Raw genomic sequence first — 144,179 nt, 5'->3', positions numbered from 1 at the left:
TACACCGTGCAATGCCACAATTATACTTCTAGAATTTTTTCCCCTAAAAACATATATGTATGGAAACTGGGGCACCTGGCTGGCTCAGTCAGTGACTGAGCGACTCTTGATCTTGGGGTCGTGAGTTCGAGCCCCATGTTGGGCACAGAGTTTACTTAATAAAAAATTAAATCATTATATATGGAAATAAATATTTGGCAAGAAGGCTAGTACTGTATACAATAGCAGGAAATATGCAGCAATCTTAAGGCCCTGAATGGGGACTTAGTTAAATAAATGATGATACATCTAGAAACAAAATAATCTTTAGCCATTACAGGTAACTTTACAAACTGATGTTTAACAATGTAATATTCTTAATAAATTATTGAGTAACAGAAAGGACTTCTGAATTAGTTAGGCAGTACGATCATTTGATACATATATGCTTATCCGTCTATCTATGAAAAAAAGTGAAAACAAAAATGCACCAGGCTGCTCATAGTTTTTATCTCTGGATTATGAATGATGCTTTTTTTTTTTTCTGTTTGTGAAAACATGAACATGGCTATCCAGTAATGGAAAGTCATGGAAGACCCTTAAATGCATATTGTTAAGTGAAAGAAGCCAGTCAGAAAAAGCTACCTACTGTATGATTCTAACTATATGACATTCTGGAAGAGTCAAGGCTACTGAGTCAGTGAAAAGATCAGTGGTTTCTGGGAGTTTGGGGAAAGGCAGGGAGGTATGAAAAGGTGGAGCATAGGAAATTTTTAGGGCATTGAAACTATTCTGTATGATATTATAATGATGGACACATCATACCAGGCATTTTATCAAAACCCGTAGAAGTGTACAACAGAAGAAGAGAACCCTAATGTGAACTAGGGTCTTTAGTTAACAATAATAGTGCATCAACACTGATACATCGATTATAGTGAGTGTACCATATTAATGCAAGATATTAACAATAGGGGAAACTGTATGGGGAGGAAGGAACTATATGAGAACTCTCTGTTGTATCTCCTCAATTTTCTGTGAACCTAAAACTGCTCTAAGAGGTAAAGCTTATTAATTAGAAAAAAAAATGAACATAATGCACTTTGTAGGAGGAAAGTATTCTCAAAATACTGCCTAAAATTCCTTCAGAGCCCAATTTAAGTGCTCACTCTTCTGTTAAGTTTTCTCTTATCTTCCAGGCTCTGTGCCCTCTCCAGCCTCATGGTTCATTGTGCTCTCACGGCTCGGCTCATACACTGGCCTCTGTGGTGTTAGGAACAGTGTTCTGCCTGAGGGAAGAGACCATGCCATGTCCTTTCCCCTGGTGCCCAATACGATGTCTGTCACAGAGCAGACTGCCAGTAAATTTGTAGGCACAGGTGCAGACACACACACGAACACACACAGAAAGGCAAAGCTGAAAAAAAAAATATATAACAAAATATATACATAACGTACATTATGCGTATCGACTTACTCAGTTTTGAGAATGTTAATTCAACCTTAGAAAGAGCTACTGGTCTACTTGTGTGGGATTAATGGTGATTTAAATCATTTGAAGAAAAGGTATTCACATAATTAATCTTTCCCATCATGTCTCATAGGTAATATCAATTAAAAGTGTTACTGTTTTAAAGCTTAGATAATTGTCAATATCTTACCAAGTATATGATTCTTTTTTTATTAGCACGATCTTGGTATAGTCATACAATTTTGCTCCAATATTTCCCTAAATATATAATCTGATGTTTTTGACATGAATAAAAGTAATAACCTCTTAGAGTGATTTCAAATTTTTAATCTCTTCAATTCAAGAGATTAAAAAGTCACATCTTCATTCTTCATGTAATTTTTGGGCCCCAATGGTGTTTTTGACCCACCCACATTACTTCTGGAAGTTATGTACATAAAGAATGTGAATTTTATAGAAGGGAGTAGCAATGGGAAATAAAACAAAGGAAGTCACTTTCTGTTGTGCTTTAAAAAAAAAAAAAGGGAATGTGTAACATACCCCAATAGTCCTTAAATAAGCCATTTCCTCTTAAGAAGAAAAGACATGTTATTAAATGCATCACTTCTTTGCTTCCTTCCATGACAACGAATGCAGATACTCTTAAACACAAGGCATATAGTGTTGGCTGCAAAGATGGTCCAGCATCTGGGCTCTTTTCATTATTTTGCTTCTAGTGGCACTTTAAGTCTCTGGTGTCTTACCTCTACTGAGACCTGGCATTTCTTTGTGTTGGAGAGGCAATTTAATCCATTTTTACTGTCTGCAAACAGACTTTCAAACAAAACCTCAAACTCTTTGAATGTGCCCCAAGGATTCCACCAAACCTATAATCCTCCACTCTCTTCTGGGGCTGTGGAGGGTGGTGACAGGAATAGAGCTGGCACCAACTAGGGAGCCTCATTAGTGTTTGTGATTTTGATTTTTGTTACCATTCTGCTTTGTGGCCATTTCAAAGTTGGAGCAATAACTATCCTCACATCTCACTGCACCCTTCCCCCAACTCCCCCGAATTCAAGCCACCTGGAATGATCTGGAGCAGCGTCTCCAGACCATGGAGAAGGCCAGCAGACAGGCTTTCTCTCATGGAGTCAGGGGGCCTGATTATAAATAGATGAGTGTTCAGCATCTGGATGTTGACGGTTCGAGTGAGCAGCAGAAAGCCAACCCCACGACAACGATCAATTATCAAGTTCTACACTGTTAGGACTACCTCCGGACATAGGGAGGTGAGGCCAGTATGCCAGGCCACGTAGGCAAAGCTTGGACAAAGATGAATTAGGAAGGAGAGATAAAAAAGAAATGATCCTACGTGTCTCTCTCTTTGTGGGAAATCACACTTAACGCCTGGGAAAACACTACTGTCTGAAGGTAGTCTTTTGAAAAAGCTGCGACCAGGGCAGTGGCAGGTACCACGGCCAAACAACACTCAACTAGTGATTGCCATGCGCCAGGCAAGCGACGTCACTTAACTCTCATAACCATCTAGGCATTATTATTCCGTTTTACAGGTGAGGGAACTGAAGTTCAGAAAGATTCAGTAGCTTCCACATTCTGTGTGGAAACTGAGCTCCTCTGATCCAGAATGCCTGCTCTTATCTGACTTCCGGTGGGGGCGTGCAGGGATTTACGATGACCAGCTCTAAGATGTTCTTCCCACCTCTCCAAAGATCTTGTACACTCTCCCTTTCTCTGTTGAATTTGGGATTAACTGTTAATTTTCAATGCAAGTAAAGTGTTTAGAGTAATGAAATGTATACATTTAGTATTTACACGTGCAATTTAATCCTTTGAGTTTGTGGGAACAGTCTTTGTAATGCACGTTTGAATGTAAACATTAAGAGTTACATCTTGGGACAAACATGTCTCTGTTTATGAAGGCGAAAAATGTAACAAAAGCATCACTCGAATAAATTCTTTCAGTTCAACTGTAGCTTCTGGTAGAAGCTTCAAACTCCTGTTGGCTAATGTTGGCAAATATTGATATTTCGACCATTGCCATCTCTCACATTCACATTATCTAGAGACTTTATCTAAGAGACTTCACACCAACAAGCTCTTCGTTTGAATCCTAGTGCCCTTGTCACTGAGTGTATAACCAGTTACAGATCTCTCTAAGCTTCACTCAGGCATATTAATGTGAGAATACAAGGACACCTTTAACCTGTACTTTTATTTATTTTATTTATTTATCAGTGGAGAGGTCATCTGAGTGAGTCTTGTACTGACACAAAAACATGACTTTCACAATCAAGACGTGGATACTTAAGACCTTTATCAGATGTGGTAACGCTGGTCTGAGCCAACACACCTGACTTTTTACGTGTCAGTTTCCATAACTGTAAAACAAAAATATGTATAAGGATGCAGGGTTAAGAGATACAAGTATGTAGAATTGCTTTGCTATCGTGCATGATTCAAACTGGAGGAATTCGTCTCGACCTCCTTAAAGATTCAAGTAGGTAGGGATAACTAATGCCAGGTTCCAATCCTTTGGAAAGACGGAGACTGGATCTATGTCAGTGGTAGCACAGCCACGAAATAGGCTGTCTAGTGAGTCATAAGCCTGAACAGTTTATCTATCTATTTATAAAGCATTCATATTAGCCAATTCCTTTCTTTTACATTTCACATCAGTTCCTTTTGGGAGATTTAAGGGTACCTGAATTTTTTTCTACAAATGTTATAGGTGCACATATAAGGTTTCTTTAGGGCAGAAATATAATATGGTAATTTTTAGAAATTTATCTCATATACAGGAATAATAATCCTAATAGTCAACGAGTGCTTACTGAGTCTCAAGTATTGTTTTAACCACTGGATACAGGCTATGCCAATTAATCTACAATTCCATTTTATAGATGTGGCAGCTGAGGCCTGGGGAGGCTAAATAATATACTCTGGCCTTGCTACCTAAGTCAAAGAGCAACAAAGTGGTGGAGCTGAAGTTCAAGTCCAAGAGATTTGGACCCAAGTGGATGCTTTTAGCTACTTCACTGTACAGTGTCCTTGGAAAATGCTCACAAAGTATTTACAAATAAATTAATTAATGGATACAGTAGTTGATATCTAGGACAAGGAGTTGGTCCCTTAAACTCTTCTTTCCCTTTCCTCCTATTTAAAATAAAAAAAATTGGGGCACCTGGGTGGCTCAGTCGGTTAAGCGTCCTACTCTTGGTTTCAGCTCAAGTCATGATCTCATGGTTCTTGAGTTTGAGCCCCACAACGGGCTCCGTGTTACAGTGGGAAGCCTCCTTGGAATTCTCTCTCTCCCTCTCTCTCTGCCCCTTCCCACTTATGCTTGTGCTCTCTCTCTCTCAAAAATAAATAAATAAACTTAAAAAGATAAAGCAAATAATTTTATTTTAGTATTATTTTTATTCTTTTCTTCTTTTGGGGAGGCATTTCCCTTCAGAGGCAGGAATGTGATAGACAACCAGATATAAAGTTCAGGAATCTAGTGGAAGCACTCATTGTCTACCAATAACTCGGAATGGATTTGTGTTCCAAATTGGGAAGTGCCAGTTCCACTCCTCTGCTCTGCCTTGGCATTATTATTATTTCTCAAGAGAATAAACCAGGGGCTGGGGAAGGAACCACATAACAAGAGATGGGGCTACATCTTGCCTTCAGTGATATAATTTACTCTATTTGAAATTGTAAGTGGCATAATTATTTTTACATTAACACACCTTTTATTGACAACTTTCTATCTAGACACAGAACATTTTACCACTTTTTAATAAGAATTTCCAGAAAAAGCTTTAGTGTCCAAAGATTCCCACAAGACACTCAACATTTGGAGTCCCTGTTGCCCCCTGTGCTTCTCAGTCATCCATTGTTTCCCTTATTGTCTGGATCTTGTATTCTTTCATAACTCATGCTTAATACTGAAGGACACAAAATGAAATTATGCGTGTCTCATTATTTAAACAGGAGAAGAATTTAAACGGCTGGTGGTCTGTACTTACCACAACTTCTGAAACATATAGGTGATACCATGAACTGCTGTTTTTCATTTCTCTCCTAAACTATTTTGGAATATTTAGCCCATTCAATCAGAAGAGTTAGGCAGCTTCAGACCAGGTTACAAGTGGAAAGACATTTGTCAAGGCTGCTTTCACTGGCAATATACTTTAATGAGATGGCATTGAGAGAAGATGGTTAAAAGAACAAAGTCAGGTTTGTTGTGAGGCCATCAGTAACCCAAGAAGCCGCACTGCTCGGGGGCAGAGGCTGTGGAAAGGGTAATTGCAGGGAGTGCCAATCACACATACACGCTACACAGAAACAACTGGCCATTGATGGCCCACACCAATGGAGGGGCACAGAGGCAGGGAAATGGAAAACAGCAGAATTTCTTTCTGTTTGCCTTTCAGTAGCATTATATATCTTCCATTGCTAGAAGAAAAACAAGAAAGAAAATGGTGGCAGGAGCAAGGAAAATGTATCAAGAGATTACACAGCCAGAACTGTGGAATGAAAAGGAAAAGAGGTGAATCCTGTTTCAGTTCCGTTGAGTTTATGCAAGCCACAGAAAGTTTTGAAGTTGGTCTAGGCGTTCCTACTGGGGATATTTGGAGGTTTATGAATTTAGAGAAAAAGGTCTGCCATCTACCAATATGTATTTAAAGGATGCCCATGGATATGGATGAGGAATCCCTGCAGTCAGGGCTGGGTTACAAATCTGCTCAAACATTTATAGTGCCAGCTCTGCAATTTTAGCAAGTACCTACAAGGTCATGAGAATTATGGACTCTAGTGCCATTGTCAGTGATAGTCTTTTCACTTCCTCCTAGGGACCTCAGAAAGACTGCAGTAAAACCCAAAAGTCATATTGCATTACAAGAGAGATTAAGATGAAACCCTGGGAGTCCAGGAGCTAAAAGACAGACAAGCAGGGTGAAGTGACCATCTTTCAGATAGATGCCATTAGTATGCTTGATTCAAAGGGAGAGAGAATAGAGAGAGAAACTGAAGAAGCACGTTCAATGGCGCGGGCACTGGCGTCGTTAAGTGGCAACTGCTATTGAGGGGAAGCCTCCTCTGTGTCAAGCCACTGAGCAGGAAGAGTTGGAAGTTGTTCTCGTGGCAAAAATACTCCAAAAATAGGATAAAGTTGCAATACTTATTAGGGCTTAAATGGAGATAACGAGGAATAATTTTGATGAGCACAATCATATGTGATTGATTTTTTTTTTTTTTTACACAAAATCCTCTGATCTTGATTACACACTTTGGTATATAAACCACCTTCCCTTTTTAGAAAACTTAACCCCTCTGAATAAATTCAGCTCATGTTTCAAATTAAGTTATAATGCCAGATGGATTTCAAATCAAACATAAAATATCGAATTTATGCTCTTAGTGCTCAAGACCTGTAGCATGATTTTTATTGTTGTTTCTCCATTCGCTTGGTGTGGTGTCTTTCACCTAAGAGGTGATCAATAAACATGTTGATTTTCTTGATTTAATCAGGGCTGTGATTCTTTTTGACACCCAACTGTTGAAGACATGGATTCTACCATTGACCTGGTTTGATAATGCTTTCTTGGTTTGCTACATCCTGTGGGCATTTTTTAGTCTCTTAATAAATTTCACCTAGAATTTTACACGTTTACTCCTCTTCCTTCTTTGTTTTTTGTGGAAATTGTCTCTTGGTTCTTCTACTCCTTTTGGTTTTCTTTACAGACCTTTCCCCTTTCTTTTTCAAAACCTGGGAATGCTGCTATTACCTGGTGGTCCATATGATCTGAGGAGCCCCAAATCCATATTTGCAGCTCAGAGTATTTTTTCTTGGCTCTAGATGAGCTACTAGAAATCTATACCTGAATGCTCCAGAGTTCATTCAAAACTAAATTTATCTATCTTTTCCTACTAAGCCTTTTGCATATCTATCTTAATTTTTTTTTAATCTTTATTTATTTTTGAGAGAGTGAGAGAGACACATAGTGAGAGCAGGGGAGGAACAGAGAGAGAAGGAGACACAGAATCTGAAGCAGGCTCCAAGCTCTGAGTTGTTAGCACAGAGCCAGACACGGGGCTTGAACCCACGAACCATGAGATCATGACCTGAGCCGAAGTCAGACACTTAACCGACTGAGCCATCCAGGTGCCCCATCTCTTGTATTTCTATCTTGATGAAAGGCTCAGTTTTTTTTTTTCCAGTTACCCAAGGCAGGAAGTTAATAATCATTTTAGACCTCTCCCTCCCTGCACCCCTGATGTACAATCACCAGACCTCCTTAATGTCCTTTTCTTACCTACTATCTCTGTCAGAGTACAGCCACTAATCGTCCTTTCCTGGACTAGAGCAAGAGTTGCCCTTTCAGATAGCTGAGCTTCTAATTTTCTATCTGTAATCCAGTCTCAAGTCTGCCTCCAAGGTTATTCCACCAAAACAAAATTAGAGGCTTGACCAACAGAAAGAACACCCTTGCATTGCTAAGAGGGGAATCCTAGGGCACCATTTCAGCCCCAAACCAAGTGGCTCTGTGGACTTCTCAGTTATGTGAGCCAATGGCACCTTCAACCTTTACTCCCCACCCCTTAAACCTGTTCCAGTTGTTCTTTCTGACACTTGCAACCCAAAGTTGGCATGCATACAGAATAACAATTAAACTGCCCTTGAAGGTTCAGCCTTGTTCCCGTTTCTTACTCCCCTCTCCCCAGCCTGGCACACGCTCATCCTTTACAATTCAGATTTCTCCCCCCATTCAAAATCTCATTCTTGTTCAAGCCTCCTCTGTAAAATTTTCTTTGACTCTTTCACACTGAAATAGCATTATTAAGATGTTCCGTGCTCAGTAGGACCACTTACAAAGGAATCCCAATCAATGGATGATACCATCCATGGAGTGAACTGCTGAATACCTTCAACAGCATTTGAGTGAAAAGCGTGGCCAGAATGAATTCAGGAGAAACTTCCCTCGTTGTCAGGAGACCCTCTGAACCCTTAGAACCTAAGTGCTGCCTTTCAAGAAAGGGATGAATGGAACAGTGTTTTGAAGTGAGAAGACCCTTGATAAATATCTTATCAGGTCAAATAAAAAGAAATCTCAGTGTCTCTATGTCTCTATGACAAGGGAACCATGAGAAAGTGGGTAGGAGTAAGAAGTTCCATCTCTTATATAGTAAAGTCAGTAAATCAGTAGCTTTAGAATATTACCATAGAATAAATGTAAAGCGTCTCACTAAATTTTCCTAAATGATGAATGATTTCTCTTCATTTTTTTGCTTTCTCCAAATCATCGACTGTATTCTTTTATTTGATTTCAACACTGGCATTTTTAATAAAAATTTACCTTATATGCAGTATTAAAAATATTTTTTTTTTTGTACAGAGAACATGTCTTCTTGATTTTCTCCCGGATTCCCATATTTGCAATCTTCCTTATAGGGAAAGGCAGAGTAGGAGGCAGGGGCTTAGATTACATATGTACTCAATGTGCCAGATCTTTTGTATGTATTATGTAATTTGATTCTCACAGCATCATTACTCTGGTATTGGTAGTATTGGTTGAGGGCAACCTCTTCTCTAGTCAAGAATGCTCCCGAGATGGATCAGGCATCATAGAGTTTCTATGGCTTATTGAAGAAGAATAGTGGTTGAGAACTTCATTGAAGAGTGGAAAGATGGGTTTAAATCTCAGCCCTACCCTTGACTAGCTGTGTGGCCATGGATAAGTTGCTTAACCTGCCTGAGCTTTGGCTTCATCATCTGTAAAATGAGGATACGAATGATATCTCCATCATAAGGTTATTTAATGATTAAATGATTTAATAGTTGAAGTGTGTTTATAAAGGGGCATGGCACTTGGTAGGTGCTATAATGTTTAATGAAATTAATATAATATTCAAGCCTGTCCTTCATCTTTGCAGTAAGATAGTAAGACAATTCCCTCAGTTGAACCAGCATTTAAACACAAGATTTCCACATTAATCTAATTAGAATGGCACCAAACTCACCAAACCCTCTGGGTATTTGACTCTCTTTACAAATTCCATCAGGATAATTGGCACAAGTCTAGGCCATTAGGGAAGCTTTCTAAGAGTGCCAATCATTGGTGCTCCCTTTATTCTCCTCTAGAAGTCTGAAATCCAAAACCCAAATATCCTCTAAAAGAGTCTAACTAGGATAGAGAAATTTTGAGAAGGGAAAGTATCCCTGAAAGTTATTTTAATGATATGTCATCTACATGTGTATATAGAGGATGTTGTATTGAGGATCTTATAGCTATTTCTGGGCTCATCAGGAAAGAGTTTGGTGTTCAACTTGTGATATCTTCCATGAGCATAGGAGGGCAGTGACAAGAAGCATGCCTCTGTCAGAACTGTACCTTCTGGAGAAGGAAGTGGAGACCAAGAGGAAGGGAGTTACTTGTTGAACATCACATATGGGTTCGGTCAAGGGTATAAGCCTAGGACCAGTGATGGAATATGTGTGTGCGTTGGAGTGGGGGGGTGAAGGTGACTTAGAGATCACATGTAAATTTTGTTAGCCATTTTCCTAAAGTTAGGACTTTCTCATAGGCCAGGCTTTATGCAAAGGACGACACAGTTTACATCTTGACTTAGGGCTGACATAAGTAGGTATCTCCAAATTAGTAAAAAGCAAACACCCCCCAACCCCCTGGAACAACATAATCAAAGTAGATTCACCCAATAGGATTGTCTGATATGACAGAAAAAGAGATCTGGAGTTTTACCCCAAGAAGCTTTGGTGGCAATATGGCGATGACTCACCTGAAGTGCAAGGACAAGAATGAAGAAGGATGAGCAAGAAATGCTGGCCAAAATCTTGGCAATGAGAAAATTCAGGCATAACTGTAAACTTGTCATGGAGCTACCAAAAACAAACAGATCGTGTAGGATCTGGTACCTGGGTGATCCTACTGCTACTATACATGTTCTCCAAACATCGAGAAGCAGAATCAAGAGATACACACAAGTTCATCTCCCCCTGGTGGATCTCAAACAGCTTTAGAAATGAATGGATAGGTTCATGCCAATATTTAAATATTAACAATGCTGCTATCTGATAATGATGTGTCACTTCATCTGGAAGAATTAGGGAAGACTTTCTGCTTGAGTTGCTGAAGTGCCACCACTTTTCAAAAGATATCAAGTATAAATAAGTTCTATTACTTACAACAAGATGCAGGCTTTGTTTAACTACAAAGAAGCGTAGTGAAATTCCAATTTAAGTCAAATAGCTTACTGAAGAGGGCATGGCAGATGTTATCGTCTCCAAGTTGTCGTTAACCAGTTTTATACTGGCTATGGTGACACAGGAGAAAACTTTTGGTAATAACTGGATAATTTTGGCTTTTGCAAAAAGCACACAGCAGTGTGATACCAAGGGGAGAGCACAAGTCCATGATCATATAAGTAGGATTCATGTCCTGGCTCTGATGCCCTTAGTTGATTAACTGTGGACAAATCACTCTTAGTCTCTCTACCAAACTTCAGTTTTCTCATCTGTATATGAGGCTAGCATAATGTATTTTACTGGATTATTTTGGGACCCAAATAAGAAAAATATAGGTTAAAATGCATAGCACAAGAGAGGATGCATGGTATGTGTTTTATAAAAATGTGTTGAACATGAATCTAAAGATGTTTTATTTTCACTTTGAACATGGTACCTTCCAATAAATACTTTAAATTGTCCTACCCTTGCATACTTTCTGGTTTGTGAATTATCTGTAATCCAATTCAACTGTAAAATTCCACTTGGCAGTAATCGTAATGCTAATGGCCACCTCTAAATTTAATTGATATGAATTCAGATTGTGATTATCAAATAATCTGAAAGAAGATGTCTCTGCGTACAATTAACCAAATGGCAAGAATATTTTATCATTAGAAAATGTTAATAGGAAACTAAATCATTCTGTTAACTGTTTTGAAAACATTTCAAACATCTAATCCCAGATCCTTTAAAACTGAGTATATATTTTTTCTTCATTGTATTTTTTGACATACATTTTTTGTTGCATAAATAATTTTTCTAAAAAATCAAAATAACACCCCAGTTCAGTTAAGTAAAAAATAAGATCCCTTATTTATTCTTTTATTATTACTATTATTTTTTTTTAGAGAGAGAGAGAGTGCAAGCCAGGCAGAGGGGCAGAGGGAGAGAGAGAGAATCTTAAGCAGGTTCTACACTCAGTGCAGAGACTGATGCGGGGCTAGAGCCCATGACCGTAAGATCATTACCTGAACCAAAATTGAGAGTCCAATGCTTAACCCACTGAGCCACCCAGGCACCCCTAAAATCCTTACCTCCCAATCCTACTCACTAGAAGTAAGCACTGTTCATTTTGGTGTGATTATCCTCAATTTTTTTTTCTATGTATGTACAAACACATAGATTAGAGAGACACTTTACAACTCAAAATGAAATTATATTGAACATATCGTCTTGCAATTTGCTTTCCTTTTTGTAATAACATAGTGTGAGCATTTGCATTCATGGCCCTCCCTTAATAGTGACTGTGGCTAAGTACTGGAAGTCACTAGAAGAGACCCCCAAGGGAACCCAGTTTCCTTTAGGACATATGTAATAAGCTCTTACATATTTTAATGATAGAAGCATCCATCTACGGAGGATGAGGAGCAAGCATAAAGCTGGCAAGCTAAAGAATAGGTTGGGCTGGCCAGGCAAGGCTTCCTGGAAGATGAGGGCCTTGAACTTTGTGTGAGGTGAGGCAGGAAGAGGAAATCGAGGTCAGATTGCAAACCAAACTTCTGGAACCAGGTAGAAATAAGCAGTTTGAAAGAAAGAGGGGAGGGAAAAGAAGAATTAATGTGTTCTAAATAACTACCACAAACCAGGCATGGGGCTTGGCCCTCTCTCAAACGACCCCATGTATAATTCTCACCATAACGCTGAGGGGAGGTGTTACAGTCCCCAATATACAGATAACCTGGGGCTTAGGCCCGTTGTTGAGAACTCACCTAATTAATGTCAGGGCAGGGATCTAAGCCTTGGTCCCTAACCCCAAAATTCCAGCCCCTTCTATGGTATCAGGGGGAGATTAAGTTAAACAACATGCAAATCACCAAGGCCTAACAGAAGAAGTTGCTTAGGAAAATGTAGTCTTTCTTCTGTAATATATAAATCTGTTTTAGAATGCTTGTGTATTAAAATTAGGTACCTATGGCAGAGGGAAGCTTTTTCTTTATACTTATTACCAAATATGGTATTGTATATAGAGTACTGTCATCAACCTTTGCAAAGTTGGAGGACAAAACTGGTACTGGCTAGAATGTGATAAGTTTGTCTTGGGTGTCTGGGTGGCTCAGTTGGTTAAGTGTCCACCTCTTGATTTCGGCTCTGGTTACAATCTCACGGTATGTGAGTTAGAGCCCCGCATTGGGCTCTGTGCTGACAGTACAGAGCCTGCTTGGAATTCTCTGTCTCTCTGCCTCTCCCCGACTTGTGCTTGCTCTCTCTCTCTCTCTCTCTCTCTTTGTCTCTCAAAATAAATAAATAAACTTAAAATAAAATATGATATGTTTGAATTTAAAAAAGAGAATCTATTATAATTCTACTTATTTATGAGTAGAATGTGAGGGTCTTTACCCTTTCAAGTCATAGCTATGACAGAAAGATCTTGGATATCCAGTTTTCCTGTCATAACAGCCGCATAGGTATTTACACTCTCAGTGAGTCAGAAACACATGGGTTGAAATTCCCCTGAAATCTCCAGTGAGAAAGTCCTTATGTCAGCTCCTGTTAAGCTCCCACTAAGCATTCTGATGATTGTAATTAATCAGGAAGTTTGTTCACTGCCATGTCCTGCAGGTCAGTCAGGTTCTTGCGCAGCGATCTGGGGAACGGCTCTTGACCCACACAGCTATGACAAAGTGATCAACAGTGACACTCAGGCTCTTTATTCATGACTGCATCCCCAAACTACAAAGACAGCCTGGAACCCAGGAGACCTTCCATGAGTATTTGATGAATGAATGAATGAATGAACGAATGAACGAATGAACTAAAAACCAATATGGAGGGGTGCCCGGGGGGGCTCAGTCCTTTGAACGTCTGACTTCGGCTCAGCTCGTAGCCTGCCTCAGATCCTGTGCCTCCTTCCCTCTCTGCCCCTCCCCTGCTCATGCTCTGTCTCTCTCACTCCCTCAAACATAAATAACATTAAAAAAAAATTTAAAAACCAATATGGAGATTTGAACGTTGGTCTCATTTCTGCTACTAACAGCTGTATGTCGACAAGCAAGTATTCAACTTCTCTGGCCTTAGCTTTTTTTTTTTTTTTTTAAGTTTGTTTATTTATTTTGAAAGGCAGAGAGGGATGGGGAGGGGCAGAGAGAGAGAGACAGGAAAAGAGAAAGAGAATTCGAAGCATGCTCTGCACTGTCAGCACAGAGCCCAACGTGGGGCTAGAACTCATGAACTGTGAGATCATAACCTGAGCTGAAACCCAGTGAGACGCTTAACTGACTGAGCCACCCAGGTGCCCTTCTCTGGCCTTAGTTTTATTATTAGTGAAATGAGAATGTTTGGTGTGGTGATTTCAATGCTCCTTTTGGCTCTTAGTGTCCTTGCTTGTCTTACTCTTAACATCCTACTTGAAAGGATGTGCTTCCTAAGGATCTTTGTATCTTTCTTTACACTCTCTTGGCAACATTTCCTGGGGAAGATTCTTAAACCTGAATTTCTTTCTTTTTAACTCTTCCTTGTTAAATAAATTTATAGTGGGTGTGCTAACCATTATCATGGCTCCATACACCTAAGCAAGATACTTTAATTGATTAAAGAGGTGATTGACCAAGCACTGTTAGTATTAACGAAAGAGTAAGCTTTTGGGGGGGGGGGGATTCTAGCTCTAGAATAATTCTGTTTGGAATCTATTGGTAAGGATAATAAACCGCATTCCACAATAACTATTAGTAGCTTGAATACAAATATTTTGGAGAAAAAATGGTGAAAATTCATACTAAACTGTGAGTGACTGGTAGCATCTCTTTTATTTGGGGAGGGTTTTTTTGTGGAATAGAGAGAAGAGAAGAGCTTTTGAAGGAGGTGATAGAAAAGTCAAGGTACCTGAATGAGGAAAGGAAGAAAAAGGTGACTTAGAGATAAGAGAGAAAATAAATGTGACCCACTGAAGGTCTGCCCTTTGTCTCAGTTTCCTAAAAGAAAAGTTCTACTAATTAGGGGCAGAATTCTTTAGGAAACTGCAAATACATGTATATGTGTGTATATATATATATATATACACATATATATATATATATGTGTGTGTGTGTGTGTGTGTGTATACATATATATACACACATATATATGTATATATATATATATAAATATAAATATAACCATTTTTGTTTCAGCTATCCTTTTTCTTTCCTGATTATTATTTTTTTATCTTTGAAATTTTAAGTAAATCAACTAATACTACTGGGAGTTGAAATTCTGCTTTTAAAAAGACATTTTGTAAGACAACCTAAAATTTGTCATTGCATCTGTTAACGGTTAAGCTCCTAATTGAATGATCCTTAATAGAAGAGTGCCATGTTCTTGTTGAGCACAAAAGTCTTAACTGCAATTAGCAGACCCTCGAGTTCCAATTTTGTTCAGTAAATATTTCTAAAATAATTTTCTCCATCATGTTTAAATGGTTTAGGCAAAGGACTGATTTGGGGGCCAGAGAATCTATTTTTTTTCAATCTCTAAAATTTGTGATTCTAACAGTTAAAAAAAATCCATTAGTAAGAGGCCTGAATACATGGACAAAATCAGAGGTCAATTTAAAATAATTACTCAAAAGGAATGAACATGCAAATCATGATCCCTGCTAGGTCAAGGCTTTGTAAATACCAGTTCATTTTCATTTCTCGGTAGGCACAGAAATATATCTGGCTCCATTTGCACTGAGGGAGAGACTTATAATCTGAATTATTTAACAAATGTTCCTTGAACATTATAGGACCTCAAGAAGTGGTTTCATAGCTGGGTGAACTATCTTATCCCAGACCTTCAAATTAATACAAATGGAATGGCAATGAAGTAAGTCTCAGTGTCACAGATTCAAAAATGTTTTGACAGCGTGAAGTATTGGGAAGAACTAATTCAATTTATTAGGAATACATGTGAAACCTACTACTTGAGTTTTTAAAAAATCTGTACCAGTATAGTATAACAGAGGGTGTCCAAGAAATTGGAGATTTTGGTTGACCTTAAATTTAATAAATTGACAGTAGTTTCCCTAAATAGAAAGATAGAAGGTCAGTTTGCATTATTAGCAATGCAATGTCCAAAATAAAGCAGGTGATATTTCCATTCACCTTTTCACTTAGATACGATCTGTAATATGATGTTTAGATCTAACCATCCTTTAAAAACTACGGTCAATTTTTTTTAAGTTTAATAAATCAAAGTGTCTCTGCTGGTGGGCACCTAGACTGTGGATGGGTCTTGGATCCTATCATTTGAGTAGAGATGAAATAAACTAGAATCATCTAGTGAAGATCAAGACTTGAGGGAAGACAAGAGCTCCCACTGAAAGATAGTAAGAGAGTGACCAGATCAAGGGAAATACTAGCTACAAACTGCATTCTGCACATATTAGACAATATGTGGGTTATAGTGCTTAAATCTAGGTGTAACTTTTAAATTAACTCATTTTCTTATAGAAATAATGCATTCCTATAGTAAAAAAAAAGAAAAAGAAAAAGAAAAAGAAAAAAAGAAAATACCTGCACAGGTATAAGGTGAAATATGTCTTTGTACCAATATCCTAACATCCTAATCTCATTCCTTGGAGAAAACTAATGTAAATAATTCAATATGCATACTCCAGATTTTTCCATACTAACACACGCTGTTATACTGCTTTATGTACACATGGGATCAAGTTTTTAAAGTTTGACATTTTTTACATAAATATACTTTATGTTTCCATATTATCCACACATGTACTTCATTCATTGTTGCATAGTATTCTATAAAATGAATGTATCATAGTTTAATAATTCCTTTTTGCTAATCATGGTATATTTAATGATGTTCTCTTGATAAACATTTAGGTCGTTTCCATTTTTTTATGACAAGTTGTGCTGCAATAAACATTTTGATCATTCATTGTACATCTGTACAAGAATATCCACACTTTAAATTCCTGCAAGTGGTGTTACTGGGTCAAAGGGCACATGCATGTTTGTTGTTCTTCTTCCTAGTAACAATTTCCAAATGGCACCTCTTGAATTGTCTGTTTCTTCACCCCTTCATGAGGGGTGTAAATTTTAAAATATTTTATAGGTGAAAACTGTTTCTCAGCTGGATTATTTATCTTTTCCTTTGTCTTAATGACCTCTGGGAGTCTTTTGCATATTAAGAAAAGCAGTCTTTTGCCTTAGATATTATAGATATTATTTTCTCGTTTCTAGTTTGTCTTTGAACTTTTTTCATGGGATATTTTCATAAAGTAGTATTTTTATTTCAATAGTTTAATTTTTGTAAGTTTTAATTTTTATTATAAATTTTAATTACACATTATTTATTATAAATTATAATTATGTTAATTTATATATTATAATTATAAATTAATTTAATTATAAATTAAATTTTATTATAAAACTTAAATATTATTTACTTCATTTTAACCCATTTCTTTATGATCCTGATTTTTGCATCATGCTTTCACCATACCCAAACTATATTTTAAAAATTCCTTATTTAAAGAATATTTTATGGCATTTTCTATATTTGAGTGTTTGATCCATTTGGAATTAATTGCTTTAAAGACTGGAGCAGAAATCAAACCTCCTATTCCTCCAAATAACCAGACATGTATCTCAATGTTATTTACTGATAAGTCCATCTTTACCCTGGTGATTTAAAAGGCTACTTTTATCAGACACTAAAATTCTCATATACACTGTGCACTATTTCTGGATTTTCTATTCAGTGCTTATATAGCACGAACTGTTTTAATTTCTGGTAGAGTTCATACCTCCACCACTATTTTCATTCCACCACATTTTTCTTTGGCATGTTTATTTTTCCTGGTAAAATTATATCAGATGATGTGATCAGATAGATAAACATAACATCACCCCTCCATCAAAAACACCAAAACCCAAAACCTTTTGGCCTTTCTTCCTGTTACAGCAAAGGAGAGTCCCTGTGCCTCTTCCTGTGCCCCCTCTGGTGTGGTCCTGATCCTCATCCCTCTTTTGTCTTGGAATTATGCTTCTCTCTCATTTATCCTTTCTTACTTGCTAACTATGCCTCTAAATATACCTTTAAAATCACTCATGTACAAAAAATGAAGGAAGGAAGGAGGGAAGGAGGAAAGGAAGGAAGGAAGGAAGGCAGAAAAGCAGGAAGGCAGGAAGGCAGGAAGGCAGGAAGGCAGGAAGGCAGGAAGGAAGGAAGGAAGAAAAGAGAAAACTCTGTTTCCTGTGCTTCTGCCCCATTTCTTTGGTCACCTTTTCAGCAGGAATCCTTTGAGTGGTCTCTGTTTGCTTTCTTATCCCACCCCTTCCTCAACCACTGCCATAGGCTTTCCACTCCACCACTACCCTGAAGCAGCTTTTATCAAGGTCACAGATGTCTTTCATTTGCCAAACCCATGGTCAGTTCTCTGCTCTTATTCTACTTGACTCTCAATATCATTTGACACAAGGAAGTATTCTTTCTTTTTTTTTTTTTATTTTTTTATTTAAAAAAAAATTTTTTTTTTCAACGTTTATTTATTTTTGGGACAGAGAGAGACAGAGCATGAACGGGGGAGGGGCAGAGAGAGAGAGGGAGACACAGAATCAGAAACAGGCTCCAGGCTCTGAGCCATCAGCCCAGAGCCCGACGCGGGGCTCGAACTCACGGACCGCGAGATCGTGACCTGGCTGAAGTCGGACGCTTAACCGACTGCGCCACCCAGGCGCCCCGGAAGTATTCTTTCTTGATACATTTTCTTCTGAGACTTTGGGGCCAGCACATTCTCCTGCATTTCCTCCAACCTCAACAGTCACTTTCTTAGTCCCCTCTGCTATCTAATCTCTTACATCTAATCTCTACACATTAGAGTACCTCATATCCCTCTTCTCCTCTTCCCCTCATCTCACCTCTTGTTCTCTCTTCTTCCCTCGCCTCCCCTTCCTCCTTCCATGCTCTGCTCTTTCCTCTTTTCCTCCATCTATTTGATCTCATCCAGTCCTACAGCTTTTAATACCTTATTCCTTCAACATCAATCTGTCTTCTGGGCTTCAGTTCCCTGTCTAATGGTCTATACACAATATCTGCCTGGATGTCTGATGGACACTGTACACTTAATACGTCCAAGACAGAACTCTTATTTCCTGCACCCAATTTCCATTTGCTGCTCCCCTACTCTTAACCAGATGTGCAAATGGCAGCGCTACCCTCCCCACCTTGCTAAGTTTGGCATTGTCCTTGGCTCCTTTCCTCCCATTGTCCTTGGCTCGCTCCCTTTGGAGCGCTACTTCCAAAATGCAAGGCATGGCCTTATCTCCTCTGCTACAGCCATAGCTTAAGCCTTCATTCTATCTTTGCATCCTGGGCTCCCAATTGGTCTGTTTTCACTCTTGCTTCCCCTCTCCCTAGCAGTTGGTTCTGTAGACAGTAGACAGGGCCATCTCTTCAAATCAGAGCCTGTCACTGACCAGCTTAAGATTTTCTGATGAAATTCAGCCACTTACATGAAATGTAAGCTCTCCATGACCTGACAGTTGGTTGACTGACCACCCACTCATCATCCTCTCCCTCACTCTCTCCACTCCAGCAAGTCTGGCCTCCTTTAAGTCCCTTGAACACAACAAGCTGCCTCAGGGCCTCTGTTTTTGCTGGTCCTTCTCTTGGGAGAATCCATCTGCCTGTGGGTTATAGGCCTGACTCTCTCTCATCCTCAAGGTTTGAACTCAAATACTATCTCTCCAAGAGGTTTCCCCACCTAACCTAGCTAAACATACCTACCCATACATCTACAACCCCACCCATTCTCTACTACTCTATTATATTTTCTCTGTCTCACCTAAAACTTTTTAAAATGATAGTATGTATTTTCCGTCTTTCCCACTGGAAATGTAAACCCTACAAATAAGTGATTTTATCTGTCACATTGATGTATGCACAGGCCCAGCCAGATTAGTGTCTGATACATGGTAAGCCCATAGTAAGTGGAATGAGTTTTGATGGTTCCAGAAAAAGGAGCACATATTGTTTATAATGTGTATATTTATACATTGGGATCACATAGAATTTTCAGATTACCATAGGGAGACCTGACACCATTAACAAATTTAATCCTACCCAAGAATATTGAATGCCTTTCCAATTACCCAAGTGTTTATTTTTTAAATCAAAGCTCTAGTAGCCCCATTCTAGGGGAAACTTTTTATACTTTAGAAGGATATTTATCTAAGAGAAGCAAACTGAATGTCAATGTCATATTTGTCTTCAAATGTGATGTCAAATGGAAGAGGAATTAATTTTGTTTCCATATTCCAAAGGCCCAAACTAGATGGGAGTTAAAAGGCAAGAAAATTCCAGCTCAAGGAAGAAGTTTTTAAAAATTTAGAGCTTGAGGAAGGTGCCTATGAGGGCGTGAGCTGTTGACCATGGGAGATGTCTAAGCAGAGACTGTGGGCTACTACAGGAAACTTCTGTATTATACAGTAGGTTGGACTAGAAGGCACCTACAGACCCTCTTAACTTTGAGACAATGATTCATATTTCTCCTACAAGTCCCTACCAGTTTGTTGCATTCCAAGAAATTAAATCAACCCAAATTTTCCCCAGCCACAGATACTTAGGGGGTTCTGAAACTGAGTGATTTTGTGGTGAAGTCCAGACTCTATTCATGTACTCCTATCTCTGCCCCGTAAATTATATCTCCTTTCACTAAATAAATCTTTAAGACTGGATTCTCCTAGGACCTAACTTTTCTGAAATATTTTACGCTACTAAGGCATCATGAAACAGAGGGTGTTAAAATCCAAAACTACTTGGTATTTTCCTTAAGAAATCAGATGACAAAGCTGAACAGCCAGCCAACAGGTTTTGCAAGATGTTACTTGTCTCTGCAAGTTATTGCTTTCAAATAGGCTAAATCAAATAGTGTGAATCTTTATTGAAGAAGTTTTGTCCAACGTTGTTACTACTGACCTGCAAACCTGGATTTTTTTTTTTTCCTGCCTCGAAAACCTTGAAACATTCACGGAGGAAAAAAAGACTAAGTAAGAGAGAAAGTAATAACGATAGTAGCCTTGCTGGCTATTATCCTCATTTGAAAGAAATGATATTGTTTGCAAAAGGTCCAAGGCTGTGGAGCTAAACCACAATTCTAGATAGCTCAGCAAGGCTTTACCAGAAAGCAGAGTGAGCTTCTTTGTTCCAGTGCTTCATGGAAAGGAATCATTTCACAGCTTGTATGGATTCTGCAAAGGCCTCAAGCTAGGAAGTGTAAGGTGACCTGCGGGAGGTGTGCAGGGGTCACTCGAATGATATGAGATGTCTCTTCTGGTTGTTGGATTATACTCACAAGCTCTTACAATGTGACTGCCACTCTGACCTTCTTGCCACTCAAGTCCAGGGGTCTTAGGAGATAGGAAAGAGATTCCAAACCAACTTAGACTCATGCTTCACGATGTCACTCATTTGTCAGTCCAAAATTCAAGCAGAAAAGACTACCCACTCTCAAAAAAGTTTTTAGACATTTCAGTGCATCAAAGGCATGTTTTATACAACAGAATCTTCTCTTTGGAAGCCCATAGTGATTTTAGTCCCTGTCAGCAACCTGGAAAATCCACCAGGCTGGCTTCATGGAATTTCTAGAAGCTCATTCAGAGCTTTGGATCACATGTTCTTATGTGTATACTACAGGCTGTAGTTGTTAGCAATAGTCAGGATTATAAGAAATCCCCTTTAAAATTCTATGAAACAGAGAGACCATGGATGCCTGACAGCACGCAGGAGCCCCGTGAGACCCAAGGAGCTTGCCTTTAAGATTTGTTTCATGACTTTCCATTTCAGGAAAAGCAAGGCCAAGGCAATGTTCCCTAAATGCCAACATGTCTTCAGAAGGAAATCCCATTTGATGGTACTCTGGCTTCAATACCAGATCCTAGGGGCTGTGTCTCCTTTTCCTTTGTAAGTTTTATTGCCTGACTTTCATTTCTTCACTTGTAAAATAAAGATAACATTGTCCTCCTCTGTACTTCACAGGGGTGATGGGAGAAGCTAGTAAAATAATTTACGTAAAAATGCTTCAAAGGTTTTAAAGCCCCATTCAAAAATGAAATGTTATTACTTAAGACTTGAATTTAATCGTAGAAATATTTTGTTTGTTTTTTACTTCCTTTCTTTGTAGATGACAAAAGGGCAAGGGTCTATGGAATAAATGACTTATTAAATTCTATCCATTCTTGAAATACAGCATTTATGTGGAAAGGAGAACATGTTGTATGACACACACCATGAGACTTCTTAGGGTGTGTCTTTTAGAAAGTAGTCTCACTACTTTTTAGGCGTACTTAGATACGATAAATATGTTCTTAAAACAAGTAAATTTCTCAGAATTTAGTTATGAAGATTGTGAAATGCATGGGTTGCTTCAAAACATTTCCTAAGACAAAAAAATGTAGTGTGTTTACATAAAAAATGTGGTTTGAATTCCTGCTTCGTCTCGAACATTACCAGCTCCTGTAAATGGGCAGGCAAAATGCAAAAGTCAAAATTACCTTATGGAGGAAACCTCAACAGATCAACATCAGATAGCCTGATTTTAACCACCTTCACTTGGTATTTAGACTATTTTTTCCATCATTATTTGAGCATAAATTATAGCTATAGAATTTTTAATAAATCAGCCCCAGGAGGAATTTAGAAATAATCCAGTCTATTCTCTGGTTTTATCAAAGAAAACACCAAGCCTCAGAGATAGTAAGAGATTTGGCTAACAACACACAGCTCCTACATGTGGAAGAGAGATTAAGGTTCATCTCTTCTGGCTTGCAGCCCTTGGCTTGTTCCACCCCAAGCTACCTTAGCCCAGGGTAGGAAATATTTAATTGAAGGCTAATGATGAAAGACAATGAAGACATATTGTGTTTCTTCTTTGGATTTCTTCACATATCACAGCCGCACCTAGGAACTCAGATAATTATACCATGAGGAGACAAGTGACAGGAGAGCAAAACACCTCCTCTAATTCCTAGCCCTCTGTCAAATGCAGAGGATGTGGCAAATTGCTACCTGTAGGCTTCTGGAGGCAGGCGGGAGGGATGTATTGTGCAAAGAAGGGGTCTTGGCATCTGCCTTTGTGAGATGTAAATCTGAGATTTGGGTAGATTTCAGGGATGGGGGTTTCCCAGGAGAGGGAAAGCCCTTAGCCTCATGTCTTGGACTCAAAATAGCCTTTCCTCAGTTCCTATTAAAGTAACTTGAGCCACAAACAACTACCCCAATGGGGGTGTAGAGCTGGATGGGGAATGTGAGGTTGATCCCTTGTTACTTAAACTCTTCAAGTCTTCTATTATCTGATTCGGCTCCCCTCTTCGTAATGAAGATCAAATTATATCCAGGATTCTGGTTTGCTGAAAAGAGAGAGAGATCATGGGGACATATCATTTTACAGAAGACAATACCAGCGATTTCTGAATGAATCTGGCAGCTAAGCCCAACAATTATTTGGATCTGCAATCACCGGTTCTTTGGGGATGGACTGTGTCAGGGGGGCTTTAGGAAGGGGCAACGCTGTGGTGGCATTCAGTCTCCAGGTAGCAGAGATCATTGGTTTTCATTCTTCGCTCTAGCACGTTCTATTAAATCGCAATATTTTCCTAAAATTCCAACACGTTATCATGAAAAGGAATAAAAAATCACTATGTTCAGAAAAATGTTAATTTTCTCTTTAGAGCCATTACAAGGAAACTTGCCTTGTCAGAACAAGGAACCATTGGAAAATTTTCTACATTAAAATTTTGGTGAATATTTGAATTTTAGGTGAACATGTGTTTTTTTAATTATAAAGAAATTTGGAGCCAGTTAGCAGAAAAGGATTTGTGGAGTAAGTAATTCAAACCAGATACCTAGAGAACTTGAGTTCACTGTTTCTTCCTCAACAGTATTTCAGTAGAGTAAGTGTCTATACTGTCCTGTACAGATGAGATGTGCAACCAATGGTTAGAAAATAAAGGTGGATTTTGGTTCCATGTTAGGAAGAACTTTCTAATGATTTGAGCCATCCAAATATGTAATGGGTTACATCAGAAGATCGCTATGGCTGGAGATGCTTATAAAGAAGAGAGGGTGAAGCTGACACAAGGCAATGCAACATATGACCTCTCACTGCCATTGTAGAATTTTCTAAAACCCTTTCCTTTATCACTAAGAAACACTTCCCCATGTCCATGGCTTTTGTAATTTAAAAATCATGGATTCTTAGAAATGCATATTCAACATCTATCCAAATACAATAAGGGAAAAAATGAGTCCTAAAACAATGGCTATAGAGAAAGAGGTTTTTATTAAAAAAAAAAAAAAAAAGCCTAATCCATGCATCTATTCTTTCAAAGTATTTTTCTAAAATGATTCAAAGTTGCAAATAACTACTGAGCATTTCATCCCTTTGTCTTTGATTGGTCATGGCCTTGATGTGGGGATGGTCCCCTTTGCTTGAAAGTGGCAGAATCACATTTTCCTACAATGGAAGTAGTTGATGTAGGCAACCAACCCCTCCGCCATGTTTCTGCAATGCAGTGTAAATGTTAGTAGGTCACAGTGGAACAGACAAAGAGAATTTGACAGATAATCTGTTTATTATTCAGATTATAAAACTGCTTTCAGGGCCACATTAAAGGAGCACTCTCTTGGCCAAGAGAAAGAAGTCATTCCTTGGTACAGGCAGAATAGCAGCTTTATGACAATCAAGAGAGTGAAACCAAGCTGTCTTGCAATCACTTCTCAAGGTGACACAAAGCAGGAGTTCTGCTTCAAAGGCGGGACTGCAAATTCAAAGCACAAAATTGGTACAGGGCAAAAGCAAAGATAGGCCAAAGGTGGGGAAAGTGGCCTTCAAAGTTTAAACCAGTTAATACATAAACGGGTGCAAACCACACAGAAGAAAACTTTCTGATTGTTGCACCGCACAGGTCTTCATAAAGAAGCCATCCATTAAATTGCAAACACCCAAAGAAACTTAAAATATCCCAAATGCAACTTTATCCTTGAATCAGTTGGCGTTTGATTTAGACTTCTGTGAAATACCACTAATAACTGCCATTTCAGGTGTACTTTTTAGCTGTCTGTCTTTCTCTGTCTCTCTGTCCTTCTCTTTTTTGTACCTGTTTGTCTGCACATGTTCCCTCTGCCTGGAAAGGTTGTCCTCTTTTGATTTACCTGCATGAACTGCATCTTATTCTTCACATCTCAGCCCACTTGTCACTTTTCCTTCAGAGAGGCCTTACTTGATGCACATTTCATTCTTTTCCTGGGTCTTTTCCTTATTCATTCATGTGTTTGCTTCGTGTCTGACTGTAATAAGCTCCTGAGACCGGGGACCTCATCCTTCATGTTTCCTGTTTGGTCTCCAGTGTCCTGCATTGTGCCCCAAGGAAGGTGTTTTGATAAATAAATGAATAAACATTTTTTGAGAAACAAATAATAAATAAATGACAGAATAAGATCAGAGTGTCAATAAGCAAGGAAGGTCCTCAGCACCAAGTGTAAAGTGCCCTTCTGTTTTGCGCGTCAGCAGGTAGGCGCTGTGGAACGTGGTGCTCTAGGTAAAAAGTACAGATTTAAGGGTGCCTGGGTGGCTCAGTAGGTTAACCATCCAACTCTTGGTTTTGGTTTCAGGTCATTATCTCCTGGTTCATGAGATCAAGCCCCAGAACCCAGGCTCCGTGTTGATAGTGGAGCCTGCTTGGGATTCTCTCTCTCTCTCCTCCTCCCCCACTCATTCTCTCTGTCTCTGTCTCTCTCTCTCTCTCTCTTTCAAAAATAAATAAATAAGCTTAAAAAAAAAGAGTGCAGGTTTAGATGGCAAACTTTTCTGATGGTAATGATTTCCAAGAGCAACACAATCCAATATTTCTAAATTCTCTGGTAGACCCATGTAACTCAGCCTGCTTTACCATAGTATACTCCCCTGGTGAAACATTAGTGTTGATAATGGCTAAAAGCAAAGAAGATCTAAAGTTGCTTATATCTACTCAATGAAATAAATTGCTTTGCTTTCAAAGAAATCATTTGTGTATTAAAGTATCACATAAACAGGCAAATAAATAAAAGCCTCTAAACACAATTACCTCTTGTGTTTTTCAAAGAAGCAGCTTGATCAGGGCACTTCCTGACCAGTCTAAACCTGGCCCTGAGTGTCTCTTCTTCCTAACACTTCACACGAGTGAAACTTTACATTTATTATTGTGATTATTTGTTTAATATCCTTTTTTTCCTGGGATGCTTGGGTGGCTCAGTTGGTTGAGTGTCCAAGTCTTGATTTTGGCTCAGGTCATGATCCCAGGATCAGGGGATTGAGCCCCATGTCAGGGCCCTGTGCTCAATGTGGAGCCTGCGTGGGTTTCTCTCTCTCTCCCTCTGCCCCTGTCCCTCACTCACACTCTCTCTTTATGTCTCTAAAATTTAAATAAGTAAGTAAATAAATAAATAAAAGTTCAAATATCTGTGTTTCCCAAATAGACTGCAAGATGCCTAAAGTTAGTGACATTGTCTGCTTTCGTCACCAGTGTCTCCCTAGCACAAGCCCAGTAGAGATTAGATGAACTAGTGAATGAATGGATGAAAGAATGAATGAAACTTACATTCTCCCTACGCCTGGCTTGTCACCAGCTTGTGGAGTACCCTTGAATAAGTCACTTCCTCTTGCCAGTGGTCATTCTCTCATTTGAGAAAATAATGATATCATTTGGCCCCTTCTGAATATAGTGTCAAGGATCACATGGCATGGAAGTGACCTGAATGCTTTGAAAAGGATCAAATTCTATTAAAATGTAAGCCACTATACGAGAAGTACCGCCACTGGGGCTTTTTAGCTGCATGAAATGGAGCAAAAGCGGATCTGAGATCGAATGTGTCCTGAAAGCAAGAGTGGAGCCAGGACAGGGAAGGGGCTGTACTTAAATACAAAATTCACGAATTTCGTAGTCATCGGGTAGGAGTTCTATTGGCAAAGGGATGCCGTATCATCTGGGGAAGGAAGGAAGGCAACATAGCAGTGTCAGGTAACCCCTGGGTTGACACTCCAGAAAAACTGGGAAGAAAAAGATCAGCCCAGCCTTCATGGGGAGGACATCAGGGAGACATGCTGAGTCCAGATGGCTATGATTATTGAACAACAGTAATAAAATAGTATTATTTCTTGCCTGGTACATATTGGAAGCTTTATGTGTGTTCCTCTCTAACATCAGCTCTGTAGAATAGGTGACTCTATACCTATTTTACAGATGGGGAAATTAAGACTCAGAGATCAAAGAACTTGATCCCACAGCTAGGTGGTAGAGCTGAGGATTCAAACATGGGACTGCCTACCTTCAAATACCATGCTCTTTCCACTCTGCCTGTCCAAACAAGGAAATTAAGATTTGTTAAAAAAAATTGTTTTTAATGTTTATTTATTTTGGAGACAGAGACAGACAGAGCATGAACAGGGGAGGGTCAGAGAGAGAGGGAGACACTGAATCTGAAACAGGCTCCAGGCTCTGAGCGGTCAGCACAGAGCCCGACGCGGGGCTCGAACTCACGGACCGTGAGATCATGACCTGAGCTGAAGCCGGACGCTCAACCTACTGAGCCACCCAGGCGCCCCGGAAATTAAGATTTTTAAGAGCAGAGGAATGAGCTAAGCATGACGTCCTCCTGAATGTCGGGCCCTGTGTGCACAGATCATAGGCCCATGAAGCTGGTCCTGCAAACCATTCAAAGTTGGTTAAAAGGGATCAAATAATAAAGGCACCCCACTTCTTTCCAGTTCTGAGAACCCCTCAGAACTCCATATGGTTGGAGCCTTGGCCAGTTGTGGTGAGGCAGGGCAAAGACAGAGCCAGGGGGAGAGCACAGGGGAAGGGCCAGAGAAGCCAAGCAGGTCATTACTACTATGCCTTCCAGGGATCAAAGCCTCCTGGGACTGGCCCCAATGGGACGGCCCTGAGAGCCCAACATCCTGGGAACATCCCTGGGCCCAGGCCATAGTCAGGCACCATAGCCATCACCATCTACATCCTGGTTATCCCCAAGACAGGTGCCCTGGGGAAACAAGGTTGGCAACTATGACATAAACATACAAATATTTAAACAGAACAAAAAGAAAAAATTCCCATGAAAAACCAAATAAGAAATATTCACTGCTAAAAACTCAAACTACATGGAGGCAGAATCAGCAAAGCAAGGATTTTCCAGTCTGATTTCAGTCGGTGTCAGAGCCAAGAGAGCAGGGCAATCCAAAGGGAGGAAGCTTCTCAAGAACAAATGAGATCAATCTAGTAAAATTGCTATTACTAACTAGTCTGTGGGCTTTGAGAATGCAATTTTGGGGAGGGATGGATATACTGGCTTTTTCTCAAAATTTATTTTTAATGCTAATACAAAAGTCATACATGCTTATTCAGAAAACTTGGGAAACGTAGGGAATCACAGTGAAAAAAATTACTCATAATTCTCCCACTCGGGGATAACTAATTTGATCTCTTGGTATATATGCTTCCAAGCTTTTATATATATATATATATATATATATATATATATATATATATATATAAAATAACATATGTGTGTTGATATATGTATATGTACATATACAACATACATATAATTGTTTTCAAGCATGAAAACCTTAGTAATATATCATGATTTTTCCGCCTGTTAAATATTATTCTATGTAGGTTTTTGATAGCTGCGTAGTAGCTCAAAGAAATCATCTTTGTTCAGTTTCTGTTTTGGGGGGTTAGTATTTATGAACATTGCTGGTATAAACATCTTTGGCACCCACATACACTTTCACCAATATAGTACTTATTCCTGGGGTTGTTGAGAAAACATTTTCATCTGGTGTGACATTTTCTGTTTCCATCCTTAGGACAAACCACGGAAAGAAAGTGTTAACGACAGTACAACAGAACCTGGACAGATTGCCTACTCTGTGCTCCTAATGTCCCCCCAGCATTTCCCTTGCACACTTTTTATGGCACCTAATACCCTCTCCCTTCTTGTTATTTATGCTGCAACTAGATACTCTTGGAGAGAGAGAGCATGTGAGACTCATCTATGCAACCCCCTGGGCCTTGACCACATTAGGTGCTCTATCAGTGTTTATGCAATAGCTGAACAAGTTCCCCAAGTCCTCTGGCCGGTCCTAATTCCAGTCCCCTGCCAACATCCCTCCATAATTGATGTGACATTTCCTTCTCAGCTGAGGGGTTGAAGTTTGGGGATATGTCCTAAGGGGTCAATTAGTTCCTTTGATGTGTCTACCACCAGGTGACCAGAGGTGGGTCTTTTGAAAAACTTAGCATGCAGGTAGTTTGGAATTTCCTAGGTAGGTATAAAAGAATCAAGAAGCCGAGGTTTATACCAGAGTCTATGCTCTCCAAAAATGACTTGATATTTTGTACCCAAAATAAATTATAGTTTTTATATTCAGGAAAATATTGCTAAATTTACTTCTATAGACCGTTCAATATTGTATAAAAGAAAGAGATGATCTAAAGCATAAATGGCATACTGCCTGTTTTTAAATGTGATGCACCTCTAAGTATAAAACATTTGCTTGGCTCATTCTACCCCTCTCAAAAGGCTGCCTTAGGCTGTTCCCTATGTTAGCTTTAAAATAGTCTCAGTTCTCATCTGTTAAAAGTGTTAAATCACAATCTATCTCTCAGGAGTAAGATCAACTCTCATGAATGTTCTGTAGTGATTAATTATGACAAACCTCCTTCCCTGTACTGGCCTCCTTCTAGGTGCTACACTGTATGCTAAGCTTATGTTAGGAGCCAGGGTGCAAACATGGATGGGTGAGGGGAGAGACAGGTTCAGAACAAATACCAGAGCTTTTTTTAAAAAAAATTTTTAAACATTTTTAAAAATTTTTGAGATACAACAAGAGACAGAGCACGAGTGGGGGAGGGGCAGAGATAGAGGGAGACACAGAAGCCGAAGCAGGCTCCAGGCTCTGAGCTGTCAGCACAGAGCCCGACGTGGGGCTGGAACCTACCAGCTGTGAGATCATGACCTGAGCCAAAGTTGGATGCTTAACCGACTGAGCCACCCAGGCACCCCAAAGACCAGAGCTTCTGAGGGAATCCCAAGGGTTAGAACATCAAATGAGTCAAACCCACATTCCTGGGTACTCGGTTATTTTTCTCCCCTTAACCCTGAACACCCCTTCCCCCAAACTTCCAAACTGTAGAGGTATCCTAGCGCAAGGAAAATAGCTGGGGAAAATCTAGCTTTGAATTTTAGCTCAACTCTTTATTAGCTTTGGGTCTTGGGTAAGTCACTTCACCTTTGAGCATCCACAAACAGGATAGAGTAATAATGTGATTGCTATAGCAAGTTAAGAGCAAGTGATGCAGAGCAAGTGGTCTGCAGCCAGACTGCTTGGGGTCAAATCTCTCCCAGCATTGTATGTCGTGTGACCTTAGGTGGGTTATTTAGTTCTCTGGGTTTCAATTCCATCAGCTGTAAAATGGGAATGAAAATAGTACCTACTTCATACGGTTGTAAAGGTTAAGCATATTAATCTACATAAAGTGCTTAGAATAATGTTAACTCTTATTACAGTGGTTATAGTTATTGCTAGTAGAAGTCATAATGATGGTGGTGGTGTGAGAGTTTTGACAGTCTGTGCCCAATCACAGCCCCAGATCTTGTCTGGTTATATTTAATCGCTTCTGGTTACTTCTGTCAGGATTTGAAGAACCTAAATTATTTGCACCTTTCCCACCTTAGTAGTTATATCAACATTCATCAAGCACTTTTCATGTGTCAGACAAAATATAAGAACATTGGAAGCATTGGCTCACCTAATTCTCACTCTAAGGCCAGGTACTATTATTAGCTCCATTTCACAGATGGGGCAACTGAGTTACAGGGAGAGTCAGTGGCTTGTTCCAGAATAAATGGTGAACGAGAGGCTTGGATCTGGGCCCAAAGACTCTCTCAACTGATAAGACAAATCCCACCATGCTCATTGCCAAATCCCACTGGGGCTTGATTTCCTCCTGGGACTAGCCAAGAATGCAATATTATTTGAGTTTCTAAGTGCCAGCTGTTCTGTATACTCGGCAAGGCACTATTCTAAAAAGTACTCACAAAAATGACCGGTTCTTGCTGGTGGAGATCATGGTATTTTGAGAATTTGGCTGAGCATTTCTGTCTGGCCGTTGTAGTGGGATAAGAGGGAGTGCTCCTGTTTGCATTAGTCAGAGAAGGACTGTGAACTATTATCTTACCTTGTTATCTGAGCTGCTGGTGCACAAGGAAGTTTCCTTTGCTAATGGTTGAACTACTCTTCAGATAAAGGCCTCCCCTAGATCTCCACGGCACTAATTAATCAGCTGTTAAAACAGTAGTTGATAAAGACAGGCTTACTTAAAGTTCGAATTGCCTGCAATCAGAGATAACCAGCGAGTCCCTTTTGGCAGGGAGATATGAAAACAGGAGAATCATCTCTTATCAAAGTGAACAGGGGACTCAAATGAAAAATGCAGTTCAGAAAATAGTTAAAGCAACTTCAAATTGGAAAAAAAAATAAACATATAATTATTTCTTTTAACCTGTGTAGACAAAGTGAAAAGGGCACAAAATACACACACACACATATGTGATCCACACTAACGCTTCCGTGTAAGTTGGGTGAGCAGAGCCAGAGCAGGCTTCATGAATGTGGTTACACAAGAATATGTGACATGTGGCCACCATTTCCCTTTGACAGCTCCTTATTTGCTAACATTGCTTATTTTAGAAAATTAAATTAAAAATTTGATTTCCTTAGAGGCAAGGACATGATTTCAAAAATATATTTATTAAAGGAATCACCTGGAAAAAATGAGCATATGGTGAATGTAAAATCAACTTCCGTGAGAAAATGCTTAGATGAAACGGAGAAATAAAGCATGTGAACTGCTTTCCAATGGGGTTAAAGGAGAGAAAGACCCTAACTGGAAGGGAAGGATGATTCCAGCCCCTGGGAATGAGGTTCAGGGAGGCTTAGACAGGTAGAAATATAAAGTGTGACCCCGGGGGTAGGTAGTCTAAGACCCTAATATTTGCAGAAACACAGAATTCAAGTCCTAAATATAATGCCTACGGTTCAAAGATCTTCACAAAACCTTAAATTCTATTTTTGGAGAAGCAGAAGCAAATATAATTGTCTGAAGGATTGGATTAGAAGGCAACTTTAGTTTGAATGAACTCTAAAATGTTGAATGGACCATAAACATGCAGTGAATGAATGTGGAAAGCCTCCCAGACGCATACGCTTGGAAAATAAATTATAGTATGGAGGTGAGCTTTGCTAAGCGATGCTGTTGTTAGCGCTATTGCTAACATTTTAATTTACTTGACTCCAAAAACTGAGAATAATGAAATAAAAAGATCAATGGATTTGGAATCTGGCAACCCGATTATGGAATAATAGTTACTATAAAAACTAATAATTGATACAAACTTGGATAAATAATCTCTCTGACCCTCGGTTTCCTCCCCGTAAAAATGGGGTGAGCAGGGTGTGGAGGTCACCAAACTATATTACCTCTAAAATCTCTTTTAAGTCTCACATTCTATAATTCTAGATTTTACCACGTATCATTTGTGTCTAAATGCCATACATTTTATGGTCAATTTCAAGTCACAAACCCAAGAACAAATCAAAAGCTTCTAGATGCTTGGGTTCTAAGAAAACATTGTTAAGCTGTAAGATAACCACAAAAGTGCAAGGCTTTCCCAAAAACGTCTTGGAAATTTTGATCTTAAATATGCAATAGTAATTTGTAATAATTAAGAACTGCTTTAACAAAATTCCTCCTACCTATGTATTTACATAATGCCAGCACAATGGGGATTAGATATCACTGAATTTCCATGTGAGTAACTCCATTTTGCATGCTTGAAATTACCTTCTGCCTTCTGGATGCTTTTTTCTTATTCCAATTGATATGTATGTAACATTATCACCACAGTATCCAAGCGCTTTACAAAATAGAATAGAAATCAGTCATTATTATTATTGTTTTAGACTGTGACGGTTCAGGCCATGGCAAGCGTGGATGGCGAATACAATTGGTATGTGTCCAGTGGTGAGGCAGGGTCTAAAGTCTGAACAACCTCAGTGTTCTGTGCAACTCTGGCCATTGCATTCCACTTGCTGTCTGTGAGTCATATTCCTCTCACATGAAAACGCAGACAATAACCCAGCCACTGTCACCATGCGCCGCTGGCTGAGGTTCAGATGTGGTTCACCTGATCTAAAAAGCCACAGGGATTCAGAGAAAGCTGGTGTATAAATTCAAGGAACTATTATGAATCTACAGGATGATTCTCTGCAACCTAAGGAAGAACCAACTATGGCAAAAAATAAATAAGGAAGGATATAAATATCCCTTAACTGGTTACCAAGAAATACTTTTTGAGAAAAAATAGGTCCTCAAAACTATTTCTCTAAGGCTGACGACAGAGAACCTATAAAGTAGGATTATTATGCCTAAAAACAGTTCAAAACGAAACAAGAAAAAAACTTGGAGCACTTACTGTATGCCAGGTATTGTCCTACCCTTTTATATGCAGGATATCCTGCAGTCTTCATGAGGAAGATATTATCACCTCCATTTCGTGGATAAGAAAATGAGGCAAAGAGGTTGAGTAAATTCCTCCAAGGTCATATAGCTAATAAATTGCAGAGTCTGAATTTAAATCCAGGGGGGCTGGCTCCGGAATCTGTGCTTTTAACCCCTCCCCTAAGGTTCAGAATGACAACAGCAACGAAACAATAACTTGTCCCTGATTCCATGGCCTGGATGTGGCAGGCCTAGCAGCCAAAAGCAGGTGTCCCTCAAGCAGAGCCCTCAGGTGACCAGCATTCTCTCCTCAATCCATTCCTCTGACAGCTTGGGTTTTCCTCTCACCTCAGTGGATCAGGGAGGTGAAGCGGGCAGGATCATCACCGTCTCCTCAGCTGCCATGAGACTAAATCTGTCAGAGCCTGAGACAGATGTGACAAGCTAACTCCAGATGTCGAAGAGAAAGGGAAGGGGGGAGAAAAGTGTAAGGGGACAGCAGCAGTTCCAGGAAAGAAACTAGGAACAGGAACTCACTTCTGTCAAAAGCCTCACCATCCTCACTTCCCTCCTCCCTTTCACGCCCTCCCAGCCAGTGGCCCGCCAGCACCCAGTGCTGTAGGTATAGGCATGCGGCAGGTGTTTAATACATGTTAGTGCCCTTCCTTTCTTTCTTCCCTCCGTCTCTGCTTCCTGTGAGCACAAGGACTGAATATTCACAGATGGACTCGTGTAGATTTTTAATATGACCACTAGTGGTGGTGGACAGGCACCCTCGGCCCAACAAATTGAAAGCTTAAAGCTAAATAACATCTCCCCCTCCCTTTTTATCCCTGCCACACACCTGTTGAGATGCGTAATCTTCACCAAGGAGTGCCCATCTATTCCCTGTCTATTTTTAATTCCCATTCATATTTGCAGATGGAAGTCTCTCATCTGAATGCCGTGCTCCATTTTGTTGCATTGTGATGCATGTGGGCATTCAAGAAATGCCATCTACTCTGTTGTGATTGCTGTGAGCAATTGCTGTGGGCAATTCAATATCTTTTCTGGACTGCCCATGACTTCCCAGGGACTAAAAAGTGAAATGTTTTCTTCTTAAATTCAATGTGCAGATTCCACCCATTCACTAATTAAATACCAAAGCAATCCGCCCTTATAAAACTACAGAGACACAAGTCATACTTGCCTGGATTAGTTTCTGGGCCCAGATCTCTTAGAAGGATTTTCTTTGCCTTATTTGCTACATTTTTGCTCCCGGTGCTCAACAACGAGCGATGAGTGAAGCCAGATCCTCACACGATGCCCTGAATCTGGCTGATGTCTGCTTGTTCCCAAGCACCTGCTTAAACAAAAAAGCATAAGCTCCTCTGGCCTTCCACACTATTCACCGCGGCATGCTTTTCTAATTGGTTTGGGGTTGGGTATGTGTGCACGTGTGTATCTGCTCATGTTCAACAAAATATTTGCTTGGTTCCTTTTTTTTTTTTTTTTTTTTTTTTTTTTTTTTTGCTTCCGTCTAAATGCTGAACTCAGAAAGAAAAGAGAACCAAGGTGCATGTTTTATGTCACGGTAGAGAGGAAAGAGGACTTAGAAAGGTCCTATTGAGAACAAAAGCCTTTTGTCATGGAGGTGTCTTAATATTAGTGTAATGACTTCAGAGGATGAGATAAGGTAAGGAAAGGTAAGATGGGGTGAGATAAGATAAGAGGAAGTGGCAACATCAATAAGTAATATAGCCTTAAGAGTGTAAAAGTGAACACACTAACAGAGTTTCAATCTGAAGAGAAACTGTAAATTTAACCCTGGTTCTAAAAGGGCTCAATGTTATTCTAATCTATGCTGTAGTAATTCAATGACTGACTCTACAATCTCCAGCAAGACTCGTTCTTCAGAATGCTCCTTGACAAAGCACGGGTTTGGAATCGCCAGTTCTGTAGACATTATGATGAAGGGGCTGGTGCCACTGGTAGGAAATGCACCAACTCCCACTTTGAGGTGGTGTCATTAATTCTTCCAAATGCTGTGTCCTCTTAGTAAATGCCTTCTCCTAGTTGGATTTAAAAGATCCGTGGCACATTGCACAAGTGAAATCAGACCATGTTAGCGTTTTCTTCTCTCTTCCCTGGTGGACGAGTCTAAATAACAGGAAAAAATGTCTTTGGGAGTTACATTGATATAATCACTTTCACTTTATTTATTACATTATAATGCTCATTACAGTCACAGTGATTTAAAGCTAAGTTATCTTATTCCAACCTCCTCATTTTACAGGTGAGGACACTGAGCTCCAGAGAGAGGCGTGACTTCCTGAAGGCTATATGATATAGTTGGAACTGGAACCTAGCTCCTAGGCCCGGAAAGGTTCCTTAAACATACCATACTGTCTACCATGTCTTTGGATTTTTATTGTTAATGGTGAAAGTTTTGTCTTTTGGCCATGTTATGTTCCAAGGTGCTGCACAGAAAGCTTAAGATGCAGTTCTCTTTCATTCTATATAGAACACTTTTTCAGTGCGAAAGAACTTGAATTTGAATATTACAAGAGGGGAATCATTTGCAGCAATTATTGGCCAAATTCCTCTGGTGGCTGGGGGAACATTCTGAGAGTCTTGTGAGCTTGATTCTAAATTTCAGTTTGCACTGCTTTATGCTTCTAATCTGAAGTCTGAACTCAATGGGTGAGAACCTGGCGACACTTCAACAAGCCCACAAGCCTCTCCAAAGAGGGTAGGAGGGGAGGTAGGGAAGGAGATGAGCAGAAAGCCAAGAAAGCCTTCCCAAATGATCTTTCTTTTATTATTATTATTTTTTCATAAACAAGATTACTTTAGTAAATTTCCTTCTAGTCTCTGTCCTTCATTCTGTCCTTCATTCTGTGGGCATGTCCTCTTTTCATGCCCACAACTGGAGGAAAGAGAGGTCTAGGGCAACAAAACAGCCTTTTTAAAGAAAAAGGAATTTTCATTCTCTTTCCTTTGCAATGAGGAACACCTTGGACTGATAGTTTGGAACATTTCCATTTCCAAGTCTTCCTTCTGCTGGTCCTTTTTAGTCTTACAGCCTGTTTGGTTTCCCAAAATACAATTGTGATTTTACGAAACCTTAAAAAATCTACCCAATTTCTAAATGTTCATTTAACAGTGGAAAACATGAAGGCATGGTATTCATTCAATAGCTGATTAAATTATTAAGAGTTTAGGAGCAGATTTACATGAAAAATAGAAAAAAAGAACCTTTATGCAGTTACACATGATCAAAAAGAAAGCCAAAATCTCAAAGGAAAGGTAATTTGTAAAGTTGGTAGTAAGCATGGACCTTGGTATTCTCAGCTACATTTCAAACAATCTGTTACGTGGGAAATGGGCAGACCACAGCTATCAGAAAGGCCGTGAAAATTGGCATCAGACAGGCATTGATTCAACACCTGGCTCTTTTACTTAAAAGTTGCTGGTCTTGGAAATATTCCTTTATCTTTCTGTTTTCCGATCTGTAAAATGGAGACGAGGATGCTAAATGATAACATTTTGCATAGGCTTTGTTATAAAAACTACATTTTCAGTTACATATGTAAAACCTGTTGTAAACTGTAATTTACCATGAACTTATTATTTACTATCATCATCATCATCATCATCTTCATGATTATTAAATAATACATGGTCCTTTAAAAATTTTTTTAATGTTTATTCATTTTTGTGAGAGAGACAGAGCGTGAATGGGGGAGGGGCAGAAAGAGAGGGAGACACAGAATCTGAAGCAGGGTCCAGGCTCTGAGCTGTCAGCACAGAACCGGATGCTGGACCGGAACTCATGAACTGTGAGATCATGACCTGAGCCAAAGTCTGGAAGCTTAACCTACCAAGCGACATAGGCGCCCCATACATGGTTCTTTTAGAAGACTAACATTGCACATATAGATGTGCTCCTAGACACGCTGACAGCTAGAGAAATATGACAACCATTAGTTTCTCATCCAAAGTAACTCAGATATGGCTACATCAGAAAACAGAGATTGGGGCTTCTGGGTTTTAGATACCTAGGAGTATGACATCCCAAGATCATACAAGTTCAAAGATCAGTGCTTTTAAGATAATCAGTTACAGGGAAAGGTAAACTAATACTTACGGAAGATCCACAGTGGGCCAGAGTCAACAAAAACAGACTCACAAATCACACAACTGGAGTTTAGATGTAACACTTCAGCTAACACCAAAGATGACCTTGGGCAAATTCCTTAGGCTCTTTGGACCAGTATAGTTATAGCTAAATGTGACAGCCAAGAAACCTTATAGGACTAAGGACACAAAGTATGTGCCCAGCACATTGCTTTCTCACACAGTGATACAGTAAACATTTGTTGAATGAATGAATGAATGAAAACATAATAAGGCATATTCACAGGTAGTGCAAGCACAAAAGAGGTGGATTGTGAGGGAGTTAACTCTGGATGATGGCAAAGGAAATGTCAGCTAATGCTATCACCGGCATCAGCTCTGTGTCAGATTTAATAGGTTGATTTCCCCCTTCCTCCTTTCCTGCTTCTTGGTGTGCCTGGTTATTTTTCATTGGGTTCTAAACATTGTAATTTACTTCGTTGGGTGCTGGATATTTTTGTACTGTTAAATATAATCTGGAATTTTGGTTTCAGGTATAATTAATTTACTTGGAAACAGTTCTATCCTTTTGGGTTTTGTATTCAAGATTTGTAAAGCAAGACCAGAGCAGTATTTAGTCTGTGACTACTTATTATCTACTACTGAGTTAAAACTCTGTTGTATACTCTGCCTAATGCCCTGTGCATCATGAAATTTTTCAGTCTGGCTGATGGAAACGAGCATCATTATGAAACTGTCAGTACTAGGCATTTACCTCTAATCCTTTCTGGTGGTTCTTTCCCAGTCCTCAGGTAACTTCCTCATATGCATGTGTTGATCAGTGTTTTGCTGACTAGGAAAGACGTCCTCTGCAGATATCCAGAGTTTTCTCTCTCAACAACCTCCTCCTCTCTTATACTCTGTCCTGTGAATTCTAGCCACCTTGCACTTCCCTGGTGCTCAGCATTGTTTCTTCAACTTAGGGAGTCTGCTAGACGACACCTGGGTTCTCATTCTCTGTACCATAGCCTGGAGACTCTCTCCAAGCAGTAAGATAGGGCAATAGTAGAGCTCACCCCATTTGTTTTTCATCTCTCAGGGATCACTGCCCTTCATTGCCTGATGCCTGTGTCTTGAAAATTGCTTTTTCATATATTGTATCTTGTATTTGGTTCTTTCAGGTGGGAGACTAGTCCAGTTTCTGTTACTCCATCTTCGCCAGAAGCAGAAATGCGAAGGAAGTTTTGGGGAATTATCCTCACTCTAGACAGAACTTTTTATAAATCCAGATATGGAAAAACCACAGTTTCTTTTCTTCTTTACTCCTTTGCTCTATAGACCAATGAGATAAAAGAAAGAACTGTATAATTCTATCATTCTAACACTCTTTTTATGATACTCTGTGTGAACTGAAGACTAACATTTACTTACGATTAACTAGAATATGTTTAATGTCTTATGCCACTTGCCTCTTAAATCTTTGAAACCACTCACCGTAACAAATATATATATTGTTATACCTAATTTCCACTGAAGCACAGAAAAGATAGATTAGCTTATCCAAGTTCTCACAACTAGTAGTGGTGGAGGGTAGATTCAAAATCAGAACTGACTCCAGAGTCCACATTCTTTACAAAGTGTCATGCTACCTTCATGGATCAAGTTATATCCCTCACAAACATAGTTCCTGTGTTATTTTCTCCATTTTACAGATTAAAACAATAGCAACAATAACAAAACAAGGCTCAGAGAGATGAAATATTTGGCTTCAGGAGGCCTAGTTGCAATAGATCCCAGTCTGCCTCCACAGCTCAAGTTCTTTCTAGTTTGCTTGACAAATTAGAGTTCTGACAATGCAGAAGTGACCTGCCTTTTGTCTAATACTGTGTAAGCTCTGGATCTTATTTAAAGCAAGTTTTAAATAAAATCTTTCTTGTTAAATTGCAAGGTAATTTATAAAGAATGGTGAAAATCAGCTATACTGAGACTAGAAACCCACTATCCTTTCTGTTTTATTTGAGAGAATTATTATAATTAACTTTTGATCCTAATTTCACAAATTCAAACATATACACAAAAAGGCTGCCCCCTGACAAATTTGATGAATATCCATTTATATTCTTCTTTAATTATTCCTATAGTATTCATACCTATGTTTGAAATATATAGTAAAATTATGAAAAAATGTTTTTTGTCTTTGTTCATAATTTTTTTCCCCAAAACTGTATACCAATAAATTTCCTTGTCTCTTTCTGAAATGAATTTTTACAAAGACAGGAAGTTCATTTTTATGGCCTGTTTTTTAAGCTTGTTTTAAAATTATAACAGCAATACATATACTCCTTACAAAAACAAAAATTCAATGGGACAGAATATAAAGTGAAAATATGACAGGCCCTTTTCACCTTCTCCCTATTACCATCCTCCAAGGGTAACAACTGGTAACAGTTTCTTCTGTATGCTTTTAGAAAATTTTAATGCATAAACATGTTATAGGCATAAATATATATTCCTTATTTTTATAAATTGAGATCATTCTAGAAAGTATGATCTATATTCTGTATCTGTATAATTTTACTTACTGTATCTTGGATAGCTTTTTGTATCAGCTTATATAGTTTTTACATTTCTTTTATCACCTATGTAATATGCATTGTACATATATGATATGTATAAAAATAACATGATGTGTTTAACCTTAATATTGTTTTCAATTTTTTTTTTGCTATTAAAGTATTGCAGCAATAAATTCATTGTGTAGATACATGCTAAATCAAAAGATGTGTGCATTTAAAAATTTTGTGAAATATTTCTAAATTGCTCTTCTTAAAGGTTGCACAACTTTTGGGGTGCCTGGGTGGCTCAGTCAGTTAAGCGGCTGACTTCAGCTCAGGTCATGATCTCGTGGTCCATGAGTTCCGAGCCCCGCGTCAGGCTCTGTGCTGACAGCTCAGAGCCTGGAGCCTGTTTCAGATTCTGGGTCTCCTTCTCTCTGACCCTCCCCCGTTCATGCTCTGTCTCTGTCTCAAAAATAAATAAACGTTAAAAAAAATTTTTTTTAAAAAGATTGCACCACTTTGCAATCCCATAGTCAGTGTTCCAGAGTAGAATTCAGTAAATATTTACTTAATATTTTTGTAAGTGAGCACCCACTTTTCCACATTCTTATCAATAATAACATTGTTGAATTTTTAGAATCCTTCTCTGATAGATGAAAAGTGATACATTATTACTTTAACTTGCATTTCTATAATTATGAGAGAATATGAACACTTATTTATTTACTGGTCATTTTATTTTATTGTCTAAGAGTTGCCTATTTGTGTCCTTTGTCCATATTATATTGAATGATTTATATTTTTCTAAATAATTTTATAAAGATTGTGTGTGTATTTATTAAATTGTCTCCTTTTCTAGCATTTATAGTGGACAAATTTCCTCCCACTATCTTATTTTTTAACTTTAGTTTTTGTTTTTACAAGCATTTATTATTTAATTTAATTTAATTTAATTTAATTTAATTTTATTTTATTTATTTGTGTGTGTGTGTGTGTGTCCCCTCTCTCTCTGCCCCTTCTCTGCTTGTGCTTTCTCTCTCTCTTTCAACAATAAATAAACCTTAAAAAAAAAAATCAAAGACTGAGAAAGGTATCTAGTGAAGGTCCAGAAGAAGTATAAGAGGGGAAGCCCCCAGGAAAATACCTCTCTTCCCTTTAGTTTCTCAGAGGTGTCTTCTTTCCTACCTCTATGGCTCTGCAGGCAGGCCTGTAGGTGAAAATCAGCTCCAAGTCAGCTGTCACCATTTTCAGATGCACAACTCTTTTCTTTTTTTTTTTTTTTTTAAATAAGAGAAGCAAAGTCTTTTGTCCCATAGGCCTCCAGGAAGGCCATCTTCAAGGAGGCAACACTCAGACTAGATAATTATCTGGCTTCCCCCCCCCCCCCCCCCCCCCGCCCATCCCAGGTAAGGAAAATTGGAGACAGAAAAATGGTGACTTGATATGAGTTTTTCAGAACCAGAAGTAAAATTTTGCTCATTCTCTCATCCATATTCTTCTGGGCATCACTGAGCCAATTTTCATTTGTAAAATGAATCAGCATAAATCAGCATTTTCATATGAAACTATTTTATAAAAGATTCTTGTAATACATTCTGGTATAGAAAAATCAAATGGTTAGAAATCAGCCCTCTGATTTGTTCCATTCTTTAAAAGTTATAATTAATTTAATATTTTAGCATTCAGAGGAAAGCTTTTCATTCCCCAATGTCATCTGATCGTATATATAAAGCAAAAAGGAATCTCACTAGTGAAGTTTGGCTAGACCTAGCATTAGTTTGTTACAATAGGATAAGCTCTCCCTCTTTTAAAAATGGAAATAGTCTGTTCCTCCAATTCTTTCACATCCTCCCCTGTCCCCTTCTTTCCTATTTTTTTTTGAATTCTGTGTATTAGACGCTATAAATATATCGACTTCCCTATTTCTCTGGGGTTCAGGATTTATGCAGTCTAGTCTTTCAACTTTATGTGATTTTTGAGATTTTATTTTACTCTTGTCCTCTGTGCACGTCCAAGTACGTCTATTTCTTAGCTAGCGATACCTACAAAATATGACTAGTTTCAGAACTATTTCCAACTTCTTTGCTTTGTCTTGTATTTCTATTGTGGCACTAATTACTAGCAATATGATTAATGCACTACATACTGGTGGCTTTGTTCCCTTTGTTTTTCTGATAATGCTAATTAATCCAATTTTGAAAAAAAAATTTAGTTCTGCTCACACATGTCTGATTGCAGGTGCTTTTGAAATCACTTTTCCCCCCTTTGGTTTTAAATTAAAGTAAAGAGTAAGAGTAGACCAATTACTGATGTGGCTGAAAATGCTCTTACCAAAGTTGTTCATCACGGAATGCATAGGACCAGTAGTGTCAGAAATGGCTCTGTAGTAAGAAAGTTTCCATGCACTAAAAAGTTATTTGTCCTTTACTCATTTCTTAGTGTGTGTGTCTATGGGGGTGGGGTGGGGTGAAGGAGTGTGTGTGGGGGTCATTACTTAGTTTTGAGTGGGACAGATTTTTGGAATTTTCAAGTGGAAGCATGGGTGAGGATGGCTGCCCAAGATGTAGGCACAGATAAGATTTAAACCAGAACCTATCTGTCCCTCTTATTGAAATTCATCGGTCTCCCTGCAGTTCTCTCTCACTGGGAGCTCATTGGGTTTAACCTTGGAAGGCTCAGTTTTAAACACAGTAAGTATTTGATACTCACTGTGTAGTTTGGTTTATGTTCACAGCCTTCATTTTCTTGAGCAGATCAGTAATAATGGTACGCCTCCATTAAACTTTTAGCACTTTTTAAGGGCTCTGCTAACTTACACCATATATATTAAAATTTGAGTACTACCTAGTTTCCCAGATATTAAAGATGCAGTAATTTTTGTCTGGAGAAATGCTATTTTTAAAATCCATTTTATTTCTCCTCTTTAAAAAAACCATATTATTGAACTAATTTTGTATTTACTTTTTTATAGTAAATAGTGGGGAAAAAATTCCCATTTCAGTATCATTGCATAAATAACTACATTATTATTCATGCTTTTTTGTTTAACTTACACAATGTATATTGTATATATAATCATAAAATTATAAAGGTAGCAGTTTATGATCAATACAGACTAGGAAAGATGACTTGATTTTTTGTTAGATTAATCATTTATAATATATATTTTTTATTTTTAGTTGTTAGGTGCAATTGACATATTTGATTAGTTTCAAATGTACAACATAGTGATGTAGCAATTATATATGTTATGAAATGCTCACCACAATAAGTGTATTACAGTATTATTGACTATATTCCCTATGCTGTACTTTTCATCCCAGTGGTTTATTTGTTTTATAACTGGAAGTTTATACATCTTAAACCCCTTCCCTTCACACACCTTGATCATCCACCTCCACCCCCATCCCCCACCCTCATCCCGTCCTTCGGCAACCACCAGTTTGCTCTCCATATTTATGAGTCTGTTTCTCTTTTTCTCTCTTTTTAGTTGTTATTGTTGTTTGTTTGATTGTTTTGTTTTCCAGATTCCACACGTAAGTGAAATCATATTGTATTTGTCTTTCTTTTACATCTCATTTTGATCATGTATGTAGATCTAATCTATAGCTTGTGCTTTTTATAGAATGTCAAGGAGGGTTTTCAAAATGGTTCTGAGAATTGCAGCAGGATAGGTCACACCCCTCCCCACCTTTGTTTGTTTGTCTCTTTTCTTGCCTAAATAAAGTGACAGAGGAAATCTATTTAAAGGCTTTCATTCACTCAGCAGGGGTAGGTTAAAATTGCACACACTGCAAATAGTTAAATATTTCTGTTGAGGTTCAAGGTTGTGCTTTTAATTTTTAAAATTAACTTTGAAATTGAATTCATTTCAATAAAAGGCAGGAGACTTGGTGAAGTCCCCACCCCCTACAAAATTGGATTAAAGTGCTAATTGTTTTATTTGAAATATCACTTTCCACTAATTAATTCATTTTGCCCTTGACTGAATTGATTGGAAACCCCAGAAGATCTTTAGGGGAAGAAAGACAGAGCTCTGTGCCTTGACCTTCCCTCACTCCCAATCACATCCGTATTTACTATATTAAAACATGAAGCTCTGTCATAAAACAAAAGATGGAGAAATTATGGAGGTTGAGGGAATAGTTTCCCCTTATGAAAAGCAGACTAATAGATTTTCTTTTTTAATAAAATGAAGTTTATGTTTTTGGATGGCTCTAAAGAAACTACAATCAGTCTAATCTAGACTTTTAATTCGTTTTCCAATCTTCCTTGGCTCATATTTTGGTGAATTATGTTGGTGGATTCCATGTCACTCAGTAGTGACCAAATAAATTCAACTGTTTATGGGATAACAATTTGGGGTTATACTGGTGGTGGTGGTTGTTATTGTTGTTGTTTTGTTTTATTTTATTATTATTATTTTTTTAAGTCAAGTAGAAAGATAAATAGGCCCAGGTGAAATGCCCCTATTTTTTCTGTTTCCAATGTGTTAGGCTGAGGCAGCTTTTCTTACTACAAATTATAGTATACAACTGTTCTAATATCTGCCCTCTGTTTTGCATGAGACCTTTTTAACTGACTTTCCAAAAGTGGTTAAACACAGCAGGTGTTACACTTTTTTTTAAGGGTATAAATGAATTTCTGTTAGGTCAGTAAAATACCCTCGAAGAGTATTGAAAATCTCAGATGCTATCATGCCAGGGCTTAGAATATTTGGTAAGGTGTTGTGTATTTGTGTGGGTTTCTTTTTCACAGCTCATTTTAATTTTCATAATCTTTTATCAGGTCTTTGATTTTTGTTTAGGTCCTGACCACATGTGACAAATTAAATATGTTTCATAAAATAAGTCTTTGTTGTTAGCTCTAGTATTTATTTTCTAGGCATAATTGCTTATCTTCCTTTTTCTATAATTTATATATAATGACTAAAATCAATAAATATGTCATGTGATAATTAAATGTACTTACCCTGTGTTCTACAACAGTCTTTTGGTTACCTAGAGCAATATAATTGAGCATTTGGGCAATCACTTTATGTAGCATAAGTTCAGTACAATTTGTACTGCACACATAAGGAAAGGATATATTAAATAAATGACAGCTACTGTTTATTGAGCCCTTGCTATATGGCAGGCACTCTGCCAAGGACTGTAAAAAAATCCCTTTCACTTCATCTGTACATCAACCATCTGAGGGAGGTATTATTAGCATTCTGATTCTATAGATGAGGACACTGAGGTTCAGTGAGGTTAATTCAAGTTTACAATTGTTTATCAGATGCCAAAGCACCTGAGAACTGATTCTTTCTTTAATTCTGAAAGAAGGACACTATCTGGGATTCAAAAGTTATTTTGATTAGAAAGCAATTGCTTTATTACCAATTCAGAGAGAAAAGCTTGTCTTAAAGTCTCTATTAAATATACTTACAGAAATTTCCAGAAGATGAAAGTATGAGCAATTTAGTTTGTCTACAGTTTGACTATAGGACCCTAGAATAGTCAAGAAATTCCATAGATTCAGTTAAAAACAAGGGGAAAGAAGGAAAGAAGGGAAGGAGGAGGGAAGGAGAAGGGGAGAGGAGAAAGAAAAGAACGATGAGAGGAAAGAAGGAAGAAAGAGAGAAAAAGAAAAGAAAAGAAATCATCAAATTAGCACCTGGTTGATCAAATTCTTCACTTTTTTTCAATTGCTTGAAGTGGCACTGTACAGATAACCCGAAATGGCTTAAGCACTTTGCAGCCACACAGAATCTTAGAGCTCAATATATTCAGTTGTTCAAAGACAGAGGACTGGTTTTATTCGAAAGCCAGAACCACTTGAAACCATTTTTTGAGAGAGTTAAAACAAATGCGGTGAAATTATTGAAACATTTTTGTCTAAATGGAACTATATATCTAGTTGACTAAATTTTAAAACAGGCTTTTTTACTTTTTTTCATATACAGAGATAATCAAATTTGGTTCATAAAATGTGTTTCATAAAATAAGACATTGTATTAAACACAGAAAGTGGACATATATGTACATATACATATACACGCATATATATATATACATAGAAAAACACCTCTTAAATTTTGTCTATTATTTGGTTTAAAATAATTTTATAATTATACCATGTAATTATTATACCATTGTACCTTACCATCAAGCAAGAACCCTTATTGCAAATAGTATATAGGAGAAAAGAGGAAAGATACTAAAAATACTTTTTCCATAGTTGATCATCATCCCATTTTCTTACATGGTCATTCTCCAGCTTGTATTCAAGAATAGTTTCATGAATGTTTTCTGTTTCTTTTTTCATTATATACAATACTTATTATTTTAAAAAGTGGAAATTGTCATGTAAAAGTTAGCCTTTTTTTTAATATCATCTTCACTGGTGCAAAAATCTATTCATAAAATAGTGGCCAATCTTTCATGTTGGCAATCAACACTAATAATATTAGAAGTGATAAGAAACTGCAACCTAAAAATAATTTATGAAAATATTGTACATACAAAAAACGTTCATTAGTATTTTAATAGAATATTTAATATAAGGCAATATAATATTTCTATATGTATATAATGTATATTACATATATGTGTAATTTTTTAAATGATTTTCCTTTGCTAGTTACTGTATTCTTGAATCACTTTCCTTGAATCACTTGAATGTGTTTGAGAAATACAAAATAACTTTGTCTTAGTAAAATTTGTCACCAAAGGAAAGGAAAATACAATAGATTTTCAACTATTTAGTCTACTTATATTTCCCATTAGAGTTGGAATCATGACTTGACTATACTTGCCTATGTCACTTATTTCTCTCCTATCTCAAGGACTGATATGCATGTAAAAGTATGCTGCCACCCACATGATCGATTATTATGCCTCTACAGAAACTTACACTTATTTATGAGAATTTATAACAGGGAGAATGTTTATCATATTATATTAAGCCAAAAAAAAGCAGGGTGCAAAATTGCATATTCAATATGATTACAACTATATGAAAGAAAAATAGGAAAAAACATCAGAAGGTGATACACTAACATAGTAACAGTAATTATTTTGGGTGACAGAGTTATAGGTATTTTTTCTTCTCCTTTTTCTATATTCTCCAATTTTGTATATACCAAATGTAAATTCTTGTTTTTTTAATGTTTATTTATTTTAAGAGAGAGAGAGCATGCGTGGGGAGGAGCAGAGAGAGAGGGAGAGAGAGAATCCCAAGCAGGCTCCATTCTATCAGTGCAGAGCCTGACACAGGGCCCAACTCACGAACCGTGAGATCATGACCTGAGTGAAAATCAGGGGTCCGGTGCTTAACTGACTGAGCCACCCAGGCTCCCCTAAATTATTTTCATAGTATAAAAAGCTTCATGTAAAAGGACTAGTGTGAGTTTGACTCCTATTATCAAATAATGTTTAAAATCATTCCTTCATCTTGCTGAAGTCATTTTTATTTTACATGTAGACATGAAAATTCTGAGTCTGTGCCAGTAAAGAAGACTGAACCCTAGTTGGTAGGTGTGCTGGTGAGAAGGATGATTAGGGTATCAATACAACTGATGGATGGGAAGAAAAATAAAGAAGATGGGGGAATGGTTAGAATAACCAGATAATAGGAATAATGGAACATGGATTATTGTTAGTTTTTAAAGATTTAATGTTTAAGTAATCTTTATACTCAACGTGGGGTTCGAACTCACAACCTGGAGATCAAGAGTCTCATCGTCCACCAACTGAGCCAGCCAGGTGCTTTGGAACATTGATTATTTTAATATTAGGGTACTATTGACTGATTTCTTGTTCAGACCCCACTGAATTTTATTGCTCATTATTAGTAACTGGCTTAGGACCTTTTTTCCCATATCCTACCAAATGAAAATATGTTTCCCTCCTATAACAAGAGTCTTAAAGAATGGAATTAAAAAGTAAAACAAAAACAGTGGTGACTAAGCTACGTAACTGCATTGTTGTTGTTGTTGTTTTGCCAGTATTTATGGGAAAATACAGGCTGCAGAAAAAAGTCACTGACTTGCAACCTTCAGCAACTTATTTTTTCTCATCAGTAAAATGAAGATAAACAATATGTATTTTACAATGTGAACTACCTTGAGAAATGGCCTCCAAAATCAGGTATGCTCATCCTAGCAGGTATGGAAGAAGCAAACAGTGGTGCATTTTCATTATGTGTGTGTGTGTGTGTGTGTTATGCATTACAGTTTTATACAAATATATTAATTTATATACATTTCTGCTGACCTCAATGCTGGATGCATGGATGGCTTGCCCTATATATCAGAGGACCATAGGGCTCACATACTTCAGAAGGGATCTTGAGGGAGGGACCACATCCCAGAGAGCTGGCCAGGCATCCTCATCCATTAGGTTTGCTTTCAGCATATTGTACAGCAATAGTTTTTATATGTTCAACTAAAGGGCGTTGTGGATTACATTATCTTGTGTTAACTGCAGGATCCCTCACAAAATGGACTAATGGGTTTGGAAGATCCCTACAACGAAACCATATATTGAAATTGATATTAATAATATGAATAAAAATGAGCAAAAAATGGCCAAGCTGACACTTCTCCTTCCTCTAGTATGAACTCATTAGTAGCCATATCAAGCTAAAAAAAAAATGACAATATGTTTAAGCCTTGACATCATTAATAACAAGTATAAAAATAAAGTGAACTTAGAGCCAGGCTTTTGATTCAGAAACTGATAAGTCAAAATTTTCACAGAACATGACACATTTAATTACATTGGTCTCATTAAAATATTATTATATTTTTGCTAAGGACAAAATAATTTTGTGCCTTTAAGAACTAAAATAATTATTTAAAATAATATTTGTTTCATATTCATCTGATTCTTTTAAAATTTCTGTTTTTGTGCATATTTCATAATGTATATAATACGGTAGTGAAATAAACGCATATATTAAGGCAATATGAATATTTTGAGGGTGTATGTTCTAAACTATGATACTTTGGGGGCATGTGATCAAAAAAAGTTGGGCAACCATTTGTTTCAGAGATTAGATATAAAAATACATATGAAGTCCCAGGAACAATTCTGTTCACCAGCAGTTGTCAGTCTAATATACCAAGTGGCTTATGTTCAGATGACTGTCGGTGAGGACTGAGATATATTTTTAATTCATTTCAATGTATAGCAGGTCTTTATGAACAATCCCATTCTTTTTTTTTTAAATTTTTTTTTCAACGTTTATTTATTTTTGGGACAGAGAGAGACAGAGCATGAACGGGCGAGGGGCAGAGAGAGAGGAAGACACAGAATCAGAAACAGGCTCCAGGCTCTGAAGCCATCAGCCCAGAGACCGACGCGGGGCTCGAACTCACGGACTGCAAGATCGTGACCTGGCTGAAGTCCGACGCTTAACTGACTGCGCCAACCAGGCGCCCCTGAACAATCTCATTCTTGATGGATATTTATATCACAACCAAAGGCACCTGAGGAGTTACCCAGTAATCCATGGGCTAACCTTGCTTTTCATCCTTACAGGGAAAATGGAAGAAGACTTAGCAACTTAATGGCTTTGACACTGATGATCATCCATTTCTGACTTCTGCACAGCCAAACTTACCTAGGTTAATGATAGCAATCTAATTTTCAGGATCCAAAGAGTTAGATAAAATAAAATATAAATATAACATACCTTGCTTAGATAAGCCAAATAGGTTCCAACTCAGAGAAGTTTGGATTTTGGCAATGAAAAAGTTTAAGTATATATGGCAATCTGAGTAAAATGTTTTTTCTCAGAATGACGTCAAAGCATTATTTACTGATCCTACATCTTCTCAGGTTGAGTATTGAAAGTTAGGTGGGGGAAGAATTAATAGTTATTTTGGCCTACAGTTTTGGGTGGTTGGTCTCAATACAAGATTAGAGAAGTTAGCTTACTATTCACATTTGACATAAGAGTTTCCACAGACTTCTCACAGGACGCTTTCATTCAGTATTCTATTACTTGATGAACACGGATTGTTGTGAAGCTGGGGGAGGCTAGAGAATGTTCAGGAGCCACATTTTGACTTAGTTCTTGAAATGTTATCTCACTTGAACTTTGTATTTGTTGAATATTCACATTTGTAACTTGTCAAGAAAATCAGCAACCCAGTTTGTTTCTTCTCTAGCCACTCCCTATTTTTTCTCAACATAGTACGTTTAAAAGGAAGTTACTAAAAAACAACAGATAAAAAACAGAAAAATGCCTTCTTGGAAAATTATTTGTCTCTTAACTCTTATTCTTGAGGGGCCAAATTATAGACAGAGAGTGAGGAGAAAACTGGAGAATGTTTCCTTCAGCTCTTCTTGCTTTCCTCTTTCCTGGACTCTCCTCTCTGTCTCCTGGAATGTTGAAGGAAGGTCTTTGGCCCATACATAGTTTACTCATTCAAATTCCATACGCATTCAGCGGTGAAACTAGAAGAACGTCTATTTCCTTGGTGGTTTGGGAAGCCAACGTAATTTGATCGCTAAAATTATGGAAGGTGATATTTAAAACAAATAAAATGCCGGAAGATTAGGACCTAGAGCAAAGCAGCAGTGAGGAGATTTGAAAAGATTTCTTCTCACAGTTTTTTGAGACATGTGTATTCAAAATCATAGTTCACCCATTGTTTCTAAACACAGCACAGTCAGATGCAGCCCCTCTTCCCGTCCAAAAGCCTTTGCTGCCCTGTGACTAAATTCAGCCCTGCTACTTTTCCATTTCTGATTTCCTAGCCCTGTGAGAACATCCAGCCATTTAAGGGAGTGTCACTCAAGCTTATCCTTTTAATCGGAGCCCTTAGAAGAAATGCCAGTTTGTTTTTGGAGACAGTTAATCTGACGGAAGTAAATTCAAGTTTTGGCAAAGATCTGTGGTAAGATAGAGTGAAAAGCTGCCAAACAGTATTATTAGGAGAAGAAAAAAAGGCACGACCTCCCCAAGTCAAATGCCAAGCACACCTACATCAGTTTCAATCAAGCTGTAGAAAAATAAGATATTTTTAGATGTATTAAGCCTTAGTGCTTCTTTGCCCCAAGGGCTGTTTTATTACTGCAGAAAGAGCTAGTAATCACTTTTCCCTGAGGTTCTTATAATTTAATATGAAATGAACTTTTAGAAAACTATACTTTAATATAGTTATTCCTCTGCATCACCTCACTGACCCTGTATGCTTCTGTTGGGTCTCACTTTGCTTCATGGCAAGACCCCTCCATGTGACTCCCTAGACATCCATCCAGGTCCGCAGATGCACCTCCAAACTTGGGTTCCATAAACCCCATTTTGCAGGTTGAATTATTGTTATACTGCCGAGCTGATGGCTAACCAGATCCAGAATGAACTTGTGGCTTCCCAGTACAGAGCTGAGGAGCAAACCAGAGCCTGATGGTCAAGGGTACTCATAGATGGGGGCACCTGGGTGGTTTAGTCAGTTAAGTGTCCAAATCTTGGTTTTGTGTCAGGTCATGATCTCATTGCCATGGGTTCAAGCTCCGTGTAGGGCTCTGCACTGTCAGTGGGATTGTCTTTCTCCCTGTCTCTCTGCCCCTCCCTATCTCATGCTGTCTCTGTCTCTTTCAAAATAAATAATAAATAAACCTTAAAAAATTGTTTTTTTTTAAAGGTTACTCATGGATGGGATCTTGGAGATGATCTAGTCTAATATTCTCTTCTTACAGATGAGAAGATTGAGGGTCAAGGTGACTGTGATGGGCCCAAGTCATACAGGCAATTAAGTGTTAAGTATGAAGCAAGGGTTAAACTCAGATCCAGACAGCAGGGTTTTTCAATTCACTGCTCTAGGTTTTTTTAGAACTCACACCAAAAAATAGTCTAAAGAAGGTAAAGTCCTTCTTCCTCCTCTTATTCATCCACTGACAGGTCACAGGACTCCTCTTATGCCATCCTGTGATTTGTGATTTATCACTCCCTGGAATACCATGGAGAATGCTGCCATAAACATTCCTTTACAGAATTTACTCTGGATCATGGGATGAAGGTGCAGAAGGAAGTTCTTAATAATACCCCTCCCCAAAGGAGGTAGAGTGGGAACATAGGTGATTGGATTCTCTTAATCCCATATTAAAAATGAATCCACCAAAGGGAACTGGGTATGCTCACATCAGCTCCCCTGCTTGCCAGGAACTATAATCGGAACCACATAAAACTATCCATATTCAACTACTTTTTGACCTACAAAAACAGCCATCTCATATAGTTCAACCTAATTTTATCAGACAGCAGCCACGTGCCAGGAACTCTGCCCAGTGCCAATCAGTGAGTCAATCCTTCAAATGGACTGAGAGTTTAACGTTTTGGTTCCTTCCTGACACTAAGGCAATGTGGGCTCCAAGAGGGAATGCGATTTACCTAAAGGCCATAGAACCGGAAAGTGAGGACACAGGATTTGGCCAACTTGATCTTGCTCCATATTCCCTGTTCTTTCATGTTACCTCCAGGGGAGGAAAAGGACGATATCCTTGCCATTCACTTCTCCCTTGCTCTCTACCACCTCTGCCCTCAGTCGTCTCTTCTCTGGGCACCAGATACTAACGATGTGCAGGATTCTGGCACAATGGTGCCAGATGCCACAATGGCACAATGGTGCCACAATGATGCATGGTGCATTGCCCTCCTCTCCCTAACCATGCACCATGCATCAAGCCATCACTGGGAGCCCCTTTTCCTTCTGCCCCATCACTCTCCTGTATTTACCTTTTCAGCCCTTAGGTCCAGTTTGGCCCTGTCAGCCCATTTGTGCATTTCTCGGCCCCATCCCCACCCCCACCCCCACCTAGAGAGTGGCCCTGCTACATCCTAGGCATCACTCCTTCCCAGGAGGTGTTTTAAAACCCTTGCCCCACCAATCAGGGCTGCAATGGAGCTTCAAGGACCCTTCCAGTCAAGGTCCCGGGCACAAGAAGACAGTATAGCCTGGCCCAGGAGTTCCTAACTAAAGAGAATTCAGGAGGCTTGTAAACTTGAATGGAAACAGCACATTTTTTTAAATGTTTGTTTATTTTTTAGAGAGAACATGCCGACGGTGGAGGGGCAGAGAGAGAGAGAGGGACAGAGGATCCAAAGAGGGTTCTGAGCTGACTGCAGTGAGACCGATGTGGGGCCCAAACACACCAAATGTGAGATCATGACCTGAGCCGAAGTCAGATGCTCATCCGACTGAGCCACCCAGGTGCCCCTGGAAACAACACATTTTAATTTTCACTAACTTTTAACTGAAGTGTAGCATTTTCTTCTGTTTTGAATGGAACAACAGTGGCATTCGTGGTACCTATGACTTGGCGAAATCAGGTGAAGTCACAGATATTTTCGTATCTCATCACAGTTATTGTTCTTATCTCAAAATGTTGTTTACACTTATCATGATTTCTAAATCATGACCTGCCACCAGCTCTTATCCTTTAATCCATTGGCAAAGAAGCCCATATCTTACTACATAAAATTTTGCTTTTTAATATTTTAAAATATTTTTAAATTTTAACACAATTGGTCTTTGAAATCTACATATTTTATAATATACATTTAAAGGCATTTTTTTCTGGGAAGGGGGTCCATGGGCTTCCCCAGACGGCCAAAGGGGTTCATAGCACACATAGTTAAGAGCCCTGTATCTGGATCTGGACTCCACCCCCTCCCAGCTGTGTACTTAGGAAATGTTTCCTCACTTTTCCAAGCCTCAGTTTCTCCAATCTGTAAAGGAGGGATGGAAACCTACCTGCTAGGTTTATTGTGAGAATCAGATGAGATCATCCATGTAAGACAAAGAGCACAGTGCCCAGCCCAGAGTGAGGGCTCACTAGTGCTACTGTTCATTATTATTAGGAGGCCTCCCCCCCCCCCCAGGCATGTCACCTGCCTCACATGGTCCTCCGTTGTTTAGAGTTGGCCCAGAGGAGTGTTTGTGATCAGTGTTCACCCCTAACACCCAGGGTCCTCAGGTCCTTCCAGGAACCCACAAGCCTCTTGGATTGTTGCCCTCCAGGTAGCAAGAGGTGCATCATTTATTTGCCCCCCCCTTCCAAGCCATTGGTCACCAATAAGCAAGGACTGCCTGATTTCCATGGGGGTCATTGCTTTTTCCAAAGAGGGAGTTTTCACTGTGGACCCAGAGTCAGACTTCAGCTCTGCTAACAGTCACATCATATCCTAGTTCAACTGCTACTCTAGGTGAGTCCCGTAGCCTTTCTGCACCTTTTGTGGAAGCAGCCAGGTCACCGTTGCCTTGTCCTCAACACCCGGCTGTTGTGCAGAACAAATGAGAGAAGGAAAGGCCCTTTGAAACTGTAAAGTGGGATCTAACTGTTTGTCATGAGCCTCCTCCATGCCTTGGCACATATTTTCTCTTCCACCAGGAGTGCCTTTCCTACCATATTTCCTGACCTGACTTCAGCGGTGCCTCCTCCGGCAATATGCCCTCATTATGCCATCTGGAAGATGTAACTGACCCTTCTCTTCCTGCTATCTTCATCCATATCAGTGTTTCAGTGCTCTTTGCTTTCTACTTTACAGCTATCGATCTCACCTTCCCTGCCAACTAAGCATTCTGAGGGCAGGACTACTGTTTAGTTTTACTTTGTATAAATAAAGCTCATAGTATTTTAGGCCCTTACCTAAACCAAACCTAAACCAAAAACTCATTAAAAAAACATTTTTCAAGATGCTGAAGACAATTCGTTCCCTCGTTGGGTTTAATGGGGAGATAATAAATAAAAACACGGGACAGCTCAAGTGCGCAAGCATTATCCAAACACCATACTCTTTGAGCTGCAAGGAAGAATCAAGCAGTGGATTCTCATTAGGCTGGGAATGGGGGTATGATAGATCATGGAAGTCTTCCTTGAGGAGGTGAGTATTGAGGGATAAGTAAATGCCAAATGGATGACCTGAATAAAGCAGGAAAGATTGGTGAAGTACTAAACATAGAGAATGACATAAAGAGAAGACTAGGACAGAGAGCTCATCCATCTGTTTCTTCACTTCCTTCTTCCATTAGATTCTTCCTCTTTAGTGAAGGTCTGTTCTGTGCCGGGCATAATACTAGGCACTGGATAAACACAGGTAATGGAGGTTGACAGAATATTGCGAGAATGGTTGAGATAGTAAGGGTATAGTTGTGTCTCTAACCCATAGCAAGGACATCATTGATGTGGGAATTCTGGCTCCTGGAAACCTGGCAAATGCCTTTCTTAGAAGGGGATCTTCCTGAGCAGACCATATGTCTTTACCACTGGTAAATGGTCACATGTGGCATTGTCAGACCTTTCATCTCTTGGTTACTCCCAGACTAAAGGGGGATTAGAGAAGTTAGTGGTCACTGCAGCTCTTAGCCTTGGACACAGCACCTACAGCAGGCAGCATTAGGCTTCTCCAAATAAGGCAAGGCTCTTTCTTATAAACTACCTTTTGTTCTTTAATTATGCATTTTTTTTGCAGACCAAAGTTCTGTGTTCTAGCTGTTTCAACTATGCACCACTTCCTGTTTATCATCTCAGTTAAAATGCTTAATAACCATGGGAGATGGGTATTTTCCCCCATATTTTACCGCTGAAGGAATAAAACCGAGAAGTTAACAACTTTCCTAAGGTCGCAGAGCTTGTTAAGTGATGAAGCTAGATTTAAGTTGAAAAGCTAGTGGGCTTTGCTTTTTTTTCTTTAAAACCGTGCTCATGGATTAGATGAATTAACATTGTTAAAACCATACTATCCAAAGTAACATAAAGATTCAATTCAATCCTTAGCAAAATACCAAGGGCATTTTTCACAGAACTAGAACAAATAATCCTAAAATTTGTATGGAACCCCCAAATACCCCATATAGCCAAAGCAATCTTGAAAAAGACCAAAGCTGGAAGTGTTATGCTCCTGGATTTCAAACTATGCTACAAAGCTGTAGCAATCAAAACAACATGGTACTGAGGCAAAAACAGACACATTGATCAATGGAACAGAATAGAGAGTCCAGAAATAAGCCCACACTTATATGGTCAAATTAATCTACAACACAGGAGGCAAGAATATTCAATGGGGAAAGGACAGTCTCTTCAACAAATGGTGTTGGGAAAACTGGACAGCAACATGAAAAAGAATGAAACTGGATCATTTTCTTACACCATATGCAAAGGGGATTAAAGACTTAAATGTTAAGACCCGAACCCCTAAAACTCTTAGAAGAAAACATAGGCATAAGTTCTTTTTAAAAGGTCTAAATTTAAATTCTAGTTAGTTAACATGCAGTGCAATATTGGCTTCAGGAGTAGAATTCAGTGATTCAGGCAATAAGCTCTTTGACATCTGTCTAAGGGATATTTTTTTTGGATCTTCCTCCTCAGGCAAGGGCAACAAAAGCAAAAATGAACAATCGGGACTACATCAAACTGAAAAGCTTCTGCACAGTGAGGAAAACCATCAACAAAATGACAAGGTAACCTACTGAACGGGAGAAGATATTCATGAATGATATATCCAATAAGAGAGTAACATCCAAAATATACGAAGAATTCATGTAACTCAATAGCAAGCAAAAAATCTGATTAAAGTATCAGCAGAGGATCTGAACAGACATTTTTCAGAGAAGACATAAAGGTAATGCGAAAAGGTGCTCAACATCACTCACCATCAGGGAAACGCAATTCAAAGCCACAATGAGATATCACCTCACACCTGTCAGAATGGCTATTAGCAAAAAAACAAGAAACAGCAAATGTTGGTGACGATGTGAAGGAAACGGAGCCCTCATGCACTTTTGGTGGGAATGTAAATTGGTGCACTACCGGTATTAAGTTACAAAAAACTGTGTTAAAATAAAAAATACAACCACCATGTGATCCAGCAATTTCACCTCCAGAATAACACAAACGAAAACGCTAATTTGAAACGATATCTGTGCCCTTATGGTCATTGCAGCATTATTTACAGTAGCCAGGATATAGAAGTGACCTAAATGTCCCTCAATAGATGAATGTTCCTCAAAAGAAGATGTGGTATATTGATATGCATAATGGAATATTACTCAGCCATAAAAAGAATGAAATCTTGCCACTTGCAACAAGCCACTTGAACCTAGAGAACATCATGTTATGTGAAGTAAGTCAGACCGATAAAGACAGATACCATATGATTTTACTTCTATTTGGAATCTGAAAAACAAAACAAATGAACAAAGAAAACTAAACAGAAACGGCCTCATAGATACAGAGAACAAACTGATGGTTGCCAGAAAGGAGGGATGGATGAAATGGGGGAAGAGGGTTAAGAGGAACAAATATTCCAGTTCTAAAATAAATAAGACAGAGAGATAAAATGTACAGCACAGGGAGTAGAGTCAATAATATTGTAACAGCTCTGTATGGGGATTAGACTTATGGTGGTGAGCATAGCATCATGTATATACATATTAAATCACTATGTTGTACACCCAAAACTAACATGGTATTGTATGTAAATTATTTTTAATAAAAAATAAACCACATAGTTCTATAGCCTTGCTTTTCCACATCACACTCCTTTCGGGAAACTTTCCGAGCTCGTAGAGGTGCGTTGGAGACATACTTCCCATGTACATCTTTGTCATACTCAGAGAAAATGCTCCAAAACTGAAGAAGGAAAGTGCTGATCAAGTCTGTGCTGGGAACCGTAGCATGAACCTCATGTTTCAGAATGGATTCTTTAGAATTCAAAAGGACTAATAATAAATATGATGTGGCCATTATTTTTGGTGAGCAATTAGAATAGCATTATCTTGACAGAATTGAATTCCCATTAATGGAAGCAGGGAGAGTACTTCAGAATTTGGCGCATCTTCGCTTTCGTGTTTGAAGTAGGCATTGGAAACAATGTTCTCCTGAAAACTTCAAAAGCCCCCTTATTGTCGGAAATTTGTTCATGGATATATGCAGCTATTCTTTGGCACTTTTCTGTAGAATGCTTTAATATTCAATTTCAGAGCATCCATTCATTCACACATTTTAAAAATTAATTTAAGTTGGTGCAAAGAAACATTTGAAATCCACAGGGCTTGTGGCTTGGCTCACTGAGTTACAAATTTGCCCATATTGCTTTTCAAAAGGATGTGTTTGTCGGGCCGCATATGTGTGTGTGTGGAGAGGATGTGGTGGATGTGGGTCTGTGTGTGCATACACTCACACACTTTTGCATTCCTGTGTACACGTGCTGTGGAGTTAACTTCAAAAGTTAATGAAAAGCCTTATTCATTGAACAAAGATTACCTAGCGTACCTCCTGTGCGTCTCTTTCAGACGACTGTAGGGGATTCAAACAATCGTCAGATTCGGTCTAGTAAGAGGAAAGAAGCCAGAGAAAAATGAAATGCTAAAGACCTAACTGAAAAGTGCTCCTAGTTACTCTAGGGCAAATGAGCGGTCAGGGTTCTAGAAAGAAAAACGATAGTCCTCACACAAGAGGCCATGCCTGCAGTTGCCAGTAATAACTGCTATCTGACGAACTCTCATCACGTGTCAGACACCTTATAAGCGTTATCTCTGGTTCACATCCTATTTCTGAGATGAGAAAACAGACATTAAGAGACTGACCCAAGGATACACAGCAGCCAAAGGTAAAGGCAGATCCAAACCCAGTTCTGCAGGCTGCAAAGTCCTCACACTTCTCACTCCACCTGCTGCTTCTCTTCTGTGCTCACTTGTGCTCCGTGAGGAGAAGGTGGGCTTTCCTGCAATGGGACAAAGCCAAGCCTCCTTGCCAGTGCTGTACTGCCCCTTCCGCCAGTCCATAGTGAGACAGGGCCCCGCACACAGTGCCACACGCAAGACAGAGCAAGGTGGGCAGTCTGGGATGATGTTAACGGTACTACAAAAATTTCAGACTGACCCAGGGGAGCATTGCAGAGCCTGCTTGTCTATCAGGGACTTTGCCTTGTGCAGGCAAGCTTGGCAGGTACTAGGCACTCCCTCTGCCTTGGACCTTCCAAGCAAGTGTTTCTCAGTCCCGGGAGAGACTCAGGCTCAATGCAAAGTAAAATAAAATGTCCCTTCACAGGACGTTTGGGCTCTGATGGTGAACCAGAGGCCTGTACACCAAAAGGTGGCTCTCCTATACCCCACGGGTACACACGTCATAGTATGTGATTCACGGTATAGTGTATGTTGATGTACATATATGTTTTAGGGAGGCGAGTGGTTGGCATCAGAAGAAGACAGAAAACACTCTTCTAGTAAATATTTAGGAGTAGAATTTATTATTTCTTAGAATAGAATTTATTATTTCTATTATTAAAATCAGATATATGTTAATTTTTCATTGCTGCAATACTTGCTTAAGTGCCTTTATTTTAGCTTATTTATTTACTTTTGAGACAGAGAGAGAGAGAGAGAGAGAGAGCACATGCATGAGCAGGGGAGGGGCAGAGAGAGAGGGGAAGAGAATTCCAAGCAGGCTCTGCACTGTCGGCGCAAAGACTGATGCGGACTCCATCTCACAAACCGTGAGATCATGACCTGAGCAGAGATCAAGAGTCAGTTGCTTAATCAGCTGAGCCACCCAAGTGTCCCAGTCCTTTTTTTTTTTCTTAATCATGCATACACCACTTCCTTTTTTTTTTTTTTTTGTCTTTTTAGAAGGGGAGATGACTTTTGAAGAGAAATATTATTGGTGTCCTTCATATTAAATTCTAAGGCCCTATGGCCTCAGAAAATTTAAGGGTCAGTAATCTAATATAATACTTCACATCATAAGGTGAAAACTTTTAAGCATTTGCTTAAGGTGTCCAGTCAGGAAGTGGCAGGACCCCCTGACTGCTACAATGCTGGCTGTGCAGCATAATGGCCATGAGGGAAAGAACCAAGAAATGGAGTCTTTCCTCCTCCTCCTCCTCTACCTTTTCCTCCGCCTTGTCCTCTTTTCCCTCCTCCTCCTCCTCCCCCTTCCCCTTGTTCCTCCTCATCCTCATTCTTACTCTCCAAGTAAAGTGAAGCACTAGGACTTTTTCTTCTTTTTTAATACAACTTTTATTTTAGAGTAGCTTTAGATTTACAGAAAAGCTGTGAAGATAGTACAGAGAGTTCCCATATGCTCTGTACCCAATTTCCCTTGTTATTAACATCTTACATTGTATGCTACAGTTGTCACAATTAGTGATGTCATTATGAGCTGAAGTCCATCCTTTATGGGGATTTCCATTGTTTTGTCCTTTTTCTCTTCCAGGAAACTTGGATAGTTTCTCAAGACTTCCTTGTATTTGAAGACCTTGAGAGTTTTGAGCATATTTTGAAGACAGCTTAGATATTTTATAGATTGTTCCTCAAGAGATATCTGTCTGATGTTTTTCTCATAATTAGACTGTAGTTATGGATTTTGGGGGGGAAGACCACATAAGTAAAGCAACGCTATCTTCCTATAATGAGTCTTTTTTTTTTTTAATGTAAGTTAACTACCTGGCACATAGCAGGCACTCAATAAAGCACAGATTCTTCTTCTCTTTCCATTCCCCAGGCCAGTTTAGCAACCAAGAAATAATCTGTATATGAAACATGTTTACCATGTTCCAGTTCCTCTCTTCTAGGAAAAGTATGATCCGGATGGAAAACAGGCTTGAGAATAAAGAGAAAATTTGGATTTTTGCCAACCATATTTGGAAACAGCCCCCCGGGTACAATTGGTCCCTGTGCTTTGCCCTTCTGGGACCTCTCTCATCATGTCCTGTGCCCCAGAAAGGTGATCTCTATAGGACAACAGACAGATTCTTTGCTGCCTAGATTCATGTGGGGTTTAGTCAATGGGGCATCAGCAGGAGTTAAGCAAGCAAGAAAGTAACCTTGTATATTATCCCTTTATTTATCCATTTTGATTGGCTGTCACTTTCTTGCCAGGATAGTGACATATAGTTTTATAGAGAGAGAGAGAGTTAATTATATATATTTATATAAAATTTATATATGTATATATATAAATTTGTACTCAGAAAAGAATCAAAAGGGCTATGACAGGTCATGTGACCAAGTAGCAGCTACTGAATCATGACCTAATAGTGTGGTGTCACATGTTTAGAGAATGAATACAGTATCAGACACATTTATGCTACTGCTCTCCATCTATCTAATGCTCTTTAGAATGATCTTTGCAAGTTTTATTTTATTTTATTTTATTTTATTTTATTTTAGAGAGAGAGATCATGGTAAAGAGGGGAGGGGCAGAGGGAGAAGAAGAAAGAGACTCTTAAGGAGTCTCCATGTTCAGCATGGAGTCTGCCTCAGGGCTTAGTCTCAGAACTGTGATATCATAACCTGAGTCAAAATCAAGAGTCAGATGCCACTTAACTGACTGAGCCACCCAGACGCCTCTACAAGTGTGTTTTAATGATGTTGCCACTATACAAAATGTGTTTGGAACTTTAGAACCTCCATTTGAAAATTATCTTTAGAGACAGTTTAACTAATAATCTCCTTACCAAACTTGATTCCTCCTCTCTTCGCCAACCTGCTTCTGAATTTCTTTTGACTGTTTCCAAAACTCAAATCTGAGGTCAGAGTAAATGTTTTACTGGTGATATTTGAACAACCAGCCATAGACTCAGAGGAAAATTAAAAAAAAATTTTTTTGAGAGAAAGATGTAGATTTGTTGAACCATGGCAACATTTGGAATAACCTAGAGTATACATAGGTGACAACTCTGGAGTGGGCAGGATCCGTTTGGATATAAAGATTCTGCAGTGTTTGTTTAAAAACCTGTCATTAGACCATAATGGCACAGTGTTCTGCAATGCAGGTTCTGGAGGCTGATTGGCTGGTTTTATTTTTATTTTTCATTTTTTATTTTTTAAACTTTTATATTCCGGTTATCATACAGTGTAATATTAGTTTCAGCTGTATAATATGGTGATTCAACACTTCCATACATCACCCTGTGCTCATCACAAGTGCCCTCCTTCGTCTCCATTATCTATTTCACCCATCCCCCCTCCCACCTCCCTCTGGCTACCATCAGTTTGTTCTCTAGAGTTAAGAGTCTGTTTCATGGTTTGCCTCTCTGTCTCTTTTTTGTCTCTTTGCTCATTTGTTTTGTTTCTTAAATTCCACATATGAATGAAATCATGTGGTATTTGCGTTTCTCTGAATGACATATTTCACTTAACATAATACTCTGTAACTCCAACCATTTCACTACAAATGCCAAGATTTCATACTTTAAATGGCTGAGTAATATTCCTATATATACATGTGTATATGTATAGGAATGTTACTACATCTTTAAGATTAGAGTTTGGGTTGGGGTTAGGGTTAGGGAAAGGGTAAGGGGCAGGACTAGGGTCAGGGTGAGGATATGTGCCTTGTGTACTGCAGTTCAGAGAGCTCTACAGAGGGTTAGGCTTAAGATTAGGGTTAGAATTAGCATTAGGGGTTAGGTGTTTCGGGTTTATGATTTAGGGTTACAGTTAATGTTAGGGTTGGAGTATGTGCCTGGTATCCTATAGTTCAGGTACCTCTCCAGAAGATGAAACCCAGATTTCTGCTTGTTTGTGATTAGACATGGCATTAATCTACCCAGCTGAGAGGCAAGGAAGGGATTTAGAGCTGTAAATACTCTTTGTTTTTTTGTTTTTATTATTTTAAAATCTGGTTTCATATTGTATTGTATTGTATATTTTCTGGGGGCTGGGTTGGGGTGAGTGTGAGAGAACACAAGCAGGGGAGGAGCAGAGAGAGAAAGAGACAGAGAATCCCAAGCAGGCTCAGACCTGTCAGGGCAGAGCCTGACATAGGGCTCGAACCCACGGATCCTGAGATCATTACTCCAGCTGAAATCAGGAGTCAGAAGCTTGACCGACTGAGCCACCTAGGTATCCCCTGGCTTCATCCTTTATCTGTGTGAGACCTTAGGCAAGTTTCTTAAGCCTCTTAGCCTAGTGTTTCTAGCCTATAAAATGAGGACAATAATAGTACCAATATCACAGGGTTGTTCTGAGAAGTAAAAGAATTAGTATATGTAAAGCTTTTTAATTGGTGTTAGAACATGGGAAGGAATCAAACGTTAGCTATTACCATTGTGTACTATGTTGTGTCGTAGATCATGATTAAAGACCATTGGTGTTTGGTGAATTTATGCATTGCGGTTTTATCACAATATTCTTCAACCTTGTTTCTATATTTAATTGATGGCTGTTATCTTCATTGGGCACTGCTCGCGTATAAAAGTAAGGTTTGTTCAGAGGTTAACAAAGTAAAGATTATATTTGTCTTTATATTTATATTTACATTTTTGTTTCCATAGAAAAAAATTGAGTGTTCTCTCTTTAAAAAGAAAAAGTCTCTGACAGGCTAAAGTGTCTGAAGATACTCAAATAAAAAAGCTTCTAGGCTGAGAAAGAAATTACAGTCTGGTAATTCATCAGGTCTTGATAGGTCCTTGTCCCCTACATGGCCCAATCAAGGAGATAGGAAAAGGAAGAATACCATTACCAAAAGTATGTGGTGCAATAAAAAATGACATACATAGGAATTATTTGTCTTTCCAAAGATTTTAAGTCAGCACACTTTCTAATTACTCAATGACAGGTTTTACTTTTCAATTTCTAAGTTGCAGTGTATTTGTGGCATATAAACACACACGCAAATAGACACACACAGTATATTTTTTTTACATTATTGTACAATCAAACTAAGTTAGCTGGAAGTACTGAGTAACCCCATGAACTAATGAAGCAAACATGTGCCCCCGCTGGGCTGTGGAAGGCTTCCAGGACTCCCAAGCATACACCTGCAGAAATCGGTGATTCATCTCTGAGTCACTCGGCAAGAGTTAGCAGAGAGAAGCAGCCGGGATGCAGAGGGTACAGTTGGCTGCCGGTTCTCTCCTGCTCTCCCAGAATAATGACACTAATGACACTTCCAAACAGCTCACCCAGTCACAAAGTGGGAGATTTCAAAATCCATGTGGCAGCTGATTTCCTAATAGGATGCATTAAACAGGACATTGCATGTTTTACGGGCTGGGGTTGATTAGACCATAAGACTTAAAATATGTAGCTAAAGTGGTTGAAAAATAGGCCTTGGAAGTTCAGATCAAAGCATTACAGGGGGGTGATTAGATAAATAAAAAGTTTAAGCCTAACTGAGCAAATAATTGCACATCCCCTGAAAAGCTCGGTTCACAGGGATTGATCAAATGTGAGTCACCCCAGGCACAGATGTCTTTCTAAGAATATTCCTTTTAATTTTTTTAATATACATCAAAAGAAAAAAAAATCTGGGTACTGACCAGCAAATACTCCTGTTTGTATAAGAAAAGCCTCTTTAAGATACTGACAAAAAAAAATATATCCCTCATTGTTTAAACTGGCCAGTTTTTTTCCCCTGTCTTTGCCTTCTCAGTCTGTAGAGAAAGGTTTTTGCTTCTTTAATGCAGACTAATAGAGCTCACCTAAAAAAAAAATTCTAAAAGATTTCTGGTGCCTTATCCTGTCCATTATCATACAAAAGTCAGATGTAGATTTATGTTAAAAGCATATACTGTTGTTTTCCTATAGAAAAATATGTCAGTGGGGAAGACTTGTCTTTGTCTAGTTAAAAAACAAAACAGCCGTTGCAAAGCTATTTGTGCATTGGCATGTGCCAGATACAGGTTATCTCATTTAAACCTCATGACAATGCTCAAAGGACAGGTTTTCATATTCCCAGTTTATATGCAAGGAAATTGAGGCACATGTGCAGATTAGGCGACTTGCCCCAAGTCACAAGGATGGGAAGTGGCAGAGTGGAGTGTGAGAGACCAGGTCTAACCCTGGATACCTTCCGCCTGAGAGTGCTTCTGTCGGTCACTCATTCTTTAGTAACTAAAGGACTCTGCAACTGCATGTCAATTTCAGTCATTTCTGTGAGATGATCTTGGCAGTTTCCTTGAGGCAGAATCCCACTATTATTTCTTATTTTGAAAATAAGCAATCTGTGATATACATCATAGCTTCCCCCCCCCCCAAAAAAAAAACACAAAACAAGGCAAATGGGTGAATGGACATGCATTCAGAGATACTAAATTTCAAGTCTGTGATTTGGTCACTAGTCCTCCATGACCAGATGGTGACAAGGCAAGACATTTTGGTAGGCAGAGTTCTTGTCCATGTCTCCGAATCAGCAGTTTCTTGGAAGCAGCACTTATCCTACAGTAATCTTCCAAAATTGGTGATCAGAATTAGGAAGGGGGAATGGAAAATGGTGGCATCAATGCCTGTGCGTGAATCAAGACAAGGTCTCCAGGTCTGCCTGTGACCTACCTTTCGCAGCATTATTTGTCATATTTTTATACCTTAATTTATATTCCACTTGTAACTGACACTTTTCATGACCTTCATTTACTCAAATATTTCTGCAACAGGATGTTGCTTTATATTTCAGTGCCCCTTCAAACTGCAAAAGGTAGGGAAACAGGTTAGCACAGCGAACAACCGTTCCCTCGGGGAGTCAGACTAGCCTGTTCCAAATCCCAGCTGCGTGACTTTGAGAAAGTTGCTAAGCTCTCTGTACCTCAGTATCAGCTCATAGGGTACTGTCTTTTTTTTTTTACATTTATTTATTTTTTGAGAAATAGTGAGACAAAGCGTGAGAGGCGGAGGGCCAGAGAGAGAAGGAGACACAGAATCTGAAGCAGTCTCCAGGCTCTGAGCAAGAGGTCAGCACAGATCCTGATCCAGGGCTCGAACCCACGAACTGTGAGATCATGACCTGAGCCGAAGTCGGATGCTCAACTGACTGAGCCACCCAGGCGCCCCACATAGGGTACTGTCTTAACTTGGGTTGCCATAACATAATACTATAGACTGAGTGGCTTAAGCAGCAGGAATTTATTTCTCACAGTTTTGGAGCCTGGGAAGTCTAAGATCAAGGTGCCAGGCACTTAGGCTCCTGATCAGAGCCCTTGTCCTGGTTTGCAGACAGCTGTCTTCCTCCTGTGTCCTCACATGGTAGAGACAGAGCAAGAGCAAGTTCTCTGGTGTTTTCTTATAAAGGTACTACCCGTCATGAAGACCCCACCTTCATGACCTCATCTAACTCTAAGCGCCTCCAAAAAGCACCACCTTGTATACCATCACAAGAGGATTAGGGCTAGAGATCCCCCTGCCCTTTCTCCATATTCTCACCAATACCTGTTGTGTCCTGTGTTGTTAATTTTAGCCATTCTGACAGGTGTGAGGTGGTATCTCATCATGGTTTTGATTTGCATTTCCCTGATGCTCAGTGATGTTGAGCATCTTTTCATGTGTCTGCTAGCCATCTCAAAGTCATCTTTGGAAAATGTCTATTTATATCTTCTGTTCATTTCTTAACTGAGCTGTTTGGTTTTTGGGTGTTGAGTGTGATAAGTTCTTGGATACTAACTCTTTATCAGATATGTCATTTGCAGATATCTTCTCCCATTCCTAAGGCTAGAGAAGCTTTTTATTTTGATGAAGTCCCAATAGTTCACATTTGCTTTTGTTTCCCTTGCCTTCGGTGACATGTCTAGTAAGAAGTTGCTACAGGCAAGGTCAAAGAGGTTGCTGCCTGTGTTCTCCTCTAGGATTTTGGTGGTTTCCTGTCTCATATTTAGGTCTTTCATCCATTTTGAATTTATTTTTGTGTATGGTGTAAGAAAGTGGTCCAGTTTCATTCTGTTGCATGTTGTGGTCCAGTTTTCTCAACACCATTTGTTGATAGTACTGTCTTTTTTCTGTTGGATATTCTTTCCTGCTTTGTCAAAATTAGTTGACCATATAGTTGTGGGTCCATTTTTGGGTTTTCTATTCTGTTCCACTGATCTATGTATCTGTTTTTGTGCCAGTACTACACTGTCTTGATGACCACCGCTTTGTAGTATAGCTTGAAATCTTGAATTGTGATGCCTCCAGTATTGTTTTTGCACTGTTGGTGGGAATGCAGACTGGTGCAGCCACTCTGGAGAGCAGTATGGAGGTTGCTCAAAAAAACTAAAAATAGAACTACTCTACGATCCAGCAATTGAACTATTAGGTATTTACTCAAAGGATACAAAAATGCAGGTTCAAAGGGGTACATGTGCCCCAATGTTTATAACAGCATTATCAACAATAGCCAAACCATAGAGACAGGCAAAATGTCCATTGACTGATGAATGGATAAAGAAGATGTGTTTGTATATATATGTATACACACACACACACACACACACACATATACATACATATGTGTGTGTGTGCATTGTATATATATGTGTATATATATATATATATACACACACACACACATATATACATATGTGTGTATGTGTGTGTGTGCGTGTGTGTGTGCGTGTGTATGCACAATGGAATATTACTCAGCCATCAGAAAGAATGAAATCTTGCCATTTGCAACAACGTGGATGGAGCTAGAATGTATTATGCTAATAGAAATAAATCAATCAGAGAAAGACAAATACCATATGACTTCAATCATGTGTGGGATTTAAGAAACAAAACAAATGAACATATGGGAAAGGGTGGGAAAGAGAATAAAGGGAAACAAACCACAAGAGACTCTTATCAGTAGAGAACAAACTGAGGTTGATGGAGGGAGGTCGGTGGGAGGTGGACTAGATGGGTGATGGGCATTGAGGAGGGCACTTGTTGGGATGAGCACTGGTGTTGCATGTAAGTGATGAATTGCTGAGTTCTACTCCTGAAACCAATATTGCACTGTATATTAACTAACTAAAATTTTAAATGAAAAAAATGCCCTCAAAGTTGAAACAAAAAAAAAGGGAAAGGATTAGGGCTTCAACATATGGATTAGTTTGGTGGAGATGGAGGGCACATTTAGCCCATTACAGGTACTGCCTGTAAAGCAATTGGCAAGTACTCCATGGAAGTTAGCCATCACTAACTCAGGTACTAAAATTAAGCAAACAAGAGGTATATTAAATGTACCTGTATAAAGGTATATTAAAATGTACCTGTTTACCTATTTTGATGAATATAGAGGGACCAGCTTTTATTGGGCTAGGTGCTGGGCCACACACACAAAGGAAAAATAAGAATAAGGTAAAATTGCATCTTTCAAGGAGCTCCTGGTCTCCTGTGCCCTTGGAAGAAAGTTCTCTAGAAGATACCCTCTCCTCCCAAGAATCAGCCTCTGTCTTGCAGGGGACGTGACCAGCCACGGAAAAACATCGAAAATAGGCCTGGTACACACCCTGTTGAACAACTCTGCAAGCTTGGGGGTTCAAATCCTGCTTGTTGTAATTATTGGCTCCAAATTTGGGCAAGTAACGTAACCCTATTCAGTCCAGCTTTCTCCTCTGTAGAATCAGAAACGATATTTATTTATTTATTTTTAAATATTAACGTATACTGTGCACTGTTGGTGGAATGTAAATTGGATCTGCCACTACAGAAAACAGTATGGAAGTTCCTCAGAAATGAAAAAGAGAACTACCTTATGATCCAACAACTCCATTTCTAGGTATTTATCCAAAGAAAAGAAAAACACTGACTTGAAAAAATATATGCATCCCATGTTCATTGAAGCATTAATTATAATAGCCAGTATATGGAAACAACCTAGGCATCCACTGATAGATGAACGGATGAAGAAGATGTGACATATACACATATCATAGATACATGATAGACTATTGCCTAACCATAAAAAAGAATGAAATTTGCAACAACATGGATGGACCTTGAAGGCATTTTACTAAGTGAAATAAGTCAAACAGAAAAAGACACATACCATGTGATGTCGCTCATATGTGAAATCTAAAAAACACAAAAACAAAAAATGTAACTCGGAGAGAACAGATTGGTGGTTGCCAGAGATTGGGAGGAAGGGCAGGTAGACAAAAATGCGTGTAGGAGGCTAAAAGGTAAAAACTTCCTGTTATAAAATAAATAAATCCTGGGGATCTAATGCACAGCATGGTGACTATAGTTAACAGTACTGTATCGCATACTGGAAAATTGCTGAGAGAATAAATCTTAAAAGTTCTCTTCATGAGAAAAAAAGTTTTGGCACTTTGTATGATGACAGATGTTAACTGAACTCATTGCAGTAATCATTTTATGAAATTTACAAATATTGAATCATTGTGCTGTACACCTGAAACTAAATGTTTTATGTCGATTATGCCCCGATAAAAAAATATTAACGTATGTATTACTATTGCATGAAAGAAATGGTGCTCCATTGGACCTTTGAGCACTGCTCCAGCAGGAGACAAGGAGTCAGCTATACAGAGCATGGAGGCTGCAATCCTTGGGCTGAGTGGGTACCACTGCTGTCAGCCTAATAATATACCATAGATACAATAGCAATAGCCCTAGCTTGCAGACATTCTGAGAAGTACATGAAATATATGTAAAATCGACTAGCTGTAGTTTTCACATACAAGTACCTGGTAAATGTTCTCCAAACAAACAAAACAAAACCAAGCACAGTCTGCCCGTGTCAGGAGTGTGTGCGAGAAGAAAGGCTGTGTACTATCAACACGTTTATCTGCAACAACTGGCCAGGGTTCCACAAATAGCTATAATACACTTAGCATGTAGCTGCAGGAAGTAAAAACAAACAAATAAACAGAGTGGCTGAGTGCTACCCACCTTTGTCATCATCCTCAGGAATCCACCGGCTGCGGGTCTTATCAGTTTCAGTGTTAAAATTTAATAGGCTCTAGCACCAAAGATGAAGCAGAGTATAAAGCCAGAAGTTTTTCCGCTGTGTTACTTAGACTTTTCCTGATTCATTTAGAAATTACCCACATGTTCAAAAGAAAAGAAAACAAAACCCTACAAGTCTCAAACAGGGCCGACTGCTTCTCCCCTAGAGCAGTTTTCCACATTCACTTAGTCTCATGGAAATGCAGACTCAAAGGAAAGTTCTAAGAGTGATACAAGCTCATTATTCCCCCCTAACTTTGCATTTATACCTCAATAAATATTAATGCGGAGAGTGAGCTAACACAGAACAGTGTTTTTTAAGTCAGAGTATCCTTGTCAGAATCAGCTGAGGCTTTTGTCAAAAAATGGATTCCAGACCAGTTATCTATGTGGGTAGGACTCTGGAATCCACATGTTAAACAGGTTTTCCAGGGGACCCTAACACACACAGATAGGCAAGAACCTCTGAGAAATGGGGATAAAATTCTCTGAATTTTATTTTGCTTTCAGGCAACACCTGCCAATTTTAACAGGGTGATTTTTAAATTGACAGATGAGAAGATGGAGTACCCAAAAACACTTCTGACTTGACGAGTAGCAAATCCCCATGTTAAAACACAGCAAATGACGCTTTCCTAGGGCTATTCTAAGTTCAACACTAGGGCTACTGTAAGCTTGCTAAAATATTAGAAACTAATTTAAAAATAACAAAAGTGTGCGCACGTGTGTGTGTATGTGTGTATGTGTGTTCAAGCCAGGTAGACCAAAATGTTAAGTAACCACAACAGAGTAGGGTCACAGAATCACTAATTACATCTCTTTGATACTTAAAAAATGTGGAAAAAAATAATATTCAGTGCTGAGATAGAGCCATTGCATATCAACCAGCACTGTGTGCCCACTTTGCCAAGCACTGCACTAGCCCTGGATACACGAAGATAAAGCAAACAGCCCTGCTCTCTAGCTCACATTAGCAGAGGTTCTTAAACAGTTCAGGCTCTAAGAGCCCTTTGGCTTTCACCCCTGAAAAAATGCCCACGTGTACAAACACAGGATTTTGAATAAGGTTTCAGGTGATTGAAGGAGACCCCAATCCTCACCAAGTCCAGACACAGTATGAATTGAGCAGGTTCTAAATCCTCCAGGTTTGTGGTGTCTCCTGCCTACATGTAATTCAAAATACAATTTAAATGTGTTAAAGAAACAAAAGTGAAGTGCTGTAAATTCAAATTGCTTCTTTCTAGAACTTCAAATTGCCATTTCTATACTGTTGCTTTTTGTTTGTTTGTTCTTGGTGTTGGTGTTTTTACTTGTTTGTTTGGTTTAGTGCCTCGGCTTCACCAGAGCCATATGTGTCTATTTAATTTGCCTGTAGGTAATCCAGCACTATTCTGAGGGAGACACGGCTCCCCAAACACATTAATTACAATACAGGACGTTATGAGCTCTGTAACAGTCTGGGAGTACAGAGCAGATGACCCAGGGAAGAAAGATTCATCTCAACACAGCCATCCAAACATGTTTGAGCTCAAATGGAATGTTCCTTCAGTGATGCTAAGGGGAAATGGCTCTCAGTGAACTGTCAGTGTCCTCTAGTGTGCCCTCAACAATCCGCTCAGACTAATTATTGGGAAGGCCCATGTTAGGCTAGTGTAGAGGGCAGAAAGGGAAGGCATTTGGGTAGCATTGGATGCTCTTTGTTGTTTTCCAACAAAAGATGGTGAAGATTAAGGGCAACTTAATGTGAGAGCCAACATGCAGCTGGGGGCCAGCAGAGAAAGGGGAGAGCAAAGATTGTGGCAGGAAAAGAATAATCATGTGAGAGAAAATCCCAATGCCACCATGAAGGAATGGGGAGGGAAATGGTTAAAGAAAGGATAGAGGAAGTTACCAAGCAGGACTGCTTGTCGATTTACCTTTAATGTTGACAATAGAGCAAAGACACCCAAGTGACCTAGGTTCCCATCCAAGAAAGATCTCCATCCTGAGTGCTCAAGTTAGTCGCCTCATAAGACATTTGTTTTTAACTTTCACACACACATCGACCCATGTCTTCTCAGTCGCCACCTGCTTCCACCCAAACATCCAGGGAAGAGTTGAGTGTTTATTTATTTATGCTCTGCCTGTTTCCAAAATGGATTTAGGGCAGCAGAACACAAGAGGTAAGTCAAATTTCACTGTTAAAAATTCATCACTAAGAATTTTCCATATCTTTAGTCAGACAACACTTGATCATTAGGAGGTGACGTTAGCGCTGCTGACACTGTTGATGTTCTGGTGTTTCTTTCTGCTTACGTAATAGAGAAGAAGATCTCTTGCCCTCAGCTCTGTACTGGTTCCTTTTAAATATTTCAGGGCAAGGTATTAAGAACCATATTTTCAGATGGAGAGTCAGTCCATGGGTGTGAAGGTCATGATGATGATCACTACCGTTTCAAAGGTGCCTGCCATTTTACATGTAACTAGATTGAATTCTCACAGCAACCCTTTAAGAATGTACTACTATCCCTCATTCTACAGATGAGAAAACTGAGGACCACAACAGAAATTATTCATTTGCATGAGGCCACGTGGCTAATGGTAACAGGTTTCAAACCCAGTGGTGACTGACTTCAAAGCCTATCTGTTTTCCTTTACACTGCTCTGCCTTCCTGAGATGAGGTGAAGGTGGGAGGAGGGGCGCCCTCAGCTGTCTGTGGGAAGAAACTCAGATCTAGACCCTCAAGTAGAGATGTTCATCCTGTGCTGTGGGCACATAGCATTTGTCCTCTTTCTGAAACATGTCTTTGCTGTTGGCCTGTTCCAAGGATTTTATTCATGTGTTCCACCTACATGAACAGGGTTTGCTTTAGCATCATTTATGTAATGTAAATATCATCTTTCCCTGTGGGAATCTTTTTCCTTTTGGAAACTGAGGGTTTGGGCCTGAATTTGTGCATGTTTTGCCTGGCTGATCATTGTCGTGAGCAACTTAATTGATTGTTTATGAGAAAAGGTAAACACGCTATTTTCAAACACCGCTACAGAAGTAAGATTATGTAATTAAGATGCTCAGTTACAATTTTTGTCTTTTACACAGTACTTTAAAAATTACGAAAGGTAAAGGTTGAATGGAATTTTGTTAAAAAGGGGGGAATTTAACAGTATCCCATGAGGAGTTAATTAGACATTTATGTGCCAGATAATCTCAGACTATCCTTCCACTAGCCCCTGCTTCTGTGACTTGTGTCTGTAAGAACACTGAGGCCAAAGTAAAGGTCAGTGGTAGCACCAAAATTTTGAGATAGGTACTCAGACCTGCATTAGCAAAAGAGCTCTTTGGTGGAATGTTCCCCTGTGCCTAAATGAATTGGTCTGCCTTGTATTTTATCAGCTAGAGCTGAGTTCTTTTACAAGACAGTGACAGTGGTAGTGTTCTCAAACTGTTTCTGAAAAATGAAAGAGGAATTTCCCTTCCCCTTTAAGCCTGATATGAATGTTTCGCTCATTATCTGTTTAAGGTCATCTTGATGTCGATAAAAATAGTGGTACTTTCAACAGAAGATTTTGTTTTGTTCCTAACCATGACCAATGTCAACTCAACGTCCATTCCCTATGGCTGTGGACCTGGATCAAAGATATTCTTTTCAAAAACAGATCGCCAAGGCCTGTGATACATATAGGTTGGCAGTGCTGTAAACTTGAAGACAGGCAGGGTAGCACATACAGACGGGCATAAATGATTTTGATGATAAATAACTAAGACTAGTTAAGATACACTGGCTGGTCATCTTTTTATGCCACTTTTCATTTATGTATGGGAGAACTTAATGCAAAAAGCAATATATGTTTCTTACATAAATATAAAGAAAAAGAAAAATGTGAAAATCACATGTAATCTGATGACACAAAAAATAACCACAGTTACCATTTTGGAATATAACTTTTCAGTCTCTTAAATCCATTGTATTTATTTATTTTCAAGTACAGGCACACCTCAGAAATATTGCAGGTTCAGTTTCAGACCACAATAAAGCAAATATCTCACTAAAACAAGTCCAATGAATTTTTTGGTTGCCCAGTGCATATAAAAGTTATGTTGACACTATTCTGTGGTCTATTAATGTGCAATAATGTTATGTCTAAAAACAATGTACATACTTTAATTTAAAAATATTACTAAAAAAAGCTAACCAATATCTGAGCTTTAGGCTGGTGGAGGGTCTTGCCTAGATGATGCTGGCTGATGACCGATCATGGTGGTGGCAGCTATAGGTTGGAGTTTCTGTGGCAATTTCTTAAAATAAGACAACAATGAAGTCTGATGCATTGAATGACTCTTTCTCTAATAAACAATTTCTCAGTAGCATGTGATGCTGTTTGATAGCATTTTACCAACAGTAGAACTTTCAAAATTAGAGTCAGTCCTCTCAAACCCTGCTGGTGCTTTATCAACCAAGTTTTTTTTTCAAGTTTTTATTTAAATTCTAGTTAGTTAACATATAGTGTAATATTGGTTTCAGGAGTAGAATTCAGTGATTCCACTTACATACAACATCCAGTGCTCATCACAAGTGCCCTCCTTAATGCCCATCCCCCATTCATCCCTGTCCACCTTCCTTCATCAACCCTCAGTCTGTTCTCTATAGTTAAGAGTCTCTTAAGGCTTGCCTCCATTTCTCTTCTTTTCTTTTTCATCCTTTCAGATATTCATCTGTTTTGTTTCTTAAATTCCACATATGAGTGAAATCATATGGTATTTGTCTTTCTCTGATTGACTTGTTTTGCTTAGCATAATACACTCTAGCTCCATCCAAGTCCTTGCAAATGGCAAGATTTTATTCTTTTTGATGGCTGACTAATATTCCATTGTACCTATATATGACCTCGTCTTTATCCATTCATCTGTCAATCAACATTTGGGGTCCTTCCATAATTTGGCTATTGTTGTTTATCAACTAAGTTTATGTAATATTCTAATCCTGTGTTGTCATTTCAACATCTTCACAGCATCCTCACCAGGACTAGGTTCCATCTCAAGAAACCACTTTTCTTTGCTCATCCATAAGAAGCAACTCCTTACCTGTGAAAGTGTTATCATGAGACTGCAGCAATTCAGTCCCATCTTCAAGCTCCACCTCTAATTCTAGTTCTCCTTCTGTTTCCACCACATCTGCAATTACTTGCTCAACTGAAATCTTGAGCCCCTCCATGTCATCCATGAGGGCTGGAATCAATTTCTTCCAAACTCCTGTTACTGCTGATATTATGACCTCTTAGGAAACACAGATGTTCCCAATGGCATCTAAAATGGGGAATCCTTTCCAGAAAGTTTTCGATTTACTTTGCCCAGACCCATCAGAGCAATCACTGTCTATGATAGCTATAGCCTTATGAAATGTAGATCTTAAATAATAAAGCTTGAAAGTTGAAATTACTCCTTGACGCCTGAGTTGCAGAATGGATGCTCTGTTACCAGGCATGAAAATAACATCAATCTCATTGTACAACTTCAGAGAGCTCTTGGGTGCATTGTCAATGAACAGTCAAAATTTGAAAGGAACCTTTTTTTTCTGAGCAATAGGTCTCAACAGTAGGCTTAAAATAGTAAACTGTGTTGTAAAGAGATGTGCTGTCATCCAGGATTTGTTGTTTCATTTCTATAGCACAGGCAGAGTAGATTAAGCATAATTCTTAAGGACCCCAGGATTTTTGGAATGGTTAATGATCATTGGCTTCAACATAAAGTCACCAGCTGCATCAGCCCCTAAAAAGAGAGTCAGCCTGTCCTTTGAAGCTTTGAAGCCAGGCATTGACTTCTCCTCTCTAGCCGTAAAAATCTTAGATGGCATTGTCTTCCAATAGAAGACATTGAAAATCTATTGTTTAGTGTAGCCATCTTCTTTATCTTAGCTAAATCTTCTGGATAACTTGCTGCAGCTTCTGTATCAGCACTTGCTGCTTCACCTGGCACATGTATGTTATGGAGATGGCTTCTTTTCCTTAAACCTCATGAACAAACCTCTGCTGGGCTTCAAATTTTTCTTCTGCAGCTTCCTCACCTCTCCCAGACTTTGTAGAATTGAGGAGAGTTAGATCTTTGCTCTGGATTAGGTTTTAGTTTAAGGGAATGTTGTGGCTAGTTTGATCTTCTATCCAGACCACTGCAACTTTCTCCATATCAGTAATAAGGCTGTTTTGCTCTTATCATTCATATGTTCACTGGAATAGTACTTTTAATTTCCTTCAAGAACTTTGTCTTTGCAGTCACAACTTAGCCTAGCTCAGCTTTTTATTTGTCTTTCTCACTAAGCTGAATCATTTCTAGCTTTTGATTTAAGGTAAGAGACGTGCAAGTCTTTCTTTCACTTGAACACTTAGAGGTCATTGTAGAGTTTTTGGTTGGCCTAATTTTAATATTATTGTGTATCAGGGAATAGGGAAGGCTGAGGAAAAAGAGGGAAATGGGGAAATAGCCAGAACACACATTATACTTATTAAGTTTGCCATCTTATTTATATGAGTGCAGTTTGGGGTGCCCTAAAACAATTACAGTGATAACATTAAAGATCACTGATCACAAATCACCATCACAAATATACTAATAATGAAAAGGTATAAAATATTGTGAGAATTACCAAAATGTGATGGAGGGGCACAAAATTAGCAAATGCTGTTGGACAAATTGTGCCGATAGACTTACTTGATGCAGGGTTGCCACAAACCTATCTGTACAAAAAGTCAACATCTGCAAAGTTCAGTGAAGTGAAGCACACTAAAATGAAGTAAGCCTATAAATAGCTTCTAAAAAACTAATTTTAATTTTTTTAATCTTTATGTTTGAGAGAGAGAGAGAGAGACAGAGTGCAAGCGGGGGAGGAACAGAGAAAGAGAGAGGGAGACACAGAATCCAAAGCAGGCTCCAGGCTCCAAGCCGTCAACACAGAGCCTGATGTGGGGCTTGAACTCATGAACCAAGAGATCACGACCTGAGCTGAAGTCGGATGCTTAACTGACTGAGCCACCCAGACACCCCTAAAAAACTAATTTTAAAGGTAACACCATGCTCATTGTTTGAAAACAATTCAGCAAGCAATAAAGAAGAAAGTAAAAAAAAATAATAACAATGGGTACTCATTCCTATAACAACACTATGCAGAATTTCTGCCTCAAAGATTTGTGTACTTTAAAAGTTTTATTTATGTTGATAATTTATACACAGAAGTTATACCAGTTTATATTCTATTAAGAAAAAAATGGGTTGTTGGGGGGGGAGGCAGGAGGAGGGGAAAATGAGTGATGGGCATTGAGGAGAGCACTTGTTGGGATGAGCACTGGGTGTTGCATGTAAGTGATGAATCATAGGCATCTACTCCCAAAGCCCAAAGCACACTGTATACACTGATGTGAGCCAACTTGAAAATAAATTATATTAAAAGAAAAAAACAATATATGAGAATACCTATTCTTTTCATAACCTCAAAGAACTGTCTTTGAATATTATCTTTTTTAGATCTTTAATTCGATAGGCTTAAAAAAGGAGACAAGATTTTATTTTTTATGTTTTGATGCTTAGTAAGTTTATTATTCTTATAGGTTTATTTGTATTTCTCACTATAAATTGCTTATGTATTTTTTTGCATACTTTGCATTTGTAAAAGCCCCTTCGTAGTGAGGTTGTCAGTCATTTTTCTGCCAGCTGTATAAAATATTTTTCTTAGTTTGTTCTTTTCCTTTGAATTATTTATCTACTTTTAAGTTTTTATTTTTATTTTTATTTTTTATAACTTTTTAATGTTTATTTTTAAGAGAGAGACTGTGTGTGAGTGGGGGAGGGGCAGAGAACAAGGGAGGCACAGAATCTGAAGAAGGCTCTAGGCTCTGGGCTGTCAGCACAGACCCAGACATGGGGCTCAAACTCGATGTGAGATCATGACCTGAGCCAAAGTTGGATGCTTAACCAACTGAGCCACCCAGGCACCTCAAGTTTTTATTTTTAAATAATTTTAGATTTATTGAAGACTTACAAAGTAGTACAGAGAGTTCCTATAAAACTTTCATCCAGCTTCCCTATTTACTTATATAATTACAGTACAATTATCAAAATTAAGAAATTAACATTGGTACAATGCTATTAACTAGTATTTTATTTAGAATAGACTTTATTCAAATTTCACCAGTTTTTCCCCCAATGGTATTTTTCTGTTCTAGTATCTACTCTAGGACCCTACAATGCATAAGTTTTCATGTCTCCTTAGTCTTTTCCAATCTATGGTAGTTTTAGTTTTTCCTTAATTTTCATGATCTTGACAATTTTAAAGAATACTAGTCAAGTATTTTGTATAATATTATTCAATTTGGGTTTCCCCACTCTAAAGCTACCATTTTTCTCTTTCCATACTCAGTTGTTAGAAAGAAATCACTAAGTCCAGCCCTCACTCCAGTGGGAGGTGGGTTAATCTCACCACCTAGAGACTAGAGTATCAAAGAATTTGTGGACATATTTTAAAACCATTACACGAATACATATTTGGGGGGTATGGATACTTTAAATCTATGTAAATATCCTATTTCTCACTAAAGTTTCACCAACTATTTTGACACTCATCACTAGATCTTGTTAGGAGCAATTATTGCTATGGTGTTCTAAAGCTGATTTTCTATTTCCCTCATTGCTTCTGCATTTATTATTTGGAATCCTTCTGTAAGGAATATTTGTTCCTTTTCCCCCAGAAATATGGTAGGCTTCAGTGGCTAAATACACCAACGGCCTGATTTCTTTATCTTTGCTTTGCTTTCTGTACTATAATGGTAAGATGGCTGCCAATTGCTCTCAGAGTATATTTGTTTTCTATCGGTGCTATAACAAATTACCACAAACTTGGTGGCCTAAAACAACACAAACTTGTCTTTATGGAGGTCAGAAGTCTGAAATATGTTTCATCGGGCCAAAATCAAGGGGTTGGTAAAGCTTTATATTTTTCTGGGAGGCTCTAGGGAAGAATCCATATTCTTGTCTTTTCCAGCTTCTAGAGACTACCCTTATTCTTTGGCTCATGGCCTTCCTTCCTTCTTCTTCCATCTTCAAGTCAGCAATATTAGGTCAAGACCTTTTCCTACTCAATCTGTTTGGTTTTCTCCCTCTACCTCCTTCTTTCACTTATAATGACCCTTGTGATTACATTGGGCCTATGTGGATGATCCAGAATAATCTCTCCATCTCAAGATCAGCTGAATAGCAACATTAATTACATCTGCAACCTTAATTCCCATTTGCCAAGTAATGTAACATGTTCACAGTTTTGGGGATTAGGATGTAGACATCTTTGAGGGCTGTTATCTGTTTACTACACAGGGTCATATGCTTTTTCATCTATGGGTATAGTAGAAGCAATTGATAGGTATAAAAAAAGATAGAACAATTCCTCTAGCTTCAACATGTGCAACACAACAGAATTGATTTTTACATGGGTCCCAGATAGATAGCATTGGGCCTTCTTTATTTTGGAAGCCAAATGAGTGTAGTCCTGAGACATTATTGAGAATGACCAGGCATTCTCAGTGATTCAGGGCCTGGCCTCCTTAGGTATAAGTAACACTGAACCAAAGTTTAACCTGTTACAATATCATCAATCTTTATATTTAATACCCGTAAACTTCAATTAATTTAGGGACCAAAGAAATAAAATGTCATTTCTAATTGACTGTTAAAAGCATACTTTTGAGAGGGTATTTTACTAATCACATATACCCACTCTTAAATGAATACAAGCCTTTACAAAGATCTCTTGAACCTGAAGAGAGTGTTTCAGAAAATGGTTTCCCTCAGTATTATTTTGATCTTGTTAGGAGCTATAAACTCTTATTTTTTTTTTAAGGCAGGGAGGGGCAGAGGGGTAGGGAGAGAGAGAGAATCTTAAGAGACTCCATGCTGGGCATGGGGCTAGGTCTCACAACCATGAGATCATGACCTGAGCCAAAATCCAGAGTTGGATGCTTAACCAACTGAGCCACCCAGGCACCCTTACTCTCCTTTAGACTAAGGATTCCCCCTTTCCTCTCTGCTAGGTCTAGTGCACAATAAGGCAACAATCCTTTTGGTTTTCTTTTATACTATAAGTCTATATTCTCTGTGTAAAGGCCCACTTCTCTTTGGTCCATCTTCTGCCCTTAAACAAAAAACTTCAATTGGTTAAACAAAAACAAAAACAAAACAAAAACAGTTCACCCATTTCACTCACCCTCCAACCCTCACCTCTGGCAACTGCCAGTCTGTCCTCTAGGCCTATGAGCTTGGGTTTGTTTAGTAATTAATTAATTAATTAACTAATTAATGTATTTGTTAGATTCCACATATAAGAGTGATCAGACACACTTAGCATAATGCCCTCCAGGCCCATTTACATTGTCACAAATGATAAGGATTTCATTCTTTTTTATGGCTGAATAACATTCAATTGTATTTATGTATATACTGCAATTTCTTTATCCATTCATCCATCAATAGACATTTAGGTTGCTTCCGTATCATGGCTATTGTAAGTAATACTGCAATGAACATGGAGGGACATATCTTTTCAAGTTAGTGTTTTCATTTTATTCAGATAAAAACCTAGAAGCAGAATTGCTGGATTGTGTGATAGTTCTGTTTTTAATTTTTTTAGGAACTTCTATACTGTTTTCATAGTGGCTCCACCAATTTTTATTCCCAACAGTGGACAAGGTATCCCTTTTCTTCACATTCTTGCCGTCAACTGTTACATACAGTCTTTGATAATACCCACGCTGACAGGCGTGAGGTAATATCTCATTGTGATTTAATTTGCCTTTCTTTGGTGGTTAGTGATAAAGAGCACTTTTCACATGTCTATTGGCCATCTGTATGTTTTCTTTGGAAAAAATGTCTACTCAGATCTTCTGCTCATTTTTTATTTGGATTGTTTGGGTCTTTTTGTTTTTGTGTTTGCTTTTGTTTTGCTATTGAGTTGTATGAATTCTTGCCATATTTTTGGATATTAGCCTTTTGTCAGATATGTAAATTACAAATACTTTCTCCCATTCAGTAGGTTTCCTTTTCTTTTTTTGTTTTAATTTTGAAAATTTATTTATTTATTTTGAGAGAGAGAGAGAGAACATGAGCAGGTGAGGGGCAGAAAGCGAGAGAGAGAGGCCCAGAATTCTGAGCAGGCTCCGCACTGTCAGCAGAGTCTGACTTGGGGCTCGAACTCATGAACCATGAAATCATGACCTGAGCTGGAACCAAGAGTCAGACACTTAGCCCACTGAGCCACCTGGGATCCTCTAGTAGGTTCCCTTTTCATTAGTTGATGGTTTTCATATCTGGGCAGACGTTTTTTAGTTTGATATACTCCCACTTGCTTAGGTTTGCTTGTATTACTTTTGCCTTTGGTGTCAGACACAAAAAAATAATCACCAAGACTTAGGGAAGGAGCTTACTGCCTTTGTTTTCTTCTAGGAGTTTTATGGTTTCAGGTCTTACATTTAGAGTTAATTTTTTTTGTGCATGGCGTAAGATAGTTGTCCAGTTTCATTCCTTTGCTTCTTCCTTTGGTTGTATAATTTTCCCCGTACCATTTATTGAAGAGAATGTTCTTTCTCCATTGTATATTTTTGACTCCTTGTCATAAACTGATCATATATACATGGACTTATTTCTGGGCTCTCTATTCTATTCCACTGATCAACGTGAATGTTTTAAATGCAAATACCATACTGTTTAATTATTATCGCTTTGGAAAATAGTTTGAAATTAGGAAGTATGATGTCTTCAGTTTTGCTCCTTTCTCAAGATTGCTTTGGCTATTCAGAGTCTTTTATGGTTCCATACAAATTTCAGGATTTTTGTTCTATTTCTGTGAAAAATGCCATTGGAATTTTGGTAGGGATTGCATTGCATTTCTATATCGTTTTGGGTAGTATAAACGTTTTAACAATATTAATTCTTCAAATACATGAGCACAAAATATCTTTCCCTATATTTGTGTCCTCTTCAATTTATTTCATTAATATCTTATGGTTTTCAACATACAGTAGTTTTCACCTACTTGGTTAAATTTGTTTCTAGTTATTTTATTCTTTTTGATGCCATTGCAAATGGACTTGTTTTCTTTCTTTTTATTTTATTTTATTTTATTTTATTTTTTTGCAAATGGACTTGTTTTCTTAATTGCTCTTTCTGATAGTTCCTTGTTAATGTATTGAAATGCAGCAGACTTTTGGATATAGGTTTTATATCCTGCAAAATTTGTTTATTAGTTCCAACAATTTTTTTAATGAGCCATTAGGGTTTTCTATTTATAATATATCATTTGCAAATAGTGACAGTTTTACTTCTTCCTTTCCAATTTGGGTGCATCTTTTCCCTTTTCTTGCCTAATTCTTCTGGCTAGGACTTCCAAAATTATGTTGATAAAAGTGGAAAAAGTAGGCATCCTTGTCTTGTTCCTAATCTTGGAGGAAAAGTGTTCAGCTTTTTACCATTGAATATGATGTTAGCTGTGTGCTTGTCATTTATGGCCTTTATTATGTTGAAATACGGTCCTTCTATACCTGCTCTGTAGGGAGTTTTTATCATAAATAGATGTTGAATTTTACCAAAAGCTCCTTCAGAACAGCCACTATCTTCCTATTAATCTTGTACACTCATTATTTTGTCTAGAGTCAGGTGTAGAGAAAATAGGCAAAACATTATTGTTGAATAAATGAATGGACAAATCTAAACTCTAGAAGAACCTCTGCCCATCACTAAAATTCTCAAGGAAAAATGAAGAAACCTACTTTATGAATGTTTGTACTAACTGAACACTTAAAACTCATCATGAGTAAACATAATCCTGTCCTGGTATGTCTTAAATATGCCCTGCATGAATAAGGTGTGAGTTTTATAATCTCATTTACTCTATCTATGTGAAAGCTTTTTATTTGGCTTCAAAGTCTTCAACTTCACAGCAAAATTTCATTATGTCCCAGCTGAGTTCTGTTTAATGGAATTAAATTTCACCCTTTCTAATTATCTTTTGGAACAGACAATCTTTACAGAATAATTAGTAATAGAAGAACATAATGGATCATTGTCTTTATTACTGCAAAGAAATCCTAGATGCTGCTCTAAATCTTAAAAAAAGATCTCATGAAATATAAAATGTATTGAATCCTTCCTCTTAAATTATGTAACATTTAAACTTTGTCAACATAGCTTAAGTATGATGGGTGGTAATTATTTTCCTCCTTCACTTTAAATTATTTTATGAAACTACTTTAATGATCCCATTCAAATTAATTATGCTTACATTTCATTTCCAAGATTTTTTTTTATTGGTAGAACATTCTATTATCAAACACAATTTAAATGCATATGTTTCTCACTCATCTCAAGATCTATTTTGCTTCCTTGTATAATTTTTTTTCCTAGACTCCAACCTAAGTTCATTAAATTGTATATGCCAAATATAAGAGAGGGCTAAAAATAAAGCTATTTTAATATTTTTAAAAAGTGAATGAGGTTTAGTTGAAGATCATTTCACTTACTCGACCAAAAAAGCATAGTGCCATTGGAAAAATTTTATAAAATGTAACTCAGTGTAAAAGAAATATCCAAACACGGGTGGTTTAAAAAACAGAAAACAAAAACAAAACAAAATGCCAACAGAAAAATTGTGGGTTTTTTCTCTCTAAACATTCAAACAATTAAAACTTACCTTTAAAAATGGAAGATGGAAAATGTGGTGGAAAAATGAGTAGAGTCCTTCTTGGACTTCTAGTCTTTATAGTTTAATTTGTTGAGAATTTAAAATTACAGTAATTGCCCTTAAATAACTGACATTATTTGACACCACAACAACAGAGGAGTGGAAATGACTGACAAACACACAAAAGACTTTTGTTATCTTTGTTTGTCTGCCTGAATAAATCTCAACAACTATTTCAAAGATTTAAATTTATAGCATACTTAATCGCCATTAGATGGCCAATCCTATTGGCTTTCAGCTAAGTTTCACTGACACTCAACATTTTTGATATCAACTTCTTTAGCACATTTAGTTTGTCTCAACAGCTATCTTTAAACTAAATTATTACCTCTAAATTAAACATTTTGATAAAATATGTGGAATTAAACAGAATTAACTTGAGTTAAGTAGAGCTCCCTCTTTTTTCTTCCCCTATACTGAGGACGGGATTGCGGGGTGTGGAAGGGGGTGTTTGAAATGGTGAATTTGAAAAATATAACCTACTGTCTACCCTCCACATAGGATGGTAAGTTGGGTAATATTTGGTTTCATGATTTCTTTCTTAGCAAATCAAGCACATTTAAGAAATTGATACCCCAAACCATTTATTGTGACTTAGATGTCAAGCAAAAGTTACTCAAAGAAAATCAGGTCTGCCATATAATTTAGAGTTCCTGCAAAGAATTGAGAATGCAAATGTCACAGATGAAAGATAGAGTTTTTTCTTTATTATTTTTATTTCAGTAGTTAGTTCTTATATTTTTGCACTTCTAAAATAAAGTATAATCTACAAAAGAGCATAAAACTAAGAGAATCTTCTTGAAAAGTCCATTTTATTTCCTACTGGAAATAGACACTTAAAGAAAACAATTGAATTGCAATAATCCCCTAATTCGTATCACACTTCACATTTGGCAGACTGTTTTCCCCTACGTTCACTTGACACTTACCTGGCTTGTAAAACTTCAGCTCTCTTTTGTGTTTTACTTTTGATATCAAGTTCCATCCATACCCAAACAACAGACACATCTCATTCTATATGCATTATAATATGGTGACTTTCTGATTGGTAGTCAAGTAAGGAAATACTACATATCACGTAAAGAAGAGTTTTCTGGGGCATATGACTGAAACAGGAAATGTATTAGGTTTCTAAGAGGTCAGAGGGGTCAGGTCAGGAGGATGAATGAGGCACAGGGGGCTTTAAGCTCAGTAGTGCCTGGTTCGCTTCAGAAGAAAAGATTCTGGTTGGTTTTGTTTTGTTTTGTTTATAGATATGTTCTTCTTTGCTCTTTATTATGTTACCGTAATGGATTAGAATATACTTGCTTATTTATTGTTTGCTGGTCCTGCTTGAGACTAAGTACACAAAGTTATGAAGATTTGAGTTTTTTCTTTAGTCGTCCTTTAGTACATTTATGAAGTCAAGGAAAGCATCCCTTGCTTATCTTGACTCTAAAGACTTTTCCCCTGGAGCGGTTTGGGCCATACCAGCTGTTTATACTAATTGCCTAATTAACTAGTAGAAACTAGTATTCATTCTTTTGACCAAATAAGGGAATTTCCTCTGCCTCACCTGGTGCAGGTGAAAAGCTCCCATAGCTTAAGATCTGACATAGTCATTACAATAGGCTTCTTTCCTTCCTCTTTCCAAATGACAAAACCTGGGATTATCTTTTTCTTAAGTTTATATATTGTGAGAGAGAGAGAGAGAGAGAGAGAGACAGGGAGGGGCAAAGAGAGAGGGAAACAGAGAGAGAATCCCAAGCAGGCTTCGCACTGTCAGCATGTTGCAGGGCTCAAACTCATGTACTGAGAGACCATGCCCTGAGCCAAAATCAAGAGTCAGATGCTTAACTGACTGAGCTACCCAGATGCCCCAATGGGAGTATCGTTTTCTTGATGGCTAATGGAGTTTTCACCCATTTTCACAGGAAACAAATTTCTTCTCAAATTGGAAATATTTCAACAACTTCTAAATGTGAAATCATTAGTATTCTTTATGTCAAACTGAGCCATTGCAATCCTTTCCTTTGAGCTAAGGATGTTCGAAATTTAGATATTGAATTCAAAATGAGGGACTGGTCTTCTCCCAGTGACCACAAAACTTTCCCTTATCCCATGGGTACTCTAGTATTTGAGCAAGCATTTAAAGAGGTGATTGGCACATAGGTGGAAATTATTTTTAGCAACTTGAGGGTGAAATATGAACGGGTCTATCAGTTTCCATTATCCAGTAATTTAATCTCAGTCATACACCAATGACAAACAGAGAGTCTGATGTCTTCATCCAGCTTTCAGAAAGGAGACAATGATCCCGGGTGCGAGGCCTTCCTGTGAATGTAGTTGCTCCTAAACTGATAGGATCAGCAAACTTCCTAAAGCCTATGGGTTGGTGGGGGGGGGGGGGGGGGGGGAGGGGGGGAGGAAGAGTTGTTTAGGAAAACAAGGAAAGCAGAAGTCCTACACTTTGGGGTAAAGGGAAGAACTGGGAGAAACTTTTTTTAAGCCTGCAACAAAGGATTATTTCTTTGTTGATTCTATTCTGGCAGGGAAGGTGAATGCGTTCTTTCACTGCTTTTTCTCTTTAAAGATTTATTTGAGGTGAATCTATGTTTAAAGGGGAGCCTAACAAAAGGTCATGGGAGTGGCAAACACAGAAACATCACCTGAGAAATAATAAACTGATCAATTATATACCAAACTAATATGGCATTTAATTTTGGACTCTCTATGGGTAATTATTTGATTGTCATTATAACAGATAACTCTTAATTGTAATATTTGTGTTTGAGACTGATGGAATTGCTTTACCACTTTGATTCAGGTAGCCTCTAGTAACAACACTAATTTGGAAATCTGATGTACAAATGGACGGCTTTGTTATATTTTGACTTATAAAACCTTTATTCATTCATATTCGATTCAGTGCAAGTTATATGGTTTGGATCCCTTTGTTAGTGACATCTTGACTCTGGGTTGAGATTGTTTAAAAGATCATTTTTTAAACTAACCTTAAGCAGGTATTAGTGAGTTTACCTCATTCTTACCACACTTATGAGAAACAAAACCAGCTTTCTTCTAAAGTTGCAGGTCAAAATAATGATCTGTAGTCATTAATTATGTTATTACAGATTCTCAGAGTGAAAACAGAAAAGTTGGCTTCTAGTCTGCTTGATAACAGAATTTCAGTAATTTGATTATTCCTTTCTGGTTTAAAACAACTTTTTAACCACCACATGGGAGAAAAAGCAATTAAGTACTAATGTTATTTTTTACATTATGCAATACTAGATGAATGATATGTCAAGACTTTTGTATGCATATGTACATATATACATATATATGTTTAGAAGCATACTCATTTATATTAACTGTAGTCGAAGGAATATTTAGCAACAACATGTTCTGTTTGGAGACATACTTCAATTTTTTTTTTTTTTTCAAATTTCATGTCCACAGTTGTCCTCCACTACTACCAAATAGTTGTATTGTTAGGCCACTACATTAAGAAACACAGTATATCCTTTTGCTGCCAAAAGCATTTAATAGTCAAGTTGAACTTCTTGGGGTTTTGAAAAAGACACAAAGAAACATACACAAATAAAATTTAAATTGAATGGCTGGCTATTCTGTTATCATCTACCAGGGGGAATAAACATTTACATATTTATTTCCTTTTTTTAAGGTGTACCTAGTAAGTGTGTAACTTTTTCCTCTTCACTTCTATTTACTTCTTTTATTAACTAATTCATAGTTTTACCTAAGTAGGGGACCGTGCAAACATACTAGTGTTTTGCTAAGTTGCAAACAGCAACATTAGAGACAAATAGTAATTGATCTGCCAGTTGCTGGATATCTGGCTGTTGATCTCAGTCATACACAGGGATTCTCAGTCATACTCAGGAAACAAAAGATCCAGAACAGTAGGGCTTTCTTTTGAAAGTAGCTGTATGCTGGCTATTAAATGTTAAGGCTGATTCTAGCCAAGGAAAGTTTTATTTGCTCCTCTAAGAAAATACCTTGTGTTGGTAGGACTCCTACACTGAGAAAAGCATTCTGGTGTTTTTGAAATAATCAGGTGCTTCTCAGGCTTTTGTTACGATTTCCCAGTACACCAAACTATACATAATGTTGGTGGCGATGGTCCAGATGTGATCAACCTTGTGGTATGCACAATAATGTCTAAACCCATATTAATGCCCTGTTGTAATAACAGGGATAGGAGATGCTATTTACTAAAAACCTGCATATATGGCAGGCACTGCAAATATGATACATGAATTACCACACCACAACAACCTCATGAGACGGTTGTCAGCATTATTATTATTATGTTACCATGTTTCCCACTTTGCAGATGAGAAAACTGAGAGGCGGAGGTTTTCACTTGCCAGAATTTTTAGAATTAAGAAATTACATAAATCTGATAAACTTTCCAATCAATACCTAAACGTGAAGGCCGCAGTTGCGTGGAAAACTCTGCAGGGCATTTTCATTTAGGACAGTTCAACGAAATTCTGTAACCAAAGAATTTTACAGTTCGAATTAGCCACTTGTTTAGAACATGGGATGATTCCCGACTTTGCCTAAAGCATTAATAATAGAGTGATCACCGTGTGTTTTCAGCTGCTACATCAGGTAAATGGAAGGCTACTCACCACTTACCGTGTATGTCAATCTATTTTTCTCCCATTGTGGAGTTTTTATTATGATGCTTCTAAAACTGTATTTCAGAGCGTAAGCAGTATAAAAATATAAAAATATGAAACTACAATGGTGTTTTAAGAAACACCCTATTTGTTAAAATGTCAAGTTTTTTCTTCATGAATAGCAAATGTGGAATGTTTTGCTAAGTCGTTAAGAAACATTCAGGTACTGGATTACATATACATTGAGATTGGTTCCTTACAAGCATATATTTCTTATGTGAATCACCAATCAATAAAAAACAACAACAATAACAACAACAAAACTTTGTCTCCCACATATACAAATCTTCTGGTGTGAAGTCAAGATACCCATTACTATTCTTCTCAGATTTTTATTTTTTCCGTCCTGTTAAATCAAAGGCACAAAAGAGTGAGGGGGGATTGTCATAGTCCAAACAAATGCATAATATAATTTGGCAATGGGAACAAACTGTATTAAAAATGACACCATAAACAAAACAAAACAAAACAAGAGTCCTGGAGGCAGATAAAACTCAGATTGCATTTAGTCAAGCAAATTACTTGTATTATTTTAGTCACGGTTTTTTTTAAAAGATTTTACTATCTTTTTCTCTGCCTACAAGACTTTCCTGCACCTTAAAGAGTCTTCATTGTTATTACTATTATTATTTAATCTAATTTTTTTTGAAAAAACAATCACGAGATGGACAAGTTGGACTCTGACTTTTGGGAAGAATTATTGAAGCTAATAGACTAGAAAATAATTTGTGGCCCATGTAAGTGACAAAGTGGCTTGAAGGGCGGTATAATTATTGACCCCACTTTACAGATGATGAAACCGGGGGTCTCAGAGATTAGGCTACTTGCTCAGTGCTACACAGAAAGTTGTTGAACTGAGATTTAAACCCAGATCGGTTTAACCCCCAGACTTGAGAGTTTACCCTGTCATACAGCCCTGCCTCTTCCACTCAGAATCCAAAACCATTCACACCGAATACCAAGTCTGAGACTGCAGACCAGCCCCTTTCTTTTATAGATGAGGAACCTTAAGTTTTCAAAAGTAACCACGTCTTGCCCATCATGGTGACTGAGCAGGACTAGAACTCAGGTCTCCTGTCTTCAGTTCCAGAGGGAACACCATTCTCTCGTTCAACGAAATTTTCATGACCCAAGAGACCGGAAGACTAGCTTTGTGGTTTAACACACCAGATGAAACACCCAAGGGCTAAATTTGGGTTGCTTCTGTGTTTTCTCACTTGCAGCCGCTTCATTGCAGGATCATACAACACATGATGCTACAGGGACTTAGAGCCACACATAAAACATATTAAATGTAGTCGGCAGTGATGAGATTTGGTACCAAATAAGAAGCTTTAATTAATTTTAAATGGTGCTTTTCATAGTGTCAAAAGCTCAGTCCACTGAAGTGGAAAAGGGGGTTGGAATGGCGAGATCCTAGCAACCAGGCTAATCTGGGCCCTTCTGAGCAAGCTCATTTAGAATTCTGACATCAGTGCATCGGCATGCTGAGGTGGGGCTCATGGGGACAAACAAAATAGCAACCCCAACTCCGGCACCACTCAGAGTCCCGCATCCCGGGGAGGCCTGAGAGCTCAGCTGTATTAAGGGGCCGTTGGAGTTTCCCTGTTATTTGTCTACTTTTTGAGGATTAGAACTTCCGCTGGGCTGTGTTCATCTGTGCTGAGAATTTAAACTCAGTGCATGCAACAACAGGAACAGTGAGATCTGCTAGAAATGTTCAAAAAGAAGTCTGTTTGGACTTTCCAAAGCTTTAGATGCACAAAGAGAAATAAATTGAAGGGTTTCCGGTTTCTTCTGGGAGTCTGCATTGGGTGGTGGTTTCTTTTTTTCTACTTCCTTTTCTTGCCTTCATGAACTTTTGTTTTTAAAACTGTGATCATGCAGATATTCACCATATAGACCCATTTGAGTGGCATCGTGTTAGAAAGGCTGAGATATTCATGTGGTTCTTAAACATACTCACACACATGTTCATGAACCCTCTTCTTCTCTTTGTGACATACAAATAGGAATTATCATTAGTAAAGCCCTTCCTCATAGAGGCCACAGAACCATATAGCAAAAGGCAAATAGTAAGGACTATTTGAAGTTTTTATATGACATTGCCTGCCTTTACCGCTAAGGAAACTGAGGCTCAGGATATTATGACAAGGTTAAGGACACATCTCCAGGTTTTTCCATCTCCCTGTTCTTTTCTTTATCACACAACTCATCATTTATAGGTATTGTTTACAACAGCAACATTATAAATAAAAGGTAGGTGCCACTTGCGAGTGTGACATATTTACTATTTTTGATATAACTATGTTAAGTGTATATATTGATGATAACAATAATATAGCTCATGATTCGTTTTTAACAAATGAAGCACTCAAGTGGGTCAGGAATCATGAATCATGAATCCAAGATATTTTACCTCTCCCTGGGCTTTCATCTTCCATAAATGCACACCTTGTCACCATGAAAATAACTAACAGCAAAATAATTCTGAATTTCTGATGGCTATCCATTTATTAACCAGATCAATAAGCCTTTATTTTTCCAAACTCAGACTTGATTTTGTCTTGTCTTTTACAGAGAAAAAGAGTGAAACACCACTCATTCTCTATTCATGTTCTCTGCTCCTTTTATATGCACAAGGGTCTCTAGAATGAGAAGACAATTCTGCAGCCTAGGTGAGTTGCTATTAGTGGTGGGAACTGCAGACAAAACGATTTAGGCAAGCATCCAAAAATAAATGCCTATCCAGTGGTGTACTCTCTGAAAAGGAACTAGAAATGATCAGGTTTCCATCACAGGATTTTTAGAAACTTGATATTTGCAAGATTGAAAATATTTTAAGGAAATCTTTTCTTAAGGGGTTCCTGGTTTTTTTTACATATTTTACTCAGATTCCAGTAGAGTGAGGAAGTAGGGGGAAGAGCAAATAGAATAACAATTGTACTTTGCATTGAATTAAGGAAAGACCACGGCACTAATTTTCTAGTATTTTTAATATTTTATCAATGAAGAGTCACAGAAACTCAGGTCGACTCTTTATTGGGAGTTTTAACTGTTTGGTTTTTTTTTGGTAAGGATATTTGAGATATTTTCCACAATTATTTAAGTTAGGGGTAAGTCATTCCATTTACTCTGCCTTGAGTATCCAAATAGTCCTCCACACCCAGCAACCAATTAGATTTTCTTTTCCACTTGACCCTCTACCTCCTTAAACATAGCCCAAATATGAGATGCTAGCATTAGCATGGTTATACTGAATTTTTATCTTGAATCTATTTTTATATTGAATTTTGTGTTCTTGGTCTGATGTAGCAATCATTCAATACAAAAGGAAGAAATAAAGTTGAAAGGAGACTGCTTCTCTTGTTTTATTAGCTCTTACCATTGAAATATTTTATATAGTATTCATTTAATATCGATACCCCAGTAGATATTGAATAAACAAAAATCAGAATGTTCTTGGCCTACGTGAAATATGACACTACCAAATATTAGAATAAGTGAATCAATAGAATTTATAATAGTATCTGCTTTGCCCATCTGCACAGCTAAAATGCAAATAATGTATTAATTACAACTTTGAACAGAAGAAAAATGAAGCTTCACCACTAGTTTGAGGACATTCCTATTTCACGCGTAGGAATATACAGTATGAAACCATCTCCTTCAGCCACCTAATAACTAAGTAAGTAATAACGTAGCATGTAATAGATCTTGTAGATGTAGGAAATGGAGGAAGGGGTGAGTGTACCAGGAGGGATCCAAAAAGTGTCACTAGGAAAATAGTAACTTTGTACACATTTTTAATCATTGCTGAGAAAGGGGTAAAGAACTTTTGTCAGCTTTATATAAGTTCAACAACAAGAGAGTAAAGGTTAAGAATCCTTCTTGCAGCTCTAGTGAGGAATTAGGAGTCCATTCTCCCATCAATACACAGGGGATTTGCACACGAGAATAAGAGTTACATGAGCAAATCCTTCAGGGATCTGTGAGAAAATAAACTCTAACAAGAATATTTGAACTACATTTTACAATAGACTGGTCATCAAAAAGGACACGCATATGGAAATTTTAATATCTCAAGAGCAATCTACAAACACGTCTAGGTATGCAGACATGTATTTATATGCATACATACATCTCATACGTATACACTGGAAGTCTGTATGTATCAATATGATTATGCACTAACTGTAATCAGTAAACTAAGTAGCTCATTAAATGCTCCAACTGTTTTTTGTTATTGTGCTCTTTTGAGGATGTGATCACAGCATATAAAATTTCACTTACACAATTGAAATAATATTATGGAAAAACTCAAATGGCACGTCATTCGAATTTTTCTTGTACTTCCTTCCTTTTTGGAAGGAAAACTCACGTACATGTGATCATTGCAATTTTGCAGTTTTGAAAACTGAAAATGTTGAGACTTTTCAAACAATAGAGAGAAGCATCTCTCTTTTCCTTTAAAAAGACCAAAAGGGACAGACACATTTTTCATTTTCTTTTGCAGTGACACTTTGGATTTTAGTGTGTGGATTTTAACACAAAACATCTCTTCGCGGTGGGAAAAGCAGTGCAGTGTGGTAAAATTAAGACAGACAATTCGCACGCTAACATATACATGGTCCTATTAAAACCCACGAGGAGGGGCACCTGGGTGGCGCAGTGGGTTGGGCGTCCGACTTCAGCCAGGTCACGATCTCGCGGTCCGTGAGTTCGAGCCCCGTGTCGGGCTCTGGGCTGATGGCTCAGAGCCTGGAGCCTGTTTCTGATTCTGTGTCTCCCTCTCTCTCTGCCCCTCCCCCGTTCATGCTCTGTCTCTCTCTGTCCCCCCCAAAATAAATAAACGTTGAAAAAAAAAATTAAAAAAAAAAACCCACGAGGACATGGCCAAAAGGCTGGTGTTTATTAGATTATTTCAGTTCTTCACAATTTTGTTTGCTTACTCCTATAGCAACTTGTTGATAATAGGAAGTCTTTTGTGAGAGATGGCATGAAAAACAATGAAAAGCATCAGATTTAATAAAGTATCGAAGGAAAGTCTTAAAATGACACCCACACTATGAAGGGAAAGCCAAATTTGCTTTTTCTGAGGGGAATTTGTGTTTGTCAGGAAGGGTTCCTGGAGGCTTTGTTTGGAGGCCTTGATGTGTGACCAGTACGCTCTAGGCCGCCCTTCACCCTTGCCCTCCCTCTACTCCCGCTCTGCCCACCCATACTGACACCGCAGGGGGAAGGGTTTCAGAGGAGAAAGAATCAAAAGCTGAGGGACGGGGGAAAAAAAAAAAGTGCTTTTCAGGGTCTGATGTGTGGGAATCAAATGAGAGGCCTAGCTCAAATCCGGTCGCCAGGCAACCAAAGTGATATGCTGAGGGAATATCATTAAAGTTGGAAAGTAAGCAGTCTCTCTGAATTAGTAAACCAACCACAGGATTGACGATGCACCCGAACTCTATCAGGGCTGCTGTGCAATTTCTCCAAGGAGGACATGCAGGGGCTTTGCTAAGTTAGAGGGGGGGAACGGAGAGGGAGAGGGAGAGAGAGAACGCAGCTGATTTGTAGAGTTTTTTCATAAAAAAAAGACAATGGCTGTCCAGACACGGAGTTGGTGGTGAAATATGGTAACTGCCACGGCTGCAGCTGGCTCTCTGACACAAGATTAATAAGTTGCTGTTTCCTAGCCGACCAGAACCTAGTGGGAACTATCCAGCATTTTATCTTGAATTGTGGGTAACAGCCTTACTGCAAGCTGGCCTAGTTTACTGCTCTGTTTTTTCCAGATCTCCCGAAGTGCAGCAAACATCTGTGACTCTAATGAGGTCATCATTGAGGGTGTCCAGAGAGCCGGGCCCTGAGAACTGACCTCACCTCTGCCTGAACATAAAGTACAAGTGCTATGGGGAAGCAGGACAAATTAAATGGGGGAGCTGGCACTTGGCTGTAAGTTAAGCCCTTAAGAAACTTTTTGCTGTGATTAAAAAAGAGAGAGGGAGGGAGGGAGAGAGAGAGAGAGAGAGAGAGAAAGAGAGAGAGAGGAGATTGAGGTTCAGAAATGACAGTACAACAAAGCAGTAGCAAGCCTACAGAATTAGATTTAGGCCTCACTGATGAATATTATCACTGACATGAACAAGCAAAGCTTATCTGGGCCTTCCTTCTTGAAAGGCTGAATAAAATTGAATTGCCAACTTCTGCATTTTACCACATTTTGGTGGAAATGGCTCAGAGACCTACATGATTTAAAATGAAGCCTGAGTGAATTCAACCACAAAGTAAATGTGTGTGTGTGTGTGTGTGTGTGTGTGTGTGTCTGAAAGCAAAATTTCGAACATTATACAACATGGCATATCATTTATAAGTAATTTGATTATAGACACAGAAAACAATTCATACTTTTTCCAGAAGGGTCTTCCTCTCCCCCAACCAGTTATTCCAACAGAGGCATAGTTTTTACAAATAATACCATCAAACCAACGTGCAAGCACAACCCAAAACTGTATTGAAATCAGTGAAAAAGTGTACTTATTTGTCCCTGTAAGGCAAGAATAGCTAAGAGATGTCTCTACCTAACACTTCCTTTAAAAACTCCATCTTACGGGATGATAAATGTAAGTTTTAACTGGAGGGAAATGTTTTAAGTTTGGAGGGGAAAAAAGAACAGGTTTCTGAAAACTGTCCCTATCATTTAATTTGTAAGTGCATTGACCACATGTTGACTTTGTGTCTTGGCCGTTTCAGCCACATCTGCCCACAGAGAACAATTAAGTCAGTGGTGTCATCTTTGATGCCTAAGGAAATGGCTATGTAGATAAGGTCCAGAAGGAGAAAAATAAAAGATCAAGTTCATCTTCAAAACTCATCTAAGAACCATAATTCATATGTATTAATTAATTCACTGCATGCAGACAGATTTATCCCTGCGATAAAGTCAATGAGATCCAGGATGTCACGTTCTAGTACTTCTATAATGAGTTTGATTTTGGAAAAATGGGAATGATGGCATTACATTTTCCAAGTTTATATTTGATTATGCTCACAATATTACTTTTTAGACCATATCGAGTGCACAAGCTACAGAACTAGGAATAGAACAATGACTTTCTTCAAAACCAGTAAATGCTGCACAAAACTCTCGTTTGATCATGTGTACCCGTGGGTTGTGGACAAGAGGGCAGTAGAAGATGGGCTAGCCAGGAGAATGTGTTGGTCATTTCGCATTGATACTGAGTCTTTCCACTATGAAAGCAAGAAGGACATCAAGGTGCTGTCCTAGGTTTAATTTATGAATGATGAACATTATGGATTGGGGATGATTATGAACATGCACTTAAAATGCAGGCCATTTAAGACGAAGTGTCTAAAAGGGTAATGCTGATGAGAAATTCTAATACTACTTTGCAAGCCCCTCAGTAAAGACACTTTCACCTTAGAAGAAAAGGCTGCAGTTCATTGTTCAGGGTCTGGAACTAGAGTTTAATGGAAAGAGAGGCTTATAAAATAAAACAACCTCCTGCTTGCAAACAAATTGGGGAGAGGAGCATTTGGGGAGCAGAGAGCTATACCATTACAGTCTTTCTCAATTTTCAGGAAGGGCTTGGCTAATGCCCATTTCAAGGCTGAGCTTATTTTTTAAATGCAAATGAAGGAAGTGTTGCGTTCAGCTTTGCAAACAGTTTTCAGAAATCCTGTTGGCCTACATTTAGCTGGGAAGCAGCACCCCGTACCAAGTGTAGGGGCTCAAACAATCAAGCAGTTGTTTGCCTCACTCACATTCCTGAGGCAATCTGGTTCCAGCTGAACTCCTTGGGAACAGTCTGGGCTATGTACCCCTGGGGCATCTGCTCCAATTAGCACTGACCCTTGGGGGCCTTCTTGCTGGCCCTAGGTCACTCCCAACCTCTTGGACTCTGTGTAAACCAGATTGTTTTAGGAGTCTCTAAGCTTTCCATGGCCCCATGATAAACTGGACATCCAGGCTCACCAGGAGAAATTCACTCACCTTGGAAAGCCGATACCAACATGGCCTCCTTCAAGTTCTCTGGACAAAAAGGGAGACATGTATGGTAGGATTTTTGCCATGATTGAGAAACAATAGAAAAGAAGAATCAGAGAGTGCTTGGCCAGGCTAAACTCTGTAGTGCATGGAATGGGTATAGGCTGTAAGGTCTCATAGAACTGGGGTTGGCTCTTGGATCTTCTCTAACAGGATGGCCTTGGGCAAATCGCCAGACCCTACCAAATTTCAATTTCCTCATGTGTAAAATGGAGACCATGATATCTGTCCTACAGTGTTTTCATGAAAATCCAGGAGCATAATGTATGTAACATGTTCCATAAAATGCTTGGCTCATAGAAGTTCCTCAGAAAATGGGAGCTCATTGCAAAAACTGAAACCCATCTTATTTGACAGGAATAGTACCATTCCTGGGAAAATCAGGGTCTCCCTGATTTTTGTTGTGGCTCATGACCAGTGTGTGACTAGTCTTTCCTTTCTAAGAAAGCAAACAACTCAACTACTTTTTGTGCCCCTCTCCACCCAGCACTGACACTGTGGGGTGACAGAAGGAATGTATGATATGATCTCCAGCCTTGAGGATCTAATTGCAAGAACAGCACTGACAGAGCATGAACCAACTCAAGAACAATTTAAGCATCAAACTATGCATTCCTCAGTAGTGCATACAATGGGAGTTGAAAGAAGGGAGGAATTGACATGGGAGGCAATGGTCAGAAAAAGCTCTATGAAATTGAGCTCAACCAGTATTTACTGAGTATCTACTGTGAGCCAGATACTGAGAGAGAGCGAAATGAAGTATGGCCTGCACTCTAAGACGCTTAGGGCCTAGGCTGGAAACAGACACATTAATATACCATTTGAAAATGGTGCAATGAGGGGCACCTGGGTGGCTCAGTCGGCTAAGCGTCTGACTTCAGCTCAGGTCACGATCTCGCGGTCTGTGAGTTCGAGCCCTGCGTCAGGCTCTGGGCTGATGGCTCGGAGACTGGAGCCTGCTTTTGATTCTGTGTCTCCCTCTCTCTCTGCCCCTCCCCAGTTCATGCTCTGTCTCTCTCTGTCCCCAAAATAAATAAACGTTAAAAAAAAAATTAAAAAAAAAATGGTGCAACGAGGGACACCTAAATGGCTCAGTTAGTTAAGCATCCAACTGTCGATGTCAGCTCAGGTCTTATCCCAGGGTTGTGAGTTCAAGCCCCATGTTGGGCTCCATGCTGGGAGTGGAGCCCACTTTAAAAAAAAAAAAAAGGAAAGGAAGAAAGAAAGAAAGAAAATGGTACAATGAGTGCTAAGAATGAATATTGAGAGAGTGTGCTAAAAGAGTGTGGAAGAAAAATGGCTTAAGTTGACTTTGAAGGAAAAATTGGGTCTAAGTAAATCCTAGCAGTTAGACCTACCTGAACAAAGATATAACAGTGGGGAACAATCAAGGTACTCGTGTGTGTGTGGCGGGGGGGGGGGGGGTGCGAACAAAAAGAGGAACAGAGTATATAAGTGGAAGGAAAAATAGAACTTCTAAAATTAGATCCAAGATTTAAAGAAGAACCTATTTTAAATTGTTATCTCTATTTCTTTTTATAGATGAAGCAGATGCTCATGCTAAGAGGCTGGCATGGTCTGTGATTGGCAGGTCATACAGGCAAAGGATTCTTGGCTATGGCTTTAATGAGTGGCCTGATAGCATAAGGGACAGCTATGAGTTTGTTCACTCCTATTTGCATAGAAAAACTTTACAAGCTGATGGGATTGACTGGAGTGGGGTTAGAACCAGAGGTGGTTTGTGAGCTTGTTTTTCTGATCAAGGCCTTCTCTTGGGAATTAGCCAAGAAAGCAGAGATCTGGGCCAAGGTGTCCCAGGAAATTCAGCTGGACAGATATTGGGGCTGGGGTAGAAGTGAAGGAACTATGGGAATTGGAATGAAGACAGTATTTCTGGAGTTGGCTGAGAAAAAGGAACTAGAACTCAACACAGTTTTCCGACTCTCTGAAGACTCCTATATCTCAGCCTTGAAGATTTCTATATCTCAAGCCAATTCCCAGCAAATCTTCCTTACTTCTTTGTCTTGAGTCAATTTGGTGTTTGGGATGTCTACCCTGTATGCTGGCGCCAGGATAGGACAGGTGTTCAGGTTCTGGGTCATTCAAGGCTCTCATGGAATTATCCATATTTATTAATGACACTCTGAGCCATAGTAGCCCAAGAGCTCTCTAGTGCTAGAACAATTACTCCCTTGAGGAGATGTAATCATGGGATTCTTCCTTTAGCAGCAAGACACCAGGGGATACTCACTTGCTTCCACCATGGGGACTGGACATAACCAAACAAGAGTTCTGCTGTGTTATTATTTAAGGGGCATTGGGAAGATCAAGCTGTTGAAATGCAACCACTCCATATAACCTCAGAGTCATTTGGAGTTTTCCTTTCTTCATTCATTCAATAAGCATTTACTAAACACCTGTTATGAGCTAAACACTCATAAACACTGTGTTAGGCACAGTTTCCATCCTTGAAAGGTCACAGTCAAGTTGAGGAGATTAAAGGAGTGAGAAACACTCTGGTAGACAAAAGCACTGGACACTGAGGGAACTCAAAGGAGTGGGCTTTGGGATCAGAAAAGGTTTCAGGGAGAAGAGACAGAAGACAACATGGAATAGTTGACCTGGTTGTGTGCAGAGGCATGTGAGGATGGAGAGAGCTGAAGCAGGATGGGCAGGCAGGTATCAGGTCTTGAAGGGTCTTGCACACCAAGATATTAAGTAAGACTTTTACCATAAAGTATACAGGGCATTGTCAAAAAAGTGGCACAATCAATGTTGTGTTTTACAGCAATCTGCCAGCAGCTGAGAGATAGAACACCTTCAGAGGTGGAGGTTGGGCAGGTGAATACCACCAAGCTGTGTAAGCAGGTGGAACAGACAATGAGAATGTTATTAGTTACCCTTCTACAGATGATAGAATTGAGACTCTGGTTAGTTTACTTCATCAAATTTTCATGGCTCCCCCTTGGAGTTTCTTGAGGACAGGGACTCATGTTTCTTATTTTGGCATATTTTCCTTTGTCTAAACAATCTCCAGGTCCACAGGAAGCACTCAAAAAATGTCTGCTGAGTTCATAGCAAATGGAGGACAAAGAACTGGCTTTCAGTGCTCTGATCTGGAGCCTTTTTCTGCAACTACACAACTGTTTCCCCGAAGGAGTTTGATTTTGGAAATAAAGGCTGGGGTAGCAGTTATATGCAGTATACCCCAGCCCTACTAGGCCCTTTGTGAATACTGAGCTGAGCAAGCTAGTCGTGGCAGAAGGGAGCTCTGAGGAGGTGAAAGAAGAAGCATCCTATTTAGTCTCGGGGCGGGGCGGGGGGCACTGTTAAGAATGTGAAGCACTAGGCAGAAGTTACAGCCATTAGGTTGCTGAAGAAGAAAACTTGGCAATCGATTCAGAAAGAGCTATGGGTTGGGGGAGAGGAAGGGAGGTAGAGAAGTTTCTAAGAAGATGAAGAGATTCAGGAAAGGGATGAAAGGAGCCCCACCTTGACATTTGGTTGTTGCTCTGCCTCTTCCCCATCCTCCATCCCAAAGACTAAGCAAGGCACTTTTGATCTCTCTCTTGTCCTTCATTGGGTCAGTTCAGTTTGCCATTAGACACCTAACAGATCTTATCTAGTCAGGGAGTAAAAGTGAGCTGTGAGAATGTGGGTGCTGGCTGCACAGCGCAGTGGCTGCATGGACTCTGGTGTCTGAGCTCTGGGGTCTTTTGACCTCAGTTTCCTATCTGTAAATAAATTGGAAATAATAGTACCCACTTTATAAAATTGCTTTGAGGATTTAATAGATGATGTCTGTAAAGAGGTTAGCATAGCGTCTGATCCACGGTAAGTATTGAACACAAGATTAGCCTTGATTATTTTTAGGCACAAGGCAGGTAGGAAGGTCAAGGAACCAATAATTCGTTCAACTACATCAACTACAGTAAACACATTGCCCACTGGATGGCTCTTGAAAAACTTCCTTTCTGTCCATCTCTGCTCCTCACAAGCCTGAGGGAATTTGGTCCTGTGGTGACTTGTACAGACACCTGAGAGAAGGACCTGATGACCAGCCAGTGTGTGAGGCCAACAAGGCGCTTCTCAGGGAGCCTTGGGGTGGTCACCCAGAAAAGCAAGAATCAGCAGCTTGAGGACATACTTAGAAATTTGTCTACATAATCATTTTTGAAAATACCAGACTAGCTAAAATTGAGAAGAAAAAGAAACATGGTCATTTATTTAAATGCAGGCTATCAAGAGCACCAACCCTGATTTGGACCCAGTGATACCTGAGAAGTTGAAATACAAAGGAGACTGTATTTGCACAAATCTCTTCTTTATTTTCATGGGCATAATGTAAAAAAAAAAGTAAATAAAGCATTAGAAATAAACAAGCAAACTCTTAATAATCCAAAGAATCTATATTCAAAAGAAAAAAATATAGCATTTGATTTCACCAGAAAATTTTTTTCTTTCTTTCTTTCTTTCTTTTTTTTTTTTCTTTCTTTCTTTCTTTCTTTCTTTCTTTCTTTCTTTCTTTCTTTCTCTTTCTTCTTTCTTTCTCATTTTAGAGAGAGAGAAAGAGTAGGGGAGAGGCACAGAAGGAGAGAGAGAGAATCTTAAGCAGGCTCTATGCTTAGTGTGGAGCCAGATGCAGGGCTCCAACCCACAACAAGAGTTGGACATTTAACCAACTGAGCCACCCAGACCCTCACCATAAAAAATTTCTTTCTTTTTTAATGTTTATTTATTTTAGGCAGGGAGGGGCAGAAAGAGAAGGAGATAGAATCCCAAGCAAGGCTTCGCACCGTCAGCACAGAGCCCAAAATGGGGCTCAAACTCATGAGACACGAGGTCGTGGCCTGAGCAGAAATCAGGCCACGAGGTCGTGGCCTGAGTCAGACACTTAACCAACTGAGCCACCCAGGTGCCCCTCACCAGAAAAATTTCCAATCAAGATATCTGCCATTAGCATTTTCACTGATACATTTTCCCAATTATAATAACCTTGGGATTTCTCATAGACACTAAATCAGCAGAGACCAGTAGAGAACATATATAATAGAGTGTGAAATTGTATTTAAGTTATACCTAAAAGAAATTGAAACAGCTAAAAATTCATATCTTCTTCAAAAGTAACAATTTTATTTCTACTTTTGGAAATCTGGCCTAAACCAATGAACAGAAATTAAGCCAATGAATTATGTGCAAAGATATTTATTACAGAATTTTGTAATGGCAGTAATTGAAAATAAACTGCATGTTCCACAACAGGAGACCTATTCCACACACTGGAATATTATGCAGTTAGTAGAAATGATACATGTTAATAATTTTGAAGATATGAGGAAAATGGTCAAGGTTATACTCTTAAATAAAAAAGCATACAGAACTGCAGAAGAAGTGTGATATTGGATATATTTAATAACAAGGCTGGAAGGAAAGTAATAAAAATGTTAACAATGATTATCTTTGGGTGGTAAGATTATGAACGATTTTTCTTTTCTTCTGTATTGTAATGTTTCTAACTCTATAAGCCACGTGCATGTAATACTTTTATAATTTATTTTAAATTTTTTATTATAATTTATTTTAAAAATGTAATAAAATTATCCTGCATAGTTATGTTGTTTTATACCTTTAAAAGGAACAAATTATTTCTGCATATAACAAAGTCCACTTAACTCTATTATGGGAAGATTTAAAACTAGTTCTGAATCATGAGTTCCAAACCCTTTCCTCTCCTAGGCCTTCTTTTTAGTCAGAGTTTCTGATTTCTGGGGCTATTCACAGATTGCACTTCCCACTTATTCCCCCTTTTCATCCACTGGTGAGTGTCTATCTCAAACCATCTCTCATATCTCTCGCTCTGTCTCTCTTATATTAACAAGTGGAAAAAAGGAATGAAAATAACAAAGAGTCACAGTGAGCAAGAAGGTAGATGTATGCCATGTTTTGAGAAAAAAAACAAACATCATTTAAAAACAGATATATGATAAAAACAAAATGCCCCCTGCTTTAAAGTAATTCACACAAATTCACCTTTATAATGCACTGTAGTGCATTTGAAATACAATTTGATTGTTCAAAGTGTGAGTATTCCCCAACTTCTTAGAACCCATCTAGTAATCTCTCCATCTCACTTTAGTCTGACCCAGAGGTAGAGAGAAGCCCAGGAAAGGCAGCAGGGAAGCAGTGAGAATAGCCTTGTTGTGTAGACTACAATTGGCTTAAGGCAAGCAAGGCACTAAGCTTTAAAGGGGTTGGAGTGTGAACATGTAACCGAGATGAGTATTATTTTGATGCAATATTTTAAAAAATCAAAATTAATGCAAAAATATCACAATAAAAAATAGCAAAATTTTTAATTAAGGCAAGTGCCATGCCAAGGCATATTGGATGGAGCCTGGGGTAAAAGGAAAAATATGTACACCCATTTAAATATATTCTTATGTATTTAAAAAAAAATGTTAATGTTTATTATTTATTTTCGAGAGAGAGACAGAGTGAGAGTGGGGGAGGGGCAGAGAGAGAGGGAGACACAGAATCCGAAGTAGGCTCCAGGCTCTGAGCTCTCAGCACAAGATCCCGACCTGGGGCTCAAAGTCATGAAACACGAGATCATGATCAGAGCTGAAGTCGGATGCTTAGCTGATTGAGCCACCCAGGTGCCCCCTTTTTAATAATTTTCTCCAGATCATTAAAGTTGTTTAAGAATATTGAAACATTGAAAAAGTGGTGTATTTTCATTCCTGAAGAAATGAAATCACATGAGAATCACTCCCCAAATTCTGTTATTTCCTCAAAACCAGCCGTGATGAAAAGACCCAATGCTCTGGGTCAAACATTGGACAAGTGTGGCATTTCAGATCAACTTAATTGTGGATAAAATTCCTATGCTAGGATTAGGCACTGAGGACTTAGTTTCTAGGAGCGGACATCTTACACCTATACCATTCAGTTCACTAATCTGTGTTGAACACCCACTGCGTGCAACTCATTTTCTCAGCACCGATGCTACACTAGTGTATAGGACAGACCAGTCCCTGATATCTTGGAACGCGAATTTTAATGAGCCCTTAATTAACTGGTTTTACTTGCTTATTTGTTTGCTTTTCATAGATGCTTATTTCTCACTAACCTTTTATTTTTTGAGCTGCTGTAAATTTACTTTCTGTTCATCTATATGATTCTTTGGGTTGCCAAAAACAACTCTTGCATTTTGAACTGGACCTCCATACTTCCACTGGTAGTTTATTTTCCACATATATGAGTCTCCCCTTCCACACCACCTTTGCTTTTCCTATTTCCTATTTTCCTATTTCCAAGCCCAGGGATTTGCACATTGAAGTTCACCAAATATTTGAGGATCACTTGATAGTTGAATGAAAGCATTAGTAGAAGAATCAACAAAGGAAGGAACAAATGATTGAATGTACCTGGTCCTGGGAGAGGGGCAGGGGAGGAAGGGAAGCAGGATTATCATGCATCACCCCTCTGTCTTTATATGTTTCATGTATGAATATGTGATCATGTATGTGTTGTTTGTGCATGTTAAGGAGCATGCATAGGTGGGACAGGATCAACGGGATAAGTTCTTCGTAGCAATGACGTTTCAGAAAGAACACTGGACTGAGAGGTGTGTGTTATATTGATTAAATCATTCTTCCTCAGTGAATCGGTGTCTGTTTCCTCATCTATAAAATAAGGCAGTTGAATCTTGAAGTGAAATATATTTTTCATCTCTAACACAAGTTGAATTAACTCGTAATGCTGTCCATGCCAGGTAGTATGGGTGCTAAGATTATCAATACCTTGGATTAGTTTGTGTCTTTGGTGTTCATAGAAAAGGAATGCCTTCTAATTCTACAATAGAAACATCAGTCAGGAAGAGAGCAATCATGGTACTTCTTTCTGATGAGAATTCCAAGAAATTACTGTGTGATTCCAAGATGCCCCTTTGGTATTCAGTTAATGTTACAATGAGGAAAACTAAAGAAAAAAAAATAAATAATAATAACCTCAGGTCCCTTCCAGAACAAAATATCTCTGGTTTAGCATGTTCTACTTTGAGAAACTTTGTCATGTGTCCACATGTGAGCGTGTGGGGGGGTTGGGGGGGATGTTATTTTGCTTTTAATTTAACCCTTGAAAAAATTGGTAAATCAAATGCCAGCTCCTGAACACTATTAAGAGTACTTAATATCTGTAGAGTGTTCTACACTTTACACAGATGTTTTCATATTTATATTCCCATTTAATCTTCATGACAGCCCTGAGGTATGGGAATTTCTTATTATAATCCTCTTTTTATATGTGAGAAAAATGAACTGAGGCTGTGATGCCCATCTTTGGACCCCAAACCTCTAGCTCTTTTCAGACAGATTTTTTTGAATCTCTTTCAAGGAGGAAGGGCCCCAAATGGAACAGGCGCCCAGCAGAGTCTCTGCCATTGTCTCTCAGAGATTAGGGGAAAGCTTCCTGCTTTGGAGGACAGGGTAGAATAAATCAGTGGTTCCCCCAAACCTGGTCCCAACCTAGACCTGTGGAATCAGAATCTCCAGGGAGTTATTTAAATTTCAGTCCTGGAAAAACTTGAGAATTTTACAAATTTTTTCATATTAAACATTTTTTAGATGAAATTTTAGTAAATATTTATTCAGTCACTACATGTGGAAAAGTTGCAATACTATATATAGTTCCTCCCACTTTTGCTGCATGTGTGTGCATTTCTGTGGATCTATGAATTCCTCAGAATTTTTTCAACTATGAAATTCAAATGTTTAAAAAGCAGTGACATACATGTATCACATTTATCATATTCTTTCCCTCCATAGAAATCTTAATGGTCTTTCATTGCTATCAGATTAAGTAGTAATTCCTCTAAGTTTAACTTCATTACAAACTGTCAGTTTGATCTCAGTGGCCTTAGGTTTTCATTTTTAAGCTGCAAAATTAGGTTGTTTGCCTAAACAATCTCTAAAATTGTTCTCAGCCCTTAAATTCCATGGATTTATATATAAGTTATAGGAGTCGTATGGCTTTCAAAGAGCAATAATCCAAGTGTTTCGGGAAAGACTCCTCCTGAGGACACAGCAAGGCTGGCTGGGGAAAGCCCCACCTTTCCTGAGTGCTGCTGGCCTAGTGAGGGTGGTCCAGCTGTCAACTCTCAGAAGCTAGAGCTCCACTCATTTTCCAGCAAGGTGGCTAAGGCAGGCATTCTGCCACTGAGTTAAACTCTAATGCATATTTATCAAAATACCGTAATTAAGTAAAACATAATGAAGTAAAATGCCGTTTAATATGAACTGTCCGGATGACAATTCCATGTTAACTTTCCCTAGTTTACTACACTTAGGTCTTTTAAGATTTTTGTTTTATTTCGTATTAAGAACCTATTTCTCCTTTTGAGTGAACTGATTATTTTCTTTCCTCCCACCCTTCTTCCCTCCCTTCCTTTCTTCCTTTTTTTTATTTTTGCTTTCTTATTCCATTGGCACCTTTAGCAGAAAATGAACATCTCCATGACTTATTTCAACCTAGATCCCATCACATGCGTGGAGAGAAGTAAATCAGAACGATGAATGCGTGCTGTGAAAACGGGAAATAAAGCAGTGATAGATGACTATTATCGTGGTTGTTATGATATTGTCAAATTAAACTCATGTACAATATGTCCATTCAGAAATCCAGCAAAACGCAAAAACTTTTTTCTTCTTTGCCTTTTTTAAAGCTTTGTTTTAAAAAGACACCTTCCTGTCACTGGCACTTGTAAGTGAATAAAATGAAATTGATGCCTAGCAGGGGAAAAAAAGGCAAATACTTCTTTACTTTGTATTAAGAATACGTGACATCTTTGCTGTCAGTGATAGTGAAGTGAAATACATACCAAATATGTCTTGACATAACTTGACAGGAACGTATGTCTTCTTTTCTCTCATTTATTTTTGTGATAAGAATATGTGATTTTGCTGCCAAGGAAGCTTGTAATGTTGTAGAGAAATGGAAATGAAATTGTGTTGGGTATGTCCAATTTCCCCTGACAGAGTGGCATAAGCTATAGCATGCATGCAGGCTGGGGAAGTTAACAACAGGCCTCAGCCAGCAAGACCCAGGCGTTGACATTTGTCAAAACAACTTTCCTCAACACATCAAAATGTTCCTTTCTCTTTTGTGCTATTCAGATGTGTTCGGGTAACCACATTTTAGAAAATGGTGACTGTCGGAGAATCATTGCCATCCCCGTGTGAGCGATATCCAGACAAAGTATCTTCTCTTCCCTACTCAAGTGCAAGCCTATTCTGTTTTGATGGTTCTTAATCTACAAGTGGCCTTTAAAACCAACCAAAATCTAATATAACTAAAAGTGTTGTCTTTTTGTTTTGTGGTTTTTTCCCCCTATAGCCTGACAAAAGTCAACAACACAAATCGGTTCTTTTATATGTTGGTGTGAGTTTGGCCTATTGTTCTTGAGTTCATTGCTTTTTATAATTGTTACCTTTCTGAGAAGAACCCAAATCATTTGGTTTCTACTGTCCTTTTAGAAAGTGTCCCATTATTAATTTCTTACACTATTGCTATGGAACAGTGGACGTTAGGTGAGATGGGTATTAAGCACAACAAAACAGAATGTAAATGAACCTCTAATTCTGTCTTTTGCGGGCTCTTTTAAGGACACACACACAATTTCTGGAACCCTCACAACAATTTCTACAATGAATGGTGTTTGAAGCGAGAATCTCTTACCTAGGGCAGACAGAAAGAGAATCAGCCCGGCAGTGCAATCATTGCTCTGCTGTTTGAAGGAATATTGAGCTTAGATGCCTCCAGAAAGCCCACCAGGCCCAGAGGCACTGGACAATAAAAGGAGAAAAAGAATAGACGCCAATGCTTTATTAAGTATATTTTTTTCTCACTTAGGTGCCCATTCCTGGTCAGACAATTAGTTGAGGTTCTTTCCAGAGAAAGTGTTACCCACCAAGAAAAACTCTTTTAACCTTTCAAAATAACAAATATCTCTAATGACTTTTATCCCCTTTCCATTGACATCACAGATACAATGTGGCCTGTCTTGAAGTCAAGCCCAAATTGAAATCACTGCTGGCAGGGACGGGAAAAATAGAACATTTGACAATAAGAGTGACAGATGAAGCTTTGGGGACCTTGAAAGGGAGAACACTCAAGCTATGACCTGGGACAGAAATATCTCACCTTAGTAAAATACCTGCCCAATTTGGAAGTTGGTAGGCAGGTACATTCGTATATGGTAATGGGCTAAATCCAATGCTGGACAGAAGTTGGTATTATTTTCCATGTGCGTGTTTAAAAGGAAAGCTGGACACGCTTTCTAGCAAGTACCTTTTGATTATAGACCAACTGTTCATCACTGCACTCCCAGGGGAAAACATTTTTTATTTGGTTGTGTCAAAGGATAACATTTACTAGAAATATTTTTGAAACAGGACTTCCTAAATTTGCTTCATCTTGCTACAAATGGTTATCAAACATTTAATCAGGGAAAAAATATAGATATATTAAAATGTGCTATTATTATATGTATTTTTTCCGGAAATAAAGGCAACTTCTAATATCCTTTGATTTATTTGTAGGAGGGAACACTTTTATATTTCATGACTTATGAAATCTCTTAGTTGCACCCCAATTTTTATTTCATTTTTTAAAATTGTGCTACATTTCTAAATGATTACTTGAACTAGAGGGGAAAAATCAGGATGGTCTATCAATTTCTAGTGATTTCTTTTATTGATTCATTATTACCTATGCTTGCGTTGCCCTTTGATATTCCTTTAAAGCACAACTTGTGTAAGGCTTATTCACTCTTGGTTGGTTTGGTGATTGGTGGTAAAGTTGTCCTGGTATCACCCATTGCAGTGAGAATTTTCCCCAGTGATGGTCATGGTAGGTCTTTTAAGTCGCATATATTTTACTTATAGAACTGTCAGAAAAGAATTTAATTCCAGTAATTATTTTTTTTCAGATAAATTTCTCAAGCAATCCTCAGCTTAGACTTTAGAAGCACTGCCTTCTATTCAAATAATGGGAAACGTTTTAGGACATATGAATAACTGCGTTTGCATCATTGCGAAATAAACACATAAACCTACATTTCCATTGAAGTTCATAAGTCCTTGGTTGAGAAGCAAATATGCGTTTCTCTCTGTGGATAATCATGGTAGAAAGTCACAATGTTTATTTTGCCTTTAAATTTAAATCAAATAAGGATGGTTAAGGTGACACAGGGAAAATCTGGTTGCTTCCCTGGGTCATCAGAACCTTTACTCACTTTTTAAATGTTTGGGGGCTTTGCAAAGCCTGAAACATATTTTACCACGTCCTCCCTTTTTTCCTTATTTCATAAACCAATATAATTGTAAAGAAAAACTTAATCCATATGTTTTTGATTAATCTGTACTAAACTCATCAAAATGGTGTTTTGTAATAGTGATTTGTCGTCCAAGAAGTTTTTTGAATCTCTATGTAAGAGGCCTTCTTAATGCCACTTCTCTTTGAAGCAGGAAGTTGTGTTTTGCCAACAGTAAAGAAATTCAAACCCCCGAAGGGTTGAGATCAGTTTAAAACTTCAAGCCCCAGGGCTCTGTGGGGTTCTACACTTGGCAATAGGCTACTTTCCTTCTGACTTTGAAATATCTTATTTTCCTCCCACAAGAAATGCTCTATTTATTGTTTTGCTAACATATGTGATTTAAACTATCTTCAGATCTTTGATACATAAGAGTATATGAACTACAGAGCAGGGCCCAATGTCTAATTTATTCTAAAGCAATTGCATTTGACTGTCCATTTGGATCTTTCTTTAAATTCCCCAATTTCCTAACCCCACACACCTTTGTAATTTGGGTTTACCCAAAGAGCGACCAGAAAAGGTGAACCATGAAGATCTTACAAGTTGGAAATAAGTGTGGGCAACAATTTTTTTCCCCCAAGTGGCCCAGTAAAGACATATTTCTTGATGTACTGAGCTAACATCTCATACTATATCTTGTACTCTTACTTAGGTTATCAACCAAAACTTCAATGCAGATTTCCAAGAACATGCTCTATGTCACAAGGTGAACAATATTCAGAGTTGTAGATGTCTGCTAGTTTTTCAATGTAGTTCATTTCTATTTGTATGTTTCAAGGAAGACTTGTATAATTTCACTATGTTCTTTATACAATAAAGAGGAGAAGAGACAGTGAGAAAGAAAACAAAATAGTAGGTACAAGGAGTTAAGCATCCAGACCACTATGGTCCTTTGTCCTTGCTGCCTCCTGGCCATGAAGTGGGAGTGCCCTCTAGTGAAACTTTAAAATCATTGGAAGATATTGGGTATACCGTGGTTAAGATTTCCTTCTAAACTCTTGCTTCAGAAATCTGTGGGCATTAACAATTTGCATAAGTTTTGAATGAGATTCAGAGAAAAACACAAAATACTATCAAGTGAAACTATTTCTTTAGGAAACAAATCAAAATGAATATATTATTGTCAATACCAAAAAGTCTATGCCTATATATCTCTTTTTGATATCTATCTGTCGTCTATCTATCTATCTATCTATCGAGAAATACCAAGGACACATAAATAGCATATAACTAAAAGCTTTAGTTATCAAATAAAAACATACAAAAACATAATTATCTGTCTCTCAAGAAGATGGATAATAAATAAAGCACTTTGAAATGTGAAAGTAAAGCAGCAGTAACGATTTACACAAGCAATCAAGAACTGAAAGCTACATTTTGCCATCTATATTATTCTAAAGCTCTTTGTAGAAAGTAGCATATGCTTATTGTGATGAAATTCGACGTGATCTGGAAAAAGTACAAGATTGGGAGTTCATGTTCTTGTCCTGGACTTCACGTAGCAGCTGTGTGAGCTTGGGCAAGACACTTAACCTCTCTGAGCCTCGGGGTCATTATCTGCAAAATGGGCTTAAGAACTCCAGGCTTTTCACCTAGAGGGTAGTATTGGATGAGATAAAATGTGGGAAGGAGCTTCGAAGGTAAAGCATTGTAATGTGACCGTATTATTTTTCTGACTTTTTTCTTCTGTCTTCCTACTGGGGAGATTTCAAGCAAAATCACCTTTCAGGATGAAGAGGGAGAGAAAGAGCACCCTCCTAAAATCCTATGGCATCCAGAATCATTGACAGAACAGTTTTCTTTCCAAACAAGAAAAAAACACAGAGAAAGAAACACATAGCAGGGAGGAAGGATTCAGAATTCAACTTTCCCACCATGGACCTCCTGGCTATCCTGAGTGAGGCCGAGCTTGTGTAGGTGGCTTGTGTCAGAGCAGGCTGGGTAGTGGCTGGTGGAGCACCAGGAAACGGAGTCCCCTTGGGTTTGCAGGAGCCAGTGTCCGTAAGTCTACTCCCCACCTTGCACAGAGAGGAGCCCAGCAGCACAGATGCTCCATGCTTCTGTGTTTTTAATCCCCTTGTTAATTACCATCCACACCACACAGCTCCCAGTTTTTGTTGTCTTTTTAAAATTGAAAATATTTTAGCTTTATTTATGCCAACAGTAATACACTCTTCACTTGAGCAAACAATCTGGTTCTTCCTTTTATAGTTAGTGTAATTTTAGGTTTGTGCCTTTAAAATTCTTTACTCTTCTCTACATAAAGCTTGTTTTTAGTGGGATGTGGTTTCTCGCTAGTTATGTTTGCTTTAAAGAGAGCTATATATTTTTTTCCTGTATCAACTTCATATAGGCACTTTAAATCCCTATATTTCAAATTCCAGATCTCTCGATGCTTCCTTTCCTTTTTAATAACACAGGTATCTTCTATGTACTTGTGGCCTGGATTTTCACCATTTATCTTCTGGATATATGTCTGCTTCCTTTTGTCCAGAGTGAGAAACTGTTTCTAGTTTCTTTACTCACGGGTACTTCACGTTGTCAGATACGCACAATCAATCTCGTACTTAAACCTTTGTGAGGAAACACAGCAGATGGAGAATGGGAACATGGCTGCCATTTGGGTTCTGCTTGATTCACGAGCTGCCTCCACAGCCAGGACTCCGGTAGTAAAGGAGGAAAACCGTAAAGTTAATCTGTAAGGCTATCTGACGGGTTCCGTGCCTGCTGTTTATGTCTTCCCTCCCCATTTGACCTAAACAGTTGGCATGGGGGTAGAAGGGCGTCACTTCGCCCTTAGAATAAAATTAAACAAGACACTCAGCAGGTCTTCAACTACTCAGGGATTTATCCAAATTAAGTGACCGGTTCCAGCTGAATGACCGGAGCTTCCATGTCACAAAACAGCTCTTGGCTGAACCTAGAGTTCACTTTGTCTAGGCTACATGCTCATGTATTAATAGAATCCCACAACTCCTCATTGAAACTTTGGGTTCCTTCTATTTTAGAACCTTTCCTGACCTTTGCTGAACACCACAAAGAAACCAAACGCTAACCTCTGTTTGTCTCAAATTTTCCTCTATTAATGCTTCGTCCAAGTCTACATTTCCAGCCAGTCTTTCATTTAAAAACACAATCTCATTCAAAACCTGCCTGGTAACTTTATCACTGGGGTAACTGTTACCTATGATGCAGGGCTGACCTGGGTCCTTGTAGCACTTGACATCATCTTTTGGACGGGTTACAGAGCCTTTTGAGGGAGTTGTTAGAAGCAGGCTCACCCTGCAATGCAGAACCGGTCACAGAAGAAAATTAGTGCATTTATCTGTCAGCATTAGACTAGATTTTCAATCCAGTTCACTAGTCACAGGGTCTGGTTTTCTCTTCCTCTGGGAGATGAAACCGATATGCTGGTAGGTAGTAAAGGTGTCAGTTATAAATTGGACCGTTGGAGCACGCACACACGAAAAATAGTCGAGAAGACTTTAAGGCCATAAATTTAGTTCAAGGCAAAGAATTTCCCTAAAAATAGTCCAGCTTGTTAAAACACTATAGGAAGAATGTATGTCAGGTAACCGTTGGCGTTATTAGAACCAGTTCACATATTCTTTTATAGGAACCAGTGTTCACAATTCCCTCTCCAATGTGCTATTCGTTTTAACTGCTTAAGGGAATAAAAGAACCTCACTGCCTCTGGCGCTGAATAAATAAGCAAATAACGCGACTGGTCTCCTCTCCACTGTCTCATACGTGTGTGAAGTTGCAACAAATCTGAGTTGCAAACAGAAGGGGCAGGCTTGGCAGGTACCATCAAGCTTTTCCTTGAGTTTCGCTCACTGTCGATCTACCACTTAACTAAATGGGGCTCCAATCCTGCCTCAAAAGAAGCATGTGGCCTTCTCAACTCAGTCAGTGATCATGTCCTAAACTGGCTGTTTCCTAACCTCAACCCTATAATAAAATAATCCAGGTGGAAACCCTGAAGACAAGCCTGATATTAATGACCCTTTACTGAAACACAGCACAGACTGGAAGTTAAAGTGAAAATGTTCATGGTGCCCCATGACTCCCATCTATATTGGTATTTTCTACCAATAAGGCCCATGTGTCCACTCCATTCAGTAATTCTGGAGTATCTATTGACCCTGAAGCACTGATCTGAACCGTGTGGGTTTACAGATCCAACCTCTTACCCAGACAGCTTATAATTTAGATTGAGAGATGACATCCAACAACCTGCCATAGAAAAACCAAAGTCAAATAATTAGATGGGAACAGGCATCAGGACCACAGTGCACCAGCTAGGTAGTATTCTAATTCATTTGTTTTTAAAATTCATATATGTCAAAAAAAAAAGAAAAAAATAATAAAATTCATATATGTCACCTACTATATGATCAGGCACAGTGCCAGACATTGGAATCTTTTTTAATTTTTTTTTTAACGTGTATTTATTTTTGAGACAGAGAGAGACAGAGCATGAACGGGGGAGGGGCAGAGAGAGAGGGAGACACAGAATCTGAAACAGGCTCCAGGCTCTGAGCTGTCAGCACAGAGCCCGACGCGGGGCTCGAACTCACGGACCGTGAGATCATGACCTGAGCTGAAGTCGGACGCTTAACCGACCAAGCCACCCAGGCGCCCTTGGAATCTTTTTTAAAATCCTGCCTTCGTGAAGCTATATTCTCTCTAAGGTTAACAGAATATAATCCATCTTTATATCCAACCTCTTCCCTTAGCATTAGATTACGTCTTCTCAGAGAATGGCCTCATTGAATTCAACTTTGTATCTTTGTGTCCCTAGAAACGCACCTGGAGCAGAGCAGGTGCTCAATACACGTATTTTAAAAGAAGCATGAATATTAAAATGTGATAAAATGTGTGATACCTTTTCTAAAAGGCTTCATTTTTTTTTCCTGGATGACTGGGAAAGGGTGTTAAAAATGGAGATGTGGAAAACGACTCCTAAGTTTTTAACTGGCCACATGGTGAATAGGGATGCCATAAACAGAGAGAACACAGAGAAGAACTAAGCCAGAGAAAGGTGCCTGTGCTAGGCTGGATTGGAGGACACACAATTAGAGGTGTCCGGAGGGCACCTGGTTTGGAATTGGTCGGAAGCTCAAAAGAGAACTTACGGCTAATTGATCAGTGTGTTGAGAACATGTAAATTGTGAGGAGCCGTATGAAGAATGAATTTGATTTAATAGGAATTTATTGAGCACCTAATATATTTGAAGTAAGGTGGGAATTACACATTTGGTTAGGGACATAATCCTTAGTCTCAAAATATTTAAAATCTGGTAGAAGGCACAGATGTATAAACATGTGAGTGTGGTGGAGACTAGTATGTAATGGCTGGATGGAAAATGAAAGCTCAACATGAAGCGGGGCGCCTGGGTGGCCCAGTCAGTTAAGCATTTGACTTCAGCGCAGGTCGCGATCTCATGGTTCATGAGTTTGAGCCCTCCATGGGGCTCTGTACAGAGCCTGCTTCAGATCCTCGGTCTCCCTCTCTCTCTGCCCCTCCCTCGCTCATGCTCTGTCTCTCTCAAAAATAAATAACCATTAAAAACCAACATGAAACATTGGCATAGCAAAGCAGCTAAGCATGGTGGCTCTGGACTCAGACTGTCTGGACTTGAATCCTGGATCTGTCACTTATGACCTGTGTGGCCTTGGATAAATTGCTTAATTTCTCTACATTATCTGTTAAATTCAAAATAATTGTATCTTCTCTTAAGATTCTTATGAGGATCAGATAAAATAACAACATGTAAAAAGGAGTTAGTACAGGTTAAGTGCTCTAAGATTAGTTATTGGGGGAAGAAACATGCATTGGTGAATAAGTTTTCAACCTTTCAGTTTTACATCTTCTTGGCTACGATTAAGACTTGCTGTCCACATTATTCAGAGAGATAAAGGGATAGTGATGTCATAACTGAAGAAATAAGGAATACCAAGAGATGTCAGAGAAATTTATGCTATCAACCTTATTTCTCTAAATTGGTTCTGATTTCTGTTTAATCAGAAATTTAGTAAATTTAGTAAATAAAACCAAACTTAGTAAATTTAGTAAATAAAAAATTTAGTAAATAAATTTAGTAAATAAAACCAAAAAACAAAAATACCATACACACACACATTCGATGCAATTCAAAAGTTGGTACAGAGGCGCTAGATTCCCAAACCATTAGCAATTGGATAGAAGAAGAATAACATAAGGCCCCTCTATGATTGCAATACTGTTGCCACTTTATGTTTTGTGTCAGTTTCTGCTGGAGCTTTTATTAGCTGTCTGTCCTGAACCTCATCCCCCTATTGTGTGTAGATTCAGTATTTATTAAGCAAACCAAATAACAACAGTGGAGTCCATACCAAAATTTCCTTGGGATCTATTTCCCTTGTTAGGTGGGGGGCAAGGGAGAACTGAAATGTCTTTGGCACAGAGGGCGGACTGGAACGTTGGTAGGTGCACGTGTATGTGCAAAATGATGAGCTTGGCCAAAGTATCTTCATTTTTGTGGGGTGCCATATAAAGGAAAGGGAAAGTAGACACATTTGCTAGTAAGTACACTCTCTCTTGTCACAGAGAGCTTTTAAAACAAGCTCAAGATCTACTAGAAGGCCATCTAATTCTTATGAGTCTTCCTGAGAATTCTAGTTCCACCCCAGATGATGCTTAAATGATCCCACCTTTCATTAGGAACCACCATGGCCCCTGCAGTCACCTCCCTGCTGTGTATGAGCTGACATGCAAGCTAGTGGAACTCTTCTGCCTGGTAACCACCATATCAGTCAGGGTGGCCAAACTGGTTTCAAGTGTACATGCAGTTAAGACATAATGTCCAAAGAGAAGGCACGAAACACAGACATTTAATGGAGGAGAAAAAATATTGCTTCTTGTGAGTGAATCAAAACGCTTTCTAGGGTAGATAAAGAGAAAAGAATCGTGGGATTCTGGAACATTGAGGAGCTCTCAAACTCAAGATTATAGGGACCTTTAAGGAGACAGTTTGTCTTTTGCTTATTTCAGTTAAAGTTTTCATTTGAATGGCATTCTGAACCAGAAGGTAAAGAGTTAAGTGAGGTAGCTAATTGATGCAAGAAAAATTCTTTCTAGCTTTCTTCTCTAGGGATCAATCTACAATACCCCCCTTCCCCTCACATCTAACTGATCAATGGAGGCCAAAGAACTAGTTTGTTGGTAAACTAATTTATAAACTGAACTTTCTCCAACAAAATAAACTGAGCTTTTCACATCTAATTTCATTAGGTAATAATCCTATTAAAGATAAAATTTGATTAGGTTTTTTAGTATGAATTTTAAAAATCTCTATTCTTCCTTTGAGAATGAGTATTAGGGACATTCATACTTTTCTTTGCCCAGCAATTTAGAGTTGAGATTGTGTGGCTAGACCACCACAGAAGCTCACCAGGCATGACATAATGGTCAAGTTCCTTTGTTTAATGCAGTCGCCTCTTTGGTGAAGTCTTCCAGGATATTTTAGAAATCTTCCCACTGCCAATATAGCTCCATCTAATTGTGTACCTATCCTATTATCCCAATTAATTTTTTCAATTTCATTTACCCACCATCTAGTAAGTGTCAACTCTATGACAAGTGCTGGAAGTACAACGCAAGACTTCAGACCAGTCCTCAAGAGGATGAAAAAATAAGTAGTCTCCACACCATTTGCTGCTTTTCCTTTCAGTTCAGAAAGTCGTTCAGACTCAAACCTGGCATGAAAAATAAAATCCCTAGTAGAGATCCAGAGGCTCTCAATTATACAGTGTAACTTGCTTATTGTTGACCCATTTGGCTTAATGTTATCTTGTTTGTTTGTATATGTATCTACTTTTATGGAATTGCATTAGATTATTAACTTGCAGAGACAAAGATGAGTTGTAGGAGATTTTCAAGGTCTGTTTGGACAGTTTTTTTTAGCGTGCCCCTACAGGCAATTTGTTTCTTAATAAATAATTCATGATGATGATAAAAATGCAGATGAGTTGCTGCTCCTTGAGAAGGCTGCAGTACAATATTCTTGCTTATATCTTTTGGGTGGAATTTGAGATCATTTAAGAGTGAAATTACCCTTAAGGGAACAAGTTGCTACTGCATAATGAGAATTGTGTTTTTCCAAATCATTTCCAATTAAACATCTACAGGTCCAAGATCATTGGTTTTACAAGGGCATCAGAACGATGCTGTTTGGCTTCTTCTGATAGCGAATTACATCAGTTTTTCCAGATTTTTTTTCTCCATTTCCTTCGCTCAGAAAATCTTACTTTTTTTCCTTTGCATTGTGTGTTTTCCCTGCAAGTATAAAATACACTGTATTTAGAGAAAGAAAAATTGAGATTAAGTTTCAGTTACATCACACACTAGCTATGTGCATTTAGAAAGCTATTTACCATTCTGTGACTCAGTTTCCTAACCTGTGAAATGAGGACAGTATATCATTTAAAAAAAAATTTTTAAATGTTTATGTATTTTTGACAGAGAGAGAGGGAGACACAGAATCCGAAGCTCCAGGCTCTGAGCTGTCAGCACAGAGCCTGACGAGGGGCTCGAAGTCACGGACCGTGAAATCATGACCTGAGCTGAAGTCGGATGCTCAACCGACTGAGCCACCGAGCCAGCCAACCGACTGAGCGCCCCAGGACAGTATATCATTTTTGTTCATCATTCATGGTTGTTGAGAGTAAACCATGGAATGTTATACACGCACAATGCAACAGCCTTCTCTTCTCCAGCTCCTCTTTCTCCTCCTTCCTCTTCATCTTCCTCTTCTTTTTTCTTCTCCTTCTCCTCCTCCTCCTCCTGCTCCTCCTTTTCCCCCTTCTCTTCCTTCTTCTTCTAGCTAATCTTTAAAGTTTTTTTTTAAACCTTATGTAAAGATGAAAACAAAGAATGAAAAGTAGCATACTCAAAATTCCTTTTAAATTGTTTCTGCTTCTACATAGCAAATACCCACAGCATTATTTGGAGTTGCAGAAGTAATGGTAATTAATAATAACGATCACTTTTTGAGTTGTTTTTATGAGGGACACAAAGCATTAAGTTCTTTGCATGGATTACCTCATTGAACTGTGCCCACATCATGGCACTATTATTATCCATATTTTACACAGGTGAAAACCATGGCTTGCAGAGGTTGAGTAATTTTTCATGGACACACAGAGGATATCAGCCCTGGCACTTTGACTCCGGACTCCATAGTCTTATTCACACTTTTACATGATGAGGGGGCTGTAAGATAGGATTTCAGTACTGAATTTGAAGAGAGGTCTCCAAAGTCTTGGCTAAATGTTCAGCATTGATTCCCAAAGAAGGGTCAGAGCTCACATCTTTAGGTCACGTTGTCAGTACACAAGAGCACGTGGAAAAGGTATAAAGACAAGGGGTGCTCCGATCAGCACGAATATCAGACAGGCTACGTGACAGTGGCCAAGAACAGAAATGACTTGTCAGCTGAGTCCTGGTGTCAGACCTGTCAACCGCGCTCCAATACCATGAAGAGAAAAATCCAGTAATCAGCATGTCATAGTCCCTAAGTGAGCAAGAGCAAGTCAAGCCACTCTCAAATAAGATATTAAATTAAAGAAGTTGTATATCTTAGAGAAAAAAATATATAACGGTTCAGGACCTTTAGCAATAATCTTTGCTATACTCAAAAGGGCACACGGTATGAGAAGGGTAGTCGCTCTTTTGTGCCATACGTTGGAGTGAGATAATTTATTTCTCCTCACCAGGCTTTCCCATGCATGGACACCTGACCAGCCTGTGTCTTCTTGGGACTGGGCTCCACTGTGTCCTGAATCCCCAGGTCAGTGGTTTCAGGGTCTCCCCATCATATTGGGGATTTGTTTTCTTTTTCTCACTCCTGTGCTGAGCACGACAAAATTCACCTTTGAATGTGAGCATATTTCTGTCCTGAGAGCAATATCCTTGGCTTTCTGAGAACCTATATGGCTTCAAGTAAAACCGCAGTTAAACTCAGCCAGGTGTGCCCTTTCCTTCAGCAAGAAACGTGCCACTGAGTGTCCCCCCTTCTACATAGGCTTAAGACTCAGCACCAAGTGCAGGCCAACACTAATGGGCCCACAAACATTCTCAGAGCAGACTAGAGGAAGACACAGGTGAAATAAATCAAACAGAACAATCAGGGGTGAATTTTCAGTGTGGCCCGGCATGGAGATTTCCTGGCGGGATTTCCATTAACGTGAATGGGAGTTGTACCACTAAATCCCTACACACTGTGCAGAAAATGTGCCTCTAAGTGCTCAGCAGCATTATGCCTGATGGAACAAAAACACAAACCACCCAAACCAGGGGAAGTACTCCTGGGGCCAAGGTGCCAAGGTTCACGGCAGAAGGTGTCTCAAGTCTTAGCTATCCTTAGTGTGACAAAACGGACCCCTGCTCAGTGTGACACAGTGCACTGGAGATAGGAGGGCTCTCCACAACCTGCCTGGTGATGCTTCTTGCTCTCCTTGACACAGACTTTGATTGTGAGTTGATCTGGTGTTCCACACAAATGACCTGTGTTTGCTGAGATGATTTCCCTCCTGTTCTGATTACCTGAAATTTCAGTAAACCTTAGCGTTGCATCAGACCCACTGGAACCAGAAATGTAGAGGATGATAGTGCATGATTCATTTTGATGTGGTTTTATGGCCTCTGCAAAGTAAATGTTGCAAAGGACTTTTACCCTAGGATCAAAGAAAATCGTCGAGAAATCACTTAGCCTGCCTGCTTTCACAGAGCAATTTCCTTTCCATATCATCTATAGGGTGGCTCTGAAATACAAGTCTAATCACATTGTTTTCCTTCTCAAAAATCTTTACTGGTTGCCTTCTTCCTCTAAAATAAGGTTTAAAGCTCTCCATAAATTACTTTTCTCTCTCATTTGCCACTACATCACCCACATATTCTATCCTCTAGTGTATTTTTTTATTTGCCATTCTTCTAAATGAAGTCACCTCTGATTGACCTTATTTATACAGCCAGAATAGCTACCCCCAGCGATCCCTGTCCTCTGTCTACTTATCCTTCAAGGTCGAGGTCGTATATGTCATGTTCTCTTTTAAACATTGCTCATACTGACTTAACCAGTTATTCTGCTATGCTGTCTCTCTACCTGCATTGTATTCATTGAGTTGTGCTTAGGCACCTTAATTTCTGTTATATTTTGTTCTTTATTTTGCTGTTTCTTCAACTATGATATAAGTGCCACCAAAGAGTTTTCCAAATCTTGCCATTTCCCACAATACCTTGCTTTTAATAAATATCATTAAATGAATAAAAAAGTAAGGTCCCACTACTCCTTCTTGCCTCCACATCATATCATCATATTTTTCATCTTTTCCAGGTCCTGGGGATAAAGCTAGCAAGTAAAAGGAAGTCATTACCAACACTTCTATAATTGTTCTGTCACACAAACATTTATGGAATACATCATATGTGCCAGGACATTGTAGTGGTGGCTCACATGTGAGTGGGACATAGTCCTTGCCCTGGGGCAGCTCATAGTCTAGATGCCAATGGAGTGATGGCCAAGAATTAAAGAGATGGCTCTGTGTGATGAAGTTTGTTGCAACTACATCCATTTGCATAGGCAGGCTGTGATGAAGGGAATGGACCACGTAGGGGGCTCTCTCCTGAAGGGGCATGTGCCAGGCACGATTATGAACGAGGCAGAGCCTTTCTTCGACATTTGCCACCTCCCCTCTTCTTCTCCACCCAACTCCCTGAAGCCCACCACCTGCCTCTCTCCCTTTCTCTCTCAATCTCACTCAAGTTTCCAAGGTGATTAGTCTGTTCGTCTTCGAAACACTTATCAAGTAAAAGCACAGCTGGTTTAAGTTTCTGGTGGAAAAGGCTAAAAAATGAAGCATGGCTCCGCAGAAGAGTACAAGCTTTGGAACCTGACAACTCCCAATATCGGGCGTAAGCACTTCTTATCATTGTGACCTGGAACAAATTATTTAAATCCTCCGAGCTTCATTTGCCTCCTTCAGCAAGTTCCTTGAACTCTAATGGCCCTCAGTTGCTTCTTTTGTCAAATTAAGATATTAATACTTACCTGGCAGGGGTCTTTCAAATATTGTATAAAAAATGATTAGGCAACACACGCAGACACTCAAAGCATGATGGTTATTCATACATTCTTTAAAGAGGGTTCTTGTAGAGATACAATAACTTTTCCAAACATGTGTCTTGCTAGTGGTGGAAATTCAAGGCATGCTAACAAGCAAATAGTGGAAATGTTTGAGGGCTGAGAGCCATGAGCTTTCAGTGTCCCACAAGCATCTGTGAGGTGGCCATCCATCCAACCCACAGGTCATGGGATAAATGAGGAGTTCTAAGTCCCCAGCTCTGCCAGCGGTATTAGCATGGGAATCTGGGGAAGTGTCTAATCTTCTTGCCTTAATTTCCTCCTGCTTAATATGCATCCTGATATCACGTCCCCTGACAGGGTGATTTTGACTAATGTACAGTCGCGCCTGCAACTCCTTGGTTCTCGGGGAGCTGTAAAAGCTAGAAGTATTACTATTCATTTCAAGGTTTCCATATCTGCTGTGAAACTCAAAGAAGTGGAGTTCTTTCCCCCACTTTCCTTGTAATATTTAGTTTCTTTGAGTTGCTTCATCAGAAGAAATACTGAGTTCTCCATTTCCCTGGCTCGCTTTCCCACTGACGAGGGTGATGTTAACATCGAATCCTGAATCACGGCTAGATCAATATTATAGCAGCTGTTAGAGAAGGGCACCAGCCCTAGAACACAAACACACTTTCTTTTCCAAGAAAGGCTGTAGTTCCCCTAGTGTTAACTTCCCCTTGTTCCTCTCCATGCCTCCCCCACTCCCTCCCCTCCTGCCACCAGCGCGACCCAGATCACATTAGAGTCCCAGAGCACAGGGAACAGTTCTCGTCTATCCGTCACCAAGGAGGCAGACGGGACGGGGGGAACAACAAGTCATTTGTACCTGATGAGGAGGACACTCCTGGGAAACAAACAGATGAGCCACCCCATGAATCTGAGCCATTCTCCGCGGTAAACAGAACTGCATGAGAAACCACCAGTTATCTCCAGCATCGCCCTCACCTCTCTCACTGCCCTTCTGGCAGGCGGGTGGGGGACATGAAACTGTAGCTTGCACCAATATCTGATTCTGAGAAAGTTAACCCTCGCAAAGGTGATTTTCTTTTCCCTCGGTCTCCTGGAGTTGAATAACCACCCATTTCTATTACCTTTTTGTCAATTATGTTTTTACTTTTCCATAGGAAAGTGTCAAAACTAACTTTCAGAGTTTGACCTAGTGTTTGGGTAGGCAATGTCAGCTTTTACATAACCAAATTAGTGCACAGTAAAGTGGAAGCGGAACATATACTTCAAAACATGTTTAGGATACTTTTCTTAAAACAACAAAACGAAAAAGAACAGATGCTTCCATGATGTATTACAAGGCAGTTGGAACGTTGGCTGGGTCCTCCACAAGCGTCCTAGGACACCCAGTGGGGGACAGAGTATGTTACCACAAACCACTGTAGTTTATTGTGAATACTGTTATTATCTCCTAATTCCACAGATTGTAATGGTGAATATTCAGCAATTCTGACGATAGCCAAAGAATTGGGTTTGCAGGTCAGGCAGCCTGCCCCAGTGGTTAGAAAACACACACTGGGCAAGGGTGCCTCAAAGGAAAATGATACGTATGATATCAATAAAACAAAAAGCTAGAAGGTAAGTGAAATGGTAGGTGAGGATTCACAGACAGATTTTTAAGAAAAGGTAAGCTTGGCATGCCAAAGCAGCATAAAACCCAATTTCTACCCAATTTCTACAGTTTTTAAATATATATTCTTTAAAGAAATGTAAATCCATGCTTGAACTTTGTGGAATGTGGGCAAACATAACACAATTCTAGGGACTGCTTTTTTCTCCTGCATTTCACTTATGCTCATCCAAAACATGCCATTGGAAGATCACATACGATAAAGTTTCTTTAATCCAGCATGGATCTAAATCATTAGCCTAAAAATTACTGATGTACCCCAGGAGCATAGCACAGAGTTAGTCCCTTTGTGTCCACTCTCTTGAAGCCAAACATATGACCTCCTCTTCTTTGGTAAGGTTTATCATCTGTTTTTTCTTGTCCCATGAAGGAAGATGATCAAGGAAAGATTAGGACATATGAATCCAATTAATACAAAACAGAGCAAATCCCTTACAGCAACCACAGAGAAAAATGAAGAAGAGACATCAGTCACCAACTTCCTCTGAAACAATATGAGTTGCTCCTATGTTAGTCTTTGAAAAGTCATTAATAATTGCACTGTACATTCAATCAACTATCAGATATTAACACCAACAAGATCAGGAAAAAAGGAGGGAAAATGAACTAACCATTCTTAGACATCTATGCAAAAGTAGTAAATATCATTGCATGTATCATTTTACTTAATTTGCATAGCACTCTTTAAGTGAGGCGTTATGTAGACAAGGAAACTGAGGCACAGGAAAGTTAAGTTACTCGTCTTTTCAGATTTCTATTATATTTAAAAGTTTTGGCAAAACTCAGAAAGCTAGAAAGCCTAACTAAAAGGCATCATTTAGGATTTTTGTATTCCCTGAGTATCCTTATAGTTAATGAGTTGAAAGCTCACCCTATGGTTCTTCAGAGAATGGATTGTAAGTTCTTCTACAAGCTCTCAAAACATTGAATGTCAGGAGTTCTAAAGTGTTCACTGGGCTGGACAGTTTCAGCACAAGATTATGTGAGAGAGTAACTCTCCCATGGCAGTACATGTTCACTCCCCTTTTCAGGTGTATCGTCTTCAGAAGAAGGATTCAGGGGAACAAGTGCAGCAATCACTTTAAAGAGGTTCTGTCCATGGAGAGACTGCAGAGACAGGTTATAGGGAACTTATCACTGAAGGAAATAGAACCGTCAGAAGACAAATGAGCACTGGTGGTAGAGGAAAAGCCTCAGACCTGGAGTCAGGAAAATTGGGTTCAAGCCCATTTTGTCTATTAACTCGCTGTGTGTCTCAGGCAAATCACTCTACTTCCCTGAGCCTATATTTCTCCTCTTTTCTCTGCCATTTCCTCCTCTATGAAAAAGGGAATCGAGCCCTGGGAGATCATTGCCAAGATCACTTCCAGTTCCAACCTACTCTTACCTCTTGACATATTGCCAAGTCCTGCCTCAGCTCCTTATGCTGCGGTGGTTTAGGACAGAGGTCCTCAAACTTAGCGGTGTGTCAGAATCTCCTGGGGGCCATGCGCAAACTCAGATTGCCCACCCCCACTTCTGGAATTTCTGAAAGAGTACGTTTGGGGTGAGGTCCCTGACTTTACATTCTAATGAGTTTTCAGGTGATGTTGATGCTACTAGTCCAGGGACCACATTTTGAGAACTGTTGGTTTGGGATTTTAAATGTTTTTGGTGAAAGAAAGATACAGGTAAGTACTTATCAAGGTCAGTTCATTTAGTAGGCTATAATCTGCACTTAAGCTAAAATGCTCTAAAACACATCAGACTGGATGATAGATCTAGGGGAGACCCTCAAATTAGGAAGGAACATGTTTTCCTATATTCTAAAGAGGTATCCTGTAAAAAAGGTGGGTGGCCATCTTTTTCTTACGCATATCTTTCTGGACATGTTCTACCATTTTTGAGACTGTTAAAAAGTGGACAAAATAGCCCTCGTGCAGAGGTGGGGTGGGCACATTCAAGCACTTGGCCTGATCAGGCTTCCGAGTTTGGGGAGACATAAGCCAAATCTTTCCTTCTCTAGACTCTAATCGAGATCAGTGACCTATCAGAGCCACATTCCTGAAAGTGTAACACAATGGAATCAGACTGCCTAGTTTTCATGCCCTAATACTTGGCAGCTCTTCAACCACTACCTTCCCACACCTCTTTCTCTCATCTGTAAAAATAAGAATGAATGCCTCGTAGCATTGCCCTGAGGATTGAATACTATATGTCAAGTGTTTAGAATGTCTGGCACATAGTAAGTGCTCAATAAAAACTGAGCTGTTATTTCACCTCTTGCCAGAAATAAATATAGTATATATATATATATACACACACACACACATATATATACATATATATATATGTATATATATGTATATTCTCCATCTCTTGACAAATAAAAGTATATAATACAATATTTAAGGAAGATGATTTGAAGGCTGTGCCTTCAATGTAATGTTCCCATACATTTCTTTTTTTTTTTTTTTAATTTTTTTTTCGACGTTTATTTATTTTTGGGACAGAGAGAGACAGAGCATGAACGGGGGAGGGGCAGAGAGAGAGGGAGACACAGAATCGGAAACAGGCTCCAGGCTCTGAGCCATCAGCCCAGAGCCAGATGCGGGGCTCGAACTCACGGACCTCGAGATCGTGACCTGGCTGAAGTCGGACGCTTAACCGACTGCGCCACCCAGGCGCCCCCTCCATACATTTCTTTAAATCAAGCCATTGTCACAAGGCTACGTGTTTAGATCACACTTTGTTTTTGGGGGTGGAGAGTTCTTTGGACAATTGATTTCATTAGATTTCACGGTGACCAAAGCCATGTACCAAGGGTCATCATGAGAAGTAATTAAATGAAACTAACCGGGATAGAGATGAGAAATGTCATTTTTCCTGCACCTTGCCTTTGGATACACTGGAGGAATTTCTCCTGAGCCAGGTTTGTTATTCCTGAGCCCAGTAAGCTCAGAGCTAAATCTGTGCCTGTCTCTAGTCCTAAACTGGATACAATAGCAAGTGGTTTTATTTCCATATCCATATCTTCCTTCTATCTTGATTTGCCCCCTCTTTATTTTATCCTTTAGAATTGCATGTATGTCATAAGCCCCTTAAAATATAGTAGGGAAGAAGTCTGGGTATAAATGAGTAAATAAACAGATTAAATTATTCAAATTATGGGAGGCTACAGAGAATTATCATATTTCAGTAATATAGTTTCTGGGGTGTCTGGGTGACTTAGTCGGTTAAGTGACTGACTCTTGATTTCGACTCAGGTCATGATCTCATGGTCATGAGATTGAGCCCTGTGTAGGGCTCTGCACTGGGCATGGAGACTGCTTAAGATTCTCTCTCTTCCTCTGTCTCTACCCCTCCTCCACTCATGCTCTCTCTCTCTCTGTCCCTCTCTGTTCTCTCTCTTCCTCTAAAAAAATTATAATATAGTTTCTGGTGAGACAATATCCTTTTAACTTGATTTCCATTCAATAGAACATATTTCCATTTAATAAATACTTTTATAATCATTCTTCCATATTTTTCCTTAAAGAGAACTTTTGGAAGATTGCAGGTTTAAGGTACTGGAATATTTAATAAAAAGAAGACTTCATAAAATAGCACACATATCACATAAATCCCATCCAGTCCCTGGAAACATGTATATGCCTCGGTGCTGCAGGGCCTGTGTTCTTGCTGGGAGAGAAGGGACGGATTGATGGTCAGCCCTGTGGCCAGTGGAGGAGAGGGGATCATTTAAGGAAACCTGTGGTGAACCATTTTTACAAAGTAAAACATCCTTTGGCAATGTGAATGTGCACCTTGCCTCTGACCACAGCACTTCAGCCTGCCACGTGAAAACAGTTTTCAAAGTCTAGATTTTGTACCTGAGGTTTTCTCAAAGTGGGTCCCACCATCTTAAATAAGGCAAGCGCAAAAGCCTCTGCCTTCCAGGTGATGCCAAAATTTCTTTTTGTAGGGCGTTGTTTCATTACATGGCATGATTCAATCACTGTCCATGAAGTAATAATCCTTCTGTGAATTAACGAGGACAAAGCCCTTCAGTGAACTTTCAGATTGTCGCATCTGACTAGAAGACTCATGGGCCCCTCTCCTGAGGGCCATGAAACTGCTGGCACTGGGCAGTATTGTCCCCTCCTCAGACTCGGGTCCCTGCCCACAAGTCCAGGCATGACAGGTGTGGCTGGGCACTGAGGAGGGTACTGACTGCAAAAGCTCCCTGCTGGGGCCACACGGGGGGAGGTGCTGCTTATCTCAGCAGATTCCCCTCAACCTGGCTCCCCATCCCTCTTCTGCGAGTGAGTGAGCTTGACTTCTTTGTGACTTTGTGGGTGGGAGGGTCCCTGGGAACTTTTTTTTTCCCATTCTTTCCGAATTTCTCATCTTTTAGGATCAACATTTCCTTCCTCCTTAGCTTTATACAGGATTTTCTTTCCAGCTGGTCCACTGCCCACTGCCCCTTCTCACAAGAGTAAAACAAACTTTTCGTCTTCAGAGATCTCAGTCCAGTTTGAGGAGAAAGATTAGACTGCCTACAAAAGATGTCTTTGATCCTGGAATTCTCACCACACTCTCAGATTTGTTTTATTTATTTTTTATTTTTTTTAAATTTTTTTTTCAACGTTTTTATTTATTTTTGGGACAGAGAGAGACAGAGCATGAACGGGGGAGGGGCAGAGAGAGAGGGAGACACAGAATCCGAAACAGGCTCCAGGCTCTGAGCCATCAGCCCAGAGCCTGATGCGGGGCTCAAACTCACAGACCGCGAGATCGTGACCTGGCTGAAGGTCCAGCCTGAAGGACCTGGCTGACTGGCCCAACCGACTGCGCCACCCAGGCGCCCCTCAGATTTGTTTTAATTAAAAGGTATAACTTAAAAATTTTTATGTTGACTGATCCACCTTCGTGTCATTAATAAGAGGCTAACGATGTGCCTCTTGAGAAATGCAATAGGAAGGACAGAGTCATCTGTTTTCTCCCTTTACTGGGATATTATTTATATACTGTAAAACTCAAGGTAGTTCCATGTGTTTCAAAAAATACGTACACCAAGTTAATATTCCCAAATCAAGATATAGAACTTTTCCATCATCCCAGAAAGTTCCTTCATGCTGTTTTATAGTTAATCAATTTTCCCTGTGCCCCAAATCAAACAGTTTCAATTTCCAACGTCATAGATTAATTTTGCAGGTTCTTGAACTTCAAATAAATAGAATCACATAGTGTGCACCCTTTTGCAGCTGGCTTCTCTCTCTCAGTACACTGCTTTAAAATTTTATCCCTACTGATGTTTGTGTCACTGGTTAATTCCTTTTTAATGCTAAGTAGTATTCCACAGTATGGATATTTTGCATTTTGCATTTTGCATTTTGTTTCTCTACTCTTCTTTTGACGGGTATTTGGACTGTTTCCAATTTGGCATTATGGTAAATAAAGCTATTATGAAATTCTCGAAACAAGACCTTGTTTTGTGTGGCCATGTGCTTTTATTTTTCTTGGATAGAGATGTAGGAGGAGAACTGTTAGGTTTCTATGAAATATTCTTGCCAAAATATGTTTAACTTGAGTCTAATCAGAACTTTAGGCAAAACTTCCAGTTTACAGGAAACAAGGAATAGAAGAAAAAGTTAAACCATCATTGGAAAACAATATGACTTTCTACAGGACAACTGGCCTGTAGTTACGTAAAAAACGTGCCATGTAAAAACGATGTATGTTGGTGGGGGGAGTGGATGGGTGGTATTGGTTTGAATTACAATAAATTAAGAGGCAGAACAGCCAAATGTAATGTGTGGTCTTAATGGGATCCTGGTTTAAACAAATCCAGCTATAAATTATACATTGAGTAAATTGAGCGTGAATTGGGGTTTAGGCAATATTAGGAGATATTTAATTATATTAGTTGTGATACTGGTATTCTGGTTATACCAAAAGGTCTTATTTTTTACAGATGCATACTGAAGCATTTAGAGGTAAAATGTCATATCTGTAATTTATGTTGAAGGACTTCAGCAAAAGCAAAGTATGTGAAGTAAATATAGCAAAAATGTGAAAAAGTAGTAGATCTAAGTGATGGCTGCATGGATGTATATTAGATGGTCCTCTCTTAGTTTACTATGTGTTTGACAATCTTCATAATAAAAGAAGAAAATTATTTTTGATGAATAATAGCAATTCAGGTTTTTTAATATCCATCTTGTTTTAATTCATAGAAAATAGGCCCTTTTATTTCTTCACTATATTCCTCCAAGCTTAAGTTAGGGGATGGCAAAATAGAGAGCCAGTGGGGCTGTCGTAACATCTGAAAATAAGTTTACATTTAACAAATGCACAATTTATATTATCAACATAGTTAGCATTTCCTTAGACCGGATCATTCTCCAGTGCAGAGTAACAAGTTGCGAAGCAGAGACAGGATGATAGATTTAGATTCTAATTCGCCCAGGTCTTTGCAAACGTTGCAGGAATTTCAACCATTAAGAATTTTCAAGACATCTCTCCCTGTCTTTCCAACATGTTTCGACACAACAGAAAGTTTATTTTACACGAGCAATTTCGGTTCACAATTTTCTAATTATGAGTACCAGCGTTTCACCTTCCACCACCCCAGTGATTCATAGCGTTCTTGTGGGCTAAGTTAAACTGTGTATTGTCTAGTTAAATGATCTGAAGTTTTGCACGAACATCACAACTTTTCGTTTCTCCGTTTATCAAGAAAGTCTCCCTTGCTCCCCTCAGCGTGGTAGCATTGCGAGGTAGCCTTCTGTTCTCTTCATTGGCTGGTTCCCCCTCTTTTCCTCAAATATATTATCATTGTTTCACTACATTGTGCTATTTTAAATTCAGAAAATTACATGGTCAAAGACAGTACGACTCTTACCCATATAGTGCCTTTCTAATGTTTGTTGAAGAGATGCACTTACTAGAAGTTAAAACGATAGGCATATGGAGGAAGAGCATGGTTTAAGATAAGCACTGATTAAGAAAAGCAGGGGTGCCTGGGTGGCTTAGTTGGTTAAGCCACCGACTCTAGATTTCGGCTCAGGTCATGATCTCACGGTTTGTAGGATTGAGCCCCATGTTGGGCTCTGAGATGACAGTGTTAAGCCTGCTTGGAATTCTCTCTCTCCTTCTCTTTATGCCCCTCCTCTGCATGCATACACCCTCTCTCTCTCTCTCTAAGTAAATAAACAAACTTAAAAAAAACATTGTGCACAGTTCTCAGTGGGCAACAGAACAGGTGGCAATAGAATAGGTGGGCATGGCAGGGCATAGAACAGAAAGTGTAGCAAAAAGGATGAATTTGGGATTCAACAGACATGAACTATGAGCTTTTTCATTAGCTGCTGTGTGACCTTGGGCAACCCATTAAACCTTCCCGAGCCTCAGTTTCCTCAAATGCTTACTGGGGAGTTCAGAGCAAACAACCTCCACGATCATATAAGTTTTAATATTTAATATTTAGTAACTAAAAAAATGAACAGATCTGTTGAATTTCTTTGAACAGCAAAGGGTCCATCAACAAACTGGGGAAATTAATCAGGGAGTAAGACTATAGCGAGTCAAATGCATTTCTGCTGAAGCACAGTGATAAAAACGGGATCGACCAATTCACATTCAGTTGTATCATCAGAGATGCTGTGTAGCTGCTTGATGTATCATCAAGCTGCCTCCAAAGGGTGCTTTCATCTCTCATCTATTTGTGTTCACTAATACTTTCTCATTGTCCTTAGTTTCCCCCCACTTATTATCTTTCTTTCATTCTTTCTTTCTTTTTTTTTTCTTTTTACTTAAAACAGACACAACAGATTAAGGATGTAAAGTTGAATAGCATAGAGCATTAGTCAAAACAGACTTTTGAAATGGCACACAATAGTCCCCCAAGGTGGTTTGTTTTATTCCCTTTCAGAGCTGGGCTTCTCCCTCACTCCACCTTTCCTGTCTTAGTCAGGTTTTGTACCAACCAACTCCCCTCAGCCTGGACCAGGTAAGGTCAGCTGGAGGTGAAACCCTGGTGAGGTGATGGGAAAGGAAGGGTGCCGCCCAGCTCCGTGGTGGGGCTCTTGTGCGATCATTTAGAGGTCATGGTTTTACCTCAGCAGATTTTCATAGGTTGCTTCATTAAAAATTAAGATTCAACTACATAACAAAACAGATTGGCAGGCTGCTGGAAATTGCTATAAATAATTTATCAACTCGTCCATTCTTATTTCTTCCAAATACTATCGTTGTTATTTTTAGCACAAAAGAAATCATATCTAACTATTGAGCTCAGTGGAGATGGGATAAAAATGCCACCGAGTATAGCACTTAACCAAATTAAGGCAAAATGTGTCAATTATTTTCATATCTTATTATAGTGAAGAATGATAGACAATATATGAGAGAATTTAGTGGTGTGAACTTAAGAGGAAAATGTTACTTGAATTAGGAGAAAGCAGACTAGCGAAGCCCTGATGCTGAGAAAAAGCTTTTCCTATCACATGGCCTTATTGGCTAAAACGGATGATCCCTAAATTATATGACTTAATTCGGCCAACATGATGTGAGTACCTCTTATGGAGTATAAAATAAGTGAGTCAAGTTCTTCTCCATAAAGACCTCTCAGTTTGGCAGATATTGCTGAAGAAATTGGTTGGTTGGCATACAAATCACACAGTCCCATCGCAGTGATAAAATCAGTGTGAAAGGTTAGATCACAGCAAAATCACTTAACATTACTGTAGCTTGTCTACAATTCTCAGAGTTCTTGAGAAGCCACACACCATGCACAACTTTGTTTCCGTAAGAAAGGGGAATTCCTGGGGTGCTGTGTGGCTCTGTCAGGTAAACGTCTGACTTCGGCTCAGGTCATGATCTCCTGGTTCGTGAGCTCAGGCCCCACATCAGGCTCTCTGCTGCCAGCTTGGAGCCTGCTTTGGATGCTCTGTTCCACCGCCCCCCCACCCCCACCCCACCCCACCCCCCGACCTCCTTCCCTGCTCACGCTTTCTCTCTCAAAAATAAATAAACAGGGGCGCCTGGGTGGCGCAGTCGGTTAAGCGTCCGACTTCAGCCAGGTCACGATCTCGCGGTCCGTGAGTTCGAGCCCCGCGTCGGGCTCTGGGCTGATGGCTCAGAGCCTGGAGCCTGTTTCCGATTCTGTGTCTCCCTCTCTCTCTGCCCCTCCCCCGTTCATGCTCTGTCTCTCTCTGTCCCAAAAATAAATAAACGTTCAAAAAAAGAAAATTTAAAAAATAATAAAAAATAAAAAAAAATAATAAATGAATAAACATCGGGGTGCCAGAGTGGCTCAGTATGTTAAGTGTTAGACTTCAGCTTGGGTCATGATCTCAGGATTCATGATCTCAGTGTTCATGAGTTTGAGCCCTGCATCTGGCTCAGTGCTGACAGCTCAGAGCCTGAAGCCTGCTTTGGATTCTGTGTCTCCCTCTCTCTCTCTGCCCCTTCCCTCTTGCACTCTGTCTGTTTCTCTCTCTCTCTCTCTCAAAAATAAATAAATATTAAAAAAAAATAAAAAAATTATAAATAAATAAATAAACAAACATTTAAAAAAAGAAAGGAGGATTCTTTCTTTCAGCTAAGGGCAAAAGGAAACTTCTTCTCCACCTCTTTTTCCAGTACAAGTGTGAGGATAGAACAATAGTTGAAACCAGAGCTAAAGGAAAGGGAGAAAAATGAGATGGGCTTGGGCCAGCATGAATTCACGATGATTGTGATGGCAAGGCTGAGTGGGTGAAGTTGGGTCACAAAGAGAAGTCAGTCAGTAGGATTGGTTATGTAGGAATAGCCCATGGTTCCCTAAGCACTGGAGAAGGGTTTGAAGGTGTTACTTTAAAAAAAACAAAAAGCACTTGTCAGGCTCGGTCCCTCCCCATAGAATAGTGACAACTCCACTTTTTCTCAAATTCTGAGTGTCTTTATAAAGGTGTGTCTTTTGTGTGCTCTAGAATACAGGCCCCTTGGTTACCAGAGGCTGTCTGCCCTGTGTGGTCTCAGAGGTTATCGGACATGTCCCAGGGCACCGGGTCAACTCCTCAGTCACTGTAGTTCTCTTCAGCTTCTATTGCCAGCCACGGGGGTCTCAGGTCACACTAGGGAAGTCATCAGTTCTTTCTGATGTGTAGCAAAACTTCTAATGCTTTACTTTAGCTTTTAGTCGTCTCTGAACTATAGAGGAAAAGATACCAAGCCTCCTCCCCGACTTCATTACACTCTGTTAGTGGCTCACAAAGCAGCTCTGATGTGCATTTCTTAGTATTGTTTGTAATTTAGCTATATGGAGTGTCATCAGGAGGCCATGGCCAAGAACTATCTGAGTAAGACATGGAATGATGCACCATTGCTATTGGGCTCAGTCTGTGAAGTCTATTCCCTTGGCTGGTGAAGTTTCTTCCCATGAAGTTTCACACTCTCTCCTACTAAGAGACCTCCAATGGCCTGTCTTGCCAACCTTCTAGACCATGTCTGAATTCGCAGTGGTATATAGCTGAAGTCCTTGTTTTAGGACCCTTGTTTAAAATGCACTATTTATGCATTGGTGTTCATAAGTCAGGGACTTTCTCCATACAAATATTTCATATAAGAATAACAGTGTTCAGAACATAAGCTGAATTAGAAAATTTTTTTGCTTATTAATATACAGTCATGTTATAAATAGCGCAGAGCACAACTTTATGAAGGTGTTCCAGTTTTCTGTTCTTGCAACTACTTCTCTCTAAGTCTTACTTAAGAGAATAGAATAGATCATTTGAGGGACACTTGGAAAGCATGGAAAAACCAAGAGGGCTTCTAGAGTGTCATACAGTATAACAAGGAGTAGATGGGGCGCCAAGCTAAACCAGCCTACAGCCGACTGGCACCATGGGCGACACGGGGGACTGTGTATATACAGTTGCTTTAGCACTGGTCATAATAACTAGCATTGCCACAGTACTTGCAGCTAATGAAATACCAGCACATTCATTATCTCATTTAATCCTCACAATGACCCAGTGAAGTGACTTATTATTATTCCCAGTTGACAGATAAAAAATTGAGGTTTAGGAAGACCAAGCCATCTGTCTCAGATTTTCACAAGTAGGAAGGAAAGCTAAGGCCTAAACCCAGTTTTTCTAAGTTTAAATTCTTTGCACATGTATCGTTTTGATGTTCATTCTTGGACATTTACTCCACAGTCTTCGCCAAGGGTCTACTGCTTAGTGCCAGTCACTGTTCTAGAACTTTAGGAGAGGGCCATATAAAGATTAGGAGAGGGCTGTATAAGGACGAATATACTCAGGGATTTTTTTTTTCTTTTGAGAGAGAGAGAGAGTGCAGAGGAGGGGCAGAGAGAGAAAGAAGAGAATCTTAGGCAGGCTCCACACACAGCGCGGAGCCTGACATGGGGCTTGATCTCACTACTGTGAGATCATGATCTGAGCTGAAATCAAAAGTCAGATGCTTAACCAACTGAGCCACCCAGGCACCCCATGGAAATTCTTTTTTTTAACTTAACTTTTTATTTTGGAGGAATTACAGATTCATGGGATGTTGCGAAATAATAGCTCAGGGAACATTTAATTGGAGAAAATAAAGCTTATCTATAGTCATCTTCAACAATGCAATGCAGAACATGTTCTTGTTTTATGTTAATTGAAGGGGTCTGGAAGTGGGCATGGTTGATCATATTTAGGTAAGTGGGCAAGACATTGTGGAAGAGGTGGCATTTGGACTGACCTAGAAAAGAAAGTATGATTTCTATAAGCAGGCAAGACACAGAGGTGGGAAAGGAAAAGCATTCTAGAGTCAAACGCTAATTCAGGCAAAGATGGAGAGATGGGAAAGCACGGGCAAGTTGGGGAAAATAGCGAACATCCAAGGGGAAGGGGAAAAAAAAGTATATTTTAATAAACTCAAGTGTCACACTATTCTCTATGGTATGTTCTGTTTCAAGGTCAAATTGAATGGAGAGAGGTGGACTTAGCTCCTTTTTTTTGAACATCCACAGGGCGGGCCCAGAACTGTCAAGGCTAAGAAAGTCAGAGCTTTTTATTTCTCTGGTACAGTAATCCAAAAGGACATTTATTTGTAGAGTGAAGAAGGTATTCTCAAAGTTTTCCTTAGAAAAGTAATACAGGGAGACTGAATAGATATTTAGGAAACTCAGTAACAAATGGGGCTCCAAAAGGCTGGATCTCCATTGCCTAACTTAACCAGGTATGTTAGTCCGTCGATCTCTCTGCCTATCCCAACCTGTTCTAAACAGACTTAAGTTCTTATAATGTGCATACCATTCATCAAGATAACTTAAATTAAACACAAGAAAATTATGCCAAGTATACTTGTCATAAGGATATTGTGCAGAGATTTGTTTCCCTATCGCTGAAAATCCTTTCCAAGGGCAGCAGCTATGTCAGACATTTCTCTCAGGTCTCAGTATTCATATTTTTATTCTTTGAGAAATTGGCTTTGCTTTCACGTATATACTGGTCCTTATAACGATCAGGGTTTTCTTCTCGTCATTGGCTGTTAGAAACACCAGAGCCAAATCTGTACCTTTTGGAAATACATCGGATCACACGGCTTGAATTTTGGGCATCAACCTCACTTCTGTCTCGATAGCCACGAGAAATATTTCGCCCTCTAATCAATCTAAAGTTGACAGATATTAAAAGATTCTAACTGGCTTCTGAAGGTTTTTCCTTCAGAAAATTTGCAAGAGTGTTTTCAAGCAGGACAAATATAATTTCACTAAGAAAATAGAATTTGGATATTTCTACTATGAAATGAGTCAGAAGTGGCAAATCCATTGTGTCCCTTTTTAAAAAGAATCAGTCTTTTTGAATATTCTCCAACAATTCCCCACCCACACCTCTATTCCACCCTGAACAGTCTTCAAGTGAGCATCTGAGTGATCATAATTATGCCAGTCTTTTCAGGCACCTTTATACAGGCAACACCACTGTCAGGTGGACTGTCCTTCATGAGATATATTTGATATATACGTTATATAGTATGGGCCAAAATAATACCTGGCTCAGAGTAGGTGCTCCGTAAGTAACTGTTAGTTGTATTTAATATGTGTGTGTCCACTTATATTGGAGGTCCCCAAATTTGTATTGCAAATTTCAGATATTTATTTATCATCATTCTTAATGTCGTCCTCACCTCTAATATGAGTACAGTTGAACTAGTTATACAGTAAGCAGAAGCTGTCTTGTAATCCAGGTGTACTGTATTTGACATGTTTCAGCCCAGTCTGCTGCTTGGTTAGGGTAGCTACTGACCTGTTTATGGGCTCTTCGTAATAAAGTATTTATGGGTCCTCCAACAGGGAAAAGAGCACAGAGCCACAAACACGGATCTCCTGGTTGTTCCACCACCCTGCCTCTTTCAGGGTGTGGAGGAGTGGGAGCTGGGAGCTACAAAAGGCTTCAGCCCCAGCCTCTTCCCTTCACCTGTTCAGCAGGTGGGCCCCAGGTGAGTGCCAGACTCCTGGGTCCACAGAGTCACTCTGTTCTTTTGTTTGATCACCAGTTGCTTTCTCTGCCTGTTTGTTTTTCTGGTTTGGTTTCCTGTCCTGTTCATTAGTCAGTTAGTTCTTCCTTGTTTGTTCTGTGTCTCTTGTGTGTTTCTGCATGTTACCTTGCTTCTTCACACCGGAAGGCTAATGTCCTTTGTTCCTCGTAATTTGCTTTATGGTGGTGGCAGGGAGCTGTTAGACACTTGCGTGCGTGTTTGGTGAACAAGGGAGAAGGTTAAAGACTCACCTGTGAGTATGATCACTTTGTGGGAAATGGTCAAATCCTTGGTAAAGGGGCCCTTCTCACCTTTCTTCTTGACCCCTAAGTCCTCAAAGTGATTTCTAAAGAGAAATCTTGGAGATGGGGGATTGACACTCTTAAGTGCTAGTTTGGTTATGCTATGCTTTGTTTTTGTTTTAATTTGTTAACATAACACTTATTATTTTTTTAGCCAGGTAAATAGGTACCTGTGGAGTTCAGAAAGACACACACAACAACAAAGTGGTGTACAAAACCACTCTCTGCTCTGTATAACTGACTGCAAAAGGAGTGAGAGAGATTTTTGTGGTCCCAGGTGACACAAATAGAATCATTTGCCACTGGTAAGGACCATCATTTAATTTCTGATCATTTATAGAGTGTCGGGACTAAAATGGGAGGAGATGCTTTTTAAGTTGCATCATGCTTTTAAGTTGAGCTCATGCTTAAATTTGATTTGAACCCAGGCTGCTGAAATCAGAAAATTTAGCACACAGGAGATTTTTGATTATTATAGACCTCCCCACTAATTTAGAGCTTTTCAGTATTTGGAATCATTCTGATGCATTCGGCTAGAATGTACTTTGTATACCCTGAGGAAGAAGCAAATTATAATTTTGAACATAAAATGTTATTATCAAAGTGCTTAGATGAAACTCCTCTCAGGTGCTATGAATCGCACCCAAAACCTGCTCTGAATCATAAAAAAATCACCTGAGAAAAACATAAAATCCCCACTCCTGGAGATTCTAATGCTATAGTAGGTTTGGGGGTGAGAACAGGAGAGCTATATTTTTAGTGAATACTTCTGATGATTCTCGCTATCATATAAATTTTGAAAACCCTGCTCTGGAATCAATGACTAAAAATTTCCAGAAAAATCATAGACCAGTATCTTTTGTTGAAAAAAGTCAAATTTCCTGTATCCTAACTTTTACTAATAAAGATATATGAGGGACTTTATTATAGTTATTGGTTATATTTGAAAGGAACAATTCAATTCCTGCAGCAAGCATTTCTTTCAACACCTCAGTATGCAAAAGATTGATGTAGGCATCAAAGATTAAGAAGTAAATTAGATATAGTTTTGACCCTTGAAGAGTTAATAATCTGATGATGAAAGTGCATTTATTTATTCTGTAATTTTGAAGACGCTTAAATAAAGTTTCACTGACTTATCTATTCGTTAAACCAATACACAGAGAACTTCTGCTCATTGCCAGGCACTGGTCTAAGTGCTGGCACATTGCATGTAAATTACAACATTTGCTTGTCCTCAAGGAGCAATTTGGAGAAAATCAAGGTGACAGGTGATATTGCAAGCTTCACCTGCTATGATAGAGCAAGTCCAGAGTGCTGTGAGAACACTCAGAGAACACACAGGATCCCTGACCTAGCCAAAGGTGTGTGTGTGTATGTGTGTGTGTGTCGGGGTGCATGGGGCTAATCGGAGCCTGATGGACAAATAGAAGTTGCTGAGATGAGAGAGATAGGGAAATGTGTTTCTAGCAATAAGGCATAATGTGTGGATGCATGTAAGAGACCTGTACATTGGCTGGCATCAAGTAGTTGAATAAGACCAAAGCCACAATGTTCCTTCTACTCAGAAATACTGATCTGCAGTCTTATTCTCATATTCAGATATTCACCTACTTGGAGAGGGTCCCCAAACAAACCAAGCTTTATTTCATCAAAAGAAGTTATCTGTGCACTTGTATGCCAGGATTTAATTCCATATTGGGATTCTGTTGTAAAGCCATTGCTTTTAATGAGAAGTTAGATTTAACATAATCAGATGAATTTAGGAGTTGGGGGGTGACAGGGAGAGACAGAGAAAGAAAGAAAGAAAGAAAGAAAGAAAGAAAGAAAGAAAGAAAAGAAAGAAGAAAGAAGGAAAGAAAGAAAGAAGAAAGAAAGAAAGAAAGAAAGAAAGAAAGAAAGAAAAGGAGGAAAGAAAGAAAGAAAGAAAGAAAGAAAGAAAGAAAAGAAAAGAAAAGAAAGAAGAGAGAGAAAGGAAGGTAGGCAAGCACAGACTTTCACATCTCCAAAATTCGAATCATTTTATTACTTCTGTGACTTAAATGTAGTACTCAAAGTAAGTTTTTCCCACAATCATCAATAATATTATGCAGTTATGTTTTCACATCTGCCTATTGTTGCTAAACAAAGTCATTTTCTTTTCTTTAACATTTAACAATTCCTATGTAAACTTGTTTTACTAACAAAACCAGTATCACTTTAGCTTCATCCATGTCCACCTTTCTCAGTTTACCTCCTTTAAATCATTCATAATTTTTGTTGAAACAAAAGACAATATAAATAAGTGTCTGGATTGTAAATGACTCTAGTACAATTTTAGTCCATTGTTGAAGGACTTACAAAAGAATCTAGTTTTTTAATAATTGTTTTACTGTTTTGCAACATATTGAGGTAATGTAATTTTTTTTGTATTGGGGAAAAGTGTTTATGAATCAAACCTTTTAACGTATTAAGGGTTTGGAATTACATTTGTGATTATTAATCATAATTTATAGCTGTAAAATATATCCAGAGATACCTGTCTAGAGTTGCCCTGTTCTTGCTAGTTGTACATAATAGACCATAAATCACCCTTCAGAAATTAGAGTCAGATAGTCGGGTCTCTCCCAGAAAGCTGCCTCAGGGAAACTCTTAGAAGAATGATGTATTTTTATTTCAATGTCAATCAACTCCTGTTGTAGACAACATCATGTTACTTCCTTTATACAAATCAGACAGAATTCCCACTGCAACAAATTTCTAAACAGAAAATAATAGTAATACATTACTTTGGTTTCTCTTTTCAATCAGAGAATCAATCAAACATTTATTGAAATACTGCAATCAAGGGACAAGATCAAAAAGTATTTATTGAGCCCCGTAACTGTTAAGGGGCCCCTATCCTTGAGAATGTTACTATTTAGTGCCTATTTAGTGCTGTAATCAATACACTGAGAAGTGTAGAAGAATTTCAGGTTGACGCCTTATTTTTTAAACGCAAGTAATTCTGGTTGAGAAGGTTAAACTAACACACATGGAACTACTATCGAGAAAAATAAACTGGACAAACTGGTTTGAGGATGCTCTAGAGCAGACTATTGCTGTTGAAGTGTAAAAAAAAAAGTGTGGAAACATAGGATGTGGAGCTTGATTATAGAATATCTTGAAAGTTAAAAAGAGATGCTTATTAGCAGTAGGAAGCCACTGTGGGCTCCTGAACAGGGAGCGACACAGTGAAATTCCACTTTGGGAAGATTTTTATGCTTTTATTTCCTCCCACCTGTAACTCAATTGGGAGCTAAGTAATAGTATAAATTGTGCATCTCGAAAGTTGTCATCTGATCGAAGTAATGAACTGTGAAATGTGAAACAAAGACCCTGCTCCCTGCCTTCAAATAGTGCAGGATTTCATACCTTGGACTCATTTACAGATGGTGAAGCCAATGGCTCATGGGATTTAAGTCTAAATAAAATAGGCCTGAGGTGATTTTGACCTCAGACAGATAAATTTTAGTCTAGTGAAGATGGCTGCAATTAGTAATAGTAGCCAAAAACAAGAAACCTGTTTATTTCTGTAATCAGCCTATCCTTTTAAAAACATTAATAAATAGATAAATGTGTGCCAATCCTCCCTAAGTCTGATGCCTTTGGCAGGCATCACTAATTCATCACAGAGTTCTTTCTTTCTGTATTGTGAGAGGCATTGCAGTATTTCTCAAAAGCTCCATAGGAAGTTGTTACCAATCGGTGCAGTTGGCCTTGGAGATAAAAACTGTTAGCTGTCCTGTAAACCCGAAGATAATGTTAATAAACTTACCCAATTAGCTGTGCCTACTTACTGCAATATCATTTTTTTTAAGCCACAATATTATTATGCCCCTTGGTTTATCATTTAGCAGTAGAAGGAATAGTTAGATGATTCTCAAGATTCTCTCATATTTAAAAGCAGTCTAATATATCTCAAGAGTGATTTGTGACACCCATGCAGTTCATAGCTCAAGTAAACAAATTCAAGAGATGTAAAAGCACCTCACTGGAAAATTCTAGAATGGAATCTGAAGACAAGGGGCACAGCCAAGACCCATCTTCTCCTGTCCTTCTAGAATCTACAGAATGATAATTAGAGAAGTATAAAATGCCTGCCGGTCAACAGAATGTTTACTGCTAAAAATGATGATAGTCTAGAATTATTGAGTGTTTACCATATGCTAGATACTCACCTAACAGCCTTCCTAACATGACTTCATGTAGTCTTCACTAACTCTGTGCATTGTTATTATATCCCTATTTTACAAATTAGAAAATTTATAAATCAGGAAATTTACAAATCAGGTTCAGAGAGATTAAGTAATTTTTCCAAGATCATACTATAATTAGATGTTAGAACCATGATTTGAAGTAAAGTTCGTTCTTTTTTTGTTTGTTTTTTATTGAAGTGAAATTGGTATATAACCTTACATTAGTTTCAAGTGTGCCACATAATAATTCAATATTTGCATGTGTTACAAGGTGATAATCAAAGTCTAGTTACCATCTGAATTGACCCCCTTCACCCTTTTCACCCCCCTAATCCCCTTCCCCTATGAAAAACCACCAATCTCTTCTCCATATCTATGAGTTTTGTTTTGTTCGTTCATTTGTTTTGTTTTTAGATTCCATGTAAAAGTGAAATCATATAGTATTTGACTTTCACTGTCTGACTTACTCCACTTAGCATAGTACCCTTAAGATCTAGCCACATTGTCACAAAAGGCAAGATTTTCTTCTTTTTTATGGCTGAGTAATATTCCATTATGTATATATACCACATCTTCTTTATCCATTCATCCATTAACGGGCATGTGGGTTGTTTCCATATCTTGGCATTGGTAAATAGTGCCGCAATGAGCATAGGGGTTCATGTATCTTTTCAAACTACAGTTTTTTTTTTCTCCAGATATATACTCAGAAGTGGAATACCTGGATCATTTGGTAGTTTTTGTTTTAAATTCACATTCCCACCAACAATGTATGAGAGTTCTCTCTTTTCCACAACCTCTCCAATGCTTGTTATTTCTTGTCTTTTTGATAACAGCCATTCTGACCGTTGTGAGATGATATCTCATTGTGGCATTGATTTGCATTTCCCTGATGATTAGTGATGTGGAAGACCTTTCTGTGCCTGTTGGCCATCTGGATGTCTTCTTTGGAAAAATGTATATTCAAGTCCTCTGCCTATTTTTTAATCATTTTTATTTTTTATTGTTGAGTTCTTTACAGAGCTGAGATGCCTGAGCATCATCTTGGGCTGGTCTGGGCCCAAATAGTAACATGAAGTGCTTATATATTATCATGGTTAGTTGTTAAGTGAAACTTGTACATTTTGGGTAACATTGACATACATGGTGCCCTTGCAGCTTCTTTTCTATAGGTAGTTTGTGACTCTAAAATCCCCACTGCTACGTGTATTAATTTATGAAAATAAATTTTGGGGGGAAAACCTTTAAAAAAAAAGAGTGGTCCCGTTTTATTCTTTCACATGTGGCTTGCCAGTTTTCTCAACACCATTTATGGAAGAGACTGTACTTTCCCCATTGTATATTCATGCCTCCTTTATCATGAATTAATTGATCATATATGCATAGGTTTATATCTGGGCTCTTTATTCCATTCTACTGGTCTATGTGTCTGTGTGTATTTAAAATCAAAGAGCATGATACCTCCAGCTTTGTTTTTTCTCAAGATTGCTTTGGTTATTCAGGGTTGGGGTGTGTGTGTGTGTGTGTGTGTGTGTGTGTGTGTGTTCCATACAAATTTAAAAATTTTTGTTCTAGTTCTACAAAAACTGCATTGGAATTTTGATAGGGATTAGATTGAATTTATGACTTTGAGGAGTACGGACGTTTTAACAATATTAATTGCTTCAATCCATGAACGCAGAATATCTTTCCATTTATTTGTGTCCCCTTCAATTTCTTTTACCAATGTTCTACAGTTTTCTGCGTACAGATCTTTCACCTCCTTTGTTTAACTTATTCCTAGATATTTTATTCTTTTTGAGACCATTGTAATGGCATGTGTTCCTAATTTCTCTTTCTGATAGTCCATCATTATTATAAAGAAATGCAACCAATATCCATGTATTGATTTTGTATCCTATAAGTTTACTGAATTCATATATTATTTCTAAGAGTATTTTGATGAGTCTTTAGGATTTTCTCTATATAGAATCCCGTCATCTATAAGCAGTGATAGTTTTCCTTCTTCCTTTTCTATTTGGATGACAGTTATTTCTCTTTCTTCCTTAATTGCCATGGCAAAGACTTCCAATACTATGTTGAATGAAAGTGACAAGAGTGGCAGTAAGAAAGGGCTTGCTTGTCTTATTCCTAATCTTAAAGGAAAGACTTCCAGCTTTTCAGAGTGGCTGGGTGGCTCAGTCGGTTAGGCATCCAACTTCGGCTCATGTCATGATCTCACAGTTCGTGAGTTTGAGCCCCACATTGGGCTCTGTGCTGACAGTTCAGAGCCTGGTGCCAGCGTCAGATTCTGTCTCCCTCTTTCTCTCTGCACCTCCCCCACTAATGCTCTGTCTCTCTCCATCTCTCAAAAATGGATAAACGTTAAAAAAATTAAAAAAAAAAAACCTTTCAGCTTTTCACCATTGAGTGTGATGTTTGCTGTGGGTTTGTCATATGTAGTCTTTATTTTTTTAAATTTTTATTTAAATTCCAGTTAGCTAACATAGAATGTTTTATTAGTTTCAGGTGTGCAATATAGTAATTATCCATACATCACCCGGTACTCATCCCAAGTGTACTCCTTAATTCCCATCACCTATTTAACCTATGGCCTCTACCTCCATCCCCTCTGGTAACCATTAGTTTGGTCTCTATAATTAAGAGTCTGTTTCTTGGTTTGTCTCTCTCTCTCTCTTTTTTTTCCTTTGCTCATTTGTTTTGTCTCTTAATTCCACATATAATTGAAATCATATAGTATTTTTCTTTCTCTGGCTGACTTATTTCACTTAGCATTATACTTTCTAGCTCTGTTCTTATCATTGCAAATGGCAAGATTTCATTCCTTTTTATGGCTGAATAATATTCCATTATATATACATACATACATACCACATCTTCTTTATCCATTCATCAATTGACGAGCACTTGGGTTGCGTCCATACTTTAGCTATTGTAAATAATTCTGCTTAAACAAAGGGGTGCATGTATCTCTTTGAATTAGTGTTTTTGTATTCTTTGGGTAAATACCCAGTAGTACAATTACTGGATTGTATGGTAGTTGTAACTTTTGAGGAAACTCCACACTGTTTTCCACAGTGGCTGCACAAAGTTTGTATTCCCACCAATGGTGCACAAGTATTCCTTTTTCTCCACATCCTTACCAACACCTGTTTTTCTTGTGCTTTTTATTTTCGCCATTTTGACAGCTTTGAGATGATATCTTATTATGGTTTTGCTTTGCATTTCCCTGATGATGAACAATGTTGAACATTTTTTCATGTGTCTGTTGGCATCTGGATCTCCTCTTTGCAGAAATGTTTATGTTGTCTGCCCATTTTTAAATTCAATTATTTGTTTTTGTGTGTGTGTTGAATATTATGTTCTTCCTATAGTTTGGATATTAACCCTTTATGGGGTTTGTCACTTGTAAATACCTTCTCCCATTCAGTAGGTTGCCTTTTAGGTTTTTGTTTTTGTTTTTTCCTTTTAATTTTATTGATTGTTTCCTTTGCTGTGCAGAAGCTTCTTCTTTTGACGTAATCTTCATAGTTTATTCTTCCTTTTGTTTATGTAGCCTTTATTATACTGAGGTATCTTTTCTTTATTCCCACTTTGGTGAAAGTTTTTATCACAAATAGCTCCTGAATTTGCCAAATGGCTTTTCTTTTTTAAAAAAATTTTTTTTTCAATGTTTATTTATTTTTGGGACAGAGAGACAGAGCATGAACGGGGGAGGGGCAGAGAGAGAGGGAGACACAGAATCGGAAACAGGCTCCAGGCTCTGAGCCATCAGCCCAGAGCCTGACGCGGGGCTCGAACTCACGGACCGCGAGATCGTGACCTGGCTGAAGTCGGACGCTTAACCGACTGCGCCACCCAGGCGCCCCCCAAATGGCTTTTCTATGGAGATTATCATATAATGTTAATTATTCATTTTGTTAATGTGATATATCA

The sequence above is a fragment of the Prionailurus bengalensis genome, chromosome C2 (assembly GCF_016509475.1).
Source record: "Prionailurus bengalensis isolate Pbe53 chromosome C2, Fcat_Pben_1.1_paternal_pri, whole genome shotgun sequence".
Taxonomy (NCBI): Eukaryota; Metazoa; Chordata; class Mammalia; order Carnivora; family Felidae; genus Prionailurus; species Prionailurus bengalensis.
The sequence above is the reverse complement of the archived record's forward strand: the minus strand, read 5'-3'. Positions refer to the sequence as shown.